Genomic DNA, 144,179 nt, shown 5'->3' on the forward strand with positions numbered 1-144,179 from the left:
AAAAGGGTCAATTAAAATACTGTCTTGACAGAATTTTACTTGGAGTTGCTCTTGGATTGGCCTCAGAATTTCAAAGAAATATGAAAAGATATGGCGTGTGTTTTGTGTGGCATAATTATTACTGGAATTTAATATGCCTAGCTCATCAACTATATGCCCAGACTTTTTCTTGGCTGTTATGTAAGTGCTTAGTTGGCATTTTTCCGGAATTGTTTTCCATCAAAAGGAGTGAATATTCAGTTGACATTCTGCTTCATTTAAAGTATGTGAGCTGAAAAGTTTATACGGGGAGCTGAAGGCAGTTTGTATTCCAACAGGAAATGTTATTTCAGGCAATGTAGGGGGAATGTCCCCATTAAGAAAGTTTTGTTTATTACTGAGATATTCATACAAAGGGGTGGTGAGAACCAGGTGGATGCCTCAGTGCATTCTGAGCCCCACAAGATAACCACGTGTAGATCTGTTGTATGACACGGGCTTTTTTTTAAAGAACTTGAAAACTTGGTATATGCATTGGATTAGTGAAGGGCTAGTTGGACAGGCCCCAAAAGTCTGTAATGACACAGATTGGGAGGGAGCTGTGTAAGGGACAGAGAATCCAACCTATCAAAACTGGGAAGTCTTCTGGTTTCTTTATCTTTGTTTAGGAGGAAAAGCTTTTATATTTTTGTCAAGCTTAGCCATGAGGACCAGAAGCTTTTTTTAAAAAAATAACATTTGTTGAATTCCAGATTTAGACCTGCACAACACACAGTTTGCACTCCTGTCTTAACTTCGTTATCTTTAAAATGGATACCTATTCTGTTAATCCCTGTACAGATACAGAAACATTCAATCCCATGTTCCTTTTTGATATTTCACCTCTGGTGAAACGTGTGAATTTTAGGATAAATTAGATCTCTTCTATTATATGATATATCCCTAGAACAAGATACATCAAGTATTTGGATGGTGTGCACATGGTGAGTGGGCTGAAGGTTGCTATTTCAACTGTATTGGGTTGTGATTGTAATTTGGATTTTTTTAAAGTGACAAAATCTTTGGTTCTGTGCATAGGCGTTTGCTAATAGGATTTGCAAATGATGTGTTTCGCCTTCCAATTAGGAATGGCTCATTTTCATGTTTTATCTAGGTAAATTATTCTAATCTTAAAGTTTGGGATACCTGCATTGCTACCAGCATTTAGATATTAAACTGGTAAAACCAAAAGTCTCGTGTGTAATGATTGATTCTCCTTTTTAAGATTAGTGTCTGTTATTTAAGTTGGTGTTTTATAGGTTGAATAAAAGCTGCAATGTAGAAAACTGGCTGGAGCTTTGTTTTTTGTTTTTCATCTTGCTAATGCCTTGTGTGATTCTCTTGTGGTATAGTGGCATCTCTTATAGGAATAGCCTCATCCTAATATTCTAATTTATTGTGACTGTGGATTTGTGTCAAGGCTACACATTAACCCACAATGGGAGATCCAGTATGATCTGTTGCTCCAAGTGTCTTGTTTTTATTGACATGTTGGTTTACTGTGGCTGCAGTTTTTTTAACTGGAATATATAGGGGTTTATAAGCTGTATAATATGTCTTTTTTATTTACAAAACTACGCTACTCTTGTACTTCATGTGTAAAATTACAAATCACTGCTTGCTTCATGTTTTTTGAGGTTGTTCTGTTAGTTGAGTTTGCACCTTCCTTTTCTATGTTGGTTACTTGGACATGATTATTTTTTATCAGTCCACAGTAATCAAAACATACCATGTTACTAGTACTGGAATATCTGGCTGTTAAACGTTTTGGAGTTTTGTGAAATGGGGACATTACTTGGGTTTCATAATTTTCCATTTGTTTGGTGGAATGTAAAAACATTGATTGTAGAAACATGTACACTGAGGCAACATCCTCTCACATGTACTGAAATGTGTTTTGATTTTCTAGGTTTCATCATCCAATCCTTAGTCCTCTTGAAAGCAATTTCCAGTTAGAAGCAGATGTGCTTGCTCACCTTTTGAAGGCTCAGGCGCAGATCTCAGAGTGGAAATTCCTTCCATCCCTGGTCAACTTGCACAATGCTCACACAAAGCTGCAGACATGGGGACAGATTTTTGAGAAGCAACGAGAAACCAAGAAACATCTGTTTGGTGGCCAATCTCAGAAGGCTGTGCAGCCTCCACACCTTTTTCTTTGGCTGATGAAACTCAAAAATAGTCTTCTTGCCAAATTTAGCTTTTACTTTCATGAAGCACTTAGTCGGCAAACAACTCCATCTGAAATGAAAACTTTGACAGCAAAAGCCAATCCTGATTATTTTGGGAAAATTTCCAGCTTCATCAGGAAATATGATGCCGTTAATGTTTCCTTAATCTTTGACAATCGAGGATCAGAGAGCTTTCAGGGACATGGGTATCATCATCCCAATTCCTATCGTGAAGCCCCAAAGGGTGTAGATCAGTATCCAGCAGTAGTTTCTCTGCCCAGTGACAGGCCTGTTATGCATTGGCCCAATGTCATAATGATTATGACGGACAGAGCCTCTGACCTCAACAGTTTGGAAAAGGTGGTCCATTTCTATGATGACAAGGTTCAAAGCACATATTTTCTGACCCGTCCTGAGCCTCACTTTACCATTGTAGTTATTTTTGAATCCAAGAAATCCGAGAGAGACTCTCATTTCATATCTTTTCTCAATGAAACTTCACATTCCCTTAAGAACTCTAAAGCTTTTGCAAGTCTGAAACCTGGATCCAAAGGATGAGTGACTGCTACTATTAAACTAATATACTGCACTGCAAGGAAATGTGTGCCATCTTTGTGTTGTGTGTCTTTTTTCTTTTTAAAATATTTAATGTTTAATATTAATATTTAATATTAAGCAGTTTTGGAATGAACAGCCACTAAAATAATCAGAATGGTGTTTTGATTAACTACTGTATTTTTTAAAAGTCCGTGACACTTTGTTCTTACCTAAATGGAATATATGCACTTTATGTTTGCTGGTAACACACTTATAATCTGCTGGAAACCTGGTTTGAAAGTAATATTGAATGGGTTTTTCTCCAGAAGTCCATCTGTTTTGATAAGGACTATTTAGTCATACCCACTGAAAAATGTTAGAACTCTTAAATAATTACAATAAATGCATCATGGAAAAGATATTTCTTTGGCAGCTATAATTTAGCTTGATGTTCTTATCTATTTTTTTTTATAAATGCCAAATACAATCCTAAATTTGCTTGATATGCTAGAATTGTCTACTAATTTATTTTTGTATGATTGACATGTGATGAGTTTTATGCCACCTGACATTTACATTTTAAAGATTCAGATTTGGCAGGCTTATAATCCGTTATTGTCATTAGTCAGCGCCATTGTGGGGGGTAAGGATTAGGGAATATACATTCATCACCTTCAGAAATGCCAGTGGGCAGGGAAATTAATACATAGATCTGAAATTAAAAATGCATCTGTAAAGGTGAGAGAATGAAAAAAACTCAAAATGTGAAAGTGATTATAGAGAGGCAATGAACTGGATTATTTTAATATTGGCTGCAGTGTACAGTGACAGGAATTAGGGTTGAGTAAGGAATATTTTTTAAATGCTTATTATGTAAAGACACAGATACTTCATATCTTACAAATAAGATGTAACATAAGAATAGGCTTGCTTCGTTAGACCAAGAGGCCATCTAGGCATGTGTGGCCAGTTAGGAGTAGACATGGGCACGAACCAGAAAAAAACTGAACCATGGAGTTCGTGGGGTTTCTACGAACTGGCTCGGAACTGGCCCAGTTACGAAACAGTTCATGGTTCGTGGGGTTTAAATGCCCCTTTCCGGCAGGGAAAGGGGCATTTAATAGTTTAAAGGACCCTTTCCTGCCGCTTGCAAGGGGCAGAACCCTCTAAACTGTCAGCTGGCAGGCAGGGGAATCCCCCCGCTGCCTGCCTGCTGATAGTTTAAAGGGACCTGCCACTTGCAAGGCAGGACCCTTTAAACGGCCCAAACCTGAGCCCCCAGCCCCAATTTACATAAGTAAGTTGCTACTAATACATTACTTTTTTTCCTTTGTTTTCAGTAATTCATCATAACTTTTTCATTGTTGTAATTCTGCCCTCCATAGTTCATGGGAGGACATAAAAAAGCACTAATGTGATAGATTTCCCTTTTTGCTGTTTGGGGCATGTGAACTATTTCCTAAAGATCCATTCACCTGTTCTATGCTTCCAAAGGAGTTTGGGGCCTGTTTCTTGAACAGCTGTTTCCCATATGGCAAGCCAGTATGGATTTGTGGTTAGTGTCAGACTAGGGTCTGAGAGACCCAGGTTTGAATCCCCACTCTGCTTTGCAAACCTTAAATACAACCTTAAATACAACACTTCACATATCTCAACTATTATGGTTTGGGAAAGACTTAGGCCCATTGATCTGCATGTTGCATTCACACATTCTTAGCAGTATGAATAACCCATTTTTCTTTTTCCTTGTCCATGGACTATGATATGGTAGAAGATACAGCCATAGGAGGAAAAACCATGGGAAATGTGGGTGCCCATTTTGACATTTTGCTGCTGCTTTCTAAATACTATTTCGCATTCCTCAACTCTTTCAACAAAATGCTACTGTAGTTTTCATCGAGTGTCCTGTAATGGGAATGCTAGTGCATTTTACATGACATTTTGTTCATCTTTTATTATATAGGCCACTAAGTGTTGGCAACATGTGCTGATGTCGGGCAGCATTATATCAAGAAATTTATAGGTTTAAGCTATCTCTAAGACACTTCCAGCATATTGATAGAGGCTGAAAGCTCCATATGCAGGCAGCAACACTAGAGTTATGTTGTAATCCTAGCTGTAAATCCTATTGAATGAAGTGGGTCTACTTTTAAATTAACATGTAGGATCAGTCCATATAACAGTGTGTCTACTGTGTTTTGCAAACTTCTGTGGGCGCGTAGCTTCTACTGATGTGTGGCTGATAGCCAGCAATGAAATATGGGGACAAAATGTTGCCTAGAGTTCTTGAGTTTTGTGTTGGCATCTCTTACTTTTTTTCACACACAGATCATTTACTGAGTATTGCTAAAGTTCTTAAAATAACTTCATTATAGAAATAGGCCAAAATTTCTTCATTCTGAGATGTGGAAATATTTTTAGTTTAATTTTTCAAAATCTAGGATATTCCAGCACTGCTTTGACCAACATGGTTAATGACTTTTGCAAGAAAAACTGCTCAGGTAAATGAATGGCTTGTGTGAGAGTATAATGTTAGAGGGGCTGGCTCAGGGAAAATGAAAATCACAATGTATAATTCTCCAGGTTGCACAAATGGAGGAATGATCTTTTCCTCTCTATGTGACTGTCTACATTGGCCAACTGAAGATCACTTCATGCAGCTGATGAAGTGAACTGTAGTCTATAAAATGTCACAATGAATCTGTTAGTCTCTAATTGGCAACTAGATTATTTGTTCTTGTATCAGTTAAACAGCTGATTCTGTGAGTTTTGCAAAATCAAGAGGGGGGGGCAGAAAGGATACACAGGGGAAAGCCACTATTAGATACAGGATTAGTTGTGGTTTAAGGATTGAGAAGCACAGCAACAATTTTAATCAGTTGCTAATGTAAAGAAAAGAGAAAGCACTTCTGTTGTATAAATTGTGTTGTTTATTCTAAGCTTTTGAAGACCTTTCTCATATTTCCATTATGCTAATGGGTACTGTATAGAGTTGTATGTGTGAAGGCAGAACCTCACACCAGCGGGAAAGAAATTATTCTTGGGCAACAGACTCAGATTGTAACTAGACAAGATTGAAGGAAGCCTAGTTTTAAATCTGTGAGCCACTCCAGAGGCCAGCACACAGGGGCTGAAGGTAGAAACCAAGCATTGAAGTCCAGTCAGTCTCATTGGAAGTTACTACCTCCTATCACAGTTGGGCTGGAAAAAATGCTGCTTTGCACTATGACAGGCTTGTGATGGATTTCCTGGAAGCTAGCCACCACCCCAAAGGATTTTTCTACTGTCACAATTTCCTGCCTCTCCATCTACACTGGGGTTTCCAGGCCAGCAGGAATTTAAAAAGGGTTAGTGGAGATAGCATCTGAGCCTTGGTATAAGCACTCCCCCGTCAAAGGGTCTGGATTGATAACTGAGGGATTATGAGGTAAATAGACAGGTGTGAAATGGTTTGCTTTTTTAAATGAACAGTGACACAGTTTATTGGTAAGAAAATACAACCGAGGTAAATATCAGTTAATCAAGTTGTAGGTTGTTTGAGCGTCTGAGCCTTGGCATAAGCCCTGCCCCTGGAGAGCCTGGATTGATAACTGAGGGAAAATGACATAAAGGTTTGCTTTTTATAGTTAACAGGGACAAAGTCTATTTGGAAGAAAAAACATGAGGATTTTGGTTTCAGACAGAATAAGCCTTGCCTTCTCTCTCTCTGCACAGAGCTTGGTGTTTCTCAAGCTCCATTGAGGGGTGAGAGAAAGGAGTAGGCAGGGGAAGTGTGAAGGGAGGCACATGCATGATGGTGGCAGCCTCAGGTGGCATCTTGTCGAGCAGCCTTTGCCTCCATACACTGGCCATTGCACAACATCCTATCCACACAGAATGGTTGGGAACACAGTCTGTTCATTGCTTCCCCCCACCAAAAACTCAGAAAGATAAATACTCCAAGGTTTAGGAGAAAGCCTAGATCTTTCTAATAATTTTTATTTAAAGAGCATTGCTACAGGAGGGAGTGGGGTTAGTGAGGATCTTTGTAAAGTCACATTTGTACTACCCCATGTTGCAACAGCTTTACTGGCTGGTGAATTAGTATTTTCCAAGTGATGATAAGATATAGTTGCATGCTGAGATACTTCAATAGCAGGATGCAGAAACAGTTTTTAAGGGCAGAATATTAATGTTAATGCCGTGCTCAGGGCTTTTTTTCTGAGAAAAGAGGTGGTGGAACTCAGTGGTGGAACTCAGGACCGCACAATGACATCACCCTCGGCAATGAAATCACCCTTGGCAAAAATGGTCACATTGCCGGTGGCCCCGCCCCCTGATCTCCAGGCAGAGGGGAGTTTAGATTGCCCTCCACGCCGCGGTCTGGAGGGTGATCTAAACTCCCCTCTGTCTGGAGATCAGGGGGCGGGGCCACCGGCCATGTGACCACTTTCAAGAGGTGCCGGAACTCCGTTCCACCGCGTTCCTGCTGAAAAAAAGCCCTGGCCGTGCTTATTCAGAAAGGAGGTGGTAAGGAATACAGGGTGTGAAGGATGAGTTTGTAAACAGGTAAGGTTATTTTAGTGGCTACGTATTTCTTATTCACAATGTCTTGTCAATCCTCCTTGAGGGAATGAGAGTTCCTATTGTGCTTATTTAATTAGTTTCTGCCTCTCCAAGTAACTGCTTGAGGGATGATCTATGGAAGAATCGAGTTGTGCAAAGCTGATGTCTGCTGCAAAAGCACTAGCTCTGGACTTATGTAAACTACACGTTGTAGTAGCGTCTAATTTTTTTCCCACTCTATATTCCATTGTAAATATTAAAAAGAAGGCTGCAAAAAGCAGCTGTAGAGAGAGGACCATTTCCAGTCTCAACTTCAGAAAGGAATCCTGTTTGGTTTTAAAATAAAGTATTTTGTATTCTATATGTGGAGGATGTTTAATTCAAGTAAATAGCACTGGCAGTTGAGAATAAAACATACCTCCCCACCACCACCCCAAGCTATCGAGAGTAGAACAACTGAAGTATTGTTCCCTTTGGTACTCTCTGGTTTTATAAGAATAAAACTATTCTTAGTGGCACTGGAGAAGGCATGTCATACATCAGTCTGAAGCCATTTCTGCAGTATAGGCCTCAAGGGCACAGTTTTTATATTGTCATTGGATAATTTCTAGCAAATAAAACAGAACTTTTCAAGTTTAGATTAAATAGCCCAACATATACTGCTTTCCCTCTTGTATTTCAGCAAAAGGTATGTCCTTGAGCCAAAGTATTTTATTCTTTTCTACTGAGCTTAGGGTGGCATGCATGGTCGTTCTTCATCTTAGCCTTACAACAGCCCGTGAGATAGATTAGGGGTGGGGGACGGGGAGTAGCCACTGACGTTCATGGCAGACAGAGGACTGGCAATGACCTCACTCTGAGTCAAGTGATCCACTAATGAGATAGACCATTAGGCTGGCTGTAAGACAGCTCCCTGTATCTATCTATGAAGCACTTGCTAGCTCTCTAACTACTTCAGTTGCTCAGTCTCGTAACCTAAAAGCTTTTCACATTTTTTAATCTTGTCTCTTCAGTTAAAAGTCTACGTCCAAGATGGAAAGCATTAAATGTAGAAAGCATTAAACTCGTGCATTTTTAATGCAGTATTCATACATGCAATGTTTCTTTTTAAAAAACAAAGTAAACTTTCTGCTAACTTTGGAAAATAAGTGGTATGCTTTAGGAATGTCATTATTTCTATGGTGCAAAAAAGCGATCTTCAGAAAAATATTTTTCCTTGCCATTCACTTTGCCTGCATCTAGATTAATATAAGGGGTTTATATCAAAATAGAGATCACATAATCCAAAGGACAAGATAATCTGGTAAATCTTTTGAGATGTTATGATTAGCACCTGCCCTAACTTATCACCCACTTCAAGTCACTCACACCAGTAAACAGCCATGGTTTGTCAATGAAAATAGAAGATGACTGGGCAGGGGGAGGCGGCGAGGTATGGAATTACACTGAATGTAGCATAACCATGAGTTCATGCTGTGGAGAGAGGCAGAGAGATAACCCATCAGTTATCTAAGTTATTTTAGTTATATTTAATTATATTTGTTATATTTAAATATAGCCAAGTTAATGATATTTTAAATTCTGTTTTAATTCTTTGATTGTTTGCCAACTTGGGTACCCTGATTTGGGTGGGAAGTTTGCATGCTAATGTTTTAAATATATAAAACAAGTTCCTGTTACAATTAATAACAGATCAAGACTGGCCAAACCATGTTGTTAGCGTCCCTAACTTGTATTGGTTTAAGGAGGCTGCTGGACAAACTGGGCAATTTCTATAAGGGCGAGGCCTTAAACATCAACTTTGCCAAGACTAAAGTAATGGTCTTTGGGAAGAGACCTTGACTATTTAAATGGTCAATAGATGGCAATTTAATTGAACAATGCAGAACCTTTAAGTATCTTGGGGTGACATGTAGTGAAATCCTCTCACGGAAAGCCCACCTGGCCATAACAAAAGCCTCAGTTTCAAAAACCACTGGGGCCATCTTTAAATTCTACACCTTGAAAGGAGGATTTTTAGTTGAACTGGTCTTGAAGCTGTTCCAGGATAAGGCCACCCCACAGCTTCTATATGGTGCAGAGACCTGGAACTGGAATGAACATCTGACCTTGGATTTGGAACCAATTCAAAGCCTCTTTTTAAAGAAGATTCTAGCTTTGCCTCGTGGCACTCCAGCAGCTTTAGTGCAGGCTGAACTTGGGCTACCTTCTATCAGAGCCCATTTGCACTTGGCATTATTTAGATTCTGGAGAAAGCAAAGGAATCTTTCTGCTAGTCCGCTCTTAATGCAAACCAGTGCACTGCTGCATTCAGATGCTGTTTGCTCCATTGGCATTAACGATATCCTCCGTATTTATTCCCTGATGGATGGCTTTTGGGGTGTTGCCTTGTCCAGTCTCAATATATGAGACTGGATCCTTGGACATTGGACAGAAGTACAACTCTCTGTTCTAAATTTTCTCCCTGGTTCAAGTTGTTCAAGAGGGACCATGGCTGAGCCTCTTATTTGACCAAAATCACCTTTCCTAGTCTTAGAATGGCTTTAACTTCTCTGAGGTTTCAAACCATGCTCTCAGCCATTCTAGATGGCCATTTCAAATACCAATTGATACTTATTTCTGTATTTGTGGAGCTTCAGTCCCTGAGGGACCATCCCTTTTGTTTCGTGGAGCTTCAGTCCCTGAGGGACCGTCCCTTTTGTTTCGTGGAGCTTCAGTCCCTGAGGGACCGTCCCTTTTGTTTCGTGGAGCTTCAGTCTCTGAGGGACCGTCCCTTTTGTTATATCTGGGCTTTGTATACAGAGCCCAGATATAAATTTCTTGGGAAAATCTTTCTTTGTGGTGGAAAAATTAACCCTCCTTCTTTCTGACCTGGATCTACACACCTCTTATAGATCAGTGCAGTTTGCCTTGGCAGCTAAGAATATCAGGGCTTGAGCTGTGCTTAATGGCTGAGACTCCTTCACCTATGTATAACAAAGGTACCAATGTGTTTAAGAAATTTTAATGTGTTTTTAACATAGTTTTATTGTTTGGTGTTTATGTTTTGCTTATGTGTTTTATTTGCTTGCTTGTGATGGCCTTTGGCCACATGCAGTGAATATTCTGGTCTGGACTGGCCAAAGCATTAAAAAAAAAAGTTGAAAAAAAAATTGATAAACAGAACAGTGAGTGGTAGCAATGTTGCAAAAGAGAATAAATGTAAGTATAAAGTAATGCACATCCTAATTTTACAGACATACTTCAGAGGATGGTAGTTACCAACCAGAAGAGAGATCCTGGTGTCATAATGGATAGCTTAGTGTACAAGGGAAACTCTGCTAGGAATGATTAAGAAAGGGGCTGGAAATAAAACATATCATATCATAATGTCTTTGTATAGATCTATTATGCAACTGCAGTTGGAGTACTGTGTACTGTTCTTGTCAGCTCATCTCAAAAAATATTGTACACCTGGAAAAGATACAGCAATGGCAACCAATGTCTTTACAAGGAACCATACTAATTGAAAAACCTGTAATGCAAATTGGGGAAATGAAAGGCAGCAGAAAAAACATTTAGGAGACAATGTCAAATTGAGACAGGATCAAAGAGACAGAGAAAGTTTTATGGAGCGTGAAACTGGTTGAAGGAGAAGCATCTTAGAGTGCAGCAGATCTTTTTAGGGATCTGTTAGTGGGGTTGCAGCCCCTGATAAAAGTGTCTATTTGTGTGCAATAGGATCTACTCATATATTTTTCAATTAATTAACAAAAGTAACTTGAGGCTTTTTAAAGTCTGACCTAGTGGCAGTCGCTTTTTTAGTGGTGTTCCAGTTCTAGCCTTTAGTTCAGGTTATTCAGATCCAGTCCAATGACCATAATACACTAATCAAACATGATAGACTTTTGTAATGCTGTCTCTTGGGAAAGTGGGGAGTGAGTATCTGTCATTCTTTGTAAAAATAATTGAAGTTGGAGAAAGTCAATGCTGTTATTTTATACTTGTAATTCAAAGATGTCTTGTTAATGATTCATAAATTAAAAAAGGAAGTTTCCTAAAAATAAAGATTAAAAAACAACAAAGCTAACTGAACAATGAACTTCACATCTAGTTGCAATACCAGTATACCCTGTTTACATGAGAGGATTCTATTGCTACCTGCTTATAACTAATTTTCCAGATAAAGCGTTGATTATTCCTTCATCAGCAGCTATGGCTCCTCTCAGCTTCCTTCCCACCCACTAAATGGCTCAGTCACTTATAAAGAAACCTGATTTGAGAAATGCAAAACCCATAAGAAAGCAGATGTATCCTGGCACTAAAGATCCCAGCCTGAATATGGAACATTACTTTGTTGGCACAGAGGTCCAGTGGGGTGAGGGAGAATGGAGTAAAATAATAGCAAGCGCAATTAGCAGATGTTACGTTCAATAGATGACCTGGATTGACATCTTTCTGGATGTTCTGTGGAAATGGTGCATGATGGGAGTATGTGAGGCTCTGAAAAGCATGGATAGGTTTAAAAAGCAATAAGCTATTGTTTGTCAACAGGGGATTTTACCAGAACATGTGGAATGTTGTGAATCGCATACGAATTTAAACTACCATATTGCTTGAGCTAATAAAAGACAATCCACAGTTTTGTCTTTAAAATAGTATTTCAAAGCATTGTTATTTAATCCTTTGTTTATAAATCCTTGGCCTTGGCACGAGGTATTTTTTGCTGGCATTTTCTGAAACAACTCTAGTGGACTGTCATTTTGACAGACCCTATTTGGTCCTGAATACCCACTATGAAAGTACAGCCACGTGCTGCTCTCCTGCTGTTGCCCAGCCCTGGTTCATAAAACATTTAATGGCACTAAATTTTTGAAACCATACTTAGTGCTAGTGCAGCATTGCACCATTCACGGGTAAAAAAGGTTATATTAAATTTGAGCAACTCATGGGAAGTAGAAAGGAAGAATTTTTTTTAAATCATCTGACCATATGATCTACTCTGCAGTTAGGCACATGTTATACAGGTCTGCCCTGTGACTCCCCCTCCCCAGGTAAAATAGAGGTATCTTTGTTGAGGATTCTCACACACAAGCCTGCCTAATTTGGAACAGGACTGATGGAGAAAGGGGACTTAGGTTCCCCCTTTCACTGGAACAGCAGCAGGAAGCTGCAATTTACCCCATCAAGGAAACTTATATTCAGCCCATCAATACACATCTAGTTTATCAGTATATGTAAGTCTTCCCAGGGCCATTTCAAGTTTTCATTGAAAAGAAGCTAGGTTGAGCATAAGAAAGGCATGCAGGCAATAGATGGGCAGTATAATTGGTTTGCACAGTCTAATATGGTACAATATGATACATTATTCCCAGGTCATATCCCGGTCAGGTACTCTGCGAATTCTGTGCTCTGGAAATTCTGTGCTCATATTGGATTCATTTACATAATTTATGCAGGATGTAGAATTCAGATTTATTTTGTCATAGTATATGAATGATAATTGTTCTGAATTCTGATTGCTTTTTAAGAGCAAAGCAAACTGAGGGTGTTAGTATCCCCCCTGCCAATGTACTTTATTTCTTATCATCTTCCACTTTGAAGCTAGGCTAATCTATCCTGGCATTCCAGAGGGAGTTCAGGCTTCAGAAGTATGCTAATTTTAAGACCATTTGGTTTTCATACTCATGACACCTAGAAACAGACCTGAACTTCAGTGTCTCCCCCCACCAAACTAAACCCATCTAAGAAAGTACGCTAAGTATGGAATTAGTCTGCCATTTTAGGTCCTTGGCAGCCTCCATTTTCATCTCTCTTTCTTCTATAGAGATGTGCAGGCTGCATACAGATTGGCTACAGGCAGCGAGAACAAGAAGATGATATTCAGATACTCTTACAAAGAACCAGCTCTCAGAAATCAGATCAGCTATACCAGCCTCACAGTGAAAGAACTAAGTGGACTTATAAGAAAAGGATACAAGAAGGGGAATTTAGGCAGATTCTGTTCTAACTAGTGGCAATCAGTTCTAACTAGTGACATCTAATTTCTTCATATTTTAAAAAAATGGAATTGTGGGAAGCTGGGAACCTAATATATTGCTTTTACTGAAACAGGAGGCACCTGAGTAGACACTGTTACGCCAGATAGGATTATAAAGCATATCGAAGAACAAAGCCTGCTGAGGGCAAATCACCGCAGATTCTACAAACGGAAGTCCTGCCTTCAAGTTCTTTGAGCAGGTTAAGAAGCATATGGATAAAGGAGATCTAGGAGATATACTTGGACTTTCAAAAGGCTTTTGACAAGGTTTCTCACCAAAGCTTATCATAGATAAGCGGAGGACTGGTCCTCTAATGAATTTTAAAAATGGTTAAATGATAGGAAGTACAATAAGAACAAATTGACAGTTCCCCATCAATCTCCATTTAGGTCCATTTGGAACAGACCAACGGCTAAGAAGGCCCTTTGGTTAGGCTGAATAAGGCCGAGCTTTCCTTCCTTGAATGCTAGACTCCGTGTAAGAATCCTCGTCTCAGGAGAAAGAGAAAGTTCTAAGAAAAAGAGAAGGAGAAAATGCATATCTAACTTTCCCCTCAGTCAAACTATCTGATAAAACACAAGAATATAGTAATGGCTACCCATAAATGCAAGTGTTAGAAGTGCAGATTCAAGAATGATGGTTTTAGAGCAAGTGAATCCTAGAATAGTTTACATACTTAAGCATAGCTTTCCACTCACATTAGTCAGGGATGGATGGGCAGATCCAACTAAGAAGGTTTACAAATACACTAGATGAATTTATACTTTGGCTAGAAAGCCTCCAACTTGATAGCACTTCTAAAGCAGACACTGCATTAGCAAAATCCACTGCATTCCCTGTAGAAGGATGTGTTAGCAATCAATGAAGGACGATGGCTGATGGCTTCTTCCCGAAGGCCTTGGAGGCCATTTCTGCAATCCTCAGAGTGGTGAATATATTCCATAACTTTTTCTCAGCAGCGTTGGCCCAAAAAGCTGCTATGTAGACAGTGCAAAAAGAATGGAGTTGAATGAATATTGCCTTGTTTGGGAGCTTAAATGAGACTTCAAGTAGGCCCCACAGCTTTTTAGAGAGGATCCTAGTTATTGTCAAAAAAAGCAAATTTAGATACTGGGCCTCTAGGAAACCAGGGAGATGCAGCGCAGAGGCCTCTTTTCCAAATGATATATCACTGCACATTTGGCCTAGGCTAGGCAGTGGCACTTCTGTTTCTACCGCTGCCACCTCAAGGCTGCTGCTGGGATCATCTGCGAAAGAAAACTGTAGGACTGTAGCCTGGTCTTTGAGGCAAACTCAACATTTTCTTCTGAGAAGGCAAGCGCTTAGTCACTGTGTGTTACCAAAACCCTTAGAGGAACGTTAGAAGGGGAGACCAATCTATAAATGGAAGACTTTGTTTCTTGGCCCTGTTGTTTCTGAGTAAAAACTGTTCACTGAAAATGAATAACAGGACATTTTCTGTTGTTAACTGAAAAATCCTCTTGTTCCCCTTCCTCTGAAGGTAGATGCTACAGCCATTTGTTGATGCTGGTCTGCTGCTCAGTCACTCACTTCGGCATTTGTCTGATTGGTATCTATCTACCCCTCCCCATCAGCATCTGTTTTGCTTTTAGGTTTTAATAAAATTATTTTGGAAGTCCATTGAGCAGGTTTTCTTCTAAGCCTAAATTCCAGGGAGCAACGTAATCTTGAGACAGGTTGGGCTTCCATCCTCATGTGTCAGTACTGGAGTAGAGGAAGTGGATCAGTGGTGGTGAGACTGTGTATTTCTCTATGATTCCCATGTACTTTTGGAACAAGGTACCTGAGAAACAGTTCATTTCTTACTTTTCCTTACTCTAAGAGGGGAATCAGAGATGCTCCATTCCTCTTCTAATGCCTATGTGAGATACATAGATGGATATATGCATGGACTTCTGTACATTTACTTGTAAAACAGATTATCTGCTTCTGGATTCAGGAACTCCAGGAAGCAGGTATTTTTAGAGGGGACCAAAGTTTACAAAGTTTCATAAAACAAAGGAGTAAGATGAATCTGAACATAGGAGCAATCCAAGAATTGCCACTAGGGGGAGATGCTAAAATAGAAACCTAAAAGCCTGCAAATTCAGTTTTCTGGAAAGGCATGCTGTTGTAAATGCATGGTAGTGATGTGGAAGGAAAGTGGCAATCCCCCCAGCAAACACGGTCACAAGTTATGATGTGTATATATAGTTGGAAACACAGTACTGCTTCAGCAAGTAACATTTGGGAAATATACCATGCATATAATGCTCCCCCATATCGACTGTACGTTGCCAATATGATCATATATCTGTTGTCTTATGTTACCCTGTCCTTTGAAGAATTAGTATTCCTTTGCATAGTTTTGGAGCATGTATGTGAGACAATTAACCTCATTGTGATCTGCTGTGACTCATTAACATCCTCCGAGAAAAGCTGTTTCTTCCACCTGAGGAGGACTGAACCTGCAAACTTCTGTATGCTCTACCCCTGAATCACAGCCTGCTTCTTGCTTTGTTTCATGCAACTGCATGCAGGACTGGAACAAAATCATATGTAATTCCTTCAGTCCATTTGACTTAGAAGGGTGTAACTCTTGTTTAGGATTGCGCCTCTTCTGTGTTTTTTGTACAGAGGTGTTGTTGGAAAAAACCTTTTCATTGCAGCAGCACAGAACATACTGGAGTGAGGTGATATTTTTGAAAGAGAAGGCAATTTTATTCACTCCTTTTTTCTGTGAAGGATCTTTCTTTATACTAGGGTGGTTCTGTGGCTCAGCAGTAGAGGTACTTCGTATGCAGAAGCTCCCGGAAACAATCCCTAGCATTTCCAGTGAAAAAGAAGCAGGCAGTAGGTGATGTGAAAAACCTCTGCCTGAGACTTTGGAGGGCTGCTCCCTGTTAGAGTAGGCAATATGTTCTTACCTTAGACTAATGCTCTGATCAGGGCTTTTTTTCTGGGAAAAGAGGTGGTGGAACTCAGTAGGTTGACCTTGGTGAAAATGGTCACATGGCTGGTGGCCCCACCCCCTGATCTCCAGACAGAGGGAAGTTTAGATTGCCCTCTGTCTGGAGATCAGGGGGCGGGGCCACCAGCCATGTGACCATTTTCAAGAGATTCCGGAACTCCATTCCACCGCATTCCCGCTGAAAAAAAGCCCTGGCTCTGATTTAGTATATAGCAACTTCACACGTTCATTTGCATGATGAGGTCAGTGCCAACTGGCATGTTTTTTGTAGGTTTTCTATACATTGGGTTCAACCAGCTTCAAAAACTTCCTTAGAATTTTTCAGTCATTAGAACTATATCAGGATTTTTGAATAGGTAAAAGGGACATTTGAATCACCTTTTTATTAATTTAGTGTTTATGCAGTACAATCCTTACATTTTATACTCCAAATTAATGCTTATTGCTAATTAAACAGTATTTGAGAGCCTTCATTTTAATGCCATATTACAATCTCTTTTCTCATTCTTACCACTGCCTCTGAAATAGGTGTGTGGGCTGAGCTGGGCTTAGCAATTGAATGTAGTGTGAATAGTATGAATGAGCTGTAAACCTTTATTAGTGAAATATCTTCAGATTAGAAACATCATAATTCAGTTCTCAGAAAATATGGTAATTTAATATTCAAATCCCCTTTTTGTCTATTTAAAGAAAACTAAGGGCTTACTTATGCTTTGTTTCTGCATTTCTTCAACTCTGTGTTGGATTTTTTTTGCTAATGTTACATCTTTGTAAACTCTATGGCATTGTTTATTGAAATGTTGTTGATATTGGCTGTACTAATCTCACACTATGTAATCTGCCTTGAGTCTCAGCGGGAAAGGCAGACTATAAATGACATAAATAAACTAAGTAAGTCCTGACCTAAATGACCAAGGCTAGCCTGGTCTTGTTAACTTTCAGAAGCTTAGCTGGGGTTAGCCCTGGTTAGTATTTGGATGGGAGACCACCAAGGAAGTCCTGGATTACTATGCCGATGCATACAATGGCAAACTGTCTCTGTTTGTCTTTTGCTATGAAAAACCACATGGGGCTGCTGTAAGTCAACTGCAACTTGATGGCACTTTACAGATACAATAATACAGTATATTGTTAAAGCTTTTTAAAAAACGTTCCAACCTATTAAGTTTTCTGTTGGCACTAGTGGGAGGAATGCTCCTTTAGGCACCTTTATGCTGGTGATTGTAGGATCCATACAGGCAAAACATCACTTTGGAGCTGCTATGAGGAGAGGGAATGTATACCTCTCCTCTTTCCTGGTCAGTGCAAAAGGTGGTAGAATCTAAGAAATGGTAGAAAGATCTGGGTTATTCTGGCTCAAATAAACAGTAGAAATGGATTAGATCAAATTCTCCTCTGATCTAAGAGAGTTTTTATAAAATTGGATCAGCAGTACATCTCATGAATTGAGTTGTTTAGTGTTATAAGGGAACTCACACAGCTTTTTTTTTCTTTTACAGACATATTTTGGGCTTGCCTTGTAAGAAACTTTTGAAAAGAAATACGTAAAATGATTGTGGTAATTTAACTAAAATTTATTTGTTGCGGTATTGAAAAGGGGGGTGTAGTATTTTATTTGTAATGTTTGGAACAGTAAGTCCCACGGCTTATTGTTCCAAACGTTCCCACGTTTGGAACAATAAGTCCCATGGCAATAAGTCCCACGGCTATACAGCCCAGAAAATCCACAACAACCAGTAAGTCCCAAATCGTTGTTTGGCATTATATCTTTTCCCTCTATCTTTTGATTGAAATTGTCATCTCTTGGTGTCAAAGCAGGGTATGTATGGAAGATCTTAACTAACTAACTGCATTTTCCAACTTGTTGGTCAGTGGACCTAGAAGGGAGTAACTCTAGTTAGGATGACACTGCAAAGGATTTAAAGTGACATGAGCAGCTTCCATCCCATCTAGGACAGCCATAGAACCTCTCCACATTCTTATTGCAGGTAATTTAATATGCCACTGATCTACGAATCTGCAGACAAAACTCCTAAACTGGACTGTAAACAGTGACTTAACTTCTGCTACTGTGGGCTTTTGTTATGCTTGATATACTAGGCTCTGAAGACAGGCCAAACTGAAGAACATAAGCTTCATAAATTAGTAGTTAATGCTTCGGATGTTTTACTCTTGGCAAATAGCTGCTATAGCAAAGGAACTATCTAAACAGGAAATGATCACTTTCAGAGAAGTCTTGTCCATTTAACAATGGGTACCATTTTTCCTGGAGTAACACTCAACCAGGATTTACTGGAAGATAATGATATTCAGCTGGTTACTATGGTAATGGATGTACTAGTTGCCATGGTGCTCAAGTATTTTTTTATCCATTTCTTTGAAGACAGCAAAATGCAGGCAGTATCTAAATGTAATCATATTGCACAGAAATGCACGAACAGCCCTAGGTAGTCTAGATATGACATTTAGGTCACAATCCTGGGAGTAAGCCTCATTGAATAAAATGAAACATACTTCAGAGAAGACCTGTTTAAGCTCCGTTCCTTAAATATGTAGTTGTTGTGTCTAATGTGGAGCACAATACAAAGGAAAGACTCAAAGGTAAGACAGGACTGCTTTTTTACTCTCTTTGCCCACTCTGTTACCAAATATGTCATTTCTCCTTGTACTATACTGTGAAAATTCAGTCCTCCCCACCCCTATGTTCAAAAGCTCTAGTTCATCTTCTGCCGTGATTTGGTAACTTTTGAAGTTTTATTTAATGCCAGAATCACCTAATTTTTGCCTAAACCTCTTCTGCAAAAATTATTCACCTCTCTGATAAAAAGATCATGCCAGTGGCTTGGGTGTTGATGTATAACAGAGGTTTCTTTGATAATTTTGCCTGGTCAGAAACCATCAAGATTAATAGAAGATTTAGGATAGGCAGCAGAAATGCTAAAAACTTAAAAGACAGGGTTCTTGGCATTGGATCTGAAGTGTCCAAGAAACATATGATAGACATCAATGTCATGTTAAGATCATGGAGCCATCACTAATAAAAGATACAAAGAACTAGAGGTAGATCCTTAGTACATATGATTTTGGTCAATTTCAGAATTTATACATAATCAGAGATTATCCTATCTGTAGACTGAAGCTTATCCTCCTCAAAAAACATAAGTTATAATCCTACTGAAATATGCTGGTAGCACCTTTCTTTTTGGATTTTAGTGATCACAGTGTTGTATGGGGGGAGCGTATATTGGAAACAGTTCTTACTCTAATTTGTAGATTCTGTTAATAGTGTCAATTCTCAGCAAGAAATATTGGGATCTTCCCCATCTTGATTTATTTTTTTATGGGTAAGGTGATAGGTAAAGTGAGGGAAATCAGTCTGAGCAACTTGGAGAGCAGTTCTACTCTAAGCAGGTTTCCTTAGAATTGTACTCAGATCTATTAAATAGGAAAGTGTTCTTAGGATTCCACTGTTCGTATCAACACCTCCCCTCCCCCACCAAATATATGGGGAAGTGCTTTTGTTTTCCTTTGGAAGAGAATACTCAAAACCCAAAAGTAGGCTTTGGGCATGTTAAAGACTAAAAGATCTACTGAAGTTTTTACCAGCCTAAATTCAGAAACCAGCAGGGCAACCCTAAGCAGAGTTACTCCAGTCTAAGCCCACTGAGAGTAACTCTGCTCAGGATTTCACTGTAAATCTGCTAGTCTCTTAAGGTGCCACAACACTCCTTTAGTGTGTATGTGTGTTCAGAAAGAGGCTAAAAATATGATATTGCATGAAAAAGCATTGGAGACTTTCCGCATCAAACTAAGCTTTCGCTCACAAAGGCTTATACCTTGAAAATTTTTGTTGGTCTCTAAAGTACTACTGAACGTATATTTTGATTCGGCAATATGATATTGTTTCTTTGTAAAATTTGATGTAGAGCATAGGTGGAAGCCTAGAGGAATTCCTGTAAGATGATCTGTCACGAGAGAGAGAGAGAGAGAGAGAGAGAGAGAGAGAGAGCGCATTGTACAAAAGTATTTCTTTTAGCCAACTTACAACTCGCCCTTTGGCTGTGGTCTTGTCTCTTTCAGACTCAAACTGCTACTGCTTCTTCCTCTCCCTCTCCCTCAATGTCATGCGCCATGTCTCCTTTCCTCAGCAGGGTAGAGAGAGGTGTCACATTCTCCAGACTCTGATCCCATATATCAGGTAACCATCTCCCGATTACTAGCTCCCATTGAGGAAAGATCCACAGCCATAAAAGGGCATTAACATTCTTTTGTCACAGGGTAGGACTCCAGTCCCTTTAGGCAAAACTTCCCACAGAAAGCAAAGGCACAATATTATTTGACTTCCACAAAGACTGGAAGTATTCTGTAATCATATCTCGCCTGGCATTTGCCTGACACTGGTTTCATATGTAATATAATAAGAAATATTTCATATTTGTAACACTAAGACAACTTGTTAAAAGTGCAAAAGAACATATGAACCAGATATAAGATGGGAAGGAAAGGTAGAAATGTATTGCCTCCCAGCCATCAAGATGCAAGACTGAATTGCAGGGCAGAAACGCAACTCCACTGTTTTGTAACTTGTGAAACAAAGGACGTTATTTCTGGTAACACAGCTAATGTGGAATATGCACATGGCATCAACATCAAAAAGAACTAAGTGCCCAGCTGCAAGAAATACAATGTGATGAATTTTCTTTTCACTTTCGGATAATTTTGTCCTTGCTTACATTTCTCCTGCATGATGTTTTTTACTCCAGAGTAGGTTTCTTTTTAGAAACTTTGGATATCTAGTAAATATTTATAACACATGGTTCCACCCTTGTTAAAATACTTGAAAGACCTGAGGCCAAAACAACATATTTGTATCCCAAAAAAATGGATTCCAAGCCATGTGGTTGTTGGGGAAACATTATTGTGAAAATTGCAAGCACTGGGAAAGTGCATTCTTCTCCTTTCAGCTGGGCCTGTTCTCCCAACAGCCCCTTTTCCAAAGCTGTTTTGCTTCCATCTGAGGTTGTTTCCCATCTTGGAACCCAGCAAGGGATAAAACAGCTATCAGGGAATGAGTACAGGGGGCAAATGATAGAGGAATAGCTAACCACCCTCCTCCTCCTGCCTAGTGCTTCTCTCCTAAAAGGCCCCCCTTCTTCCACAGCCCCTGTGATCACCAAGTGGTGAATTAAAAACTTGTTTGCTGACTTAATACATCCTTTCTGAGGAATGTTTATCAGAAATTGTGTAGGCAATGGAATAAACTTCAGTACCACCTTCAACACCAACATTTTCTAGTGTCTGTAAGCTTTATATATAATGGTATATAAGAGCCCTGTGGTGCAGAGTGGTAAGCTGCAGTACTGCAGCCCAAGCTTTGCTCACGACCTGAGTTTGATCCTGGCAGAAGCCGGGTTCAGGTAGCCGGCTCAAGGTTGACTCAGCCTTCCATCCTTCTGAGGTTGACTGTGACACTCCTTCAGAGAATTCTAAATGTAACGCTTGGCTTGTTCTCTTTTGACTGGTGTATATTTTCATGCAATTCCACACATTATTCCAACCAAGGGCATCTATAAAAGCAAGTTTGGTGAGAGGAGGACTTGTAAAAGAGGCATAATTATGGCAAAATAATTGGATCTTTGAGCAAGATACAAACCTGAGAAACCAAGTAGAAACAGAGCAAACACGCATGCAAGAGGCATAGGGCATTATGGGGGATTCAGTTTCCTACACATGGTAGTTAGTTATGTGGGACAGCATCTACATGCAAACTGTATCATGAATGATGTTCCAAATGCAAGTGTATCAATCACCAGCTAACTACGCAGTACCAACCTGAGCTTAGGGTTGCCAGTCTCCAGGTAGTGGCTGGAGATCTCCCGGATTTACAATTGGTCTCCAGGCCACAGAGATCAGTTCACCTGGAGAAAATGGCTACTTTAGGGGGTGGACTGTATGGAATTATGCCATGCCAGGGTTCTTTCCCTCCCCAAACCCCACTTTCTCCAGGTTTCTCCAGCTTTCACCTCTCCCCAGATCTCCAGGAATTTCTCAACTTGGATCTGGCAAGCTGCATAGACATGGCAGGAGAATTACTTGTGATGTATAAGATTTGGTACAACTTCACAGTCAGTAATGAACAACAGGATCCTGATTAATGGGCTTTGACTTGCAGTTTCATGCTTCTGGAATGTATTACAGCCACTTGCACAAATGGCTTTGAAATGAGTTTAGTCTGGGTTTGGTTGGAGAAAGACAAACCATATCTACTTTTCTGAGGGCGTTTTCCACCACCAGTAGTTCAGGAGCACTTAGGACTGTTTTAGGAATAGCACTACACTCCTTTATGCCTGCTTGCTTGCTACCTGCTCAGCCCACATACTTGGGGGGGAAAAGACATCACAAAACTACTTATGAAAGGCTTCTCAACAGAGAAGAGTGTGGGGAAAGGGAAGGACTAGAGCATAAATCAATATGAAGTGGATCTTATTTACTGAACAGGAAAAAAAGCCTTTGGAATAATGCACATACAAAACAAGACACGAACAGAGCTATCCTTCTTTATTATAAAGTTACACTATGAGAAACAAATCTGAATGTATATTGAAGCCTGTAATGGTACATGCCCAAAATGTACAGTACTATACATAAAAGTGCATTGTCACAACAGCTTAACAGTACGTTTGCCCCACCCACCCTCCACCCCCCAGGACTGTGCAATTGTAACTTTCCTGTTCTTTGAGAATGGGAAGGAATGCAATGGGATTGCAGCAGTTACGACAGCAGCAGAAAACAAAGTGGGAATGCAACAGTACAAGAGCAAGGCTAAAGCTCTTCTAAAAATGTAAAGGCACTTTCACATGTACATACTACAGATGTACATTGACACAATTAGGTAAACAGTCAACAAGCAGGAAGCTACCAGCACTGCAATCTATCAAACTGACAGTCAAGGACAATACTGATTCAATTAAGTGCACAGACTTTCCCCCTTTGCCAAGCCTGTAGCTGCATCAGTCTTTCCCATTACATATCCATTCACTATACTTGAAGTTGCTATAATAAAACCATCAAACTACACACATTTAAATCTGGTGAATGCTCTAAATGGGATGCATTCACTGTTTCTAGTATTTTCTTCACTAAACAATTTCTAGCATAAGCAATATGGAGGCTGGTACAATTATTTGAACGTACAAAGTTCCCTATGCAATTTCAAGATATGGGCACCCAACTCAGTTATGCCACACAGTATGTTAAAAAAACCCACCACTAGGCTAGAATAAAAGCCAACATAGTGGTTTGTTCCACTGTTCATAGGTTTGGACTAATATAGAAAAATAAGTCAGTGCAATGCTCAACAATGCTTACCGTTATGCAAAAGCTCATGGGCCTTGGTTAAGTCTCCAGGGTGCAATTAAGAGAAATGTGACAGAGTTCCTTTGTACTTTGGTGAGCACAGTATTTCCCAATGTTTCAATCTTCTGTGGCAGACAAACCAACTATGTACACTGTAGCTGAAAGTCTCTGTGTAAATTTGCATAATTTCATTTAGTTGCCAAATAAGGGAATCTTATTAATACCAGCCAATAGATTTCATTTCAAATTCCAGCGTGTAAAACCACCACTCACCTGCTCATATGATACCGATAAGAATTGCCTCCAGGAGACTAGCCAGGGAAGCTTTTACAAAAAGGCTTTCCCCCCATTCCGTAATACAAATTAGCATGGCTAGGCAAACTAATACACATTTTAATGAAAATGTACCTGTTGTGAACTTCTTACAAAACTGTATTTATTTTGTATTTGTATTTATTTTTTAACATAATAGATTTCTGTTCTGTCTTTTTTCTCCACAGAACTTACTCCCCACTCCCAATTTTATCCTTACAACAACCCTGTGAGAGAGCTAACGACTCATCCAACATCATTTAATGAGCTTCATGTCAACAGTGGGAATTTGAACTCTTGACTTTCACTGGTCTTAGCCCAACAACTAGCTGCTACAGCAACACTGGCTTAAATGACTTTGCTGTACCAGATCTCTCCCACTGACCTACCTATTAAACAGCAATGGGAATAAATCAGTCCCAAACAATGACATTAGGTCTCAATGCTCTTAGACTGTTACATACTAATCATTCTGTTCACGAGACCACTGTTTATGATTTTACATAATGTGAAGGAAACAAATGAAAACATTCAGCCAGAAGAACAGTTAGTTCCTGATGTGACACATGCTATGAAAAAAGAATTTCTTATTTGTATCTCATTTTGAGTGGGTCTATAGGTATCAGCTCAATCTTTCCCCCCCTTTATCAAAGTGTTTACATTCCAAATGTAGTATTCATATGATATCCATTAAGTGGCTGCTTAGTAATGTACAATACATTCTCCTGTGGACTGAAGGTGACCTTGAAAAAACATTCACAGAAACGATATGGCTTAGTGGTAGTTTGTGCAAAACAACGGTAGAGTTAGTTCACTTGTAATGACATTGAAGATCCTAATTGTGAAGCTCTATGCAAGTTGATTGCTTTCATTTCCACATAATGCATGAATTACACAAATGGAGAAGAGAATCACGCATAATGCATGAAAAAAAGTGTTGACATCTTTTGGAAAAAGGAAAGAAATTCTGGTAAATTTTATTCAGATTGTCAAGTAGAAAACAACAGCTTGGCCTATGAACAACCTCTTGCCTCAACAGAAGGAGTTATTCCAGTTTAGAAATAGATCAATTCATTTTAGTAAACAGAGTCCAGAAACACACTTCAACACAGGAGGATCTAGCAGCTTCAAACTAAAGGCATCACAATCTAAGTTTGAACAGTAATTAGCCCAAGGAATGTTTTGTTAAAAATAGTGGTTCAGCTACAGCTTTCTACCTGCATAAATATCCACAACAGTTGGCTCAAGATTGTAAACAAGTTTTGCAGTGAATTGTCTGTGAGATGTATTGGTGACTGAAAATCTAGCTTTATTGCAATACTGCAAGCCTACACATAACAGTTAGAAATTACTCCACATCGTCCTAGCAACAGGCTTTCACTGATCTAGACGAACTGCCATCTATACCACTGTTAGAAGCAAACTCACTCCTCTTATTCAGTCAGTAGGCTGTCCTAATACTGCCACCATGCTTACCCACTATTTAAAAGCAAGCATCACCACGATTCCACTCTCCCTACTCACTCCATATAGGTTACTCAATAATTTGCAGATGCCAGTCTTCTTATTCATGTCAGAACCAGTAACACAGAAGTAAACAAATCCATTAATGAATCCAATTTAAGTAACCATTCATAAAGGTTCCTTAATGAGTCTAAAAACTACAGTAGTAAATTATTGTACTACATGAGATTCTGGCTGTGCCCTGTGGTGCTTTTATTAGAAAAGGTGTAGAAGTTCAAGTAAAAGTATGTGTTCCTGTTGCTTTAAAATGACAGACTGAACTGTCCAGTTCAAAAACTGAACCCATGTTCAATGCCCATGTTAATGTTGAGATGCTACATTACAAACAACTTTCCCCATTATAAACATAAACCAATGGTGTTATGGAACTCCAGAGAGCTACCAGCAATCCATCTTCTTGGTGGTTCACTCCATGCTCATCACACAGCTGCTTCAATTTTACATTGTGCAAGACTTGTCTGTTGGACCTTGGGATGGAGAGGACGGGCCTATGCTTGGGTTTGTTTTTGGAAGAACTATGGGTTTGGGCCTAAGCGCAGGTGGTTTCAGCTGAACTCCCATTCTGGGTGCCACCATGGGCTTGAATGTACTCATGGTATCACTGGAAGAGCTAGTGCTACGTCGAATATGTGGCTCAGTGTTTCTTATCATGACATTGTGAATTGGACTTAATGATTCTGTTGAGGTGGTGCTAGAAGGAGAATTTTTCATTTGCTCCAATGTATCCAGTACTACATCTGGGGCATGCTTTGCAGAACTCTGACGCTCCAGTTCCCGGAGTTCATTCAAAGCTGTGTTCATTGTTTCTTCAATATCCTGTTCAGAGGGAAAAGAAATTGCTGGAATTTAATAATGTACACCAAAGAAAGTACTGAGGAAATGTGTGTATAAGTGTATCTATATAACAGACCAAATGTGATCAGCAGTAAGTTAATGATGTCTACGTGCTAGTAAAACCAATGACATGAGTTAGTTATGACTAAATTACGTCCAGTTGCTTTCAATAGGACTTAGCCACAGATAACTCTGAGCAGTTTGGGGCCTCTGACTAAAGCACGAGTCAGTGGAAACAGCCTCAGTGTGGCAGAGATAAAGCAGCTGTGACAGGCAGTGTCTTACTAAAAAGAAATAACTTAAATGCAATTGCAAGTGATATAATTGATATGGCTGTTTGATTAAAGAGTTTAATTGATTAATTTTATGCCTTGTAATTGGTTAATTACATGTAAGCACATGTAGAGATTACTGAAATCTCAAATCTTGAAATTCTGGCTGCTTCTATACAGGGATGGTTGTGGTTTCAGAGGCATTTGCAAGGGCAACGGAGCATCCACACCGAGTGATTCTTGGGTTTTGCATCCCCCTTCCCTTGGGCCCATCATTCCACTTCCCTTCTGTGTGATCAAAGGGGTTTTGCTTGCTTTGAAAAAAGGGGTAATGAGTGTGTCACTATAATATAGCAATTTATTATATTTAACTGCTGTTTTTTTAAAAAGCTGCCAACAAACTTGCCAGTGGCTGTGGGGCAGGGGTGGGGAGGGAAAGAGCTGCGTATAAGGGAATGGAGAGGGAAAATGGTACCAGATGTGTGGGGGGGGGGTTCAGAAATCCACATCTTCCCACCCACACGTGGCTAATATGCTCCGAATATGGTATTTCCAGAAACATTGAATCAAAGCAGGTTCTGGAAACACAAAGACGGCAAACAATGGAAGGGGAATGGGAGGAGGAGGTCATTTCCTGGATGCTCCAAAAAACTCTACTGTAGTTTGAGAGCCTGTGGCTCCACATCCATGTGGAAGCAGCCCCTGATGGAATTTTATTAAACAGTTACTGGTCATTGTTAGAATAAATGCCATGTTCAATATTTTCTTTTTCATACCCTTTTATCATAACACATCAGAACAAAAAATATAGCCTCAAAAAACCCTAAAAAGTCGTGCCCTTAGTCATCACCTTATAACACTGCCCCCCATTACCCACTAAACCAGTTCAAGCTTGCAGCTCAAAGAGTTTGCAAGAGGCTCCATACTAAGGACTGCTTCTGGGGTTTTTTTTAAACAGTTGTACCGGTTTGAACTGTGACAGATACTAATATATGCTTCATCCCTAAAACTTTACAATAAGAATTACAAAAAGCTGAAAGCCAAGGACAAAGGTTGAATAAAAAGGAGCACAGAAGAGAGCACAAGGTAAACAGGTCACAGATGCTGCAAACAAGAAAAGCTCTTCAGGTTGAGGAAAGGCTGTGTTGATGAAGCAGCTTGGAAAAAACGGGAGGAAGCTGGCGTTATAGCAACTTTATAGGAATAGGGAGTGGCTCCAAACAGAGAGCAGAAAGGGAGAGAAGGGAGCAAACAAGCAGGGGCATCAGGAGATGTGCTTGTTATTTCAAAACTAGTTTTGCCAAAACAGAAAGAACACTAAGTGTGTAGCCACTTGATCATAATGAGATACAAATAGATTAAACAAGAACAATACCAGGTGTTTCCTGCTTGCTTGAAGCACAATTCCTATGCTTTAGTTCAAGGGCCTTTGGAGAGAATTAAAAAAAAAACACGTTTCCATATGAATGCTATACTTTATTGCTAGCACAGTCCGGCACCTGTAGCTGGAATATTCTGTGTTTAAGCATAATAGATGGAGTAAGTAGTCTTGCTGCAACTGCAGCCCTGTTGTAAGGGACAATTTATTTAATAAATGATAAAGGAAGCACACATTTTAAATACCAAGCAAAGGTTCCAGAAATGGTGGGCTAGTGCAGTGTGGGGGCAGGGACAGATGCACATTTCAAACTTTTAGGAAAACTAGCACTTCTTAAATGCTTTCGAGCTATGTTAACGAATCCACAAGGAGATGTGTGCACATGCACACAGGCATACGGACAGGGCAGAGAGAGAGAGCTCAGCAGCAGTTATGTCACTGGTACTGTCCTGTAGGAGCCATGATACTTGCTCTCACAGCATGATACATTTCCCACAGCATTCACAATAACCACAGAGGCCCAATTGGGAGACAAATCCCACTTTGTCCAGCTTGCAATTTGCTGAGAAAATGCAATATACTCAGCAACAGGAGAATTTCATTAAGGCCAAGCATCTGAGTTCTATACAAAGAAGGAACTGCAAGTGCAACCCTGATTACAATATTTGATTGCGATATGGATATTCTGAAGAGGACATAAGTTCTGTCTCAGTAAATAATTATTAAGCTACATCATACTTCAAAGCAAAGGAGGCTACACTCTCTTACAAAACAGCTTCAGAATAGATACCTACAAATAATCTACTAACCAGAGAATGTATAGTTTGAAAGGAAAAAATATTCTTGCAGGTTCTTTAATGAGGACTGTATTTTTATGATGCTGATGGTACAACCTCTGTCCACACAAAAGGTCAAGTGCTGTTATCTGAGGGTCGACTTACACACAATATTATTTTATTAGATATCCTAGGAGACTTTTAAAAAAATATATTAACAAGGGTTATGTTATTTGTAAGAGGCATATATCTCTAGTGCTGGAATTATGATAAGGGAGAGCCTTCTCAGTAGAAGTACCAAGGCTCTGGAATGGTTCTGAGGAAAGGTTACCTTACTCTTTCTTCTGCTGACATTTCAGAGGCAAAGGTGGTGCTTTTCAGAATATACTTTGATTTCTGATTATATTCTTTTGTGGATTCTGTTCTTTTCTGCATTTTTATTAATTGTGTGCTGTACTTGTTTCATCTTTTGTTTAAACTTTTTATTTATGTCATTGTATTGTTTTTGCTGATTGTTACTGGCTGCTTAGGAAATTTACAAAGTCAAAAGGTGGGCTATAAGTAAAACGAACAAAAATAGAACTCTGTTCACACAGGTTTACAATCTAAAAAAACCACATATGCAAATAAAAAGGGGAGGGAGCTAAAGACAGACAATAGAGGAAAGGTAGCACTGAATTTAAAAAGAGGAATAATTGGGAAAAGAATGTGGAAACAGGCTAGTCTTAAAACCAACTTCAGGAGAGATGGTAGCCCAGTGGGAAAGCAGCTGCTTGGCATTCAGAAGGTCCAAGGCTCAATCCCTGGCGCATCCAGTAAAAAGGATCAGGTAGTAGGGCCTCTATCTAAGATCCTGGAGATCTGCTGCTATCAGAGGAAACAGGCCTGGCCTTGATGGCCAGTTTGATTTATGTGTTCCATGTGTGCATGTGAGGAACCTTTAAAAGAGAGGGAGGAACTGGATCTTATAAATAGCAAGGGGCAATAAGTTCCCAAAGGAAGTGGAGGTGTGAGACAGCAGGTGTAAGTTTTGATCTAACTAAATGACTGATACCAAAGGATTATAAGGACAGATTTTTGAAAGACAGATAAACGTATAGTTATTTAAAAGCAAGATGTACATTTTAAAAATGAGTATGATATTGGAAAAGGAAGCCAGTGCAACAATAAAAGTAAAGGAGAAACACTATCATATTTACAACCAAGCTGAACAGAGAAAGACAGATACAAGTGCTTTTAGATAGGATCAAAGAAAATCAACAAAATGGCATTAGAAAAATCAAGCCCAGATAAAATAGGAGGATAAACAAGGGTTTCAGTGGTATCTTCCATCTCCTTCCTCTGTCTCCTATCCAGTCATCATGCAAAGACATAGAGGACATGTACACTAACAATGTCACTAAGGCCTGGTCTCATGTACTTCCCTTGCTTTGCGTGGTTGGAGTAGATATACTTTTTGTATATCACAAGCTATAGCCATTACACCTGAATTGGCAAACTAATCTTCCCCTTCCTCATACCAGGATTGCAAACTCTGGTTTATTTATCCATTTAATTTAGATAAAAAATTTATACCCTCCTCTCTGCCCTCATCAGGGTTATCAGGGTAGAAAGCAAATTAAAACAATAAAAACGTATCTTCAAAACCATTAAAATGAAACAAAAACACTTCATTATAACAATTAAATTCAAAGCTAAAATAATGCACATACAAAAGCATAAAAGCAACAATTGAAACAGAGCATGAAAGAGGGATGACTAAGGAAATGCCATATGAAACAAACAAAAAACTTCACTTTGACCATAGTTTGCTATCTTACTTTGCAGGGCACACATAGTGGGGAAAGGCAGTTTAAGATATTTAAAGCAAACAAAACAGAGTTTTCTGATTCAGTCATAATGTCAAAATATGATTAATGCTAAAGTGAAAGATATTAATTCACTCCAACCTCATGAAGGGAAGGATGCATATGACCATATTGCTTATCATCTAGTGCCTGGCTTGGCATTTCATTTGAACCATGGCAGAGATAATCATAACAGAAAATTCCCTTTTAGTGTGGCAAGGTATCATCACTATTCAATTTGGACACAGATGAGTAATTTGGAAAGTAAGAAAGAATGTAAGAAGAAACAGTAACAGCATAAAAGGGTCCTAAACAAAGGTGGCAGCCTTTTTAAGGGCTGGCTATGATATACTGGGTCACAAAAACTCACACTAGCATCTCCTTCACAGAAAATGCAAGAGCATCTGTATTAACAAACAAGGCCCACCTGAGCAATTGACTCTGGGTCCAGTGGTTTGTGGTCATTGAAAACTGGATATTGGCCGGATGACGTTGATCTCCTAATTGGAGGGCTATCAATTTTCTTCAGTGACTCATGCCTACTAATATTGGTCAGGCTGCCATGGCCAGGCCTACGCCTCCTTTCTGGGCTGTCTGTATTAAGGCTGCGGTTTTGAAGGACAGCCCGAGATGTGCTGTGGCTTGCTGGACTGGCGGAACCTAACTCCAGTGATGAATTAGCAAGGCTGTGTGGAGGATGAACTGGACAGTGGCCATCGCTGGTCCTACCAGGACGTCTCCCAGGAAGTGGGATTTCAAATTTCTTGCGTTGCCTGCATGGAAACAGAGGAAAATCACAAGTGAAACTGATCTCTATATAAAGAATTCCTGCCATTACATGATCAAACAATTTGCAGCAGTAAGAGAATGTGAGCTGTGAAATCATTAGGTCATATTGCCTTAACCTTGAAATCTCTCACTGGCCTTAGGCAAGTCATTCAAAACCCTATACAGCAAAAATAAACTCTTGTACATGATTGCTGAAGGGACTACTAAGAAAACATGTGATAAACTCTCAGTTGGCATGCAGTGATGATGTCAATGCTAGTCTCTTATGACTCGGTTAAATTGTTTTTAAATCTGCCTTGAGTCTCAGCCAGAAAGGTGGATATAATAAAGCAACTAAATGAATAAATGTACCTTCCTAAGTAGATATCAGAATGACGATCAGTTGGCGAATTCATATCTTTAGATGAAGACTTGTCCTCTGTGACTGGCCCGCTGCTGGCTTCACTATCTCCCTTCTGGCTCAGTGTATCTGAGAATGTATCATCCCTGAGTAGAAAACATGCAGCATTAGGCTTTAGAAACCCATGTTCTTTGGATGGAAAGAGTAAAACAGGGTTAACATACCTGTAACTTATGTTCATCGAGTTCTTCTGTGCTGACACACATGGGGACTGCGCAGGCGCAGGCCAGCCACCGGAGAATTTTCTAGAGCTTCCATGGCTCCGAAGGGGCCGTTTGTCGCGCGCCTCAGCGACCGTCTTCCCGCCCAAACGGTCACGTGATCCTCCAGCGACCAACGGCCCCTTCCCTCAGTTCTCCCTTGCCGCCGCTTGACCAACACACTCCAGCCATAACACCTTAAAAACACCAATTTCTGTTACAGCCATCACAGTAGTGTGCATTGGAGTTCACAGCGGGGTAGGAGGGAGGGTTGTGTGTCAGCACAGAAGAACTCGATGAACATAAGTTACAGGTATGTTAACCCTGTTTTCATCTTCGTTCTTCTGTGCCTCCACACATGGGAGTGTACCAAGCTTCACACAATAAGGAAGGCGGGGGTGAAGTCCAACACAATTTTATTGAACAAACAAGAACAACAATAAATAGATATGCATATATACATCTATGTAAAAAACTGTGTAAGGACACATAAATACTCAATATTTACATATATACACACCCCCAGGTACATATATACACACTTTCACTCAAGGGTACCCAGCAGGTACGCCAAGAAAGTCATTCCAAAACTCCCTCAGGAAAAAAGGGAGTGTAAGACAGCCTTGGCCACAGATACATCCTGCTCCGCATTGACATCAACGGCGTAATGCCTGACAAAGGTGTCTGCAGAGGACCATGTGGCGGTTTTACAAATGTTAACCAGGGGCACCCCCCTGAGGAGTGCCGAAGAGGATGCTTGGGACCGCGTGGAGTGGGCTCTGACATGAAGCGGGCAAGCCACCCCTGCCAGGGAATAGGCCTTGCTAATGGCCGTCACAATCCACCTAGACAGGGTCTGTGAGGAAGCCCTGTTACCCTTGTCCTTGGCCCCAAAACATACAAACAGGTGAGGACAGGAGCGGAATCCCTTCGTCCTATCCAGGTAATAGGCTAGGGCCCTCTTCAAGTCTAGGGAATGAAGGGCCTTTTCCCCCTTAGAGGAAGGTTGAGGAAAGAATGCAGGCAGTGAGATATCCTGCGAGAGGTGGAAGGCGGACACCACCTTGGGCAGGAACCCGAGGCAGGGACGCAGGACCACCTTGTTGGGATGAAACACAAGAAAGGGAGGGTCAGACCGCAGTGCAGACAGCTCACTGACCCTTCTGGCCGATGTGACGGCCACCAAGAATGCTACCTTGTAGGATAGCATATCCAAGGGGCATGTAGCCATAGGTTCAAATGGAGGCAACATGAGACGTGAGAGCACCAAGGACAGCGACCACTGAGGCACTGGCGCCGACACAGGTGGGTAAAGATTGTACATGCCCTTAAGAAACTGGCGGGATTGTGGGTGAGAAAACACCGTAGCACCCTCAACTCGGGCGTGAGCAGCTGATATCGCTGCCAAGTGTACCTTGAGGGAGGACACCTTCAAGCCCAGGCCACGCAAGTGGCACAAATACTCGAATACAACCCCCAAGGGACTGCTGTCAGGCACCACTCCTCTGGCAAGTGCCCAGAGCTCAAACCTGCGCCACTTGGCCGCATAAGCGCGCCTAGTGGATGGCCGACGAGCATTCAGGAGGACCCTCTGTACCTCGTCAGTAAAGCCTATCGGGGAGGAACGATCCGCCAAGCCGTTAGGTGCAGCTTCCTGGGATCATGGTGGACTAGGCTCCCGTTTAAGAGAAGGTCTTGCCGAGGGGGCAGACTCACATATGTCCGTTGGGACATCCGCAGGAGCTTCGGGAACCAAACCTGCCGTGGCCAGAAGGGGGCCACTAGGATGCAGTCCGTCCCGTCCTCCTCTATCTTGCACAGGACCCTGGGAATCAAGGGGAACGGAGGAAACATGTAGTGCAAGCCCTGCGTCCACGTAAACTGGAAGGCATCCCCAATAGAGAGGGGGTCGCTCCCTGCCCTGGAACAGAACGTGTGGGCCTTGGTGGTCGCCGCAGTGGCGAACACGTCTATCACCGGATGACCCCACATCTGGAAGATCGGCCCAACGCACTCTCCGTTCAGTTCCCACTCGTGGTCTAGTAAAGGGGCCCTGCTGAGGGCATCTGCCCGGGCATTGTCTGACCCAGCCACGTGTATAGCACGGAGCGACACGCCGTTCTTGATAGCCCACTGCCAAGTGAGTGTGGCTTCCCGGCACAGGGCCATGGACACTGTGCCCCCCTGCTGATTCACGTAGTACATGGCAGTCGTGTTGTCCGTCTGCACCAAGACCTGACGATTCCTCAGCAGTGCTGTAAGAGACACAAGTGCAAAACGAATGGCCCTTAGTTCAAGCACATTGATATGGAGGGTCTTTTCCCTGTCAGACCAGACATCTTGCACAGACACATCACCACAGTAAGCCCCCCATCCCAACAGAGAGGCATCAGTGGTAACCGTGATGTCATGGTGTTGATACCCAAAAGGGGTCCCTCTAAACAAGTTGTCATCAGACAGCCACCAGTCCAAGGAGGAGAGGATGACCCTCGGGATAGAGAATTTGAGGGACGGAGGGTGCAACAGAGCATCGTACCTCCGCACAAACCAGTTCTGGAGAGGGCGCATACGCAGCCTAGCGAAAGGCACCACAGAGGTGGCCGCTGCCATATGCCCTAGTAAGCACTGGATAGAGCGCACAGACTGGAATCGGTTCCTTTTAAACATGGACACTAGACCCCTTAGGGACCGAGCCCTCTCCAAGGGGAGCAGGGCCTTACCCTCCACAGAGTCTAACAGTGCACCAATGTAGGACACCTTGCAGTTGGGCACCAGCTTGGACTTCTCCAAGTTCACCAGGAGCCCCAGGCGTTGGCAAGTGCTAAGTACCAAGCCAATGTCCTGCACCAGCCTAGACTCCAATTCAGCCACGATGAGCCAGTCATCGAGGTACGGAAAGATGGTACAGCCGTCTTCCCGTAGGAAGGAAACCACAGGGGCCACACATTTAGTGAACACTCGCGGGGCAGTGGACAGGCCAAAGGGGAGCACCTTATACCGGAAAACCCTTTGCCGGTAAACAAAGCTCAGGTACTTCCTGTGCTCCTTCCGTATGCCCACGTGAAAGTATGCGTCTTTTAAGTCAAGAACCGCAAACCAATCTCCCTGTTTCAGCAAGGCGATCACAGCCGCCAACGTAACCATTTTGAATTTGGTCACCTTGAGGAAGGCATTAAGGCCCCTCAGATCTAAAATGGGACGTAAGCCCCCATCCTTCTTAGGGACCAGGAAGAACCTAGAGAAGAAACCCTTTACAGAGTCCTCATAGGGCAATTCTTCCACAGCACCCTTGGCCAAGAGCGACACGATCTCCGCATCCAGCTCGGCCATAGTGTTATTGACAGCTGTCAGGGGTGAACTGCATCTGGGCAGCTCAACAAACTCCAGCCCGTATCCCAGTTCAACAATAGTTAAGACCCATGAGTCAGATGTTATTGACTCCCACTCAGAGAGGAGTGGACTAAGTCTGTCCGAAAAGTTCGGGAATACGGCTGGCGCGACCCGTCAGTACTGCCTCCCGGCGCCCTGCTGATCTTTCTGCTGGGCCGGTTGTTGTGACGGGCGAGGCTTGAAGGGCCGACGCCTCCTCTGCTGTTGTGCGGGAGGGTATGGCCGCTGCTGGTAGGCAGGATACGGTTGGTAGCCCGGCCGCTGATGTTGGTATCTGCCCTGGTAGTGGTAAGGGCCGGACCGGGGAGCGTACCGTGGCCTGGAGGAGGGCTTGTCCGCTGGAGCCAGACCCAAGGACCGCGCCGTCTGCCTGTCCTCTTTTTTCTTTTTCAGGGTCTCGTCGGTCGATTTGGAGAACAGCGAGTCCCCTTCAAAGGGCATGCTCTCCACCCTGGAACGCACCTCCTGGGACAGGGCCGTAGACCGCAACCAGGAGTGGCGCCTGAGGACCACCGCCGAAGCCATCCCCCGAGCAGCAGTGTCAGCAGCGTGGCTCCCGGCATTCATCTGCTGCTTAGACAGCCGGACAGCCTCTGTTTGCAGCAGGGACACCACAGCCTTCTGCTCAGGTGGAAGGTCCCGGGTATAGGATGCCAACTTCTCCCAGAGGTACAGCTGGTACCCTGCCATGATGGTCTGGTAGTTGGCAATCCTCAGACCCAGCGAAGCGACGATGTACTGGCGCCTGCCCATGGCATCCAGCTTCTTGCCCTCTTTATCGGCAGGCACCGAGGAGTGACCCGACCGTCGGGGGTTGAATTCCTCCGTGACCAAGGAGGAAGGTGGAGGGTGTTTCACCAGTGCCGGCCAGGTACCCTGCTTGATCTTGTAGAGCTGCTCAATCCTCTTGGATGTTGGAGGCTGATCACAGGGCACCTGCCATACCTTCTCCACGATTTCCTCAATACCCTCGAGCATTGGAAACCCAACGTACGCCGGATTATCCCCGTAAATACGTTTGAGGAGCTTGTCCTTGGTCTTCGGGGCTGCTGAAGAGATGTCCATCTCGAGAGCCTTGGCCATTCTTGCCATCTGGTCGGCGTAGATGCGGAGGTCCTCGAATGGGGAGTCCGCAGATGGCACCAGCTCCTCAGCTGGCGATGGTTCGGACCAGGACTCCGACCGGTAGCCGCCAAAGCTCTCGACATCCTCCTCATCGGAACCGAGCTGGGATTCCGGAACCTGGAGCGGAGGGGGAGCCCACGCCGACCTCGATGTCGAAGGCCTCGGTTCCGACACGGAGAAGCCTGCAGGTGCCCCTTCCCACTGGCAACGGTATGGCGAGGGGAGGTAGGAAGCCTGTCGATGCCGGGACGCAGTGGACCGGACTGATCGGACACTGTCCCCGGAACCATGCCGCTCACGACCGACCGGAGGTGGAGACGGACGGACAGGCGACGGACGGCTCCGACGAGGAGACGGGCTCGGTTCCAGCCTCGGCGACCGAAGGGGAAGCGATGGTCGGCTCCGACGGCGCGGGCTCGGCTCCGGCCCCGACGAGAATTCCGCGGGCACCGTCTCGAAGGCCATCGGATCCGGCACTGGCACGGAGATGTCTTCTGGCTCCGGGGAGCCCAGATGAGGGGAAGGCGTGTGAGGAAGCACGATGACCTCCTCTTGAGGAGCGGGACGCGGCGACCGGTGATGCTTGGTCTTCTTCTTCTTCTTTGCTGGTTCCGAAGAAGACCTCGGAACCGACGCGCTCCTCGCCTTCGAAGGGGACCTCGGCTTCGACCTCTTCGCTTTGATCGGGATCGAACCGGTCGTCGGTTCCGACCGGGGACTCGGTACCAGGATCCTCGGTTCCGAAGCTGGTCTCGGATCCGACCTGGTAGATGACGCGCTACGGGGCGGCCGCACCGGTCCCTGCGCTGGAGAGGCCGCTCTCGACGCCGAGGTACTCGGGGGACGCGGTTTCGACCCCGACCTCGCGGAGGCCACTGAGCCAGCTCTCGAATGCCGTTCGGCAGAGGGGCTTGGGCCGGCCTTGGAGGAGGGCAACGGAGCGCCTCCGGACATGACCTTCTGCCACAGGGAGGAGTTCAGTCGGGCCTTGCGCTCCTGCCGGGCCTTGCTGGTGAAGCCCTGGCAAATCTTACAGGCCGTCACATTATGGGTCTCCCCCAAACAGAACAGGCACAGTTCATGGCCATCGGTCTTGGCCATTTTAGTGTGGCATTGCAGGCAATGCTTGAAGAGAGCCTTAGAGGCCATCTTCAGGGGCACGCGAAAGGAAGGTCAAAACAGTCCGAGTCAAATTACCGAGTCCACAACAAAGTCCAAAACGAGATCCGAAGAATAGTCGAGGTCACGAAGTCCGAAGTCAAAAGCCAAGCAATCAGTCAGAATAAAGCACGAAGCACAAAAGCACAGAGCAACGAAGCTCACGTTCTCTCCAAGCGGCGGCAAGAAGAGAACTGAGGGAAGGGGCCGTTGGTCGCTGGAGGATCACGTGACCGTTTGGGCGGGAAGATGGTCGCTGAGGCGCGCGACAAACGGCCCCTTCGGAGCCATGGAAGCTCTAGAAAATTCTCCGGCGGCTGGCCTGCGCCTGCGCAGTCCCCATGTGTGGAGGCACAGAAGAACGAAGATGAACTCAGGCATTTCGTATCAGTGAATTGTTGCTTACATATCCTGAACCACGATGTATTGGTGAGGTACGAGGCCATCAATCCCATTGTGTCTTCCTTCCCACCAGTCATCAGAAGCTCGATGATATAAAAGTAGAGAGGCTCCTTTTTTGAAGGAGAGCTCTCGCGCAGATCTTCCTACGTAATCAAACTTGGCAATAGCTTCTATTGGTTCACATTCTGTGAAGAAAAAGCAAACAACGAAGATGTTAAACCTGAAAAATGATTTTCAGTAGTAAAAAACATATAGCTTGAATGACTATTAAAAGCAAAAAGAGATAAAGGAGGAGAAAAAAACCTGTATTTATCCAGAAGTATTTATCTACAAATCTCAGAAGGCATACAGCCAGCTACCTTAGACATTGTGGAACCCTTTCTGCACATTTCAAATATTTGTAATGAGATAAGCAGAGTAAAAAAAAGTCTTGGGATTTGTAAGACAGCTAGAAGCATGGAACGCTCTAGCGTAAGTATACTGTTTGCTGCCACAGCAGTATACATATAGGGACAAACACATGGCATTCCAGTCAGGTGTGGTTCAAATATTTATGTATGTATGTATGTATTTATTTATTAGACTTATTATACACACACACACATATTGTATATATAATTGTGTGTGTGTTTGTGTGTGTGTGTATCTATATATATCTATATCTATATCTATATCTATCTATATCTATATAAATTGTTGTTATTCTGTCTTTCTCACTGAGATCCAAGGCAGATTACATACTGCAAGTGAATACAATATAATCAACTAACAACAAAGCCCATTGTGGCAAAAAATACAATAGGCTCTAGAAAGGGCAGGGGGGCCAGGCTGGACATTGCCCTCTCTCTCCACACCAATCGCAGCGGGGAGAGGGGAGGGTGGCTGGGCCAGGCATGGACACCTCCCTGCGCCCCGATCTGGGGCGGGGGGAGGAGGGCAGGATGGTAGGGCCAGGCATTGCCCTCTCCCCAGTGCCCCAATCTGGGGTGGGGGGAGGAGGGTAGGGTGGTGGGGCTGGGCACTGCCCCCTCCCCAGCACCCTGATCATGGTGGGGAAGGGTTGGGAGGTGCAAGCGCCTGTCCTGCTGCCTGCTCGCCCCAAGTGGAGGGCTGTGCAATGGGTGGGCCCTTCCCTCTGCCAGCAGATCAGCTGGGGAGGGACGCAGCTGATTCGCCTGCAGCCCCTTTCCCGCTGATCAGCTGGGGAGGGAGGTTGCTGACTTTCCCACCACCCCTTCCCTGGCCAATCAGCAGCTGTCTGCCCTCCGGGGGGAGGGATCGGCTTGCAAGGCCTTCCTTCTGCAATGGCACCCTCTGGAAGCCATATTGGCGACACAGGCACACCGGGGGGAAAGTGCCCTGTCAGCAATACAGCTTGCCTTTTATATATCAGGATAAGCAACTATATTGGTTATTTGGATGTTTATTTGGAAACACTAGTATTCTTTTATGAACCTCCTCTAAATGCTTTTGATTTAGGGTCTGGTCCAAAGTTTCTGGAACATATTTTTCAGATTCAGATCATTTTGGCACTAAATTACAACAGCTTTTCAAAGCAATTTGATGAAAGGTGCCTTAACATCATGACTCCATCTAAATAACTAATTCCGTTTTAACTTCTCTCTTGGATTACAGTTAAAGAACCACTTTTTGTTTCCTTCCATCTATGAATACAGAAGTTAGCATGGTATGCCAATAACAACTCATACATTTCTGTATGAATTCTATATTCACAATTATTCAACCATTGGGGGAAATTCCCTGTTATTTCCTTTTGAAAACAGATATCATCATGAACTGTTTGCTCTACTTGCTGGATGCATCTAATATGCAGTTATTTCACCAATTTGATGAAATTCCATTTAAGTGAATTCACTCCTGAGACAAATTCCTAGGAAAATATTTCGGCCTGTGCTTCACATTGTTTGTAATGCAATTGCATATGATTGCTGTATTTACAGCTACTTCCTATTCTGACCTAAATCTTTGAGAGATTGGAATGATGGGATGCTAAGTTTCTAGAATCTTTAAAGATATACTACAATGAAAGTATTATGAAGTAACTTTTAAAAGTCCCAACTTCTTTAGTAACATTGGAATATGTGATTGTGGCTTCACTCAAAGCAAGTAAGAAAAAATCACTTGACTGTGTATTACAGGAAGAAACATTAAAGTCATAATTGGAATTGTTGCTCAGGGGAATTTCTTGGGGCTGCTGAGGAATGGGAGCACTGTGCCTGGACTAATGATCTTTCCTGTCTGTGTGCATGTTTAGCACAAGGAATGTGGTTGCAGAAGGGGACCGAACCCGCTTCTTCAGGCCTCTCTGTCTGCCTTTCATGGGGTCTTATTGACTTACATCATCTGTGCAGAGTGGGTATAGGGTACTGAGGTGCTGGTGCTATATGAGTGATGGACTGGCACTGGGGTTACATTTTTCATTTTAGCCAAAAGCAAGTTGTATTTCCTGTAAATGTTGATGCTGTTACTCAAAGCAGCTCAGTGTTGAATTGTGGGAATTCTACTGTTATTGGGAATATCTGAGTTTATTAAAACATCTAGAAGAATTAAATTGCTTTCCATTTCTTGGGCAAGAGAAAGCTGTTACTGAGCATACTGTAGCTTCTTTTAATATTTATGAAGGGTCAACAGTGCTCAAGGTACTGCACAGAGAACAGAAGCAACAGTCACCTTGATTCATTCAGGAGCTGTAATACCCAAGGAAACAGGCTTTCATACATATCTCTGTAGTTAAATAAGGAGTGGTATATTCAAACAGGTATTACACTTGCAGACTCCAAGTCTCATCCGATGCTGATAGTGGAGCACATGCAGTTCTTTAAAAGCAAGCAGGAACCCTACTAATCAGCAGTTTATGAATGAAAGCAGGAAGAGCAACTTAATTCAGACCATCCGCTTGCTATTTCCGCCCCTACCAAATAGCTGACCAGAGTGAGTCAGGTTTATGAAGCTTTATGAAGCATCCTGTAGATTTATGAAAGGCGGGAGGGCTGGGACACTTGTACAATCTAAGTAGTTTATAAAAAGTTGATCCAATTCTGCTTATGCCAGACATCCAGGCATCCAAGCTACAGCAATTAAAATGCTTATGAAAGAAAGCATGTTTGGGCCACTTCTACAGTCTGGATTCCAAAATAGTAGCCTATTGCAGTGTAAAAGAGTTATGGGGCACCTTAAAATTGTTTTATTGAAGCATGAGCTTCAGATAGAGAGCCAGTGTGGAGTAGTGGTTAGAGTGATGGACTGGGATCTGGGAGACCCCAGGTTTGAGTCCCCGCTCTGTCATGGAAGTGTGCTGGGTGACCTTGGGCCAGTCACATACTCTCAGCCTCACCTACCACTCAGAGTTGTTGTGAGGGAAAAAGGGAGGAGAGTGATATACACCACTTTGGAGCCACACAGGAGAAAAGCAAGGCCTAAATGAAACAAAAATAATAATGAAATAAAACAGAAGTGCCTACATCATTTGGAGCAAGGACATTGCGTAACAGGTCCAAGAGTGTGGGGCTAATCTTTGCAGGAAACTGATCCACACTCATGAGAAAAAAGGGGCCTTGCTTTTTTAGCACAGAGAGCAAAAAGTAAAACAATCACTCAAGTGTAGCACATCTTGCAGAATTTAAAATGGCATTTAGAACATAAAATGGCACTAAAAACAATTATGTGCTGATGGATGCAGAAAATTTTCACTTGACCTTCCTGTAACTATGTTCACCAGGAAAGAAGCAAGGAAACAGCTGGTTAATGACAGACAGAGCAGTGTTAAAAACAAAAATTACGCAGAAAAATTTTGAATCAAGGATATTATGTCAGACATTCTTCATTTAACATGGGCTGTTCTGAGGAAAACAGCCTCTTTCTACAAACCATAAAACAGGTCATACCATCTTCACTGGTGTGCAGTTCTGTACTGGCATCCAGGTCTACTTCTTCTAAGGTACCATGTTCACTATAAGGACTATCACTGCAGAGACAAAACATGTGAGTTAATACTTTGTGGTTGGATATATGACTCATTAGTAGCATCCAGTAACCTATCATAAGGAGGGAAGGCAGCATGGCATAGCCCGATCTCATAAGATCTTGGAAGCTACAAAGGGTCAGTACTTGGAAGGGTGATCATCAAGGAAGATGGCAGAGGAAGGCAATGGCAAACCACCTCTGCTTCTCACTTGCCTTGAAAGCCCCTTGCTGGGGTTGCCATAAGTCAGTTGCAACTTGACAGCATGTACAAACACAAACTATCCTACCAACTTACTGCTTCTGCAGATAATCACAGTATTTTCACAATATGTATCTGGCCTAAAACAAACAGTACACATTTTTGAACTCCAGCAGAGGAATGAGCAGGAAAGATATGAGGTGGAGTCCAATTTAAATAGTCAATGGGAACCAGGTCAAGGAGGACTACATTCGCTGTACTTGGTTTGGGGGAGAAGGACGGGGAACAACTTTCTGCTATAGAAAAAAGCACTTAGGTCTCATTTGTGGATTTCATTTGAAGTGCCCCTAATTTGGGAACTAGCACAGTTGCAGGGGCAAATTTTCAACAAATCTATATAAAATTTTAATTTTACACAACTTTGCTATTGAGGATGAATGTTTTCCCCATCTATGTAAAACTTTAAAGGGAGCAGAGTTGCAAAACAACAACAACAAAAACAACCCACTCTACAATCGCTAAACTAAGCAACAATTTTAATTTTTCGATGGACCCCAAACAGAATTTCAGGTATGTGTCAGTCTTGTTATTCATACATAAATAGAGTCAGGCTGATGCTGATAAAAGACTGAAAAGAACATCCTCTGTCTTACCAGTAATCATCTCCTGCCATACATTTTTCATAAACTGGGCCATCAAGCTCCTTAGCATCTGGGAAAATGGTTTCATGATGAATGATGATAGTTTTTATTATTTCATTCACGTGAGCCTGACATGACACCTGTTCTTGTATGTCCGGAACAGGCATCAGAGTTGGGCCAAAACAAATGGCCAGGTTGTAAGGATCCATCATATTTTCATCACTGTACTGCGATAGGCTTTTAAAAAAAATAAAAAGAGGCAAAAGATAAGAAGGGGTTTGGTTTTTGCTTGACTTTTTGAAACAGGTATATTACTCTCACCACCCCGTTTTGTTGTTTAATCTCGTACTTAAATATCATTAAAGAAACCTGAATTAGAACTTTTCCTGACTGGCAATAACATGAAAATATATGGAGTACTCTTTGAGAATAACCAGTAAAGATACAGATACAGGTCTGAAGCAACATAACACCCAGGCAACATATATAAAGCACTGCATCAACAGTTTTGAAAGGACTCAACAGTTATAAGTAAAAAGAATAACAGACATGGTTAAGGGAAAATTAAAGTAGCCATCTCAACAAAGATCTGCAGTTTTGCCAAAAAATGATGAGAAGCAGAAATGGTGAGCAAAGGACCAGTGGCCCCAAGCTTTTAGTTGCAATGGCCAGACTGTAAAACCCACACTCATACTGTTAAGAACTTAAGAAGGGTTACGTTGTTATATTAACTATAGAAAGCATTTATTACAATTTAAACCATTTTCTTTTAAAAGCATTCTCTGTTTTCCTCTTCCTACCCCTGGTCTCATAGCACACGCTCTCTTCTTTCTCTGCTCTACCACAGGGATTATTTAAATTGCCAGTCCTTTTCTGTCTCCGCCAGAGCTGCCTGCTGCTTCTTCCCTAAGCACTCCATAATGCATCCTCTGCACCATTTCAGATCTGATTGATCTTTCACTTATGCCTCTTTTTCTGTTTTTCTACGCACAGGTCTCTCCACAACTCTTATTCCTTACTTTTCCCTAACATGTTTTTTCCCTACTTCTCCTCATGAAGTTCAGCATCAGAAGCACGGAAGGATTTAACTCTCCTAGCAATTCAGATCCAAGTGGCTGGCAGACTGGCCGCAACAGGCTGACAAAGCTGGTGCTAACTTTACAACAAGGTCTGCCACTGTGGGGGTGCTGGGGTGGGCCTCAGATGCGGGAAAGGCTACAAACAATGGACTCTTGCAATGGACTCTGGGACAGCAAATATACATGAAGGAGCCCCACATATTGCTCACAGCCCTTAAAGCTGTGCAGGCGAAAGTTACATTTTTGTTGAATTTTAAGAAAACTGTTACTGCTAGCGATAATTACAATTGGACAGCGGAACAGGTTATCTAGGTAGCTGGGGGAATTTCTCTGCTGGAGGTTTCAAAAGGGAGTTTATGATAGTTGAGATGCATTTGATAGGAAAGACTGAAGGTTGCCATTTCAATCTTTACTAGAAAATGCACATCAACAGTGGTATTCTCCTGCCAGATGAGATGATACCAGTGACTCCATTCAAAATAAGTTTCTAACATTTTATGGGAAATATTATTGCTGCAGATAAAATACAAAAGTTGAAACATCCAGATATCAGTTCAAAGGAACCAAAACACCTGAAATTTTAAGTCATACATGTCTATGCACCTAGAATATGAATGAATCTCTATCCAAAATAAAACGGATACCCAACACAACATCAAAGAAAGAAACTCTTTATCTAAATTTTTGTAAACTATAATTAACTGAAAAAAACAACCTTTGACAATAGTCCTGTAGTGTGGATTCAGACCCCTCCCTCCCTCACATACACACTCTACCAAGTTGTTGCTGACAAATTCATCAGTATGAAACTAATCCGAACATTTTGACTATTCTTAAGACATATAATATACAGTCGGACCTTTAAAAAAATCCTACCTATTTAAAGAACATACACTGATAATCTATTTTATGTTGCTGTAATACAGTTGTCAAAAAATTTGGTTATCAATATTTTATTTTTTTCCGAAGGAAGGCCAGACAATAATTGCACTTGTGAATAAGCAATCATTATAGAAAATCTCTACCAAAATCTTTGCTCTGTAAAGGGTGTGTGTGTTCTTATTACTTAATCCTATTTAGTGAGCACACAACAAAATGTTATGTTCTTAACAATAAGAGATGCTGAGTCATGTCAGTGGTCCATCTAGCCCAGCATCCTATCTCACACACCGGCAAACCAGTTGCCCAGCAAGGCCAACGAACTGGGCATAGAGACCTTCCCCTGATGTTACCTCCTAGCATTTGTTCAAGCCTTTTAATTTCTACCAAGACATTCAGTTTTGGAGTTTCTACAAAGCCCTTTGTAAGTAAATTCCAGACTGAAATAAGCAACCATCACCTTCCATTGTTGCTAGGGCGACAATACAGGTAATATCCACTGGCCAATCAATATATGAAACTACTTTATATTACATCTCTGTTGTTTTCTCCCAGTATTTTCTACTCTGGTAGCAACTCTCCAGGGTCTCAGGCACAGAGAAGCCTCTGTTCCCTGAAAGCCTTTCACTGGAAATGCCAGAAACTGAATCTGAAACCTTCTGTACATGTAAAGCAGGTGCTGTGTTACCAAGCCATGGCCACTCACTGATGACCAACATCTCCAAGATAATCAGTCCGCCCATGTTAATCCTAACTAATTAAATGACAAGGAATCACTTCTTGAGAGCATTTCATAAATCTGTTCGCACGACTAGCAGCAAGGTCACTGTTGAGAGCAACAAAGGGAAGTAAGGAAGGCTGTAGTGGCAAGAGGGGTGGAGCTGGAAAAGAGGTGTGAGTGTCCCACAGGGGCATGTCTTCTAACGTGCTGCGGCTGCAAGGCTCTTTGGCCATTTACCCTGGCTAAAACAGTCTGTGTCTGCGCAAGAGAATAAATGGACATAAATCAGATATCCCATGCTTCACTTCAGCTTGTGTTTCCTCTTGTTTGCTGTGGGTTTTGATACCAAATTCCACCTCTAGATGCAGATAGTAAACAAGTGATCAGTTACACAGTCATTGAACCATAGCAACATCTGTTAAAGAAAGAGGAACAAATTGTAGTTCCTGATATTTCTTTGTATTCATCATGATTTCCCATGCTCAAGAGTTGTATTAAAGTTTCAAAACTCATTTCTGGTGAGTGAAACCATACATTACCATAACAGCATTATTTTTTATTGAGCTGAAATTCAGTTTGCAAACAAAAAATCTATTTGAAGAACTACATTTTGCAATTTATACAAATATATGGATGTTTTATTTTTTCATATTCTTCCCAAACTCCCATGTTCAGGTGATCACTCTCATTCCAATACAGTAACACCTTTTCGTTACGGAAAAACCTAATCCTAATCTTTTTAAAACTGCTGCCAATTGAAATACTCTCATCTATGTTGAAATGAAGGTAAAATAGACATTTTACATGGACTATCAGAGTGCTGTGACAGGAAGATACTTACTGATTGAGGAAGGCAAAGAGATATCTCAGTATTATAAGGACAGATCTGGGCAAAGTCAGGAGAAGTTTACGTATATGAAGAGCCCTCTCATAGAGATTTTCTATTCCTGTAATGTACAAGGAGACAGCTCAGGTTTTATTGACTATGTGACAGTGGAGGATATGGCTGTATGAGGTGTGCAGCAGAACCATTTTTTAAAATTTCAGTCAATATTGTTTACATGAACAGTCAAGAGTAGGTCCCCTGAAAATTTGGTGGAGTTTTCACAAAAAATGCCGCCCACAGCCCCCTGGATAGCCCCTAGATATTATTTTCATAGGGAATAATGGAGAGTGGGTGTGGGCACCTTTTGAGGGACTATAAAATTGGCCCCCGTGGTCTAAACTTCTGGAAACTTACAAGGTATTTAGAGGACAGTCACGAGTAGGTTCTCTCAAATTTGGTGAAGTTTGGTTGAAAAATAACCCCTCAAGCCCACTCGATAGTCCCCAGAGTAATTTTCTCATAGAAAACAATGGCTGGATTTTTTTGGAAATACCTGAACTGAATTAGAGAATCAATTCAGAATTTGGGGAAGTCTGAATTTTTTCTCAGATTCAGTAAAAAAAAAAAAAGATTTACCAATTTATTTTTTGGGGTGCACTCCCCTAGTTTGAACAATCAATCCTAGCTGAATCCTACCAGTCTCAAAAATGCCATGGCTGAGTGTCTGATCCTATGAACTGAAAGAAAAGGTAATGGAATGCATAGGACTTCTGGAGATTGTTTTGACACATGTGATGTTAATACAAAAAGTTATCATTTAGTTATATCTGAATAAAAATACTTTATGTTAAAAGTAGCATATTTGAGTACAACACTCAAGAAATGCAGATGGAACGCAATATAGAGTTGCACTGTATATTATTCCTATTTATTTATTTATTTATTTGTTCAATTTCTAGCCCCTCCCCACAAGCGGGCTCAAGGCGGGTTACAACAGGATATAAAATACATTTAAAACCAGAGTAAAACCACATCACCATCGCAATTCATATGATACAATAAAACACAGTTCTTGAGATAGCAGCCCATACCATTCACGCCTGCCAATAAAACACTGGGGGGGGGGGAGGGAAGAGGGAAGAACAGCCGTCATTGATCAGATTATGATTCATGTGCGTGTGTGTGTGGGGGGGTTTGAGATGACTATACAGCCCCCCCCCCCCCGCTGACAGGAGAACAGTAGGGAGGCTCATTAGATGGATTCAACACTAGCCTCAGCCATATGCCTGTTGGAACATCTGTGCCTTACAGGCCCGCTGAAAGGATAAAAGATCTTGGCAGGTCCAAGTATCTGAAGACTGAGAGTTCCACAAGGTTGGAGCCAGGCCTGAAAAAGCCCTGGCTCTGGTTGAGGCCAGTCGAGCCTCCCTGGGTCCAGGGACCACCAGTAGATGTTTATCCGCTGATCTAAGCACTCTCCGGGGTACATATGGCGAGAGGCAGTCCCACAGGTATGCTGGTCCCAGTCAACTATGGAACAAGGGGCTAGAAACATGCCTGAGCAATACTGGATGCCCAAATATATCTATAGATATCAGTAAATTATTTTACAAAATCTGGGGTATTATCTGCTTTTGGGGGGCAGCTATTATATTTATGAAAATGTAATTTGAGAAACCATAAGAACAAATGTAACTTACGGACACAAGAAATAAGATCATTAAATCTTTCCTTGGGAAAGACAGGGTTCTCCAGCCCTCGGAAATAGAGCTTCAGTACTCCAGCAACTGAGTTAATGTCATGGTTACTTTGGTCATCTGCCAAAGGATTTTCACCTGCAAAAATAAATCAAGTTAAATACTCACAGGCCATCTAGCTGAACAGCACTTTACTACACAAGATTTAGAGCCGTGGTAAATAAATAACGACTGGTTTCCTAAGTACCATCTGTGATTAAAATGAATGTAGTTGACTAAAATAAACCTTCCCTTTAATTATACAGCCTAGCAATGCCTTAAGTATTAAGTTCAGAAAGACTATATTGGGACAAATGTACAAGGGTGGTCCACTGAACTAAGCTGAACTATTCTAGAGTAAAATGGTTTTAGAATTTCTGCGTTAGTTAAATAAACCTTTATAGTCATTTTCAGTCAAATCACATCCTAAAACAAATACAGATTTCTTCAAGCTGTAATCTTCTTTGGAGCTGAAAAAGGTAATTAAAGAGATTCCAAGAATATATGCACTGCTGTATATTGCAACTACAAGGACTGGATTCTCAATGCCAAACCTCAGTGTGGAAGTCCACGAACTTAAAGACTAGATGTGCATGCTTTAAATGACACTGGTAGTAGGGTAACTGTCTTGATTTTAGCTAGTGAAAATTAAGTCTTCAGTTAAATAACTGCAGATTTTTATTTTATTTATTTATGCCTTACCTTTCTCCCCAGTGGGGACTCTCCTCCATTTTATTATCAAAACAACCCTGTGAGGAAGGTTAGGCAGAGAGGGAGTGACTGGTCCAAGGTCACTCAGCAATCTTCCATGACAGAATGGGGATTCCAGCCTGAGCCTCCCAGATCCTACTCTTACACTCTAAGCACATCACCACACTGGCTCAATAACCTCTACCAGTCACCAAATCTTTGCAGTTAGGACCAATCCCGCTGAGATTAAAGGATATCCATAATTCGTTTAACAGTTTTTAAAAAAGAATTTAAAAGCAGCCACAGGACTGTGTGTTTGTGTATGATTACTTCGATTGGGGCCACATCACTGGAGGAGGGGTTCCAAATCTTTTCCCATGAGCTGTTTGTACAATCTATCTATCCCTAAAGGTGCTTTTTGCCCCACAAGGAAAAATACTTGCATTTGTGGAGGTGAAGTAGAAATTGAGATCAAGGAAATGGCTTGGAGGGAAGGATTAACCATATTAGTCTTATTCACTCCTCTGGTTGCTTTCAAACAAACAAAAAAAGTGGAAGTTCTGATGAAGGATCTTGTCTAGATCGGTACTTATTCTGAAATGCATCACACCTGAATCAGAGTAATTCTAAAGCAATTTATAATGTGCAGAATGTCTGAAAGGACTGTGCAAATTAGAAACAGGGGTGCAATTTTTCATTTGCTGGCAGGAAAACAGCAATTGCCAGAAGTAAGCAGACAAGAGACTGAGTGTTAGGTGAGGGAGTCCCACACTATGAAGAACAACAAAGGCTGTGTGCGCTATTCCTTCCAGACCTTGGGCCTTAGGAAGAGACAGCAACCAGAACACAGAGACACTTTCTAGCCAGGGCAGGGAAAGAAGTGCTGGCGGCAGCTGGAAAGAAAGGAAGAAATGAGGAGGCAGAGGATAGGAAGTAGGATGGGGAAGAGACAGGGATTTAAAAAGAATGATCTGCAGAGATTAACTAAAATCTCAACATGTATTCTGTAATTTATTATTTCTTTCTTATACAGAGTGCAAGGCTCCAGCAAAAGGGAGGGCACAATCTATTTTAAAAGTCTTACTGGGATCAGATCTTTTGCACATTAGGGTTTAACTTGAAATGGAACAGTTAGAGGTAGCAAGTCCTTGCAGCTGCAGTTAGTATTAACTCACATTGTAAATGAAGAAGCAGATGGGTGGCTATGAGCCATGGGGAAAATGATGAGCGGGGGTGGTGGTGGTGGAGTTGCTCAAGGAAGAAATTGCATATTAACATAATGGAGGTAGGTGGGCAGCGAAGATGGGAGAATTAGATGGACCTACAAGATTTTTAGGACTTTGAAGGTAAAAATGTTGAAATTTTAGACTGGCTTAGACTTGAGTACCTCTGCACTGATAAAACACTTACTATGGAAGTCTCTAGTTGTCCTAGTATAACATTTAAAATATAGTAATAATAAGTAGATTTGGCCAACAAATATTTATTATAAACCCACGTGCTATGCAAAATAATCTGCTACAGTACAGGTTCCGGTATGTTTGATGTTTTTGTGGTCTTGTATTGGAGAGTGTAGCTGAACTCATTTCCACCTTTTCTCATATTCGTTACAGGACTGGTTCTCACTCTACCTTTCCGTACCTATTTAACTCAGAAATGATATTCAACTGTGAATATGAAAGTGCCCAGTCTGATCCCAAGAGGGAGGAGAGGCATAAGTATTTAACTGCTATTCTTTTAAACAAATATGATTACCATTATTTTATCAGAATCTGAAATAAGTGCAGGAGCCCAAATACAGAGGCATTTAAGCTTCTGTATTCGGGTTCTAAATGCCTTTGATAAGCTCTTGTTAATAGGCAGACATTTCCTAAGAACTAAGTTTTCTTAGGTATGTCCTATTTCCTAAGATATTTCCCTGCACAAAGGCATAATGGCCAAGAGAAACAAGTAATGGGTAGAATAGTAAAGTACCAGTCTTTAGATTTTCACACACCAATAGTCATTGGCTCAACATTGCTCTTATCAATCATTAACGGTCACTTTGCACCTTAATGTATATTCAATATATTTCATGTATACTGCTGACTTTCCAAGTCCCACTGTCTGCTTGTTTTGTGCTCTCCACTGTCTGCTTATTTTGTGCTTTCTTATTTAGCACATACCTCCTACCAAGCTTTAGTCCACATTTTATTGTGGTGAGCCAGTCTACATAAGCTACCTTGCCATTAGATGATTCAAACATCTGAAAAATGCATCAAACTATTGACCCATCAACAGTACCATTTCAAAAGGCAGTTCGGAATCAGCATGACTAAATTAAGACGCCTTCCTACAATATTCCCACTAAAAGTGGTATGACAGTTCAAAGAAGCTCTAGTCAAGTCCTGGGAGGACTGTATTGAGCAGTGTACATTTTAATAGGATTGCATTTCATTCCAGTGATACCCGTATGTTGGAAAGTCACTGTATGCGATTAATCCTTGCATTGAAAAAAAAGTTGTAGAAAACAGCCCAATGGGAATGTTTGCATCATGCCTCTCAATTGGCTTCTGATGTGTTTATTCAGTACATCTAATTGCTGCAAGGTTCATGCACCCATGAACAGGGAATCTCCATGTCAGCCCAAGAGAATTACAGGTGGTTGATGCAGTCTGCAGAAGGACAAGAGTGCAAAAATCTGATGCAGTACAATGCTTCATTTCTTCTTGCACTTTTGGATCTCCACAGAACAAACTGACCTTCCCAAGAGATGTCCTCTTATCAGGGCACCACTGTATGCTGTAATTATTAAGTTTCCAAGAATACAAAGTGATTCTCTATTAAAATGTTAGAATGTTAGGATCTCATCTTTCTGATATGAAAAAATACAATAATATATGTTTCAAAGAAAATATAATTACCTCTTTCAAATGAATTTTTAATATCATTGACTTCCACCTGGGATCCAGACACTCTAAAAATGCCTTGATGCTGAAGGCCTAAAAAATCCCAAGAGGAATAATGAGAGATAAATTAGGTGCTAAGACTCAATATTCTAAATAGGGGGGAAAACTGACATAAGAATAATGGTAAGTTACGCACAATAACTTAATAAAAATAACTAGGATTGAATTAAATGTCATTTGGAACTCACCATATAAGTTAATAAATCGAATACAGCTTTCTACAATGAGAGGAATTACTTTTCCAGAGTCCTAGGGAAGGTGGAAAAAAAATCAGTAAGAATTTACTATAAATAATAAGCTAGAGACTGCTAGATTACCTCTGCAATGTGAACTGCTTTTCATTAGAGCTCAGTATCTTCGCAGTTTTAAATCCATAACAATCTTAAGCCAATAAGATCTGACACAAGCTGATAACCAATAAGGCTGCTTTTGCTGTGGGCACAGTCTAGAATGGCAGACCAATGGGTCATGTTCATTTCTCTTTCCTTCAAGTAGAACTAAGAGCAATTCAATCAGGCAACTCAAGGAAGATACATAGGAATATTACAGTCTTCCAAAACACATGACTCAAAATTAAACATTATGTATAAATAAACTGCATTCACTGCTGACAGGCAAAGATGCAAAATGACTAAAGGGGTACTACTGACAGCTGTAAGAAATCCTAGGATTAAAATGGATGTATTACTAATGCATTTCTACAGCACAATCAGATCATAATAATAATCATTCTCCCTGTTAACATTTTCATATTTTCAACACCTCTCACAAAAGTCACCATTCAGGATTTCTGACCTGTCTATGAGAAAATAATTACAAGCAAATAATCAATTCTAGGTGTTTCAGTGGCCCTTCTCAATGAAACGACATCATTCACAAGGATAATTTTTTCTCATATGATCCCCATATGTTTTCTGCCACAGGGAAAAACATCTGTGGAAAGTCACTTTGAGGCAGGTAAGTGGCAGGAAGAGAAAAGGTTAAGCATGCCAGCCCTCCCTTCTGGATTTCAGGCTCCCACAGCTACGTTCCATTAAGATGATTTTTAAAAGCTGTCAGGACAGAGCACCAAACTGCCAGTCATGTGTAGTTCGACCCTGACAAAAGTTCTCCGTTTGGCTGCGTTCTGCTCCCACTAAGCCTTCCATATGAAATCCTAATGGGGGAATCTCTCTGTTCCATTGATGCAATGGGGAAAAGCAATTTCTCTCTCTTTTCTGTTTAAAAGTTTTCATAGTTTTAGCTGGGTAGCCATGCTGGTCTGCAGAACAGCAGGATTTCAGTCCAGTGGCTCCTTGGAGACCAACAAGTTTTTCAGGGTATGACAATACATACTGCTCACATCTCAAACCAATTCAAAGCATCATTAATGACTTGCAACCTGCGCTAGACATTGGGAGGCAAACCTTTTCTTGCCCAGAGGTAGCCCCCTAACCTTAAACTCCTTCTCACTCAGAATAATGTACTTCTCAACACTGACATGGACTTTGGGACCTGAGCCTGCAATAAACCAAGATGCCTACTCTGTTCCCAACAGCACAAGCACTGGACTGAACAATACCAGTTCTACTATCTCAGGATCATTCCAATGTAATATATGCTATCAAGTGACAGCAATGCCCTTCCACTCTCTGCACTGGGCAAACAGATCAGGCCCTACATAAAAGAATAACGACATAAATATGACAAGAAAAATCACAACACTCAAAAACCAGTGGGAGAACATTTTAATCTTCCAGGATATTCCACTGCTGATCTAAAAATGGCTGTCTTCAAACAGAGAAAATTCAAGGGGAGATTACAATGTATGATTGCTGAAATGGTGTTCATTCTTATCTCACTACAGATGCTAATTTCTGCTCTAATCAAGCTATACTGTACCACTGTACCTTTGCATCCTGACACCTTTCTTTGCTATATCCCTGTCATCTAATCAAGCTGCACTGTACCTTTGCATCCTGATGCCCTTCCTTGTAACACCCCTCCCGCCTTCTGGCTGGTATATAAAGGCTCCGAGTTCTCCATTCCTACTAGTTTCTGAAGAAGGGAGCTCTGTCTCTTTAAAGCTCATATCCCAAATATAATTTTCATAGCTCTGTCTCCTTCTTTGGTTCCTATGCTGATGTGAACTTTACTACAAAAAAAGCAGAAATTTTTGACCTCACTAAAGTAGAAACTACTCAAATCCTGCATTACTGTAAGAACATGGAGTAACATAACTTAGTGTAAATGAACCTCGGCACCCTTGGGGTCCCTGTAAATGGAAGCTTAGTGTGAGGGTTGAGCAGTAGCTATGACATGCTCTTCTCATTTGTGAATGAAAAAAGCCCTTAATTATAAAGAGAGAACAGAAGGCCAGACAAAACTAGTGCAGTGGCTTTCATTTCACTAGGATCATACCTGGTGTCTTGTGTGGGAATTCCTTCGTCCTCGACTATAAGTATTTTTAGAAACAGAGAAAAGCAAAATGGAGAAAGTAAATACGGCAGTCACAAAATAATAAGGTCTGACGAAGAGAACTGCATCTGACAAAGAGAACTGTGGTTCTTGAAAGCTTATGCTACAGTAAAGTTGGTTAGTCTTAAAGGTGCTACTGGGCTCTTTACTACTTTGCTATTACAGATTAACACAGCTAACTTCTCTGGATCTACAAAATAATACGAGCACCTTCAAAAATCATTAACTAACTACAAATACATTGAGTGTACTGATCAATAATAATGTAAAAAACATGGTCATTAATTTTGTTGTTACCTGTGCACTTTACAGTGGTCTGAAAGAATGTACCTTTTATTGTGATATGGGTCAGCTTCAGCTGTTTGAATCAAGTCTTTATCCAAAAACCCACTGTGTATAGTCAAGTAGGTGGATGCGTTTCCAATGCTTGCTGGTATTTTTGTATTCTTGTAATTTTGTTATAAACTGAGTGTTAGCTGTGCATATATGCAACTACTCCCTCTGAGCTTGTCATAACAACCATCCTTGGCATTCAGTGAATCCTTTAATCAAACTGTATACACTATATTTTTATCCTGTGTTCAAGAAACATTATATTGATCAACTAAGAAGGAAGATTTCCAGGATAGACCTGAATATAATGATCTGCCTCAGTTTAATAATGATCCACCGCAGCCTTTGTGACAAGAAATGTTGTGTGAGGCCTACTTGCAGTACTTTGATGAAAAACATTCAAAATGACCATTAAACAAAATACAGTGCCATCCTCAGCCGCGTCACACTTTTCTAAACCCATTAATTTAGAAGACTGCACTGTTAGCTTTATACTCTGACCATGCTGTGGGCTTCTTGTAATTTTGGATTACAGGAGAAAGATCATGAGGCCCGAGAGAAAGGGAATGTAGGTAGTAAATAAAATATAAACAGGGGAACATCTAAGGGAAAAGAAGCAGCTTCACACAACATTTAAATATTAGCATTCATGATTAAAACAACACGGAGTCAATACCACAAAATATTTCTTTCCATAATATATTATGATTATTATGCATAGTATATCAGAGGAATATAACATAATTACTTTTAAATATAATCATTTTTATGAATAAATATTCTGAAATAGGTTTGGTACGTAAAGTAACCCAGCTCTCAAGAACACTTCAGCGGGCTTACGAATGGGTAGTTAGCAAAAATCCCTTCTTGCAGTAGCCTTTATCCAGCTGATTCCATTCATCCTATACAGCAGATGAACATTTTCCACTTTGAGAGCTGTACTAGATTTATAGCTTCCTACATGCAAAAGTTTTCAATGTCTTACCTTGTGGTCATGTATTCTGCTTTATGACCTAGAAAGATCAATGGATAAGGGAACAATTATGAGAATGGATAGACTAAATATGAATTTATATAGGCTGCTCAGCATCTTCAGTCCTCAACCATTTCCACTGTCAATGCCTACATTTACATCAAGCAACTTATACTTGCATACTAAAACTAAATTCACATGCGATGCCACAACAAGTGCCAATCAGCCCTTCTCCTGCTACTGATGTGCATGTGTGAAAAATAAAAATTTGGTTTCAAAGGTACTTGCATTGGAGGTTGAATTAGACTCACATTTCAGCCTTCCTCAGTTTTTTTTTATGCACATAGGATTTCTGTTTAAAAGAACTGGTTTGAAATACCCAGAAATCAAAACTGGTATGAAGCTCCTATTTTAAAACTTCTCTCCTTACATAAGTAGGTTTTCATGTTCTAAGTGAAGTGATGCAAATTTTCAAGTTGCCTTCCTAGTCTGTGCATGGGTATTTTAACGAGCTGTTCAATGTTAAACAAAGAAATTGGGCTGCCCAGACTGGATGGCATATTTCCAGAAGCCATAGAGATTTTAAAAGGTATTGTTTCCTTGGTGTAGCTTCAATTACAAAAGTAAATATTTAAATGGATGCCACCAAAGAATGTATAAAGCGTGATATTAAGTAATACAAACACCCAGTGTACAATCAGTCCAATGCTGCTGCTATGAATCCTCCATTCCTTTCAATGATTATTGCTCAGTAGCTGTGCTCCAGCCCTGCTGAAATCAGTGGAGGCTCTACAGCTGCAGGAAAGTGTAAGTACACATGCATAAAACTGAATTGTAATTCACTGTGTTCTAGTTTACCACATTAGAAGTCACTAGTTCAACATTATCCCAAATAAACTCATTTCCACAATAGCACTGAACAGTGACGGAACATTTCAAGTACATTTTAAACTCCTGCACAGGCCAATACTTTTGTCCTACAAAGTGTCAATTTTATGAAACAATGACTGAAAAATCTCAAATGTAACCTGAATTTTGACAGCTTATGCTAGTGAAAATGCTGCCCCATGTGAGTATTGCCATTAGAGTATCTCTCTCATGTTGTCAGCTTTTGAATATCTTTATTTTTATTGTATTTGTAGCTCATTTTGTGACTTCAATTTACATGCATGATTTCCCTCTGATTTATGCTTGCATGATCAATTTAAGTATCAGGATCTGTAAATCTGTATTCGTTTATAAATTTACAAGCAAACTTCTATATTTATAGAATAATGGATATGTACTAATATCAAGAAATTGAACTACGCATCAATGAGTATTACAGGGGGTGACAGCCTTAGAATATTACACCTAGGCCTTTAGTTAGTACTATTTGTTGTTTGCCAAGGACGTAACAGAATAGGTAGCCCACGAATAGCTCACAAACAAGAGCCCATGAAGCCCACTCCTGAACCTGGCATCCTACAAGCCTGGTGGTAGAGCATGAGTTACCTGCTTCTAACTTTGGTCCTGGGGACAGGCTCAACTTGCATTTTAAGAGTGTGCATTAATTTTGGAAAACTGCTACCGGTACTCTCAGAATTCAATCCAAATTTCGTTTCACAATATGTATGCTTGCACACTGAGGTAAATCGCCACCCCACCCCCCTACACACGTCTCCAAAACATCCTTAGATCTTGCAAACTGAAGGCTGTGGCTTCCTTTACTAAGTTTTTCTCTTTTCTTATGGCCTTCATCTTTGTCTAGCATTGTCCCCCCCAAAGGGGGGGGGGTTCCTTGTGAGCTGGAGGAATTAGCATTCAAGGAGACACAGCAAGAGGAGGGTAATGGAATCTCCACCAATGTATACCAGGATTGTTCCTTTAGAGAAACTCCTAAATGAACAGGCAGATGATCTAAAGGAAAGGTTTCTTTATTAACAGAGCAACAAAAGGCAAACACAAAGAAAATCACACACAGCATACTCACAGAGCTAATGAGAAAATCAGGAAGAGAGAGAGAAGTTCAAGGTAGGGCGATATTTACCAGTCTAGGAGACAGAGGATATCCATAGAGACAGCAGCGTGAGCAACCAGCGCGTCATGGTAAGAAGAAGGTTCAGACATGCGTCTGAGGATGTGCATATGGAGCCAAGCACACAGCATATGGCTGGGCAGCCTAGTTATACCCTGCCCCCCCCAAAACAATAGCTTAATTGGCTTGTCTGAAGGTGAAACAAAGTGGTAAAGGTTTGATTATACATATCTGGGAGGAACTATAAGTGAGAAGGGTGCTTGATGTCCTGCAACTGCAAGGTGGGAAGGGCTTATCAGGGCCCTGAATAGCCCTGATTGGAAAGGTGGGTCAGGGAAGGTACAGAAAGGTGTTGATGAGAAAAAGTAAGAACTCCTGGAAGACTTGTTTGTTTCACTTAAGTGCTTCTCCAGGGTGTGGAGGGGCAGTTAGTCTATCTGACACCTTCTGGTAATTTTCTGTTCTTCCTAGCAGGCAGTATTCTATGCTTAAGCACATGAGGAAATATGAGTTTATGATACTTCATGTTCATAAACTGCCCTTTTAATAGGGAGAAGGGGAATGACTGCTAACAATTCTTGTCTTCTTATGATGCGATAGCCTCATTTTTGTCATTTTAGCTTTTAGAGAGAATTCAGGTCTGATCTGATCTAAAACCTACTTATTTGTCCTTTTTGGCAGTCCATGGTATCCATAAATCTCCTTTCCAGTCAAATTAATGTTCTTCCTGTCAGCTTTCTTCATTATTCAAAATTCACATCCATACATAGTAATGGGTATTTGGAATTCTATAGTATGAATTATCTTGATCCCATAGAATTCCATAGTATGAATTATCTTGATCTTCCAGTTCCTTCATGGCTGCCCTTCTAAATCTAAATCTCCTTCTGATTTCTTGTTTGCAGTCTCCCCTTAGGATGATGATTGAGCCAAAGAATAGAAAATCTAACAATTTATTCATCATCAGCCTTAAAGTTGTATAATTCCTGGGTAGCCATTCCTTTTATCTTCTTGATGTTCAGCTGTAATCCTGCTCTGGCACTTTCCCCTCTAACCATCATCAGCAGTCATTTCAAGACTTCACCATTTTCTCCCACTAATGTGGTGTGTTATCTGCAGATCTTAAACTGTTAATGTTCCTTGGATCAATTTTCACTCCACCTTTGTCTAAATCTAGTCCAGTTTTCCTTGTGATATGTTCTGCATATAAGTTGAACAGATAGGGAGATAAAATACATCTTTATCTATCACCCTTTCCGAATGGAAACCATTCTGTTTCTCCATATTTGGTCCCAATAGCCTCTTGTCCAGTATGCACATCAATCCAAACAGGTATTACGGCATACTCATTTATTTTAAACTGTTCATAACTTGTCATGATCCATAGAGTCAAAAGTTTTGCTATAATACATGAAATAGGCTATTTTTCATCCGAAATTCTCTGGTACGCTCCAGCATAAATTTGCATATGATATCTAGTTCCTCTTCCTTTTCTGAATCCAGCTTGAACATCTGCACTTTTTGTTCCATATATGGTAAGAACCTTTGTTGTAGAATTTTGAGCATCACTTTGCTTGCATGGGGAATTAATGCAACGGTCCGATAGTTGCTGCAGTCCTTGATATCTCCTTTTGCCGGGGGCGGGGGCGGGGGGGGCGGAATTGGAATGCAGATTGAGCGTTTCCAGTCTGTGAGCCATTGTTTTGTTTTCCATTATTTGTTGACAAATTCTTGTTAAGATTTTGATGGACTCAGTTTTAGTAGCTTGAAACATCTCTATTGATATCCCAATTGCTTTGAGTGCAGCTTTCACTTCACTTTCTAAAACTCCAGGTTCTTGATCAAAAGATTCTTCTATGAAGGACTATGTCATCCTTTCATCTCTTCTGTATAGCTCTCCAATGTACTGTTTCCATCTCTTCATTATTTTGTTCTGACTGGACACTGTTTTTCTGTACTGATCTTTCAGCATCTCCAGCTGTGGTTTGAATTTGATTTCCTAGATCTTATGGAACAGATCTTTTGTTCTTCCTTTTTTGTTGTTCTTTCTTTGTACTTATTATAATAGTTCTCTTTGTCTCTGCATGCAAGTCACTGAAAAGCTGCATTTAGAATTTTGACTCTATTTGTCACTTTTGACACTATTTTTTGACACTATTTGTCACTACAGAGAGAGAGAGAGAGAGAGAGAGAGAGAGAGAGAGAGAGAGAGAGAGAGAGAGAGAGAGGTTTTTTTTGCCTTTTTTTAAAAAAACAGATGCTGGTACTCATGCTGGTACTTTGCCTCCTTGGGGACAAAGGTGCTGGACCTGTGTAGAGGTGTGTGAGTGTGTGTGTGTGTGTGAGTGTGTGTAGGTGTACGTGAGTTTGCATGTGTAAATTCATATAAACCTGATCCTAAATTCCATTGCAGAGCAAACGGGAGACATGCCTGTCCAGAGGACAGGAGATATAGATGGGTGGATATTAAATTATGTGGCTAGAAGATATTTTAAAGTTATTTTTACAAGGCTGCAACAGCATGATTATTAATCCCACTGAAAAGTATGAAAGACAGACTTTCCGTGATTCATAATAACACAGGAAATCCTGCTGTTACAAGAATTACCCTACAAGGATTGCATTTTGAAATGCAAGACACGTTTCCTCAGTAATAAAACGAACTAACTGGTAACATCATGCTGCTGCATAGCAGGTTTGCTAATGTATGCTGTTCATTATGAGGCTCTATTTCAGCCTACAGAGAAGTAGCTAATAAGTACTACGGCAGAAGATATAAGGCAAATGCTGTTAAGAAAGAAAGATATGATTCCAAGGAATGTTTCAAACGTCATATGGATCATATGTGTCCTGGCACAGCGGGACAGCTAATTCTACAAAAGCAATTGCTCTGTATATTCTTTTTTACTTCATCCTGCCTACTCGGCTTTTGGTTTTTTAAATTTTATTAATAATGACATGAGCTTGTTATTTGGGATAATCACAGTTGCCTGGTTCAGTCAGTTTTTTGAAACTATGGTTTGGAGGATCTAAAAAATCAGCCATAAGTTCATGTACTTCCTCCTCCCCTTTCTTCCTCTCTTGAGTGTACTTTCCTTTTCAACTATGGAAAAGGCAGCCACACAAATGACGGTTTGTCTGAACGACTTACCTTCTCCAAGGGTTCGCTGCAGTAAATCATGTTTTGCTTGAAGCTTTGTGATGAGATTACTTCCCTCCAAGTACTCTCTGAACTTCTGTAGAGTTAGAGATCAATGCATTTGATATTTGAATAGTTGCTCCTTTAAATTACAATAAATTTGATAACTTAGGGTATTTGGATGCATCCAACATACCATAAAATAGAACTGCTCAGTCTCTTGCTGGTTAGCTCTTCTCTTTGCAATGCTAGGCTTGCTCAGATAAGTCTCTGAAACTGTTGACTTCACAGACTCAGTTGAACGACTGTGCTGGAAGCATTCAGAAACATCATAGTCCTCAATGGTGACCATGTCCTGTATAGTCTGTAAAGTGGCTTCAGTTGTCTTCTTAACCTGAGGTTAACAAGTGCATATCACTTTATTGAAAGGAAAGGCAGATTGATATGTTCAGAATGGCTATAAAAAGGAGCTATTAACAGTGCCATCCTAAGCACCTTTCTAAGTCCACTGAAGTGAATGGCCTTAGATGGGTGTAAAACACTATTTAGAATGGCACTGCAAATGGACTCTATAAAGTTTTTGATAAACAACCCTTGAGAGAATGGTGGTATATCAATATCACAAACCAGCAGCAGAAATACAAAACTTTCATAAAGGCCCCCTTGCTTCCAGACATAAAAACAAAACAACAAAAAGAAACCATTTAAATTATATGACTGACCTGGGCATACCATAGTTTCAGCTGGGCAGCTGCATTGGTCTGCAGAAGACCAAAATTTGATTCCAGCAGCATCTTAAGGACCAACAAGATTTCCAGGACATAAGCTTCCAAGAGTCAAAGCTCCCTTCATAAGATATTTGACAAAGCTTGGATTTGACTCTTGAAAGCTTACATTCTGGAAATCTTGTTGGCCTTTAAGGTGCTCCTGGACTAGAATCTTGCTCTAGGTATAAAATAGTTTTCCAAAATTCCTAGTTGCTAGCCCTGCCCCGATTTTAAGCCCACAACTTTTGCAATGAAGGTTGAATGTTTTTTATCATGAAGGATTAATATCCCTTAAATTCCACAGCATGAACCTCCACAAGTCTATAAAGATATCCCTCTATTCCCCCTCCTCCAAAAGTACTACACTTAACCCAAAGGACCAGTTCAGTCTATTTTTAACCGCATGGGACAGATTGTGACAATATTTGACATGAAGTAGCCATGGTACTATTTATCTCCCATCATAAGTAGAGGCAAATCTTACCTCCTCATTTTCAATTTTCAGTGTGGCCAGTCGTGACTGTAACTGCTGATACCTAAGCATGAGTTCCCCTTGGACTGGTTGCTGGGCACTGACCTGACTGACCTAATGGAACATTAAAACGAGAGTGGTTAGGTGCTAACTAAACAAAAATGGATCGCCACAGTAATTGCTAGGACAAGACAGCAGATTTATTGCAGCTTGACTAACCCATGTCAATTAAGATTCAGCTAAAATGAATAGTTAAACAGGCACTCTCTAGCAAACATTATCCATAGCCATCATTACAGAATGCTTGTGCTGCTGGAAGCTGGTCTCACTTTTTCTCAGGCAATGATCAAGCAAAACAGGTTTAACTGTGGTTATACACTAAAAATGACTGTGTAACATAAATATGATTCTATAGTACCACCTTCAAGTTTCTGAAAAGCTGTCTATTATTTGTTTCCAACTGGCACCTCCCTGTGCTTTAGAATAGGGCTAGTGCTGCTTAAAAAAGGCACTGAACAGCAGAGGAACAATCTAAAATCAACTATTTTGCTGTCCTTGTTTATATGCTGAAACCAGTTTGGCCAAAGTACAGAAGGTTCACCAGTGTTGTGGCAAAATTGAATATGCAGTAATGAAGGGTTCGTTTGGCATGGGATTTGCATAGAGCAGCTGACAAATTAAGTTCTGCACAAAATGTTCTCTGAATTGTAGTCTTTGGAGGAGCTTGTTTGCTGATCTGCTTGTGTGTGTATCAATAATACTGGCTCTCATTTTACCATAACTAGACTCTTTGTTCAAGTGCATAAAAGCTATATACCAATGAAAAGGAAATCACAGTTCACAACAGAGGGAAGTACTCATCTATCCACAAATAAAATTGTTTGGATTTTTTTTGCCTATAAAGAGTCACCATCTACTGACCTCATCACCCATATGGGGCTGGAACTCAAATCTCATTGGAGGACAAAAGGCTGTTGGATACATCTCCATGAACCTCTGCTTGTCACTTCGTGGCTCCAAATTGTCAACAGCATTCTCAATGATGTCCAGACCCTCATGTCGAGAAGTTTCAAGGTTATATTCCGCAGAGAGGTAAGTTCTTAAAGCTCTGTTCAGGCTTGCATGATATCCAAGATCACAACACTGACAGTATGAAAAAGAAGACATATATATATAAAAAACCCAGAAAACATTTAAATACAATGATCTTTTTTAAAAAAGAATTTTTAAAGTTAGTAAATCAGTAATGTAGTAAACATTCAACAGGTTTAGCGATATTTTACATTTCTGGAAAATATCTTAATAAATTCTGTAAATAAATAAAATAATTTTCATAATAGTAACAATATTCAAGAAGCAGAAATACTCTTACCCTAGTCAGCAGGTGGGAAAGCTGAAAAAGAACTTCAGAATCAAACAAAAGCAGTACATATTCTTGTCATACCAATACCCCATGTTCATTTTTAAAAAGTAATTGTTTTAAAAAGTAAAAAATAATATATGTTACATGTGTGTAGTTCTTTACCAAATGTAGTAATAAAAATCAGATTACTATTGGTATAAAGTATGGGTATCTGATAAGAATACCTTTAATGAGACCTGTAATCTTGACTATAATATACGTGGTTCTCAAAGTTTTTGAAGTAGGACCCATTTCTAAATTTATTTACTTTTTGTACCCATTTCTATATTTACTGTACATTTCACGACCCACTTGCAAAGTAACTCGTTACTTTCTCCCCAAAGTTGCCCTTTCCATATATCATTATGTTGTTAAAAATTATATTCAAACACTATGTATTACTCTGCTGATCGTACAAGTGGAACTGCATTAAATACACTATCTTTCTGCTCATGCATCATTGGATTCAACCTGCAGTTAAGATCATTCCAACAAAGGTGTAGTTCAGACGGATTGAAACTGGTTGGATCAGGAGCATGCTGCAGATTTGGCAACTCACTTCTTCCCCCTTCTGCACTGATTGTGCCTTACCTTCCATTATTCCTTTAGCCACAGACTACTGTTATGTCTACTCTGACGTTAACTGGGTTTACTTGTAACCGCAGTTTGCAAATGCACTCAAACCCTCTTTTAAATTCTGGTTCACAGGAGAAACTTGAGCAACAGTTTCAGAGAGTCATACCATTTTTAAGAAATTGCAAGTGGGAGATAATACCTTCACATATAATATTCTTCCTACAAGAAGAAATGTATGCCAGACCATTCTGCTGTGTTACATTTTCTATCCACAGTGAGGTTGTTTTTTAAAAAACAATGAGATAAAAGCATTTACAATTTCTCAGGGCTTTTTTTCAGCTGGAACCATCATTTATCACTCATTATATGCGCTAATATCTCAGCACATCTCATCCCCTACTTTGCCTATCTCTCAACAAATGGGAATAATTTGAAGGATTTATTACTGGGATATTGTTTTATACCAGTGTCTTTTTGCAACATCTCTTCTTCCCCTCAGTGCCTTTTGCTGCTATAGACACAGCTGCGCATCTGGAATTATTTACATATTTACTGGTCTGTATCGCCCAAATAAACTTTATTGACAACAATGTGGCTTTCTTCACTAAGTGGCTATGTAACTTACTACTATAATTTTTTTTCTTATAACTTAAACCTGTGTACTTTCAACTCAAGATTACAAGTAATTTTTGTCATAATTACGGAGTAGTAGAAAAGTTGTGAAACAGAAGAGTCTATAGTGACTTAGTTTCCACACAGGCAGCTATCCCAGGCAGTAATTTTTAAAGCAAATTAGGAATAGTTATGCTCTGACAATGAACATAGCCTGGAATACTGGATTAACACAAAGTAATCCAGTCCTTTCTCATTTTTACTTTTTGGTTTACATTCCTTCTTACTAGCACCTTGTACAAAAGCTGCAAATTAACATGGAAAGGTGTATTAAGAGCACTGAGCAATTACCCAAGGCAAGAGACATAAATATTTAAGAAAGAAGCCCTTTGCATAATCAAGCCTGAGGGTCAGGGGACTCCCCTCCTGGAACAGCACTGGATCTTGCATGGAGGAATCGGCTAAAATCACCCTCTACATGCAGTGAAGAGCTCTTCTGCTAACTCTGCTTTGTTCGTGGTTAATCAGATCTGTATGCATCATCTCAGAGGTCAACAGATTTGTGAAGTTTCTTATGCCATGGATGTCTTAGCTTCCATTTGGGCACACTTTCAGACTCTGATCAATATACTAAATTAATGTTAGCCAACTCCACTGTCTTACTAACATTCAATTACACCATGAGAAATGTACTTTCCCACCCTATCATGAGTACTGTTGTACCAATGGATTTTCTAATTGGGTCTGGAAACTGAATGTAAATAATTGCTTTGTATAATACGTAAAGGAAGAAAAGGCACTATGGTCCTACATCTTCTAGTTTCAGAAGTACTTCACATGGAAGTGACCATAGCACACACTTTGCATATTCAAAGTTCTACCTTTGGCATTTCTAGCTAAAGGCATATCGACTAATAAGGCTGGGATGTACCTTTGGCTGAGCAGGGCTATGCTAATCAAAGTGGAGGGCTAGATAAATCCTGAAATGTATTATGAGTTACATTTCTTCCCACTGAAGGTCTATAAAGTACATAAAAAAGACAAGCCACATTTCTAATACTTTGATGGTTGATCTCAAAACATACTTTCAGTTTTGACTCGGATGTAAACTGTTTTTGTGATAAAAGTATTTCTTATTCAGATTAGTAAGTCTAATTATAGACAGATTGACCATGCTACTGAATTCTATATTGTTGAACTCCTTTGTTAAAAGAATAACTGTATGATATGAATATCATGTATAGTATAGCTGAACTTCAACATGAGGAACAATAAAGCTAATCACATTACAACTGTGTAGTACTGATTATATTTATGTTGGAAATGAAAACCAAAACAGAAGTGCCAAACACTGTGCCTTAACAAAAGAACTACACAAACACCGTCTACTTACATCAATCAAATCTGAAAGATCATGGATATAATACTTGAATACAGAAGCATTCGTTGCTTCAAGAGTTAGCAGATACTCATTCCTGGCTTTAATAGATTTCAGCTTGTTTTCAGAATATTTTGCCTGACGCTGAGGGGAAAAAAATTAGTGTTAATATGTCAAAAATACTTTAATTATTTCATCCAAGAACAATAAACATATGAGAGGTTTTCAGAAAGTAATACCAAAAATGACTGTATCCACAATATGTAGAACACAGCTATTATTTTTCAAAATAATCATGTACATTAGCAGTTACTTTCACATCTCTGTTACATACATATTAAAAAAATTAAAGAATCCCAAGCTCATTCTGCATTAAAATCAAACACAACACAAAAACTTCCAAAACTCTGGAAGTTTTTAAGTCTCTCTTAAACAATTGAATTCTGTAACAGATTTTCACAACATGCTCCTTACTTTTTCTTTCATTTTTTCAATTTTCTTCACAGAACTCCGCCTCTGATGTCTTTCTTCCAGCCGAATATGAAAAACAGGATCTCCTGACCTTCCAATTTGTTTTTCTTCTTGCTTCTCGGCCTCCTTTAGTTTACTTTCTGCACTGATGCTCTCAGTATGATACATATGGTATGTTTTCATGACCTGTGGCAGAAGAAGATAAAATGAGATGAAGAAAAAACTTCCTGTTTCTACAGGCTGTGAGACTTAGGGATGTTGGGTCTGGATGCTGTATCTTCCCTTGCATTAGTGGGTCCTTCCTCTGTGGCAATTGCCATTCCTGAAACTGCACTCTCCTCAGCCAGAAGGGGGCTATCAGGATCACCTCTGCTTGTTGTTCCACCACTTTCTGTAACTGTTTAGCAGTTGCATCGGTGGGAAGGTGTATAGTAGTTTTCAGGGCCAGTCCACATTCAGTGTGTCTGTCCCAATGGCTGCTTGTCTTTTCTTCTTGAGAAGAATTTTTCTACTTGATGATTCTGTGCATTTGCAAAAAGACCCACCTCCGGTATGCCGAATCTTTTGCACACTTGCTTGAATATCTCTGTAATGATTTTAAGTGTGTGTGTGTCTTTAAATACTTGCTGAGGTAACAAGGAAGACTGGGAGTGAAAGAGAGGGATAAGTGAGTGAGATGATTGGTTGATGACTGAAAGTGTGGGCGGAGTGAACTGCAGTTTTTAGTTAGAGTGGAGAGAAAATATTCAGTCTGGGCAAAGCAGGCAAGCTGTGTGCAGCCTGAGGATGTCTATACATTTATGAGAGAAATAGTGAGTCTGGGCAAAGCAAACAACCTCTGTGGAAGCCTGAGGGGATTCTCATTCTAGTTCAGTTAGGCAACCTGTGTGGAAGCCTGAACTTTGTGTGTCTGTGAAAGAATTTTCATTCTATCTGAAGCAGGTAAACTGTGTGCGCCTGATAAAGAAAGTCTATGTATATTTGAGTGAGAAATTGTTATCTGAAGCAGGCAAACTGTGAATGCTTCTGAGAGAGAAAGTTTATAAAGAGCTGTGTGACTGTGCCTATATAAAGAAAATTTAAGAACTGAGAACTATTTCGGTGCTACTGTGAGACCGATATGCTTCTTGTAAAAATAAAAGGTTTTTTTGGTTTTTTTGTTCATCCCAGAGTATATGTTATTCCTATATCCCATTCCTATCCTCAGGGCCACATAGTCCTATGAAGGAGCCTGACTAGGGTTGCCAACTCCAAGTTAGGAAATTCCTGGAGATCTGGGGGGTGAAACCTGGAGAAACCTGGAGAAAGTGGGGTTTGGGGAGGGAAGGGACCTTGGCATGGCATAATTCCATACAGTCCATCCCCCAAAGTAGCCATTTTCTCCAGGTGAACTGATCTCTGTGGCCTGGAGACTGGTTGTAATTCCGGGAGATCTCCAGCCACTACCTGGGGGCTGGAAACCCTAAGCCTGACACTTGGGCATGTTATTAAAGGGGAAATTTAAATTATTTTGAAATATAATTCCTTGCGGCAGCAATCTACCCAGAGGGTGTAAGAGAAGAGTTGAAGGCAAAATCTAACTGAAAAAGAAAGGGGGTTGTAACAATTTCCTTGTTCGGAGTCCATTCTACTTGATTTATCATACTTCTGCTTAGCCAGTCCACTATTGTGTTTCCCTGTCCTGCAACATGCACTGCTTTTATTGATGTTAGGTTCTGCTCTGCCCAGGTCATGATCAAAGTTGCTTCTTGATTAAGGGATCTGAACCTGGTTCCCCCTTGCCTGTTTTCATATGACTTCGCAGTCATGTTGTCCATTTGTACCATGACGTGGTATCCAGACAGCCTGTCTTGGAATTCCTGTAGGCCTTTCCTGATGGCTCTTAGTTCCAATAAGTTTATGCTTTTGTTTTTTTCCCTTTTTCTGCCCACTTTCCTTGGGCTATCCTTTCCTGGGCATGTGCTCCCCAGCCTCTTAGGCTCGCATCTATGGTCATTATAATTCCCTTTGGTTCCCTGGGTGATATGCTCTCCTGGAATCTTGTTGGTTCTATTCACCACTCCAGATCTTGTTTGAGGGTCGATGGTATCAATACCTTGACGTTTGTGCATGATGATCATCTGGAAGGGTATTAGGAACCTTTGTAATGGTCGTGTGTGGAATTTTGACCATTGTAGAATATCCTGACACGACACCATCATCCCCTTAAGTTGAGCTAGTCTCATTACTTCCACTTTCCTTTTTCTTCGTACATCCTCTATCATAGATCTGATCTTCCTTTGTCTCTCCTGTGATATGAGGACTTTGTCTGCCACAGTGTCTATTGTGACCCCTAGATGTATGATTTTCTGAACTGGTGTCAGACTGCTCTTCTCCCTGTTGATCATGAATCCATAGGCTTCCAGGAATTCTGCAGTTAGTCTCACTGCCTCCAGACTTGCGGTTAGGGAAGTGGTCTTTATCAGGATGTCATCCAAGTAAGGGAATATGGTGACCCCTTGTAATCTTAAGTACGTGATTAGTGTCACTAGTATCTTTGTGAACACCTTTGGAGGGGAAGGGCCTTGTATTGATAGTGTTCTCCGTTGAATGCGAAGCGGAAATATTTCCAATGTGTCTCCTTTATGGGGATATGTAAATAGGCCTCCAATAGATCTATGGAGGCTAGGTAGTCCCCTTTTGGGGTGGCCTCTACAATAGACCTCATCGTCTCCATCTTGAATTTGCAAGCCTTGATGTAGTGATTCAGCCATTTTAGATCCAGAACGGCTCTGACATCCGCGTTCTTTTTTAGTACAATGAAGAACAATGAATAAGCTCCTCTGTTTTTGTATTGTGAGGGAATTGGTTCTATCACCTTTATTTCTAATAGGTGTTGGATGGCTTTCCTTATCATCAGGTGTTTTTGTCTCAGTGGGTTTCCTGGGAGCTGGATGTAGCATTTTGGCAACATGGAGTCAAATTCCAGGGAGTATCTCATAGATATAGTGTCCAGAACTAATTTGTCTGTGACTGTTTAATGCCACATTGTCGCATAACTTTACAGGCGGCCCCTGATTTGTATGATCCTTGTGTGTTGGTTGGAGTCATGCTGAATGTCCTTCTGCCCTTTGGTTTGCAAGTCTTTCCAAAAGGTGAAGAATCTATTTTCCATTTGGTTCCTGGGTTGCCAATGACCATTGAATGGTCTGGAGACACTTGAACGTAGGGGTCACTTAAAGTCCTGAAAGAACTGTGGGCTGTGCCTGTTTTTTAATCCTTTCCTTTTTGATGGTAGGACCTTTTTCTGCTCCTTATCCTCCACCAAGTACTTATCTATGGCCTCTCCAAATAGTTTGGTTCCTGTAAAGGGTATAGCCGCTACCTTGGTCGAAGCAGATGGGTTGTGACTGGGTTGTCCACTGCTGGCAGCTTGATCTTTCTCACTGCTTCTGGCACTAGAGAATAAAAATTGTTAAAGACAGACTGATTTGTCTTTGGTTTGGCTGGGTTCTCCCATTCTGCTTTCATCATGTTATGGAACATTGCTGGAAGGGGAACACCTTTTTGGGTGGTTCCCAGCTTAAGCAGAGCTCTCTCTGAACCTTGGGGAAAGGCTGTGTCTGTTTCCTCTTTTCCTGTGGATGTTGGGGGGATTTCTAGCACCCTTAGTACTTTTGGAAGCAACAGGGAGTAGACCTGTGGGAAAAGTCTTGCCTGTACGTGGCCTGTTGTTTCCTCCTCGTTTAATAACTCCTCTTCTTCACTAATGGAAGTGATATCTGAGATCTCAGAGTCATCTTGGGGGTCCTCCAAGGGGCTAGAATCTCCTTGGTTCTAATTTTCCTCTGCTCTCCTTCTTTTGGGTTTAGTAGGAGGAAGGGATTTCTCAGGCCTTTTATTATTAGAGCCTGTCTGTCTGTCACCCCATTTGGTTACTGAGCTCTGAACTTTAACTTCATTAATGGCCTCCTTAAATGCCTTCTTTATTTCTGCTCTAAGCCAAGAGAGAAGGTTTAACTTGGCATCTTGGCTACTAAGATCTAGGTTGTTAGCCATCTGACCCTCCCCATCAGGTTACTGTAGTGACTGGGTGAAAGCAGGGGAACTTGGTAGATCTAGTTCACATAGAGCTCCCTCTGCTGCTCTTGAGGCACCTAGGCCCGCCTTTGTCACCATTCCTGCCAAAAGAGGCTTTCCCCCTGCCTGCAAGAATACAAAGAGAAGGAGGGGGGAGGATTATTATCCACTATGACAGGGAGGACCCAGGGAGGGGGGGTGAGGGAGAGGGAGATTGTGAGTTTGGCTTCAGGATGTTCCTCTACTCACAAGGAGTCCCAGCTCTGGTTTTGGCGCTGTTTGCTGGGCTGCTTACCAGAATTCTGTGACCAGCAGGCAGCTGCCTTACTCCATGGCTGCCACTGGGGTCGCATAGGCGGATTGAGCTCCCGAAGGTCGTCTGAGCCTCGGTGTCGCTCTTGTCTGCTGCAGAGGACTCAACTGCAACCCCTATGCTGCTCATCTTGTTGCGATGAGGAGTTCTCTTGCCCGAGGGTCAGTGAAAACTCTGTGAGAGTCCTCACAGAGACCGGGGCCTAGGCAAGCCATCGGCTCTGTCACTCGCACCGGCACTCCGTGTGGGCCGGAGGAGGGGGGAAGGAAAATTTGTTCCTTTCCCCACGAGCTCCAAGAAGGCTATGTCTCACAGTCACTGGTCTTCTTCTTTCTGTTTGCCTGGGATCACTGCTCTCAGAGAGAAGAGTCTACCGATGTCCTGCTCCGCTGCAGGGCCGTAAAAAATTTCTAAGCCAAGGACAAACCCCTCCCCTCCAAGATTGATTGAAACAACCGGCCCTGCCTCAGAGAAGAAGAGCTATTCCCAAACAGTGAGGACTGTCCCATTCCCTGGGCCACCAGAGAATTAACAGCCTTTAAATATGCACAAGACCAAACATTGGAGGAGCTTACGGGAATGGAATTAGATAATTTTGAAACCCTTTTTGCACTCTTGCCTTGCTCCTGATCTTTTCCAAAATGAAAGCTCATTTATTTTGTCCATTGTTGCTTGTTTCATTATGCATCTCTGCACTGGACTTGAATTTCTCTCTGACATTAATTGTTCACACAATTAGAAAAAAGAGTTCTGATTAGAAGAAAGATCCTGTGACTGTTAAGATGCTCTGTAGATAGTTAAGGATTGGTTGGTTGGACTCAGTGCTGTATGGACTCAGCACATGTATATATATGTATTTTAACTGTGTAATTTTGGAATGTTTTATGGCCTTTTATGGCTTTTAACCTATAATAATTGTTTTATGTATTTTAATGTGTCTGTTGGTTGTAATCCGCCCTGAACCTGCTGGTGTGGGGAGGGCGGAAAATAAATAAATAAATAAATAAATAAATAAATAAATAGGTTGGCCTCATTGTACACAAACCATTAAAGCAAACAATTGCCAACATTCTGCTTGAGTTTGTGGCATGCCCTCCTTGCCAGCTGGAATGTAGTGCACCTCCCCTGCATGTAGCCGCTACTACAGGGGAAGTGAAATGGCAACGACATAGGGGAAGGATGCCAAGTGGTGCACCCCTATGCCTGGAGTGGCAGAAGCTGCAGCAGGCCAGAGTGCCCAGGTAGGCCAGCCTGCAGGCAAGCCACACACACACGGTCCCTGAGCATGCCGGAGGCAGGGTTCTCACCTCAGCAAGAGGTGGGTTCACATGCTGCAAGGTCAGTGCTAATTTGAACCAGATGGAATAATTCAAGCAGCTGTCCTCAGATAAACAGTCCCTAATAGTTTAGTGATTGAACTTCCATCAAATAATCTGAAACGTTTAAAATGTTTAGCATTTCAGATACTGTACTCTTATATTAAAATTTAATAAATAAGGCAAACGGTTCAATTTTATATGTACCATTTATAAACGATGCATTTTGTGCTGTTACAAGTAGAAAATAGGATTAGGCTTGATCAGAAAGCAAGAACTACACATTTTGATCCCCTCCTCTATTTCCATTTAAACACACTCTGGGGAAAAAAAGCCCACATACTTTTCCATGGCTAAAAATTTTCCAGGAATTTTCTTCCTATTTCCAATATACACATTGTGTTACCAATTATTAATTTTGCATGTTTTATCATCATATAAATAATCCAAGATGTAAACAGACACTCAAATATAAAAAGGACTAGTCAGAGGACTGAAGGCTCATATAACTACATTGTTATGCACTCTGATAATGCCTAAAATAAATGGTATTGTAGCACAACACACAAAGGATTTTCTTCTCTTTCCACTGGCGTCAGTACAAGATTCTACTGACTTGGCACAATTTAAAAAACAAACAAGACCCAGTTCATTAAAGACATAAGCACAAAAGGCAAGAACCATAACAGTCTATGCAAGTCCATTAGGCAAATTCCAGCTAAGTATGTGATGGGTTTTGAAAAACCAACAATTGTTGGAAGTGATTATGAACTTTTATAAAATTCTGGAAAGTTCTGAAATTTTTCTTCTATAGTTAAATTTAATTGAACACTGCCAGAAAACAAAACACAGTATTGTAATATAACATGTTGACTCAATTAAAAATATATATAAATGTATAAAAATGGATTTTCAATGAACAATTCTTGCAAGTAAAGCCAAATCAACATGCTTACCGTATAAAGTTCATTAAGAACCCTCATTAAATCCTCATGAAGCTGGAATGCAATTTCTTTGCTCTGTAATTAAAAAGAAATTATTAGGAAGGATAGCTTAAAACTAGTGCTGAACAGAAAAGAAGGAACACGTTTTTGCAGACTCTATACCGCCCCCGCTTAAAAAGCAGGGAAATAATTTATAGGATAGTAAAGTATACTCTCATCTTTTGTGGACTTGTTGTGACTTGTAATTTCATTTATTTGTGGTCTGTGGTCTAATCACATGACACTGTCTTCACTGTTATATTTTGCAAGCAATTTGGTTGTTTTACTGTTGGGAGGCAACAGAACTCTGACTCCCAGTATTTGTGAATTTTGCCATTTGTGGTGATTCTCGGAATTGTATATACTGATGATATAGTTGTCTGTCATTACTGCAAAATCCGTTTTTTGGTCCATAGCTGAGAGAGATATGTTTGCAAATTAGCCAAAAGTACACTTGTTCTATCTACTAAGGTAGGGGTGTGTTGACTTCTGTCTTGCCTCTAAAACCTTTTATGTTACAATTAATGTTGGAAGTAGTTCTCATATGTAGCTGATCCAAATGTAGATTCTTTGCATTACAGTTTGATAGACTCAGATTACTCCACATGTATATAGTGCATATGAAAGCTATAAGCAAATTTATGACAGAAGACAGCAGGAATGAAGCATGAACAAAGAAAGAACAGGCAGATACTGTCTCAACCAATGAAAAAAGGACAGCCAAGAATTAATGAATATTCACAAAAGGGCGTAAGACTGAATGAAGGCTGTAGACAGTCCTGTGACAATCAATGTACAGCAAATTACCCAATATTTCTGTAAGAAAAACTCAAGCATATTAGGGTTGCCAACCCTGGGTTGGGAAATTCCTAGAGATTTGGGGGTGGAGCTTGGAGACTGCAGGGTTTGGAGAGAGACTTCAGCAGGGATGTGATACCATAGAGTCTACCCTCTAAAGTGGCTGTTTTCTTCAGGGGAACTGATCTTTATAGTCTGGAGAACACTTACAGTTTTGGAAGAATGCCAGGTCCCAGCTGGAGATTGGCAACTAGGGATGTGAGCATGCTGGCCTCGATTCAGAACCCTTGAATCTTTACGGATCAGGTCCAATTCAGGTATTTCCCCCAAATTGGATACCCAAAGCGCACACCCCCAGTGCTCACTGGCCTTAAAGTGCTGCTCTAGGAAATTGGGAGACCTTTGGGAATGGTGTAGCAGCTGAAGGTTAGTCCTGGAAATTGAATCCCCATTTCCCTTTCTATGGGTAAAATTGCCTTCTGTCCATGTAAGTTGGGTTTTGGATCCAACTTGGTATAATTTAAATTTTTAAAAAATTATATAGAGGTTCTTCTTCATAGAAAAATACATCCTGTCATCCCCCCCAAACCATTCCATTTCTCTGCCTTCATTATTGTTTTCTTCCCTCTTTCTTTCATAGGATAGGTATGGGCTAGGAAGAATTGGGCTCAGACAGGGAACAAACATCCTATTTTAATCAACTGGCTCCTTATATTTTCATTTGACATGTAACAAAGTCATTAAAAAGTGCGTAGACACACATTTTTCAAAGTCCAAAAAAGTTCTTATCAATAAAAAAGTCATGTTAAAGTGAAACTCTATAAATGTATTTTTGCTGTAAAAATATGTAGCATTAATATCACATGACATCACTATAGGCTCCGCTTCCATGAAGAAGGAAGAAATAAAATCAAAGAGTCCAGTAGCAAATGGTTAATATATCATAACTTTTTGGTATTCAATATATTTCAGAAAAACTTACTAAGATACAGTATTTACCTGTACTTTTAGATATGTACTAAAAGGTATTACATGCCTTTTGTTCCAATGCTTATACAGTCTCATCAATAAATTTAGAGGTCTAACAGAGAAAATATTAAAACCTCTTTGAAATAGATGAAACAATCATCTTGTGTTAAATTATGGATGACTTGTACTAAATCAATTATCTTCTCCCTCATTCATTTTCCATAAGTTTACATTGGTTTATTAATCTAAAAAGAGATTTAAAGGAGATTAATAATATATCTTCCCACAATAGTAGCCAGTATGCTTTCTTAGAAAAATCTGACTGCATAGTCCAGGTTTTGCTCACGAAAAATACAAATTATTTTCATTCATTCATTCATTCATTCATTCATTCATTCATTCATTCATTCATTCATTCATTCATTCATTCATATTTTGCCCTCCCCGTATCAGCGGGCTCAGGGCGGATTACAACATATACATTATAAAAAACTTTAACATTTCAACTTTAAAACCAATAGACAATAATATATAATTTAAAATCTAAAATACAGAGTACAAAAAGCAGCAGCACAGAAACAATTCATTCATCCAACCATCCCTAAAAAAATATCACAAAAGGGTCAGGTGGTAGCTATTTCCTGATAGGGAGGGATGATCACCTATATTCGACTGGTGGGGGGCCCTGCCCAGTGTCAACCCTACGCCTGGTGGAACAGCTCTTTCTTACAGGTCCGGTGAAAGGATAGCAAGTCCTGCCGGGCCCTAGTCTCATCAGACAGTGTTCCACCAGGTTGGAGCCAGGACCGAAAAGGCCCTGGCTCTGGTCAACGCTAGGTGGGCCTCTCTGGGGCCAGGGACTTCTAATAGCTGTTTTTCACTAGAACAAAGTGTCCTCCGGGGCTCATATGGGGAGAGGTGGTCCCACAGATACGCTGGTCCCAGTCCGCATAGGGCTTTATAGGTTTTTCCCCCAGCGCCACCCTCTGCCCCTGGCCATGGAGAAAGGAGACAAGCCACTGTAGTGCCGTCTCCTGTATCCCCATGTCGGCAAGGCGGTGAGTCAGAAGATCGTGGTTGACTGTATCAAACGCTGCTGAAAGATCTAATAATATCAGCAATGCCGATCCGACTCAATCCAGGTGTCTGCAAAGATCATCCATGAGGGTGACCAGCAATGTCTCCGTCCCATGCCCTGGGCGAAAACTGGACTGGAAGGGATCTAGGGCCAAGGTCTCCTTCAGGAAACTCTGGAGCTGTTTCTCCACTGCTCGCTCAATCACCTTACCCTGAAACGGAAGATTTGAAAATGGGTGGTAACTGAGTGGGTCGGCGGGATCTAATGTAGGTTTCTTTAAAAGGGGTCTCACCACAGTTTACTTTAGTGCACCAGGAAAGACCGTGGTGCCCAATGACAGATTAATAATAGTTTCCAATGAATCCCATAGTCCGTTGGCATCGGCTTACACCAGCCACGACGGACACGGGTCTAGGAGACATGTGGTAGGTCTCACTGTCTGCAGGATCCTGTCCCCCTTTTCCCCAAAGAGTGGGCTGAATTGATCAAATATCGGCCCAGAAGATGGACAAGGGGCCTCTAGCTCACATACTGTATCAACTGTGGCCGGTAAATCATGGCGGAGAGACAAGACTTTGTCAGCAAAGAAGCTCGCAAAGGCCTCACAGCTAATGGCCAGATTCGACTTTGGAAGATCTCCCCCTGATAGGAGGACCAAAGAACGTACTACATTAAACAATTTTGCTGGGTGTGAGCTAGCTGACGCAATGGAAGCTGCATAAAATTCTTTTTTCACAGCTTTCACTGCCATCTCATAGGATTTCATAAGCAACCTGTAAGATGTTCTTGCCTCTTCGTCCCGAGATCGCCGCCACACACGCTCAAGTCATCTTGGTTCCCACTTCTTTTGCCATAGCTCCTCCATATACCAAGGAGCTCAGCGACCGCAGGGGCGAAGAGGACGACGGTGTGATTTCATCGATGGCTTCGGAGAGCCGGACTTGCCAGTCCTCCACCAGCTCATTCAACAAGTCACCATGGAGCATCAGTTCCCACAGAGCATTCTGGAAACCAATTGGATCCATAAGTCTCCGTGAGCGAGCATAAATTAGCTCTCCATCCTTGCTGGGGGGGGGGCATATCCAACCGAGCCTTCAAGACTGACAGGTCTGACCATGGCACTTAGTACTTTGTGTAAATGCTTGCAAATATGGTAAGCCTTAAGCATATCAAATGTTTCCATTTACGCTACCAATTATTTGTTGCTGGTGTTAACCACAAGCAAAAGTATTTGGAAGAAGGAGGATGTTGTGAAACCTGTTTTATGACAGACCCTTTGAAAAATCATAAGGATTTAACTGCCTCATGCCAACTGTTTTCTGCTAGAACAAGGCTTAAAGCCATTAAAACAGGGTTGCACTTACCTGTAACTGTTTGGGTGGAAAACAGCAGCACAGGCACTCGGGGGTCGGTGCCCCTTTCCAGTCTTAAAGCTATAGATTAGAAACCTACCAATCAGCAGGCCTGTGCATGTGATACTGCACAGAAGACTGACAATGAACTTGCCTTTCTCTGTATCTTTATTTTCACTATATTAACTTCCACTGTACATGTAGCAAATTCAAATCTCTGTATTAACTGATGACAGTACTCAGAAGTAGCACAGTTCCACTTGAGAATTTATTTAATTTTTCATCAACTTAAATACAATAAACTAAGCACTCGCAGTCAAAGAATCAGTATATTCAATGTATATTTTCTTCAGATTTTGTCAATACATATCTTGCTCCTTGGTATGCTTCTCTACACACTCCTTTCTCTCCACTGTTTCCAATTGCAAATACCATACAACTTTCTTTCCTTCCCTGAACCTTTTATAAAAGTGTCTCATGAAACTTACAGACATCTAAAAACATTTGCAGAGATTATCCGCATTTGCTAATTGTCCCTTTCTTGGTTAGAAAGCTTACGAATATTCAGTCAGCATCAGACAGTGTTAGTGGCATACAATTTGTGTCAGAGGCCCAATATAATGAAGAAAAGCAAAGCAGCATTGTGAAATTTCAATCTGATCACAATTACTAGGTTTGGTCTAAACTGGTAGGAACCACTGACTATGACAAAGTATGTTAAGGTAATGTTTCTCAACAAAGGATGTCAATATTCCTCAGTGGGAGCTAATTGTTATGAGAAGGTCTTGTGACAGCTCTATTCAAGAATTCATGAGAGCTTAAGGATGGTGGGGTACATCCAACTGTCCTCTAAGGATCTTTTCTCCAGCCTAAATGGCTCTTCTGTTGAAGGAAGAGCCACTTAAGTTGGGGTAAACCTGTGTTCGGGGACGACGCCCCAGCCTGACCAAGCCACCCCCCCCCAGCACCAACCCACCCGGCACCCACCTGGGCCACAGGAGGAGGCCTGGCCCAACAACGTCCTGGAGGGTTCATCGGGCAGCGGGGCAGAGGCAGCTGCCCCGAGATGCTGTGGCCCGCCGACAGCTGTCCCGATGCCAGGGGAAGACCCAGCAAGGCCCGCAGCAGCAGCCGGGGGCTGGGCGAGCCACAGAAGGAAGGCGTGGCCCAGCTGGTCGCTGGCCGTGGTGGTGCGCCACTGGGAGAAGGGCCTGCCTGAAGTCAGCAGGCCAAGAGGAGGCCAAGAGCTGGCGTCAGGAAGGGTGGGGCCCGCTGCAATGGGTGAGCCAAGGCTGGAGCAGCTGGAGGAAGGGCCTAGCCGTGCCCAAAGGCCAATGATGGGTGCCACCAGAGTGAGCCACTGCCATGGGTGGCTGAGGCCGGGGTGGAAGCAACGGGTGTGGCCCCAGCTGGCACAGGTGGCGGGAATTGTACTGGGGGTGAGCAACTGGGAGGCGGGATGGGGCTGGCCTTAGAGGGAGGAGGGTATAAAAGGAGGGCTGAGTCCCCTGGCTGAGGAGGAGCAGCAGCAGAAAGGGAGGGGTCTGTCCCTGAAGCGAAGGGCAACCCCCCCTGGCAGGACTGAGGAAGAGGGCTCCCCCCTCGGGATTCCAACCATTCTGAGGCCTCAGGGGAGAAGCCTGGCCGCCCTCGCAGCAAGGGAGAAAGGGCACGGCGAGGTGCACCCCGGCAGCCAAGAGCCCAATGAGGACTGACCAACGGCCAGTGCATTGAGAACCACGGCAGAGGGTCAGACACCAAAGGGGGTGGAGCCTGCGCATGACAACCTGCTTAAGCTGGAGGAAGGCATCAAAGTTTGCTCAGCAGTGTGATAGGATCCACCCAGTGACCTCTCTCAGCTGAACACAGAGGGCAGAACTGTGTATGTAGAAACAGCAGTTTGGGCTTAGAACAGAAACAGAGAAGCCAACTGAAAGCAGTTAGAGAGGTGGCTGAAGGACACGTACCTTGACAAAAAGGGTCTCTGGATCTGATGTGTGGTAGTACATTATATCCCTGTGGGAGTGGCACTTAGCCTTCATATATATTCTTTTTGTATATCTGTAGATTATTTATAAGATTTATATGGTGCCTCTCCAGCAACCTGCTTGAGGCATCTCACAAGGTAAAATAATACAAATGAAAAGAGCAGCATAAATTATCAACAAACAACCAAAACCAATTCAGGGTATAAAAACAACATGGTGATAAGGAGCTACCATTGCAAAAGTCGTATCTCTAGTTGTTACCTGCTTCAGCTTTGTAGTTGGGACACAGAGAAGAGGGCTCGGGAAGGTGATCTTAACCAAGGAAGTGGTTCTTCAATTACCTTGGCCCCAAGCAAGGGCCTTAAAGGTAGCACCAGCAGCATTTTGAATTGTGCCTGGAAACTAGACCTGCTAACTCCAGCTTGGGAAATTCCTGGAGGTTTGAGGGTGGTGCCTGGAATGGGCAGAGTACAGGGAGTGGAGGGAACTCAGCAAGGAAGTGATGTTATGTCCTGTGTAGATTGAAGATGGGTGGTTGAAAACCCTTTTGAAACTCCTTTGTTTTAGATTTGCATAAAAGTAGTTCAGCACAAAAATATTGCTTCAAATATTCAAAAGAAACTTTATAAGCAGTAAAACAAAAATATCTACAACATCAGCTTCAAGAAAAAGTACATCACATATGCACTGTAGCAACCAAATGGTGGAACTCAGCACTCATTCTTTTTACCGCCACTAGTTATCAATTATCTGAGTCAGAAAAGAAGTGCAGGAATGAGTCAATGTTGTGAAACAAAAATCTTAAGAAAACAAATGGGGAAAAGACCAGCTGGAAGGAAAGCAATAATAGTGAACATCATTTTTCAATCAGTATCAGGAGGAAAAGAAGTAACGGAGGGAAAAAACCCTTTCTATGAAATATTACAGGTTACCACTTCACTGTTCAGAAAGCTCCAGCCATGCGTCTGACACCTTTTGGAATACAATTGTGACTCTGGAATCAGAAACAGTAGTATTTTTATTCCTTAGTAATAATTCAAAATTTGGCAGAAAACGAAAGGGATGTTAAATTGTACTGGCTTTCTTCTCCTACCTGTCCAATGGCTAGGTTTGCCAGGATTCAGTACTCCTAAAAAGTAAAGACCAGATACAAACAAATCCAACTGCAGTTAGTAAGGTGGATGCCGCTACTAAGCAGTAGGATTTGGATAGCATCAGAAGAGCCAGGGAATGCTGGGTCAACACCATGGAACATGTGGTTTCTGACAGATATTGTGCAAGTACGTTAATTATATCAATGGCCTTTTGTTAGGGGCTGTTGACCAGTCAGCAGCTGCTGCCTACCACCTTTGCCACCTGCCAACAAGCATCCTTTCTGCAAGTAGCAACAAAATACTACACCACATCAATAGTTGCTGAGGAATAAGTCTAGACATCAAATGTCCAAAAGAAGTACTAAAAGCCAAAGCCATTAAGCACAATAAACAGGAAAATTGCAATTACAGGTGATTAACATTAGAAGCCTTGTGTTCAAAAGCTTAAACATCAAAACCTTAAGCAAAGGAGTTACTCGGGGCTTTTTTCCTTGGAAAAGATCACATGATGACATCACTTCGTGGAAGTGATGTCAACATGCAGGCCACGGCCACCCCAGGAGCGCTCCCACACTCTATGGGGGCCCCAATTCGAGCCCGAATTGGCCTGGAATGTGCTGCTGCCGGGTAGAGCACTCCCTTGTCTGGCAGCAGCTAGATCCTGGCCATTTCAGGCCCAAATCGGCCTGGAACGGGCCGCTGCCATGCGGGAGAACACTCTCCCACCCAGCAGCAGCCAGATCCTGGCTATTGCAGGCCCAAATTGGGCTGAATCAGGCCCCAAACTGCCCAGATCGGGCCCAAATTGGCCTGGAATGAGCCGCTGCCACGCGGGAGAGCACTCCCTTGCCCAGCAGCAGCCCAATCCTGGCCATTTTGGACTCAAATTGGGCTGAATCAGGCCTGAAACGGCCTGGATTGGGCCCAAATTGGCCTGAAATGGCCTGCTGCCATGCGGGAGAGCACTCCCCTGCTTGGTAGCAGCCCGATTGTGGCTGTTTCAGGCCTGTGGGGGTGCCCTGATGGGCCCAGGTTGGGGTGAAGCTTTCCCCACCTCCCCAAAGGAGTGGAGGGGAGGAGGCACCTGGCATGGGCTAGCACAACATTCCCCCCTCCCTCCGTGTGTGCTCCCCCCCTCGCAGGCTTACCAGGATTCAAAAACGTCCTTCAGTCTCCCTGGCCATTTCTCCAGGGGAACTGATCTCTGTCTGGAGATCAGGGGGGCAGGGCCACCAGATATGTGGGTTTTTTAAAGAGGTGCCAAAAAAGCACTGGATTTACTGCATACTGGACTCTTAAACTATTATTGGAATGCTTTCCCCCACTGGACAATACAGGCAATACAGGTTGCCTTTATTGGCCTCTGTAACATATCTTTCCATTTGTGACCTTGCTATAGGCACCAAATACTGTATACTGCATATAAATCTGTAAATACTGTTCTAGATCTCTGAAGAACAGGTATATTTTTCTCTCATTTTTCTTTTTTGTAGCTCTATTCCTAGCTCTCTCTCTTTACACTGAATTTGGGTTCCCTGGGTCCAGTAACTTCACAGAAATTCCACCTGTCAGAATTTATTTTAAAGGCCATTGGGTTCTCTGCTGTATTTAATCGAGCCATGGAGCTTTTATACTGGATCTGAATCAACCTCCTGGAGCCTGAAGGAGAAATTATCTTTTTATGTTTTAGTGAGCTTTCACATGATCTAGAAACTTTCACAAGTACCTACTTGGCATTCACATCAAAAAGCCAATGCCAGTGTTTTTAGTTAATTGGATCCTAAAAGACACAAAACACTTCACACTATTTCTGACTAGATAGTAAGTATAAGCAAGTCTGCTCCCTGGATCTGATCCAAGAGCAAAATCAGATTTAATTTAATTAATCTTTCTTTCCTTCTTTCTTTTGTAAAGATTTTTTTATCACCAGTATAGAATTAATAGTGCAACTGCAGTAAACATCTTAATTGAAAGGACAGCTTATTCTAATAAAATTAAAATGTGAAAGGATTATATAGCTGTTATATCTCCCTCACCAAGCAACAATTTAAGACAACAGGAAAATAGGCAGTATTGCTATTCTGCAGGGTCACTTTTTATTTTATTTTAAAATGTACTGTTTTGATCATTTTGCCTTGAATATATTTTTTAAATGCTAATAAAATGTAATCATTAAAATACTGAATTTATACCACAGACAGATGGGTCATTCAATATATGATTTTAATTTCATATGGAATAATATATATGTAGCTGAATAGACAGCATTGGGGGGGATTTTTTATGATTGGGTCTCTGACAGCTGGCCAACGGAAAGCCCAGTGGAAATGCCCAATCAGCTTTTGTTCTATTATTTCAGTATAAAAATGGAAAGCCAAAAATATCTTTAAAAACTAGGTTACGGATAAATGACTGATGGACATGCCATCATCTAAAAATACTTCTTCAGTTCACAGAGAAAACAGAATATAAAAGACAACAAAATAATTCAACACTGTAAGGCACATAGGCACACAGGGTGCACAGGGGTTCCTTTGACCTTGCAGAAAGTTTGTAAGAAATGTAATTCATAGATAACATAGATAACATCATAGAAATAAAAATTCTACTGCAGAGGGTCAGAAAATGGACCATAAGTTACTCATTGTGAAGGGTCCTTCTCCTCTGAGGACAGGGGGACATCTTGAGATGGATGATTCTCACCCTCTGTTCAGGCAGGCAGGAACTAAAACCTGAACTTCTTGTCCTCCAGTGGGTGTCATGCCAGTTCCTCAGTTTGGAAACTCTGAGAGCAGTAGAAAGCTATACTATAACAACTATTCAGAAACTTTGAAAAATGGAAGAAAGTTAACAACAGGTTAGTAAGAACAGCTCAAACTCGGAATAACAGGAAGAACAGTGAGGTTGTTTAAGAAGTGCAGTAAGTAAGCATATGAAAAGGTTTTAGAATGACGATGATGAAGCAGGGAGGAGCACGATGTCCTCCTGTCTTCAGAGGAGAAGGACCCTTCATGGTGAGTAACCAATGGTCCATTCTCCCTCTGAGACGGAGGACATCTTGAGATGGGACTTCCCATAGCAGTGTCCTATAATTTGGGTGGGTCATCTGGCTGTAGTACGCGTTGGAGTACTCGTCTTCCAAATGCTGCAACATCGTAGCTATTTAGTCTGTAAAGTTTAACGAAGGTGGAGATGATACACCAAATAGGTGCTCTGCAGACCTCCTCAACCATGGCATACTTGGAAAACGCTGCGTTAGTTGCGGCACTGCGAACTAAGTGCCCCATGATCCCAATGGGGAACTTGAGTCCCTGTGATTTATATGCTTCTGTGATGCATGCTCTGAGAATCTGACTGATGGATGTTCTTTCCGTTGTTGTTTGATGTCAGAGATATAAACATGTAGGGAGTCCGTCTGATTTTCTCAGTTCTGGATATAAAGACTTTTAAGGCACATCTAACATCCAGGGTGTTGCATGTCTTTTCCCTGGGTGGGATGGGTTGGGTCAGAAGGTGAGCAAGAATATTTCCTGGCGCTGATCTCCTGGCACTGATTCGTATCTTGGGTACGAATGTAGGATCCAGCCTCAAGACCATGTTATCCTTGTGGAAGGTACAGAGATTGGGGCTGACTGACAGGGCTCCCAATTCTGATATTCTTCTCACTGATGTGACTGTGGTAACGAACAGGGTCTTCGTCTGCAGCCATTTGAGTGGGATCTCATTAATGGGCTTGAAAGGAGGGCCAGTAAGGGCGGATAGGACGGTATGTAGTCTCCAGGTTGGAATCTTGTGAGTCTGCGGGGGATCCATGAGTGTTGTTCCTTTAAGAAACCTGGACACGAGGGTGTTTGGAGATGCAGAAACCTTGGTAAGATGGTAGTACCATTGCCAGGGCAGCTGTTTGGTGTCACAGGGTGGGTGCCCGAAGATCACTGGAGTGGCCATCCTGGAGAAAGAGGAGTATGAATTCCAGTTTGGGTTCAGCTGCATTTATGCCTTTCCTTTGGCACCATGTGGTGTTATAGATTCTGGTGGTGGACGATTGTCTAGACGCTAGCAGGGTATTGATCACCTGCTGTGAATATCCCACTTGCGTGAAATGTTTCCGTTCAACCTCCACGTGGTCAAGTGGAGCCATTTCAGGTATGGGTGCCACACTGGTTCCTGATGGAGCATGTTCAGGAAGACTGGGAGCTTCAATGGTGGAAGTGTCGACCACTGAAGATGAGTCGAGAACCATCGGCGTCTGGGCCAGTATGAGGCCACAACTATGATGTCCACTCTCTACTCACTGATCTTTCTCAAAAGTTTTGGGATAACTGGAGTGGGAGGAAAGGCGTACAGCAGGGCATGAGGCCACTGAGAAGTCAGAGCACCTATTGCTTCCGCCTCCAGGTGGAAGTACAGTGAAAAAAATCTGTCTACCTGCCAGTTCATCGGAAAGGCAAACAGGTCCACCTGGGGGAAGCTGAGGTGTTTGGTGATGAGGAGGAAGAGATCCAGCTTCAGCAACCATTCTCCCTCTTGGATGAGTTGTCTGCTTAGCCAGTCTGCCTGTACATTTGAGGTGCCCTTGTTGTGCTCAGCCTTGATGGAAGCAAGATGAATTTCTGACCATAATAGGATCCACAAGGCTTCTTTGTGAAGCGAAGTTGATCGGGACTCCCCCTGGTGGTTGATGTATGCTTTGGCCGACACGTTGTCCGTTCTGATGAGTACATGACAGCCAGCCAGTTGAGGGCTGAAAAATGAGGGTAGGATAAATAGCCCTGAGTTTGAGCATACTGATGGGAAGCTTTTTCTTTGTTTTTGACCATAGGCCTTGGGTTGGTGATCCTTCCAAAATGGTTCCCCAGCCTAGAAGGTTGACAGCTGTATAGGTGTGGCAACATTGAAATGTTTTCTTTGTAGTAGATTTGGCATCTTGGTCCACCACTTTAAGCTTGTCTTTACCGAGGGCGGTACCTGGATGTTTAAATCCATCTTGGTTATGATGTAAGACTGGAAGGGACAAAGCAGTTGCTGTAAATTTCTTGAATGTAACTGGGCCCACTGAATGGCATCCAGGCTGGAGATGAGAAGCCCCATAAGCTTGGTTAGGATCATCAGGGAGGATCTGGACTTGATTACAGCCAAGGCCCTTTCTTTGATCTTTGATGCCTTGGCCTTGGTCATGAATACAAATTGACGTTTGGTGTCTAAGATTACCTCGAGGTGCTTGAGTCTCTGAGAGAGGTTGAGGGAGCTTTTTTGAAGACTGAGCTGAAAGCCGAACCACTGCAGATAATTGATGGTTGTTTGCAGATCCCTTTGAGCTTGCAGCTGAGCGCTAGAATGGATAAGGAGAGCGTTCAGGTAAGGGTGTATGTGGATGCCTAGTTCTCGCAGCTTGGCAATCGGGTGGATCAAAATCTTTGAGAACACCATTGCAGCCGTGGACAAACCGAAGGGGAGAGCTCAGAACGGAAGATGATCCCCTTGCAAGCAGAACTGCAGAAACTTCCTGTGAGACAACAAAATGGGTATGTGAAAATAGGCCTTCTGAAAGTCCAGGGACATGAGGTAGCCTAGCGGCAACAGTGCTTCCATTATGGATCGAAGAGTCTCCAACCTGAAGTGCCTCAGTCTCATGAACCTGTTGAGGTACTTCAGATCCAGGATTACCCTCCAGTCTCCATTTCGCTTGGGGACGATGAAGAGGATGGAATACACTCTGGTCCCCTGCTCTGCCCTTGAAACAGGTTCTATGGCCCTTATTCTGCGAAGGTGTTGAATAGCGTCTTGTGTTCTCTGACATTTTTCTGATCCCAGGCGAAGGGGAGACAGGATAAAACGGTCTGGTGGAGTGTTTAAGAACTCCAGTAAATAGCCTGTGGAGACAATTTCTGAGGACCAATTGTCTGCTAGAGCCTCGAGCTACACGTCTTTGAAAAGGAGAAGACAATCCCCTACCAGAATTTGCAGGCAATCATGCCTTGACGGATTTGGCATCTTGGGATGCTCTGTCATTCCTCTGCTGGAATTGCTGGCCAAAGCTGTTGGAGACGAAACCTCTTCTTGAAGACTGATGAAAGGAAGACCAGATGATTCCCCTGTTGCTTCTGGAGAATCTAGGTAGTATTCTCTGGGAACGAAAGGAATGACTTGATGTGGATCTCTTGTTGTTTCTATACAACATCTTGGGAAGTGCCTTCTTTTTGTCCTTTGTCTCTATCAGGATCTGGTCGACTCTCCAAACAGCTTATTGTCATGAAAGGGATAAGCAAGGATGATGGCCATGCTTATCCCTTCCACGCCCTCAGCCACAGAGAGATTGTTGGGTGGGTACTGCCGAGGCCACAGCTCTGGAGGATAGAGAAATGGCGTCGAGTTGCATCAGCATGAAGGAAATGGCCTTGAGAACCCTGTTGGCCCCTTCTGAGAGGCATCAGTTGTTGGGAGGAATGAGTTGCAATATCTTCCTTGACCACACGATGGACGCTCTGGCAACAGTGGGTACAAAGACAGATGCTCGTATGGCCATAGCTGTTGCTTCATGTGCCTTTTTCAGGGCGAAGTCCACCTTCTTGTCCAGGTTGTTGCGAATTGAACCTTCCCCATCGGCAGAGAGGAGGCCGGAAGATTGTAAGGCTGTCACCGGGGTGTCAACAAGTGGTACCTGTAAAAACTGGTTTGTGAAAGAGAGTAAGGAATACAACTTTCTGACCAGCCCTGGAGGAGATGTGTTAGACAGGGGATTGGCCCATCCTGCCTTTAGCTGCTTCTCAAAGAATTCAGGGAAAGGGAAGACTTCTTCTGAGGTGTGAGATCTGGGGAAAATTATTTGTTCCCTTTGGGCCTGGACTTGGGCTTAGAAGAAGAGGCAGTGGGCTCATCCTCGGCCAAGGCTTCATGTAGGTCAAGGGCGACCATAGTTTTAGAAAGTAAGTAATGGTAATCCTCCATCTTGAAAAATCTCATAGATTGATCATTGGCCCCTGTTTCCTCCTATTCCTCATCAGAGAGGAAATCCTTGTTTTCCCTGTCTACAGAGTCACCATCATCATAAGGGGGGGGAGCCTCAAGCAGAGTGGACATCCTCATAATAAATAGGCTCTTCCATGGCAGTGGCCTTGCCCTGTTCCCTCCTGAAGGGGAAAACTCAGGGGATAACTGTGTTACTGATTCTTCAGCCTTGCTTACTTTATGTTGGAAGCCAGCGATTTCCTTCCCTACCACCTGTCTGAGGACTTCTATGATGTCATTGGGCAAGGCCAGGGAAGCCAGTTTAGATGCATTACTCACAGTTCCTCAGTCAGGAGATGCCCGTTGTGCTCTGAGTGGCCATCCTTATCCTTGGAGGTTCTGGGCCTCGTGGAGTGGGCAGTGAATCTGGCCTCACTTTCCCATTTTCTGGGTGGATACTGGAGGAGCACTAGCTAGGCCTTGAGTGGTTGAAGCGCTAGTAGAGGCCAGGGGTGTGCCAGCTAGGCCATGAGTGGCTTCTGCGCAGAAGTTAGAGGTTTCGGCACTGGAGAGGCCCTTGGTGGCTGTTGCGCCACTCCTGCCTGTATGGCGCCGCTTTTTAGGCTTCTGGGTGGCAAGGAGAGCATGAGGTGGAGGCTCAGGACTCCTCATGAGTAGAGTTGGAAGGTGCCTCAACCAGGCTGGATAAAGTGTCAGATTCCGAGGGAACAGCAGTGAGAGGAGCTGCGAACTCCCCCTCCAAAAGAAAACCATCCGCTGCTGTAGCTTCCACGCCCATGCAATCTGCCATTCAGGCTAAAAGACTTCCAAAAAAACCATCACCGGTGTGGTAAGAAAAAGAGCAGGCTGGCTGCAAAAATTGGGAAAAGGTAGAAGAAAGAGGGTAAGGCAGAGAAGAGGAAGGAAAAAGTTTTTTTTTTTAAACGGAGAAGAAGCAAGGTGGGGGGAGCAACAGAAAGGCTAGCTGTGGCTTGACGTGCTGGCAGGGGAGTTGGCAAGAAGACTCAGAGAAGTTTTAGTGGTATAGAGAAAAAGAAAAAGGAATAATCAGAAAAGTGGAAGTGAATGTAGGCAATACTTAAAGAGGTGCCTGCGTAGCTGCTCTCCCTATCGAGGCAGGAACAAAACTGAGGAACTGGGTGACACCCACTGGAAGACAGGTAGTTCAGTTTTTAGTTCTTGTCTCGCTGAACAGAGAGTGGGAATCACCCATCTCAAGATGTCCTCTACCTCAGGGGGAGAAAGAACATTTCTTATATTTTGTCTCTACTCTCCTTGGTTTGATATCTATATCTATATCTATATAAATTATATCTATATCTATATCTATATAAAAATTAGATACATGGCCACAAACACAATTTAGGATCTGAGATCAAGGTTGACTCTATAGTAGCTAATCCTTAAGGGAGTAGCTGGATCCAACCCAGAAAGTCTATTTATGCAAAAAACAATGATAAAATAGATTTGTACTGTAATTCAGATATAATAGTTTACAGCTCATTCTGACATGACAGCTTCTATTCTTGTAGACAAAAAGGATAGGATTTGGTGGGGGGGGGGACACACCTTACTGAATTCAGACACATAATCCACTTTGATGTTTCAGGGAATGGTCTTCGAAATACTGATGCAATACAACGAAGCTCTTCGTCTGGGAACCACATATATAGGCTTTATAAAAGCACATTGCCACTTTACACAAAAATACAAGAACTATGCAAGAACATTTACACAGACATAATTAAAACAATACTTCAGGGAATATCTGCAATAATAAAAATCTCTTAATATCATGTGAAACTCAGTTTACCATTCTGGATCTTATACCTTCCTGTCAGAAAATTAAATTAAGCTGTTAGCAAACTGTATAGCACAGAATGGAGAAGTCTTGTCAGAGCTTTTTCAATTCTATGCCATGAGTGAAATTCAAGTAGTTTAATAACAGAATATTCTTCACATTTATGAACTTTTTTTCTATTGGAAGATAACACAATATAACTTGCACTAAAGAAGTGTGGTTCATTTACCCTTCTTTTATTTAAAACACTGCAGCTGTTGAAAAAGCACTTTTCTCTCTACATTTACAGTAAGAAATGTCATAAGGGACTTGGTAATAACACTGAAGTAAAATGTTATTATATTACCAAGTCTCCTACAGAATATTCATTTAAAATTTATGCCTTTTAGCCACTCTCATCTCAAAAAGAAATCTGAGAAATCATGATATAGTACCTTCTTGAACATCCTGGTGGAATCTTCACTTATCTGCATAAAGCGCATTATGACGTTGTTCAGGTAGATATCACTCAAAGTTGCATGGTCCTTACTTTCCCGTCTCACTTGATTGAGGAGTAAATACCAACAATTTACTGGTGATAGCAGATTCTGGTCTTTCCTAGTAAACACGGATATTTTTCCATTTAATGATTTCCTAACACTCGTTTAATTATCCTTTAGTGCTAACAGTCAAGATCATTTAAGAATGACAAAAGGGAATATCTTTTCAATATATATTTATGGATGAAGTGGGGATTCTGAGTCCCTTTAATAGTTAATATGTTCTAACCTAAAATGTTATAAATATCTCTAATTAACAGGGAGTTTCAGAGTGCGACTTTGTGCACATTGCTAGTAATAATAGCCAAAAACAAACGTGCAGCATTTTTAGGATAATATATAACAATCCACATTGTTGTGCTCTCCATTGTCAATAGCACTCATATCCACACAGGAAGTCAACAACAATAGAAAATAAGGACATGGCCAGATGGCAAGTCCTAGAGTTTCCAGCTGAGAGTTATAGCATACAACTGGAAGGATAGGAAGTATCTCAGGAAGACAGGACATCCCAATATTCATAGGGGGAAGCGAGCTGTATAGACTGAAAAGACAAACGTGAGCACAAGATGACACAACAAGCAGATGGACGGTGCGTCATGCTTCTGCTTTCATCACTTCCACTACACTGCATCATCTCCTCCAAACAAGTGTCCCTTCAGACATTACACTGAAAGAAACAGCATGAGGCAGCCTCCCATTCACTTGTTAATGCTTCTTGTAAAGTTCAAGTCATTCTGTGCTTTTGTCCTATCAGCAATGTGAACTACAAAAGAATCAGTGCTAGCTAGCTGAAATGTTCTGAGTATTTCAGATGCTGAAACAAAGTCTACCATCCACCTAAAATAAAGTTATCTGAAATATATGAAGTTAAGAGATAGCAGAAGAATCCACCTTTCTTGAGCAATGAATCTTGTTGAACTTTAGAAGTTATTTTTCGACATGACCTTAATTTGCTGGAGTCCAAAGAAGAAAAAAATGTTCAAACCATTACTGCAGTAACTCACAGATGAATTATATGTTAAAGATTTGAGACCAATCTTTAAAATGCCACAGAATTTAACTGAAAATATTCTGTTCAGCACTGATTAATATTAAATGGCAGGCATATTTTGAGGGGAAGGGATTATCTGCAGTTTTATTTTGTTGATTCTAAATTGTGATTTTTTTGAAATTGTGACTCATAAGCTGTCTTGAGCCGCAAGGGAAGACAGGATATAAATATTTAAATAAGTAAATAAATTTCTAAGTTGTCTTTCCAGGGACCCAGCTGACTAAGGACTTATATGGTACATAAATTAAACACAGAGACGTTTGCAAGCAAATTTTTATAGGACTATGTGAAGAATTTGTTTGGACCTTGCTGTACTAACAGAATATTAAGGATACCTATATATTCTTAATGCAAGTTACAGCCTAAATTTCCTTGTTATATTATTAAAATTAGACCTTGGTGGTTGTTTTCAAGTATGTCTGTAATAAAATAACAAGGGTTTTTATGAGCATCCACATATCCTACACTAAGTTTTGAACAAGTTATTGACTGCAGAAACAGTGTTCACTTAATGGTGACATGGATCAATACACCTGAATTAGAAATGTGACTCTAACAGAGAAGAACTTACTTTGCAAGTGCCCAGTGTCTAAGGTTGCCAGGCCCCTTAAGCAACCATCAGGAGTTGCTTAAGCATGGGTACTTACTGTTCTTCATTCTAGCACATGCACTAAAGCACCCAAGCGATAATGTCACTTCCGGTTACACTGGAAGTGATGTCATTGCACCAGGGCCAGTTCTTAAAGAACTGTATTTGAGGCTGATTCTTAAAGAACTGGCCTTTGCATGATGCCATTGCTTCTGGTGTAACATGATCAGCTGGCAGAAAGGCAAATCGCTAGGAATTTGCCCACCGCCTGCATGCACCTGGAAAGCCTACCTGCATCTCATTTAAACTGGGCATGTACATGTGTTGTCCATTTAGCATGTCGAGAGATCGGTAACCCAGTTTAGCTACCTACCTCTTGTGTAATAATGCTGCAGATACAGTAGCTAAGGTCCCAGTTTAAATTAGACATTAGATTCAACATCGTACGGGTTATTTTCTTCTTGTCTACCAGTTTCATCTTTAACTCAAGTTTCAGACTTGAACATCTCTAAAATGCAAATCATATTAACAATACAATCCCATGGAGAGTTAGACTGGAGTAATGGTCATTGAGACCATAGTATGTATGGGAATGTACTGGACCAGGGCACTCCTGAACAAAGTTACACCTTTCTAAGTCCACTAAAGTCAATGGGCCTAGAAAGACGTAATGTTTTTAGGACTGTACTAAGTTACTTCCCAGTGGTATGAACAGCACCAACTGATTTTAAAATATTCTTGTACACTAAAATTCTAAATACGAATTAATAAAAATACTGAATTAATAATACTGTACAAATTGGGGCTTTTAAACAAAATAACCTTTTTAAACAAAACGGAATGGTATAAGAAATTTTAGCTTACTTATATTGCTGATGGTCCTTGGTACTTCTTGTTTTTGCCATGAACCTTTCTGCTAATTTTTCTAGATTCCGAGAGTATTCAGTCTCTATTTCTGCTTTTTTACGGAAGAAATCCTGTAGATCTTGAAGAAGCTGTACCCGCATCTCAGTTTGCTGTTCCAAACATTTCTGTTGCTCTATCAGCTGAGCTCGAATCTCTGAGAAGAAACACGCAACATGAGAAGCTGAGAAAGCTGGTAAACGTATCTATTTATATACTCATGTGGGACTGCCCTTGAAGATTATTCTGAATGTTCCACTGGTTCACAATATGGCAAACTATTTATTAACTGACAATGGACAAAGGAAGGAGCTCAAGGGTTAGCATCATCTTGGCATGCAAAAGATCTCAGGTTAAATCCCTAGCACCTTCAGTTAAAACCAGATTAGGTATTATATGAAACAGCTCTACCCAAGTTCCCTAGTGACAGTCAGAAGAGATAACACTGTCCAATGACCAAACTCAGTATAAAGCAGCTTCATGTGTAACATACTGTATTTGTCTGAAAGAGTTTCTCTGTTGCTATACAGTTTTCAGACACAATCAAATTGCTAGCAACAGCCTGGGTCTAGCCACAAAATAAAACACTATCCTGTGAACAAAACACCCTGCCCTATGACATTGCCTTATTATAACACTGTGATGATGATGATGATGATGATGATGATGATGATGATGATGATGATATTTGATTTATATACCGCCCTTCTGGCCAACTTAACGCCCACTCAGAGAGGTTATGATTATTATCCCCACAACAAAACACACTGTGAGGTGGGTGGGGCTGAGAGAGCTCCTGGAAGCTGTGAATGCCATGATGAATGCTATGTTCATTAATAAGTTAAGCTAGTCACTACGAGGAACAGGGCTTTCTCTGTGGTGGCCCTCATTTTGCTGAGCACTCATGTTTTCTGAAGATGGTGAACTGCCTTGGGGTCCTCTCATGGGTCACAAGGGGGGGGGTGTAAAGAAATGGCAAAGATTGCAACCTAAGAACCTCTATGCAAAGTCAAGTTAGAGTTCTGGAACAAGCTGATGCAAATGCCTGACTAGAGATTAAGAGAGAAAGCAGTACTGCCATGTTCCATGTCTTTCTCCTTCCCTTCCTTGTAATCTCTAACACAAACATTATGTCATCACTTTACATCAATTGGTAGCTGGCAGTGGAGTGATACATACAATAATGTCATGTCATACATTGTTCCTCTTGGATATTATAAAACAAAGAGGGAGAAGAGACACACCAAGTTTGGCTTGGCCCTAAAGTGAATGAAACATGTTCAGTAATGATACTTGGTGAACTAGGGTTTTTTTATCTAGAATGGCAAGAGGCAAAAAAGGCATGCTTGATACTCTGGGATATAGTTTCCTGCCAGCTGGCACACACACGTTGACATCTGGTAACTTTTGTTCATTGGTCATATTTCTGTAACGCTGGAGTACTAAGTACTTCTCAGATTATGAAATCACCTAAAATAAAACTGCTTGGAGTGCTGTTGTCATAAAACATACTTTGGTCTATATTTCTTTTCAAACACAAATGGAACACCTCAGGGAACTATCCCCTGTCAAAAGCTATGATTCCAAGTACTGAATATTTATACTCTCCCCTACATTAAAACATCAGACCAACAATAGCCAAATCAGTTATATCTGCAAAATGGAATAAAAAAAACCTACCTACAATTTTTAATTGGCAAGATCACTTTTGGGATTATTTTATTATGGAAAAACTTTCTGACCAATTAGCCCGACTCGAAAACCAAAGCTATACATCCCACCTATTAGAATAATGGTTTCCAATTTTGGAATTTCTAACAAGAAAGGATTCTGTGTTACAAGCTTCATCAAACAGGAATATTACCATACGTTAGCATACCTTTGATAAGATTTTTTAATATTATTCAGTGAGCTAGCATTTAAAAGTTTAAGTAATTATGTACAATTGGATATGGAGATGGTAGCTAAAATTACCTGCTGTTAGATTTGTCTGTTTACTATTTTTTTGGTATTGTTTGTTTATCTTGTTAATAGTTTTAAAAATTTTAAATGTTGAATAAAATTTAATTTTTTTAAAAAAATCAGACCAGCATTAACACTGAAAATATAATAATTTTGCATCATATGTTCATAATGCAGAAAAGTCAGAAAATAACAAGGATTTAACAGTAGCAAGCAAATGGATTCGGTTTCGTTTTCTCAGCCATGCCGGACGCTCCTCTCGGCTGGTCCGGGAGGAAACGACCGGGCACCCTGACCGGGCGGCTGATCCGCAAGGATTAGCCCCCAGGACTCCCAGGGAGGGAGCCAGGGTCCGGGACGCGGCGGGAAGAACTCCCCGAAATCAATGCGGGGAGGGAATTGCCCGTTTGTCCCTATGGAGGCCGGCAGATGTGCGCGGCGCCTCGAGTGCCGCCGGGCAACGAGAAACGGCAAGTAAAAGAAACAGGCGGAAGCCTGTAAACAAGCGAATCCCTTCTGTTCTACAAGCGTTTGTGAAGGAGAGGTTGATCTGAAGAAGACTCGCTCTTCCCCTTCGTGGAGTTCCAGAATTTTGTTGGCGCCCCCCCCCCCCAAAATGGCAGCAAAGAAGCAAAGTCCCGCTCTCGGTAAGTCAATCTCGGCCACCTTGCAGAAAGGGGAGTCGCTCGAAGAATTGGTGCGCAGGGCGGTGGTGGAAGCCATAAAACCCTTTGTTGACAAGCTGAACGAAACTGATCAAAGGGTGGGCTTAATTGAAAGCGAGGTGAAAACCATTAAGGCAGCAGCGGGGGGGGGGCAGAAAAGTCTGCTCTGGAAAGTGCGTCACTTGTGAAGGCTACAAAAAAGGAGCTGAAGTTGGTGGAGAACCAACTGATCGGGCTACAGGTGGAACGAACGCAGACAATTTTGCGTCTCCAAAACGTGAAAGAGGAGGAAAATGAGGATCTGTGGGATTTGGTCTCGGAACTACTGGCGACACCCGCGAGGACGACTAAAGAAGAGGTTAAAAGCGCCATTTTGGAGGTCCGTCGGGCTTCTTCAAAATATGCAACAAAGCGACAGTTGCCTCGTGAGATTATTATTGACTTTTCAACTAAAAAGATTCGGGACACCATCCTATATAACTCATACAATGCGGATTTGGACTTTATGGGTTTGAAAGTCAAGATTTTGAAGGACGTTCCATTTCTAGTCCGGAAACGGCGTTTTAAATATAAAAAGTTTGCAGCTCTTCTGAGGGACCATGGAATAAAGTACAAATGGTTATTCCCGGAAGGAATATGGTTCAGATATGAAGATCAGGCCTATAAGATATTATCAGAAGATCAACTAAAGGATTTTGAGAATAAAAACCCAGAACTCTGCTGCACCAAGAACGAAGAAAAGGAGGAGCCGGAGGGGGGGGGGGAGGAGGAGAGCATCGCAACAGCAGTTGCACAGAGAGAATTGCGTCCGGGACCCAGAAGGGGGAGGAAAGTTTAATCAGAATTTGAAATGTTTATTCTCTGTATGATTAACCACTCCATCATTATTCTATGGAGCTATTTTTGTATTATGACAGTATGAAGGGAAACATTGAAGTGTAGTGTTTAGTGTTTGTAGTTCATTCCCCCCCCCTTTTTCTTTTTCCACTCCCCTTTGTCCCTTCCCTCTTCCCTTTCCTTGTGATAGTCTGGTGTAGTGTTTTGTAGTTATGAAAAATAAAAAAAATTTATAAATAAAAAAAAAACAGTAGCAAGCAAATAGTTGCTTATACTGCTGCATTTCAAAATCTGTTAATCTGTAACAGAAAGAAGGAAAAAATGGTTTGGCACTTTTAATAGTGTAGGCCAGGGGTCACCAAACTTTTCTTTATTGAGAGCAACTTCTGAGTAATGGAAAATATCCTGAGCTTCCCCCCCGCCCCCCCCGCCCCCATCCCAGCACATTACCAAGTTTTGTTCTGCTCAAGAAACAGAATGAGGACAAGGAAGAGCACCAGAAAATAAACTATTGTCTAAGGAGGAGTGCAGAAAAATCCCATGAAATAAAATGTTTTTAAAGAAGCCTGGAGAGCAAATTTTTTTGTGATCTTTTTTCTGGGTCTTCCAGCGTGAGCTGTTTTGCAACTGCTTAGATCTATAAAAAATCTTGCCGCAATAATTTCCAGTTTAGGCTACAGTCTTCTACAGATTGCTTGATCTACAACAGCCTTACTAAATTCAACTAGATTGCCTGGAGTAAGCAGGTTATATACAGATTGTAGCTTTTGTTTCTCATCATGTTTAGGCAGGGTTGCCAGCTCCAGGTTGGGAAATTCCTGGAGATTTTGGGGAACAAGCCTGGAAAGGGCAGGGTTTGGGGAGGGGAGGGACCTCAGTGGGGTATAATGCCATAGAGTTCACCCTTCATGCCAGCCATTTTCTCCAGGGGAACTGATCTCTGTTGCCTGGAGATCAGTTATAATTCTGGGAGATCTCCAGCTACCACCTGGAGGCTGGCAACCCTATGCTTAGGGGAGGCAACATTTTGGTCATCAGTGGTACCTGATTTTTCTTCTAGACCTGTAATTGGCTTAGTGTTGAGGTTAAAATGTTGGTTTAGGAACTAAGTGCATTACAGTAGTCAAATCTTGATGTTTCTTTATTGGCTTTGCAATCCCACCATGTTCTCAATATTTGTGCTAGGATCTATGGGGACTTTTTGCGTTATTACTAGAAAAGCAAGTTAAGGCAGCCACAAAAAATGCTTTCTACAACCTCACTCTAGCCTGGAAGATAGCTTCCTACCTCGACATGGCCGATCTGGCCACCTAGGCCCACTCTATGGTAACATCAAGACTTGACTACTGTAATGCACTATACATAGGTCTCCCCTCTAAGTTAACTAGGAGACTCCAAAACGCTTCAACTCAGCTGTTAGCAGGAGCGAGCAGGAGCATGAATATCGCTCCCATCCTGCAGTCACTCCATTGGCTACCTATCAGTTACCATGCTCAGTTCAAGGTATTAGCTATCACATACAATGCTCTTCACAGCCTTGGTCCAGCATACCTATGGAACTACCTCTCTCTCTATGTTCCTCCATGGCAGCTTCGCTCATCTGAACAGGGTCTCCTACAGGTGCCACCCTGCACATGGGTGAAATTAACAGCTGCCCATACACGTGTATTCTCTGTGGTGGCCCCTGTCCTATGGAACGACCTGCCCATTCTCCTGGCCTTCCACAAACAATGCAAAACTGAATTATTCAAAAGGGCTTTTTACACAGATAGGAGGGCTGTATTGTAGGAGATGATCTCAAAGAGATGCCTTATTAATGAGTTAGGGACCACAGACTTTACCACTATGTTGTCTTACATGCTATCTATTGCTTAATTATGTGCTCCTATGTACTGCCGGTTGCTTTAAGTATGACTCTACAGAGTAGATCTATGTTAATGTCAGTCCTAGAATTGTATGTTTTGTTTCAGCATTTCTTAACTTTGTATTGGATTTTTGCCAATGTTATGTCTTTGTAAACTTGTATTTATTTACCCTATGCCATTGTTTATTGAAATGTCCTTGATATTGACTGTGCTAATCTCACACTACGTAATCCGCCTTGAGTGTCAGTGAGAAAGGCAGACTATAAATGATATAAATAGTATTATATGACATATAATATTTATCTCCATTTTCCCAAAACATCACATCATTTCAAAGAAAGAAAATCAAGCGGAAATAGCACATGCACACATGTAACATATCCCCTTCTAATGGTTCTTGTATCAAATATCGTCTCCTTTTGAGCTGTTTGGGTTCTGCAGGGTACCCATGACAAAACAAGCTCACACCTCATTCTGGGTACTTCCAACCATGGAAAGAATGCAGGGTTTCAACATATATAAGAAGTCCCTCACACCATAAGATCTATGAAACTGTTCGAAGGATGTAGTTTAAGAATGTTATGAACCCCATGGCCTCCTATCTGCCAGAGGGTTTTCAAACAATGGGTAACTCTAAATAATATAATATAAAATAAAAAATTTAAAAATGCTCCATTTGAATTTTTGGACTGGATCCAATGAGCTGCAAATGTAATGATTTAAGAGAACGAGTCTCTCTCCTTTTCTCCCTGCATTCCCTGAGAAACTATTCCGGAGGGAGAGGGGAGCTTGAACGGAACTTCCTCTTAAGGAACTTCCTCTTATTAGAAATCACCCTCACTTCACTTGGACAATATCTGCCTCATTAGTACTCTGTCTGTAACTCTGCTGATCCCCCATCCAGGTGTAAAATTCCTGCAAGATATCCCCCTATGTTCGTGGGGGGGGGTCACTCCCTCCCTCAACATGAGAAGCATTTTGGATGGCACAGGAGGCTGCAGAAGTAAATAATATAAATCCATTTTGTGAGCTTCTTCTATTCATGGTTCACAGGATCCACCCCACTGTGTTTCCACCCAGAAATGATTGTTTTCTCTTTTGGTATTTAACAGATGCTGAAATAAAAATCAATACTACCAAAGTCGGTATTTTAAAATACATATACAAGATATGTAGAGCCCCAGGGAACTGAAGTTTACTTGAACTTCCAATGTTGTGCATCTCTCCTCTAAATCACATTGCAGCCATTCATTAATTAGATCCTCTCTTTGTATAGTTGAGGATGAGAACAAAAAGAAAAGATGGTGTGATCGAACAGCTCCACTGACCTGTGACCACTGCCCCTTCTTGCCCTTTAGTGTGTCTGGGATAACCAGTGGCAGTCCAAGTCTCTGCATGGCATGTGCCACCCATGTGGTACCCTCCAACTCTTAGAGGAGGCTTTTTCTCCCCCCCTCTCATGCTCCTTGCTACCAGTTGGCCTTAGTGGGAATTGCATACGGGGAGGGCCAAGGCTCTGTCCTCACTTCCCTGTGCAGGCTTGCCACTCTGAAAGCTGCCTTGTGCCCAGCCTCCTGCTACCCAGCACCTGGTTACTGCAAGGGCTATTTACTGCACTCGCACACCACTGGGAGATCAGCCAGTTGTCAAGAGACCACCCCCTTCCTGTGGCACCTGTTTAAGATAGTGTTGGCTGAGCAGTGACAGTCTATGTGGTACAGAGAACATCTACCAGCATTTAAGAATTGTATGTTATTTGCAGGGTTTTATGTGCTGGGGTTGGGATTAGAGAGGTTTTTGATTACTTATATCAGGCTGTTGTTTTACTGTGATTTTACTGAATATATTATATTTTTGTATTGGTTTTTAACTCAAATGTTGTGAACCATTTTGAGATCTTAATGGAAGAGAAGCTGTATAAAATCAAATCAAATAAATAGATACATGAATAAATATTAAAGAAAAGAAAAAATGTTCAGAGTCACACTTTTAAGCACAGCACAAAAACAAGCAAGGGAACTCAAAATGAAATTAATAAAAATGCAATTCCTCTATCCCTACAAAGCTAACTTGGATCTTCTGTTTAGGCAGGCTCACTGTTTTAGAAAGTTCCAGCTTACTGAGAGATCTTAATACATCTTGTGGCTCAGGCTACCGCCTGCAAGGAGCCAGGTCTCAGCTTCTTCAGCTTCCAGTTCAAATCAGCCAAAGAGAGAGCCTGCCCGTGCTAAGAGGTTTTATTCTCTCCCTCTGCCAACTCCCTGGGCAAGTCAAAGGAGCAGGTCAGAGAGGCTTTCCCTAGAGGTTCCAGGAAGAAACTTTTCCAGCATTTTAGTCCTCCACCTCTCTGTTTCCCGCCCCCCCCCCCCCATATACCTGGAAGAGTAAGCTTTTTAGCAGAAAGCCTTCTGGCCACATCTACATGACCAAAGCAAGAAGCTGGGTGTGGCTTAGAAAGCATCTGGCTTTCCCTCCCCCTTCTACCTGTTCTCAGCTAAGAGATATTTTTTAAACTGGGGGTAAAAGTGTTGACAGTCTAAGCCTACCAATAAAAGCATTTCTCCACAGATGATTTGGAGTTTCTCTTTCAACCGGTAGCTCCATTTTTACAAAGATATTTGCAGAAAGTGACTCCATTTAGATATCTTCCCAATCCTCAAAACTATGGTTAAAATAAAATGGAGGAGAGGAGAATGATATAAACTGCTTTAGGTCCCCATTGGGAAGAAAGGTAAGGTATAAATAATGTGAGTAAGATTGGGAGCCTTCTACAGGAACATGTGGTTCCTTTTCTCTCTTTCATGCAGATTCACTCTTTCTTTTGCACACCTGTAGTTTACAGTGATGTCCGGAACAGGTAAACAATAGTTTGTTACAATTAGATACAATGTTTCCAACTAAAATTGTTTTATCAGATTATCTTGTTCACTCTCACTCAAAGTATAAAAAAATGAAAGCAAATTAGCCTCAATAGGTTCTAACACTAAATTAGTGTTTGAATCCTGCAATCTACCTGCCACAGTGGCATCCTGGTTAGATTCATCAGCTAAGTCAGGAATTGGACATTCTTTCCCATTATATGCTTCAGAGAGCCCCCTCGCCTCCCTGACAGAATTCTGGCACTGAATAGAAAAACAATTTTGATCCTGTAAATCTTGACACTTCCCCTCCCCTACGTTAGAGTTTTGCGTATAAACATAATTTTGAACCTGTGAATCTTCACATCTTCCCTCCTCTATGTTAGACCTTTGAAAAGCAGTGGAAAGAAATTTTTAATTAGCCTGATATGTTTAACCATAATTCTTCTTTGAATGGACTAAAAGTTACATTATGGAATCTCAAAAAAATCTCAGCGGAATTATACCATATCTCCTAAAATAGTCCCGCTGGGACAGAAGTAATATAGGTCTCCTTGAGGAAAAAAAGTTAATAAAAATCTATCATGATAAATGAGGCCATGTATCCGGTCTACCATCTTAAGATCAACATAAAATAGATGCATAAATATGCTAGATGTCTCCTTGCCAGCCATTTAGTTGCCCAATATTTTGCCTAAGTAATTAAATTTAAAGGACTTAAGTGTGATAAATATTAGGTCATTTTAAAATTACTTGTTTGTTGTAGTATTTAGTGTGGCACTGCTCAAGGCCTGTAGGCTAAATGAGTAGTATCATTAATGTTTCCAACTGGAAACACTGGCAAGTTGGATACCATCTTGGTTAAGTGTTGTACAATTTAGATATTCCACCAAACCACAAGTTGGATCAACCTGCTTTTCTATAGGTATAAAAGGAAGGAAGGGTCATCTCCGACTACTCAAAAAGTCTAAGCTGAGATGGGATGGGGACTGCAGTATAAAGAAGAATTGGGTGAGATTGAGTGAAATAGCTGGCTGAATCCAATCCCACATTGTGTAAAACAGGAAACAGAAGCGGGAATCTGTAATGAAAGAGGAAAGGAAGAAGCAGATTATCTGAATTGAAGCTGAACATCATATCCATAAACTCAGAAAAGAATCCCCATGGGAAATGTAATATTATTGACAGAAATAGGAAAAGCAAGCACAGAATCTACGTGCATTATAATTTGCAATGCTCATGTAGCATTTCTAATTTTTTAAAAAAACACTCCCCAAATAATTTGACATTCATTGCTAAACCTAATACTGACATTTTTTGGAGAAGTAGCTGCTGCTTTCCAAATCAAAATTCGAAAATGGTCCACTTCATCAGCACATTATTGCCAAGTTTTTCGTTCCCATAGTATTTTGAAGTATATCTGTCAAACTTCTTTAAACAGAGCTTCTACTTATAATCAGCTATAGAAGAAACTGTGGACACTGTTGGAGGTCAATGAACCCATTCTTTTTGGTTTATAAAAAGCAGCAAGGAAGAGAAAAAAATCGCTTTTAAAAACAGGAAATTTAAGTATGGCAGACAATCGGGGGCAGTTACTAGATTTCAAGCAGAACTACATCATGTGGATAATTCTGTGGTTATTTCTATGAGATTTAAAAAACAGATTGCAGTAATAGAGGCTGTGATTTAAAGGGTAGCAGAGAAGGAGATAAATATTTTTTTCCTCTCTTGTCTTTTTCCTGCCCCAGACAGCTACCACAAAACTTAGTGGTATTTAGTCCCACTGGAAAAATATTTAGGTATTACAAATGCAATGTACATAGTGATTCCTCTTAGATATCATGGTTTATCATTTGATTACTTGTTCAACAACCAGACTTGGTTATTTATTTATTTTCACATGTGACCACATACAATTATTCAGACCCTCAGCTTTTCATTATTCTAATCTTAGAAAGAATATCATGAAGAAAAGTAGCATAAGCTCCATAGTGACAAAATACTGTGAAGAATATACAGGAATTTAGAAAAAAATCACTGGAATTCAAATGTTCACTATAGATGTTGTTAGTAACTTGGATATCAATATTAGCACAATTAATTCTGGTAAAACTAAAAGCATACACTCACATATCCATGGTATTTCACAACCACTCAGTTAGGACCAGTATCAAGATCACCAGAATCTCTTTAGGTGACTTCAACTTACTCACAGGGGTTTTCATCTTTGACCTCATTCTGTTAGTCTGGTAATTGCGGTCATGAAAAGATTGCACCCTTCTTGTGTTTTTGGCCACAAAATACTTGCAGAAAGATTGGAAGCCTGCTACTCTCATATGAGCATACATTGATCAACCCACAAACAAGTTATATTAAATACTTTGGTTGTATATTAGAATATGTATTCAAGCTTGGCTCCCCCCCCCCTTAAAAGATCCATGTCAGTCTCATATTCTATCTTATGCCTAAAAACACATCTATAAAGCAGCACAGCATTGTAGTGCTACATTGAAAATATCTGTCTTTTCCTGGGACATTGCCTTTATTCTTATTTAGTTATACAGTGTCAGTATATATGGCACTTTTCAGAGAATCTTACAAGCACGCCAGCACAATTCTGCAGAGGCACAATTCTGCAGAGGCACACAGAAGTCAGTTGCATAGGCTGTACAAATGGTACTGGTTCCATGATAGCATCCATGTGCAATATAGAGAGCTGGGAGACAGCAACGTGAGATGTCACTTCTATTCACCTGAAGTGAGATTGTTTTAAATGACCATTTGATCCCCTTCCATTTCTATGTGGCTAATTAGCGTCAGGCCAATTCGCACTAACCCAAAAGAGGCATGAGAACTGCTTCTTTGTGACATGGTCCAACAATATTCCAGCGTATACTGATAAGGCAGAGGGCACGTTTCCTTGGCAGGTAAACATCACCTGGCTGGGAATGATGGCAACAAGCGCCTGGGAAGGATACATGTCATTTTGCTCAGCTTTTGTTTCATTAAAACATCTCCAGAGTTTTGTGGGACTATATGCATGAGGAAATGGCTCCTAAAAGTTCTGGTGGCACGAGTGCATTGATCCTCAATCTTACTTTATTGACTGTTGTCAAAAATAACAGGACTAAAATCACTGGTCAATCCTAGCCTTCCAAGAGAAGCTTTACAACAGCTATGAGTTCATATTTGCCTGTTCTTCATTCAGTGAGTGCTACTCAAGTAATGATCCTTGATGAGTGACAAGTGGTGAGTGATGCAACTCAAAAACTCTTCAGAGCTTTCATATCACAGCCTATCACCTAAAACACAGTATTTTTCAGTGGAATACAAAAACCCGCATGCCTGGCTTTAAATAGCTGTGTGCCTTTTGTAGGATGCTGTTATCTAGCTTTGTATTCTGAATCAATTCTGTTCTATATTCTGTCAAAATTTCTATCAGGCAGTTTCTTCTACACAGTCCCTCTAGGCTGTTACTTTAGAAGTCTAGTTGCTCTGGAGGTACTGAAGAAATTGTTTACAACTTGCAGTGGACCTGGAGGAAGACATTCCTGTGGGAGCATCAAGATCTGTTTTGAGAGAGACATACTGAAGCAGTATTTCTTCCTTTTATTTTGTTTTCCTACTTCTGCCTCTCATAGATGCTTACCAAGTTTCTTAACAAAATAGGCACAATCTTTTAATCTAGGATGCAAGATGACAGCAACCTGAATAAGGTGTTTGTTAAATATTACTTGTGCAGTTTTTCTGTTCTAACAAGTTTTGTGTATTTTTTACACAACTGCTGATACAACAATAACAAAACCACATTACTAAAGGTAAATACCAAGAAACTGCTAATTACTCTGGGGCTCGTGATCTAGAATTATGCTCATCTGAACCTAGACAACAGTATTTTCATCAGCAAGTCTACAAACCCTATGAGTATTCCTACCCTTTAATATCTTGAGAGCAACAGCAACTTGCTGTGGCAGGAATGTTTACACAATAATTACAGTGCATCGAGGCAAAGAACTAGTCCACCTGATTCGTTCTGTATGTTGACAGCCTGAAATAAACATTAACATAAAAAGCGGCAGCCACAGGCAGCAATATGTGCTCTGATCCCAATTTTCTGTGCTGCTTGAATTATCTTTCAAAATTATATGAAGTAGTCTTAGTTAATTGCCAGCAGCACAAGTGGTGGTACAACCTAATACAATCCAGGCCAATGTCCCTTTTGCCTTCAGTACCCTGGTATTTGATATATTTATGAAAAGAAGGGTAGTGATGGAGAAAGTGTAATAATTGTAAAATTCAGATGAAACAGCTGCATTGATTTATGAAATAGGCAAAATATATTAGCTCAACAAAGAATAGTACCATATATATTCACTTATATACAAATGCAGTTTGTAAGCCTGTAGCGAATTTTAAATATGAAAGGGGCTGGGGGAATTGAATCCAGATAAATCTGAAGTAATGGTAACTGGCAATCCCGGTAATATGAAGGCAGTGGGGGCAGATGCTGGGCCTGCAGCCTTTGTCCAGCTCCAGAACTGTTGCTATGCCTAAGTCAGCAGCCTCTGGCTAGGGGTGGTATTCATCAACTTCATCTGGCAGCAAACCTTCAACTGTGTCTCCTGGCAACTATCAATCAAGCCTTTGTAATAACTGGCATAAGAAACTTCAGAACCTGGAATACATTAATAAGTCTGATACCATTCCTGGGGGCTTGAAGAAGCCTTGTCAGTGGTTCTTTAACTATAAAAAGTCTCTGACTTGGCTATTTATTGTATTCATCATGCATCTAGTGCTCCTGCAACTGAATCGTGCTCTGTTATCTTTATTTCTCACCTTGTTCACTTGGACTTTTAATCTGTTTTCACACACAAAATTTTTGGCACATTTCATTCATTTGATATTGATAAAGCAGTCTTGCTTGCCAGTTTTAAAAAAAGCCTTTCCAAAATAAACCAGTAAGTCTCTGAAGTTGCATAGCACTTTTTGCTTCTGCAGACTAACACAGCCTCTTTTGAATTAAGTGTTGATCTCTGTAACACTATCATCAACTACAGACTAGCACACACAAAACAGACTAGCACACACAAAACCGTTGTCTAGACTGTATTAGGATGCTGTTCACTAAGGTATGGCTAAGAGTGCCAGAAGACTCCATGTGGCTGCAGGAATCTTTGTTGTTTGTTCTTGCATATTTGTAATCACAGCTGCCTGTGCTCATACGCATCTGAATGGATGGCATTCTGCCTGCCAACAAGTTGGTAGGCCTGGAACATCACAGCAGTAATGCTGAGTAACATTTCGAGAACCATCTCTCCTGCAGAAACTGGCCGTCTGTGCCAGCAATTTTAAGTGCTGGCACTACATCTGTCCTTCATGTTGATCACACAATGTAGTCTGTCTTTGGTACTTTGGCTCATAGGATCTGGGAACCTGAATTCAAAATGAAGGGAAGGCACAGAATCTTTTCTTGCATTAATCCTCCCTGTCAAATTTAGAAGCATCATTGTCTAAATGAAGCAGTGATGCATGAAGATATCCTTTTTGGAAAAAATATATTTCTGCAAATGTTAGTTTTAGTGAAGCGTTAAGCAGCATCTATATCCAACAGTTTTTTTCTCTCCCAGAAAGAATGAATTTGGAATAAGAGGTTATCCACGCAGTGCTTTTCCCGTCACTTTTGACCCTATATTGCTTTGATTTATCCTGATTTATACACACATATTTTGCCTTTAGTTTTCACGTTGGATTTTTTGGTTTTGCCCCAGAGGGGAGAGGGGGTCCAGTTCTTTTGAGATCACTTTTACTTCAATCTTTTTCTAGAAGCCGATTCTGAATTGTTTTTCTCTGCATGCATAATATTTCTTTTGGTTTTGTTTGTGCCGCCCACTCCTACCCACCTCAAACCCACTTTTTAATGACTGGACATCATCACTGAACCACTCCTCCCACCTCTTGGTTTTGTTTTCTATCTTTTTAAATTGTTATTTTTATAGCATTATATCAGCTTGCCATTGTAGCAATAAAAAATAAAAGGTGGGAATTCAGAGAATCCGCTGCATGTATTGTAATAATGGTAGGCTGATACAACACTATGAAAATGATTTATTTTTAAAATGATTGCAAAAGCCATAGGGGTCACGGGGAGTGGGGATGGTCACCTCTAGTGCCAGAAAAAACAGCATGGTTTGAAAGCACATAGCTACTGCTGCTATGCTACAGAGGTCAGTTTGCTCCATTGGTACCAGATTCTGCCTCCTGGCTCTGGGTCAGCCTGGGTAGGGCTCTCCAGTTTGGACCATAAGGAAACGGACTTAAGCGTTGTTGGTGGAGTTGTTCCCCTTTTAGGCTTCCCCATGTGTTCATTTTTTGATCTTAAAAAAAAATCAACCTTATATCGATATAATGTGTGAAAGATAAAAGGGGATTCTGTAATGTCACCAATGGTGCCCCGATGATGATAACACCCTCACTTGAAAATCCTGATTACTTAAGACATGTCCAGAACAAAATAAACTAACTCCACAACTATAAAAACGCAATGGAACGGAGGGCAGTCATGCAGAGGAACCATACTCAAACTAATTCCAATGCTTTAGGGTCGACTACTAAGAAAATCAGGAGAAAGTCAAGTGTGAGGAAAAGCCCTAAGAATAGATAAAGTATTTACTCAATTGCAAGATTAAGTTTTTTCCCAGGTAAAAAAGAGAAGGGGCGTCATCTTACATTCACATATAAGTTACACTTATGTCCAGTAATATTTTTTGGTGTGTATAACATGGGGGGGGGAGTGTCTTACATTTAGAGTTGTCTTCATTTTGGGTAAATAAACAGGGTTGCACTTACCTGTAAATTGTTCATAGAGTGGTTTTCTGCACATGCACACATTGAGACTGTGTGCACACAGGCCAGCCATGAAGATTTCCAGAGCTTTCTAGGACTAACAGCACCCCTCCTCCTTTTGTCCCTTCTCAACCAAAACCATCACATGACCAGGAGGGGGGGGCACTATTCCCATAGTTCTCTCTATACCACTAGAGATCCCCCTCCCCAGAAACTAAGGCTCCAGAGAGTTCATAGCAGGGCAGGAAAACAGGATGTGTACCTGCACAGAAGAATATTCGATGAACAACAGTTACAGGTAAGTGTAAATGCTATTTTAATCTTTGTGGCTTCTGTGCAATCCCACATTGGCAGAGTAGAAAGCTCACTTACTGAAGGATGTCAGTGTGAAGCTCTCAAAGCAAGAGACTATGGAGGACCACCCTCTCAACAGATGCTTAGTGTCTCATTGACATTCTTCCAGAGGTGCTTATAAAGAAGCAGGAAGCTCTCTAAAAGTGTCCCTGCCAAAGTACAAATAAGAATGCAGCAAGGAAAAAACAGTGCTCTGGTGGGGAGAGGCATGCAAGTAAAGGATACTGAATAGTCATGCACTCAAGAGAGTGTGATAGACTCCACTAACCCACAAAGAAAGGGTTGTGTGATGATACTGCCAGGTCTCTCCTGGAGCCTGAATGACTCATACAACCGATAGTGTTGTGAAACCTGAGGGCTGGAAACCAACCACTACTAGGGAATCCTGGCCAGGGCACTGGACACATTAACACTGTGAAACACTATGAATGGGGGGACATAAGCTGAAACCCACAATGTTCTCTTTCCACAAGTGGAAAAGCTGAACACTAAAAATGTACTAGGGAGGGGGAAAAAGTTAACAAGGAGATTTAATAAGGAAGAGGAACATTTAGAATGTTTGAGTCCCAAACATAACCTATATCACAAGAAGTAGGATCCAAGTCCTGCTATAGCCTCAGTAGAGAATCTTGCCCACTTAGAGGTGCATGATATGGTAGTCAAAGAGCAGCAGTTGCCACTCAGTTGCCGACTGCTACAGGGCAGGAAATGGAGCTGACCAAAACTGCCAAAGTCATTAGCAGGAGTGAAAACATAGCAGATTCAGACCAGAATAATGAAAACAGTGAGGTAGGCATGATGGGACCAAAGAACACTATCATTGAACCTTGTGCTGCTAGCAGAATAATCTGCATAGCAAACAATAGAAAGAGGATAAAACATAAAAACAGATTACCTTGCCAGGGTATTCCCCAATGGTGAAGGCCCCTGGCAGCAAACCAGTAAACAAAAGGGCAGGCCATGGACTATCACAGTGTGTTGCAAGGCCAAATAGCCCATGCCTTCAAACACAGTATCTAGAAGTTGGCACCAGTTAGTTGAGGAAAACATAATTGCAATGCAATGGAACATTTACAGTAAAACAAAGACATAGAAAGGTAAGATATCTCTAGTACTCTAGGTGAAACTAGTGGTAGTATGACAAGGTCATTTTGCAGAATACTAGGAGCCACCTGGAAACACACGTTCATAGCAGGGGCAGGTCCAGAGATGGCACTAACTCTCACAGGCATAGCATCACAAGAGTGCCCTGGGAAGAACAGAGCACTGAAAGAACGAAAATGGTGCAAATACACTCTGTAAAACAATTCTGGATATCTCTTGAAGTGCAAAACTTAAACCGAAGACCAAATTCTACCAAGCTGTCACATGCAGATGTATAAACACACAGAAGTGAAATTGTGAAAGTGAATAAGCTGAACAATCTTAGTAAAATGTGGATTGATTAAGACTAAAATGGCAAAGGAAAACTCTCAACAAGTAAAACAAAAAAGGGGGTTGCCACCTACAAAGCAGGTTGTGAAACACAGGTATCTGTAGGAATAAGCTGAAATTACAAAAGCTCATATGAAATAAATGTTAGTCCTTAGACAGTCACTAGGCTTTTATCTTATTATACAAGGAGGTAATCTGCCATTGGAGATGTTCAGTGGTCTCAATTTATAACACTTTGGCCAATACCCTTTATATTCCAGGTTGGAGTTAAAACATGTGTCATGGTAAAAGGATCCTAATGACCTGTTGATTAGCAGCTTAAAGGAAAAATTTCAGCAGGGGAATTTCACTTCCCAGAGAGGCTAAGAGCTTACATCTCTCACACTCTACAGTAACTGAATTAGCAATGAAGTGCTATTTAATCTACAGGCCCTCAACAATAATAATGATCACTGAAATGAAGTATAAATTTGCTAAAGGATTGCAGTAGGGCCCCTAACAGCAGCCAATTTATGCAAGTTTGAATGTCAGTGACTTCTTGCCCTGGGGCACCTTTTATGAGTAGAAACATAAGATGTCCTTTTAAAAGTTGTTTGTGGGGTTTATCTAAACCCCACTTTTCAGCCTTAATGGGACTCAGTGACTGTAACATTTTATACCTTTCCATTCCATCCACATAACAACCCTGCAAAGCTCGCCAAGCTGAGAGAATGGAACAGAACCAAAGTCACAGGCAAGCCTTTCAGATCTCCATCCAATGTTATAACACTATACCAAACTAGTTCTGGTTAGAAATGCTGTCATACAGGAATGACTCCAGAGACAGCCTGAACACAACTGAACTGAAATAAGAACTCTCTCCCAAAAGTAGCAGTTGTAATGCTACTGTGTAATGCTTTCATATTTTATGTTAGGGTCTCACCACACAGTGACACCTGGCACATGCTCTTTAAGTATCGGGTTTCACAATTTTGCCTAGGAGCTGTTAGATAGAGAAGGATTCACTCTTTTTGTAAAACAAAGAGTTGGGGTGGGTGGTTGAAAAAGACAAAAAACTTTGGCTAGTGCCCTTAACTCCTTAGCTGCTGAACTACACAGTCTCTCCCACCCTCTTTATTTTAAGATCTGGCAGATTCCACCCAGAGGGGTTGCTGAACTGCACAGTCTCTCCCTCCCCACTCCCTCTCAGTGGAATCTGTAGGGGTGGGGAGACTGTGTAGTTCAGCAACTAAGGAGTTAAGGGAGCTAGCCAAAAGCTTCTTTTCTTTTCCATACCTCCCTCCTAACTCTTTGTTTTACAAAAAGAGTGCATCCTCTCTTCACAGATCCAATCCAGTGGCCCTTTTAAAACTACAGCTCCCAGAAAAAATTGCAAAACCTAACACTTAAACAGCACGTGCCAGGCATCACTGTGTAGTGAGACTCTCAGTTCCAGGATAGTAGAATCTGGAGCAGTTCCAGACCAGGTTTCTAAACTGGATGAAGAACTACTAGGGAAGGGCTCTGCTAGGCCTTGTGTTCTTTTCTTTGTTTCCGCTGAATAAAGTCACTGTGTCTTGACTAAAAGAGACCCTCTACACATTCTTAAATTACTACTGAATCTTACAGCAATGAGATCAAGAACGCTGGGAAGAGGCAGCACCATTCCCTGGTAAGAAAAAGGGAGTATGGGCATACATGAAACTGACAGAAAAAAACTGCCTACTTGGGCTTTATCAAGGTAGCAGCCTAAAAATCCCAGCACTACCTACCATATTAAGGGTTTGCCTGGCACCAACGTCTCTGCCCAGCTGAGGGGAAGAGCCCACACAGTGCCTGGCAGCCTTGGTTGCACCATGTTTGTTAGCTATTTTTATGCCATTTGGAAACCTAAGTGGCGCAGGCCTGTTAGCCAATCAGGTGTCCTAATGCTGATGTCACCAAAGGTAGGTGCGCACGTGAGGAAAGGAGGAGCAAAACCAAATCTGCAGTTTTTGGTTCCACCCACCAGTCTCACAGGTGCAAATGGTTTAATGGATCAAGAATGTTAATTGGCTCAGAGGAAGCCGAACCATGGAGGCTCTCTTAACAAGCAGGACATGCTATCTAATCTCCAAGGCTGCTATGAGCTGAGAACTTCTGAAGCTCAGTTACTTTCTCAAGCAGGCTTCTCAGCAAAAGGGGGGGGGGTTCAGAAAAGAGGAATTTTACTAGCAAGAGGTTTCTTAGCAACAGGCCTCTTGACCAAAGTTTCAAAAAAACATGGCTCCTGTCTGTACTAGAAAAGGAGCATTTTCTTCACAGGCGTAGAAGGGCAAGCTTATCATCTCTGTTAAAACAAAAGAAGCTGAAGAGCCCCAATCATTACACTGATGATTCCAGGCCGGTACATTAACTTTACTAACCTTTGCCTCTAGGAATCTCACCTCAGAAATGAGGACAGCCACGGAGGAGGAGGGATTCCTTGAGTTAGGTAGGCAGCTTTGGATCTGAGGGTTCTGTTAAGTTATGCCTCCATGTGTCTTCCCCTCAGAGCCGTCACAGCTAAGGAAGTGAAGGGGCTGTTATTCAGGTTGGCAGGAAGCCACCGCCTTTAGGAAAAAAAGGCTCTCAGCTAGGGTTGCCAAGTTCCCTCACCCTCTGGGGCTTGGCACTCACCTTTGTGGAGATCTTTGAGTGCGCATGCTCCTGGGGCCATGTGATGTCATCACACAGGGCCTTGTGCTCTGCAGCGGGCTGATTTTGGCCCATTTGGGGCCTAAAGTGCGGGAGCCCTCCAGGGCCCTTCTGGCAGCATTCCAGCACTTTGCAGCGGGCCAATTTCTGCCCCAAATGGGCCTGATTTGGCCTGCTGTGGAGCGTGGGAGCGCTGCTAGGAGGGCCCTGTAGTGCTCCCATGCTTTACAGCAGGCCAATTTAGGCCCCAAATGGGCCCAATTCAGCCCGTTTGGGGCCCAAATCAGCCAATGCAGAGTGTGGATGTGCACTGCGCCACTCACGATCATGACCCCATCGGCCAGCTATGTGGGGGGGAGGTGGGGGGGAATCCCCCGCCCGCAGCAGGAGACTGGCAACCCTACTCTCAGCCTTGGATCCAAAGGCTGTTAAACTATACCTCCAAGTGTCTCCCCCCAGAGCTGACATAGCTAAGGAGGAGAACAGGCCTTTATTCTGGCAGGCATGCAGGCAAAGCCTTTAGAAAAGAACCTCAGAACTGAAGGCTCTGTTGAGCCACGTGTCCAGGCTTCTCCCCTCAAAATCAAGAGGCCCAGGTGCCTTTAATCAGGCTGGCATGTAGCTACAGCCTTAGGAAAAGAACTGTTGTAAAGAGGCTCTGACAAGCCACACCTTTGAATTTAGCCCTTGGTAATCAAGGGTGCCAGGGAGGAGGCAGATGCCTTTAATCATGCCGGTGTTTTCCAGCATCTTCAAGAGGCCCCTCTTGACCCTAACAAAGAAGGGAAAGACAAAACTTTTTTCTTTGAAGGTAGTTTTAGTCTTCACTAGGATGACTATTGATGGTTAAAAACTTTAAAGAGAAATAATACTCCTCAGCTTCAAGGATGAGGTGAAGGGAAAGTGGAGAACAGCAATGGAGATCCTCTATCTGTGGTTCCAAAAAAAGAATTGAGGGAATAGCACCCCTCTTCCTGGTCATGTTATGTTTATGCAAGAAAGTGCCAAGGGGAGGAGGGGTGCTCCTAGTCTTTTAGAAAGCTTGGGAAATCTTTTATGTGGCTGGCCTGTGCATGTGCAGTCTTAATGTGGGATTGCACAGAATCCACTAAGATGAAAGGTAATATTTGGTCCATACCATACTGTCCGTATGCTGTCCATACCATTCTAGTGAGGAATTCACTAGTCCTCTAATAGCTTGTTTTCTGCAGTGCAATAAGAAGCAGGTCACGTACGAGGTATGGTATGGACAGCGATGTTCACAGTTGGGAACATCAGAGACCACTCCTCCTCACCAGGTTCTACTTGGAACCCTACTCTATGCATTCTATTCAATGGGGCTTATTCCCAGGAAAGAGTTTGTAGGATGGCACTGTTAGGCTCTCCAGTTTCGTCTGGTGAAGAGGACCTTCCTTCCCATAAGCCAAACACATAATAATGCAATGACCCAATGTTATCTCATGCTCCCTTTGTCAGTAAAAGGTAAGAACTATAAAAACTACTGACAACTGGTGAAAGGAGATTTTAAAAAGCAAAAGAATGTGGCCAGGGAACCGGTAGAAACCTATGTCTACAAATAGCTCAGCTGAATTGCAATAGACAGCTAGCAAACCCATGAGAGCTGCCAAGATGTAGCTGACACCTTGCTTTCAATTGTGTGTTGCTTTAGGATGAATATCTTTATCCCCTCACCTACGCTCCCAAGCACTCCTCTTGTGCTCTGAGAGTTCTAAAAGCAGAAAAGAAAATGACTTCAATAACTCTCCTTCAAATGACTCCTTTAGCAGCACCGTTGGAAGTACTGAGCACTTAAGAATTTTCAACAAGGGCATTTTGGAGGATAATCTTTGGCTCGTTCCCCAGCTGAGAGAAATAAATTTAGTTACATTTATTCTGATATTTAGCATATTTTGCTACTGATTCTTTTCTCTTTAAGAGCTACACACTAACAGTGCAATCCTATGTTGAATTACTACAGTCTGCCCACTAATTTCAATGGATTTAGACTGGAGTAACTGTTCCTAGCATTGCACTGTAAATTCTGTAATTAAGACTCACTACCAAAGACAATTAAAATAAAAGAGCAGAGACAACCAAATATTGCATACTGTCTCAATGACAAGGCAATGGCACCAGGTATAAAATATATGACCAAGCAAAGTGTTAAACTGACAGGCCAGTGTGACAAAACTTTCAAATGTTCCATATTTTAGTATTTAAATATTGTTTCAATCAGTGACAATGCTTAATTCCCAGGAGCAATTCTGACTGTATATAACAACATATCTCAGTAAACAAAAAGAACATAAAACAACAGTCTGTTGAAATGGGTAGGCCATAACTATTGGACTTGGAGTAGAGGTCAGCTTGCCAGGCTCAGAGCCATAAAGTTCTTCTGGCGGCTGGATGAGAAGATCAGGGCATCTAATGTTGCATCTGCTATGAATGAGTTAGCTTTGAGGACTCTGTTGGCTCCCTCCACTAGGCAAAGGTTGCTGGTTGGGATGAACTGAAGAAGTTTTCCAGATTGTACAATAACTGCTCTTGATACTACTGAGGCAATGGCAGAGGCTTTGATGGCCACTGAAGTGGCTTCATTAACTTTTCTTAGGGTGAAGCTGACTCCAGGCTATCCTAGATCGTGCCCTCACCATCTTCTGACAGTAATTCAGATGACTGTAATGCTATTACTGGAGCATCCACTAGCGGGACCTGAAAAAACTGATTAGTAAATGATGGTAAGTCATATAGTTTCTTAATAAAGATTGGAAATTATCTGTTGGCCATAGGTTACACCCATTCTGCCTTCAGGGAAGGGGAAGACCTTCTCCTCTATGCTTGACCTAGAGAAGAATTCTTTGTTTCCCTTGGGCCTGTCCCTTGGTTCTGAGATGGATGGACCTATTTCTTCTCCTGATGTAATCTCCTGTGGTTCCAAGGCTTCCATGGTCTTGGATTGGAGATATTGGTAGTCCTCTAATTTAAAGCATCTTATGGATTGTTCTGGAATTTCTCTCTCATCCTCTTCCTTGTCTGAAACTCTTTCCCTTTCACTATCTACATACATTTCTGGTTCCCATTGAGAGTTACTTCCCTCTTTTTTTCTGGAATAGGTTCCCTTTCTAGCTGCCTTAGTGGGCCAGCAAGGTTTCCCTTTATATGAAATTGTCCCTTCTACATTTTCCTGAATGGGAGGAGAGGGTCCGGAGGATGAAATGGAGGGAGACTTGTCTCTTCCTTCAGCACTCTTCCCTCATAGTTTGTCTAATCAAGCTTAGGAAGCCTGGAGATAATATCGTGGTTCCCAAATCTCAACACATTACTCATGAGTAAACCACTATCAGTGCTGGACTCTGGGGCTGTTGCTATTTGCAGATCTGCAAAATGGCTTGACTGGCTTTTGCTGGATTCTATGTACATTGATTGGCTTATGGATGTGTAGAAACCCTCTTTGCAGCCTCCTCCTGGTCTACTGGTAAGTTGCCTGAGTCAGTGATGGGGTCTCAGATCTCCTTCAGAGAGGAAGCCATCACTGCTCTCATGCTTTTCCATTTTAGAGTGGTTGAGAAATGTGGTCCGTAATGCTGTTAGATCTGGAGAAAATGGTTGCCATGGCCAATAAGCTCTCCAGTCTGAAGAAGTCTTCCCCTGAATTTTCTTCTGCAGATACACGAAATAGAGTAGGGTAGAGAAGAAATTTAGAAGAAATTGGAAAAAAGCATAATAATAAGAATCTAAATGTAGAAGTAAGTTGAAGGGAAGGAAAGAGAAATGAATAGGTGAGATGGTACCTATTCTCAACTGCTCTCCCTGTTGAGGCAGGAAAAGAACAGAACTGAGGAGATGGGTGACTCCCACCAAGGAGACAGGAAGTGGAAAGACTTTGTTTCTGCCTCCCTGAATGGAGGGTGGGAATCATCCACCAAGATGTCCTCCACCTCAGAGGGAGAAGAGTCCATTTTCCCCCCTCTGAGGGAGGAGAGGGATATACAATGGATTGTTTTAGGTCTTGAGAGTTTTAGGTCTTAAGCTCTCCTGATCATGGTGCATGGGAGAAGAAGCAAATGTGGGGTTGGGTGGGGGCATTACTGGAACAGAAAATGATAGACTGGGAGAAATTCTAAGCAAATCTACTCAGAACCCAACTCAGTGTTCTTAGGATTTCAGTATTTGTGAAAGATATAGGAAACCATCTCAATCCTATCATACTTCCTAAGGTGTAGTTTTATATCATTTACTTCTCAACAAGAGTGGTGCACTCTGGCTTGCACTCATTTTTTTTCTTTAAAATGAAAGACCTTTGCTTCCCAAAAGTGGCGCACACACACTCCTCCCCTGGAACCTCAAGGCTTTTGCAATTTTTTTTTAAATGTCATTTTTTAGCATTCTCCCTACATTTCACTGTAACAATACATGCAGCAGGTTCTCTGAATTCCCAGCTTTAATTTTTAAAAAGTCTCTAGCCTCTTCCCTTGCAGAGATATAAGGAAAAAGACACACTTCTGCAATGGAATGGACTAGAGACTTACTTTTTTTAAAAAAAAACAAACACTGGGAATTCAAAGAATCTGTAAAACATATTGTTACAATGCCAAGTCAATAACATACTACGAAAATTATGACCAAGGTACTTTTCTCACTTACGGTTTAAACCGCCATTTATAAGAATTTGGCCAGATCACAGTGGCGTCAACATTGCACCTGTTCATTTCACACTTGTCCGTGTCAGCCTCGATTTTGCATCTGAGTTCAGTTTCAGACTTTCGGGGCTTCGAGGTGCACGTCACTTTTTTTAAAACTTTGCACAGGCATTGTAATGTTGTGACGTTGCTACCTCATCTGCCCAAAAGGATCCTACCCACCCCCCATGCCAATCATTCCTTCATTGGACTGAAAGAATCCAACCAAAATTAAAACATTGAAGATTGGCTGTAAACCTTTGGCGGGAAAGATGCCAGTGCAATATACAGGCACTGCACAGCTTCCCCTATCTCCTTTGCTTTTCTTCGGAATTGCTTAGGAGTTTTTGGTGTCTGATCGTGACTGTGTAGAAAGCACTCCCCATGGAAAAGAGCAAACATTGGGGAGTCTCCGCAAAAGCTTTCCCCACACTAAAGTAATGCTTCAGCGTTGCTTCCTCCACACACATTTTAAAAAATAAGATTCAATAATCACTGCGAACAAACCCGCTGGAGTCCCACCGTTTACTTCTGTCTTCTTTAGGAAACGTGATAATTTAAAATTATCTTCTAACATTGCAGTGCGGCAACGTTGCTATTCTTTTGAAAACCAAAAAAAAAAAATGGTGGAAAAAGCAATCGAGGAGCTGTGGAGGGTGGGTGTGGTTAGTTCCACATGGACCAATCAGCTCCCGGGGTAAAAGAGTGGGGCGAGAAGAGAAGCAGAACGGGAGTATAAGCGTTCACACAGACATTGTTCGCACCAGCTGCGATTTGCCTGCGGATTCAAAATAAACTCGTGGTATGTGTGCAGGGGGGGAAATTGGGGATACCGCAGACAATATTTGGTTCTGCGTCCCATGACTACCTTTCAAGTGTGAAAGTTGCGCAAACATGGGAAGCAGAAACGGTTCTGAAACAATTTAAAGTCCCAATGTGAAAAGTACCTAAAAGAAAAGAGGGAAAGTAGGTGGGGAGAGTGGTTTGATAATGATGATAAACATCCAGTCATCGAAAAGTGGGTTGGAGGTAGGTGAGAGTAGGTATGACAGACAAAACCAAAAGAAACATTCTGCATTAGAAAAAAATCAAATCAAAATTGGCTTCCAGAAAAAGATGGGATAAAAGTGGTCTCAAAAGAACCAGGGAAAAAATAGGGAAAAAACAAAGCCAAAAACCCAATGTGAAAACTCAAGGCAAAAAATGTGTGCAGAAATCAGGGGATAAATTGAAGCAGTATGAGACTAGAACCAACAGAATAAAAGTGTGCAGAAAAACTCTTTAGTTTAACTTTGTCAGTAAACTAACTACATGTTAGTTTACTGATAGAAAAGAAGTAACCATTTCTGAAACATCATGGGTTCTGTGAGATCAAGGTTTTTAATCTATTATAGAATGACAGTCTACTAGCCTCAACATAAGAAGCTGGTGTACCAGATAATGTATATATTTAGAACCAAAGAGTGGGTTTCCTACAATGTTTTTGTAGTCATGGGTGCCACTGACATGGAGCTCGGGAAGCAGTCTTGGGAGCAGGGTTCAACCATTCTTTCTACACTATCCCGCCCCCTGCCCCCCCTCACAGCTGATAGCTGCCTCATTAAAGGTTCCCTGCTCACATATAACTCCTTTGGACTTTTTAAAAACCAGTAGATACCATTATGAATCTCTTACCATCCTTAAGTTCAGTCCTTACTGCTATGAATTAGCTGTTTATTTGGCCTAATTTTTATTTTATTTATTTATTTATGATTTTTATTCCGCCCTCCCCACATTTCCAGCAGGCTGCAGAATTCCCATAAACACAACCTTTGCATTAAAAAAAATCTGGGGCTCAAAGAGACCTTTAAGTATACAGTAACAGCTTCCTCATGGAAACAAATATTAACAATGACTTCTCATCAAAATGTAATCAGTAAAACAACAGTAGTCTGTACAACACAGACTAATTAGTGGTTTCCATATAACAGTTGCTAATTTTTAGTTACACAGCAAATAACAACTGTAATGAATAATAAAATATAATACAGGTTATAAAATTCTGATAATCTAACCTTGATGCTTTAGGGGGAGAAATAGAAGTATAACATGTAGAATCCAATAAAATGCTTAACTGCTATCTGGATTGCTTTTGTTTTAAACTGGATACTATTCTTCCCACACATACAAATCCCAGTAACTACAGTGAAATCTACTCATGAGGAAGACAGCATGAAATCAGAACCACATTTTACATTTTAAAGTCTGAAGATGAAAAATCTGCATGTCCCTCAAAAAATATAAAACATTACATATTTTGTTAATCGTTTTTTGCAAGACTGAGTTTTTTTGAGCTAGAAAGTCACGTTCTTAATTTCACACTAAACTTGTGGGGCAGGTTTGAACAACCCAAAAAGCAGAAGCTATTGAGAAAATGGATCACTCTGATTATTGTTGGAAAGATTCTTCGTTTTAGCTTTCCATTGCTAGAGGGTTTACACTGGATTAAGGAGTCTGTTTAATTAACTTTAGCTTTAATTTTTATAAAGGAAGGAGTGTATGCTCTCTTGGGGTTCCTGTTAGTGGCAGATATAGAAAAAGAAAGATTTACCATAGACAGACTGAGATTTTGAGTAACTGAAAAAGCAAAAGTAGATTTCATTTAGCTAGTCCTTTTTTTCACTTTCTCCACCAAATTTGCCTGCAACTAGGGACCTAATAATAAGCATGTAAATCATATAAATGTTTTATGTTCTTTTTGAATGGTTTGTAATGGCCTTCAGCAATTCACAATAGCATGTATATAGTCATGTTTGACTGAGTAACTGGAATTCTATTAACCGTAACAGTCTCATACCAATAAATAACAGATATAGTTACATATAGTTTCTTCAAAGAGGCATAGTGGTCTATTTGGTCCACTGGTGATCTCTTTCGAACAACCAAATACTATCAAAATACTATGAGTGTGCCACCAGTGATGCATATTTAGATTCATATACATCAAAGGTTCTTCAGGCACAATGGGGTATCTGCACACTTGAAATTCTCTGGACTGCACCCAAACTCTTTCAGGTACATCAAAATTGAATGCATCTGTAGTTGTGCATTTTCATGGCTAGGCCTGTTGAAGAGGTAAGATATCATAAAATAAATGTCTCTAATTATTGTGGTGTTATATGTGACAAGATTCCAACTATGCATCTATATCACACAGCCAAGAATGAGAAAGATGATTGGGTAAAATAGGACACCAGGAAAGGTGTCGGTGGGCACAATGGTGCCTATGGGCACCATGTTGGGGACCCCTGATTTACAGCAAGACTTTCATCTACCCTACATGCATCATCTTGCTATGAGACAACCAACCAGACCTTTACAAATTAAAAAAAATCCTGAATATTGACCAACAATGTGTGTTTAACAGGTAATATAAAATTATAATACAGATTACATGGATGCCATGCAATTATTGTTCTGATGGTATGTTTATTGTTGTTCTGTGGCAGTACCCAGATGATTGCCAAATTTGAACACCAGCAAAAATTTGTCCCTTATCAAAGTTGATAGCAATGATGGAAATTGAACTTTTCTTATGTTCATTCTGATTTTGTGCACTTGTTTGAATAATCTGGAATTAGAGTAATCTGTCACTATAATGGCCAGGAACAATTCTAATTTTCCTGCATTTATAATCTCTCTTTTCCAGGTTAGAAATGGATGCTGTTTTTAAAATGTTCAGCTGCCATTTCTCAAGTTTCAGACCTTTCTTCCTGGATACTTAAAATGTAAATCTTTCTCTCTTAACTCTATAAAAAGATGTTTATATAGCTGTGTGTCTTGTTTCTACTGTAAGTGCATTTTAGGATTACCATCACCCCAGTAAGGGGGGGGGGGTTCCCCTCTCCCAGCCTTTGCCCCCACCTCTCACCTGGCTGGTGGGGGTGGGGGAGAAGGTACAGAAACGAGACTGGGAACTCCACACTGCACTCACGCTTGCTCTGAAGCACTTCCACATTGCACTGGGAATGATATCATTTTTGGAGTGACATGGAAGCAACAGGTCGCACACAAGGATGATATAGTAAAAATCAGCCCCGAAGACTAAATTGGAGGCTGATTTTTCCTAAATTGGCCCCACATGTGATCTGTTGCTTCCGCACTACAACATCATTCTCAGCATGACATGGAAGTGCTCCAGAGCATGCGCAGGTCACCCCCTCTAATTATCCCTCATTCCCTGCTTTGACACCTGAGGGACTTAGCAAACCTTAGCGCATTATCAAGGACATGCATGAGTAGGGTTATCGAATGGGTTCCAGAAAAAAAACAAATTCCGGGGAGAAGGGCAGGCGGGTGGCAATAACTTGGGGGGGGGGGTTGCGCACGTGTGCAGCATGTGCACATGCTCCGAGTCAGCATGATGATGTCACTACAGGAAGTTTCTGGGCATATGGCTGGCTGGCCACTCCTGGATGGCGCCATACAACTGCAGGAGAATGGCCGGATAGCTGGCTACTCCTGGGTGGTGCCGGGCAATGGTAGGAGGCTGCCTGGGCTGGCTGGTCACTCCTGGGTGGCAACAGACAGCAGCAGGAGGCTGCCAGGTGCTGGGGCTAGCTGGCCACTTCCACTAGCATCACGCAGGCACAGGGGGCCAGCTGGGCGGCCTGCTCCCTCTGGTGCCACTCAGGAGGGAGCTTGTGCTGGGCGATGGACCTGCCAGGCATCTAGTATTATGGGAACATTTCCCCTGGACAGTCCCTCAAAATCCCAGACAGTCTGGGTGAATACCAGATGGTCTGGGTGAATACCAGACACTTGGCAACCCTATGCATGAGCACTAATTGCACAAACTGCCATTTCACATGCTAGTGAGACAAATTTTAGATTACTATTACAGACATATTTCTTGTATCATGGACCAAATTACTTGGATTTTCAGGTACAGATACTAAAATATATGTGATAAAAGCATTTATTAACTGCTGCAATAGGTTTATTTTGCAATCTAGGTTGATGGCATTGTTGTGAATGATTTGTGTACCCCTCCTGATATATCCTTCTTGATTCTTTGAATACTTATTTGAAAGTTAGTACTACTGAGTTCAGGAAGATTTACTCCCACATATTAGAGTGTCAGATGCCACAGAAATTAAACAGGATATCTTCCCCCATTCTTCTCCATGGTTCCTCCAGGGTCACCCACTTGTCAGATATATCTACTAACTAAGGACACACTTCATTAAAACAATAATGCTGATTCTAGTTTACAAATAGTGCAATCCAAAGAATGATTTTCTGGGAGCAAACCCCACTGAATAGGCCCAAGCAGGGTTTTGAGTAGATCTATTTAGGATTGCTTTCAAAAACTGATGCCAGAATAAATGTTTAGTCTTTAGGAGGCCATAAGATGTTTTTGTTTTTTCTGCAAAAGACTTAAAAATGGCTACCTGGAATTTATTTTAACATAATTCAACAAACAATAAATACCCTGTGCAAATTAGTCAATTAAAAGAGCTTCCATTTTCAAATACTATAATGGTTATTTAGATTGCCTAAATAATCCATCAATTAAAGCTAAGATAGACAATTAAACCACTTAGCTGGCTGCTTTCCTTATACAGACCTCACAGAATTTTCATTTTCTAAGTCTGATTGGTATAAAATAGCAAACCGAACACCATCTAACAACTAATATCAAGTGAGAAGAGCCACTCAAAATAAAGCAATCATTTCAGCACTTGGTACTGAAAGTACTTATAAACCTGTCGTCACTCTTAGGCATTTCTTGATCTTTTCCATCTGCATTTTTAGTGGAATGATTTGTTTGCAGAAGGAAGAAAACCATGTCCCTGTTTTTCAAGCTGTCATTCACCCTATGTTTAATCATTCCAAAATGCTCTGCCATATCTCAGGCACTCAGCCTGAGTTTTTGCACTTGTTCTTCCCTTAACTGTGCAAAAGAGAGCACAGCCAAAGAGCTGCTTACTTGGAATGCCACATTTCTCCTTCCTTGCTGACTGTAATCCAACTCCAGTGATTTTTGTAAGTGTTGATTTGGATCACCCTGAGAGCTATTTGCTTTAGGCCTCATAGCATTTATTTAGAAGTGCCTGAGGATGGGCAGTTTACAAATCGAAATAAATATATAAATAATACATAAGTGCAGTGTAAGCCTACGGGTCCCTTTTGCTGTTCTTTTCCTTAAAGCCAAATAGACGGGGCAATACAAATTAGAAACAGGAACTGCAAGTAATCCATTCAATTCACTACAAAAGTTTGGGGATATCATGATTAGTTGGCAGGGATGCACGAGGAAAGTCTAAAAAATATAGCATATGTTAGTTCAAAGGGCAGTTGTTGAAATTTCATAAACAGCATTAAAGGCAATTTATTAGCCCATTTGAGGCTAAGAAATTGACTTTTAAAGTAATGACAGTCTGACAATTTGTAACATAGTAACATTAACATTACTGCACCTTCCTCCTGTCTTTAAAAGCCAGGAAAGGGTTAAATGGCTGCTTTTCCCTTCCTCCTTTGGGGTATGCACACGCACTTTTTTTTAAAGACAAGAATGGGTTGTAACATTGTATCATAGTAACACTGTAACATTGTTGCACGTTCCTCCTGGCTTTAAAAGCCAGGAAAGGATTAAATGGCTGCTTTCCCCTCCCTCCCAGACATGTTTCTGGCTTTGCCAAAGAGGAAAAAAACCCAAGTGTTTTGCACAGCACTTTGGAAACAAAGTGGCAGGGAAGCTGCTGGGAGGGGATGAAGCAGCCGCATTTTAACCCTTTCCTGGCTTGACTTTAAAAAAATGAGGGTGGAACAAGCATGAAAGTACGTTTTCCCCCAGAACTCCACCGCCAATTGCCTCTCCAGTGGGCAAGGGACAGCCCAATCAGCAAATATGGGGGGGGGGGAGAGAGAGTGTTCCAACATAGCAACCTTACTAGGCCTGTTCAAAGTTGTTTTTTAAAAGTGTAACATGAATTGCAAAGTCCTGAAAACTTCAAACTGCACTGAGGCTTCATACTAGAAAAGTGTTGCTGCTTTCAAACGCCAGCAGCATTTTTCAGCTGAAAAGCAGCCGGGTGCACACCTTCCATCAGCTGAAAAGCAGCCGGGTGCACACCTCTACTGCAGAAAGCCCATCCCTGGTTGCCTAGGAAACCGATTGATCGGTGCCAGGCTGTCTGCAGTGATGAACCGAAAAACGAACCAAACGAATCAGCCTAAAGTTCATGGCATTAAAGTTCATCAGAAATGGGCTCTGACAAACTGCCGGTTCGTACCCATCTCTAATGAAAGGGAAACTTTGATTGGTGCAGGACCAATAACAACAGCAGTTAAGATGAGAGAACAGCAAAACCACTATCATCACCTAAACTTATACCTGCTGAAATCTGATTTACAGTTTATGCAGGTTGTATGAAGATCTGATACCAACTAGGATCCACTTTTTCTGAGAAAGATATCCTGGTATGAGGGAGCAACACCAGTTGTAGCACAATGGTTACTCTATGCTAGCACAACCATTCTGCTGACGCAAGATCCAAGAAATGATATGATCACCAGGAATGCAGCAAGAAAGGCATAATGGCAATGTAAATTAAACCACTCCAACTGGAGTTTTGGCTCTGGAAATCTTGTTGGTCTTTAAGGTGCTATTGGTCTCTAATCTTGCTATTCTACTGCAGACCAACACAGCTACCCACCTGAAACAATCTCTTCCTGTTCCACCAATACAGCCATGACGAATGATAAGATTCTGGTTAACCCATTATAGCAGACCACCATCAAACATCAAGACATGCAATATGGAGCAATATACTTTATTCATATGACAAGAAACGTTAAAGGACGGAAATGGGTACCTGATGGCAGGACCTATAGTAAAAAGTCTCAGTGCATATTGCTAACACTCATCTTCTCAGCACCTTCAAAGGTAGTCCTATCCAGAACTACTGAGACACTTAACTCTATTCCTGCAACTGGAGACGCAAAGGCAAGATATTCCGGACAGATAAACAAGGAAAGGCAAATCTATCCTCTAACTTAAAGTATGCAATCTGCAAATGTCTCCCATGTCACCCCCAAATATGGGCAACTATGCACTGGGACTACACAATCCTTTCACATAAATCATAGCAGTGTTAGTTGCAGGATAAAATGTACACCATACCAAAAGGGTTTCCCTGTGGGCAATGAACTCCTCAACAGAAGATTCCATTATGGGTGGGAGAAGGTAATATGGAGATCTACCTTTCAGAATAAATACCAAGCACTCTTCCCTAACTATTGCTACTGCTTGCTAAAAAAAACAAACCAAAAAAACCCTCCTTTTTTGCAGGATTAGTCTTGACATATGGAGCAATACTATCTGTAATTGCTTCCACCTGAAACAGTCACTTATCCTCCCAATGTAGACACTAGCACTATCTGTTGTAGTTTTCTGATCATTACTGTTCTAATGATCAGAAATCTCCATAGGTAACTGGACAGTCCTAAAACAAGTTCCTAGGCAAGGATGTTCTCTAGTCTCAGTGCAACAAGGTCCACAAGAAAAGCTTAACACCAGCAGTTTCTACAATGAGTGTGAATCTTCATCCCTTTGGCACAACTGTCACCCTTTCTGTTTCAGCAGAGTTTCTATATTTTTAAGCAATGCTTGATGGAAGGTTTACATGTATAGCCTTATCTAGCATGGGAATACAGATAAAGCTCCATCCATTTTTCTGTCTGTCCTGGAACTTTGAGAAGCACAGAAGCCTTGGTTACAAGATTAGCTAAATGATTGGTTACAAGATTATCTACATGATTGATCTGTGCTGCTCTCTTTCTGTTCAATTATGACTATTTCAGCTGTGTTTCTGTGATAATGAGGATTATGCCTGTTTATTATTCATCTTAAAGGTTTGAAACATGACAATCACTGAGAGGGGGACCCCAGGGGATTCTCACCCACTACGTACCACTATGACTCAAAGGCTGCATCTTATCCATACTCTGACTGTAGCAAGAGTTAAGTGGGCAGACTCCTAACAGATCACAGCTACAGTTTTATAAATTAAATAGTTGGGATGCACAGAGTAGAGGAAAAGAGGAGATGGATAACAAGGTCTGCTGTGACAGTAACCACAAACTCTGGCAAGCATCCAAACAAAATAGGGCCTGTATGTGTGTGCAACTCAAGGGTAAAAGGGTTGGGGGGAAATGACAAGATATTGATCTCTGGGGTGTGCATGTAGGTCCTTTGCTAATGGGAGCTAACATCCAGGTTTTGACTGGAAGATCTCGTGTGGACCAGATCTAATCGGTTCCATCCATTCATGCAGGTTGTGGCTCTATATGATGCTGTCTCATTACTGGCCTGGGTGTTACAAATATCTTAACGATTTGCATTTCTCCTCTTTTACTGTTGAAGTGCAACTGTGGAGTTGTTCTGTGATATGGTCTAGTGCTGATTCCTCAACCTTTTTCTATCTAACATCCCCATGGCACCTAAAACGGACCTTTGGACACTTACCGTGAAGGGTCCTTCTCCTCTGAGGAAAGGAGGACATCTTGGGGGTGATTCCCACCATCCAATCAGGGAGGCAGGAACTAACTTTCTTCCTCTTCCTGTCTAGCCTGTGGGACCACCCTCTCTTCAGTTCAGGTGACTCCACAAAGCAGTAACATTGAATTTATCATTCAGCAACTGTTAATACTGAGAGAAAAAACACCTGTTGCATTAACATGTACTGTAAATAAAGCATAACCCGGAGGAGGTATAAGAATGAGGCAGCAGGGTAGAGAAGGACGGAGACCCGGGGAGGGCAAGATGTCCTCCTTTCCTCAGAGGAGAAGGACCCTTCACGGTAAGTGTCCAAAGGTCCGTTCTCCCTCTGAGGCGGAGGACATCTTGGGTGCTCCCAAAGCAGTTTCCAGTTTCTGGGTGGGATGTGGTCTTCGTCCATGATCATGCACTGCAGAACTTTTCCACTACAGTCGGTGTCCGCTGAATCATATAGATTCGATTTGTAGCATCTTAATAAGGTCAAGACTGGCAAACTTGTAGCCTTCTTCTACAAAAGTGTTCCCGTGTAACGCTGCACTGGTAGTAGCATTGCTCAAAGAGTGAGCTGGTATTCCACAAGGAACCTCTGCGAAAAGAGTTTTTAGGAGTTTCGATAGTGTATGTTTTGCTATTGGCACCTACTGCTGCTGAAGACATTTTCTTCCCTAAACTGAGATGAGATATATTTAAGAACAGTAAGACTGACTTTCTAATTTGCACTATTCGGAGCAGAGGCCTTAATCCTCCTTCTGACATCTAGGTTGTGTCAGAGCCTCTCCCTCGTCTATTTAGGGTACAGGTATAAATATGGTAGCCTTATCTCTTGCAAACTATGCAGTTTGGAATACGGTTTTGGAAGACAGTACGAGGCATCACCTTACTATTGGGAAAGATACAGAGTTCAGGTCTGACTAAATCTTCTGGCAGACGCGAACATAATAAGGAAGATAGTCTTCATTCTCGGCCTTCTCAGGGGAACATCCTTGACTGGTTCAAATGGATGCTTGGTCAGGGCTGTGTAAAATGTCTACTGAATGAGGGCTTCCCAATAAGAGTTGTAAATTCTGAGCATAAACTGTTTTCTGAATGCTAGGAGAATGTCGGCCACCTCTCAGAAATATTCCCATCTTAGAAAGGTGTTCCTTTCTATTTCCACACGGTTAAGCAGAATAAGTCTAAATGAGAGAGCCAAATCGGCCCCTGCTGTAACTTGACCGGATAGGTCAGTAGGGTAAAAGGTGGAAATATCACCATCTGTTGGAGGGTGGAAAGGCATGGTCTGTTACTAGTAAGGGTAGTAATACATAGAGGAGGCCTAATGGCCACTGCAATGTCAGGGCATCTGCTTGTGAGTAGAACAAATCTTGTCATGTACCCCGGTAGTTGATGGCTGTGTTGGAGCGCACACAGGTTCATGAGGTGTTGTGAAGTGCAATGTTATGAGATGTTTCTTAAGGGACTATTCCCATTGTCCCCTCAGCCAGTCTGCCTGGGCATTGGATATGCCTTTGATGTGTACAGTTCTGATTGAAGCTAGGTGACCATCCTCCCAGGTAAGTATCCTTGCTGCCACCTGTGTCACTTCAAGGTCTTGAATCCCCCCTGCTTGTTTATATATATTTTGTCTGCAACCTTGTCCATACAGAGCTCTGAACTGGAGCAGGGCCAGACAAATTGCTCCCCTTCCTACGTCATTGATAGGGAGACATGCCTAACCTGATTCTTACACCTGTAAATATTTGTTGTTCTCGAGGGATCATGAATCTTTTGCTTTGTATTGGGTTGGTGACCTTAGCTCAGATGGGTTTTGATCTGAAGTGGTATCTGAATGGGAAGATCTGTCTTCTCCATGATCTGTTGTTAATGAGATCTAAGAAAGGTCTGAAGTGGTCTTGCCTATAGACGACCCCAAAGGTATTGCATTGTAGGTAGCAACTAGCAAACCCATCAGTTTCAGTAGTGTTGTGAGAAGTGATTATGCACTCTGATGACAGTCTCAGTCAGCAGTTTGGTCTTCCTGACCTTTTCTTTGGTGAGGGATAGAAAAAACCCTTTTGGTGACTGTGATCTAACCCAGGTGTTCAAGCTTGTAGGGACTGAATGGTGAATTGAGTGTTGTGGTGAGATTTTCTCTTGAACCGATCAGGAGATCATCTGGGTACAAGTGAACATGAATACCCCCTGTCTCTGAAACATATGATGAGGTTGATCATGAATTTTGTAAATACTCTCGGTGTGACGGACAGGCCAAAACAGGATGGCTCAGAACTGCCAATTTTTATTTTTAATTTTTTTTTTTTAAACATAAAATCTTAGATAATTTTGATGGGCTGTCAGAATTGGTACATGGAGGTATGTCTCTGTGAGATCTGTAGATGTCATGTGTTCTTCTGATTGATTAGTCACTGCGACTGAGCCCAGAGTCTCCACTCAGAAGTGATATAATTTGATAAACTTGTTCAAAAAACTTGAGGTCTAATAACACCCTCCAGTCCCTATTCTTTTTAGGGACTGAGAAGAAGATTGAGTAGACCCCTTTCTGGAGGGCAGCTTTCAAATTGTATGGAATAGCCTTGTGAGACTATGTGTAAGGCCTGCCTGCTTGTCAACCTAAGCTTGATGGTAAAGAGTAGTTGGCCTCTCACGGGACAGCTAGCAAGTTCTGTCTTAGAGATCTGGGTATTAAGGTTGATCTCTTTCCCCGTGTGGAGAACTGTCTGTTTGATCTTGGGAAAAGGTAAGCATTATCCCCACAATACAGCTGGAGAGCTGGGACTGAGAGGACTGGTTTATCCAAGACCATATGGAAAGTTCATGGCAGCAGTGAGAAGTAAACCTGCAGAGGACTGCATCACTGTTCAGTTATTTAACCGCTATACTACAAGTGTGGTCTTAAAAAGACCCCCCTTATTAAAGGGTTGCCTAGATTAACCTCAGGATGGCCATTTGGAATCTTGTCTGGACCTTAGTAGTGCGTGTTATGAATAAAAGGCTGAGGTCCAATGGATCTCCTCTCAGATTGTTTGAGTGTTTTTGGCAACACATTCTTCTGTCCTAGGTCTCAATCTAGATCTTTCCCAGGGCACCCCCAAATAGCTTGTCTCTCTGAAAGAGGTAAGCCAGGATGATATTTTTAGAGTGTGAATCTGCTGGCCATGCTCTTACTCAAGTGTGCCAGCTTGTCACTGCTGTCAAGACCATAATCCTAGAAGAAAAAGGTAAATGTATCCAGGATGATGTCTGCCTTGAAGGTATTGACCCTTACATTTCTGTTTGCCCCTTCAATGGGGGCAGCTATTGTTGTACAGGAGGAGCTGGATCAGTTTCCAGATCCATACTTCTGACACTCTTGAGGCAATAGAGACAATAGCTGTAGCCTTAATAGCCATGGTCATGGCCTCGTGAGCTCTTGTTAGCATGGCCTCTCTCTTCTTGTCTAAGTGGTCTCTGACTGATCCTTACCCATCTTCTGACCAGAGCCCAGATGACTGAAGAGTAGCCACTGGAGGTTCCATCGCAGGTACCTGCAACAACTCATAGCAAAGAAAGGTAGTAAGTACAGTTTTTGGGGGGGACCAAGTTTGAGGATTATTAATTGGCTTATGGTGTAGAACACTCAGCCTTGAACCTTCTCCACAAATATTCTGGAAATGGGAGGACCTTTTCTGAGGAACCTTCACGAGGAAGTGACTCGTTTCCCTGGGCTGGATTTGGTATTCCCAGTCTAAGGGTCCTACTCCCCCAAGGCTAATTTTTACAGCTCTAAGGCTGAGAATGTCTTAGGTGTAAATTCTGGTAGACCTCAGATTCTGACAGCTGGACTGACTGCTCTGGTAGGGATATTTCTTCCTTTGCCACATCTGAAGGAATTCATCCTTCTCTCTGTCATTACAAACTCTATCTGAGGGCGATCCCCCTGCTCCGTGGGGATCCCTGACTGATAAACGTTGCAAACTGCCTTATTCTGACTCAGACCATCGGTCAGTGTTATCTCCTCAGACTGGCAGCAGGTCACCAGGGTCTCAGAAAGAGGTTTTTCTCCTCATCTACCTAAACTCTTAAACTGGAGTTAATGGGGAACAAACCTGGATCTTTTGCATACAAAGCAGAAGCTCTTCCACAGAGCTACAGCCTTACTCATGGAGGGAGGAGGTAGACACCACACCACTATTTCCTCTCTCCTGGTTAGTCTTAAGAGTTAAAATGTTCAAAGACACCGGCAAAATTGCGCCCTTTATACATTACCCATCTGACAGGGAAAGGCAGGGCTAGATCCTGTTGTAAAAGCAGGGCTAAATCCAAAGGGGAAAGGCCTGCTGTAAAATCTCCAGCCAGGAGATTGGCATGGGCACATTCACATGGAGCCAGGGCTGAGGAGATTCCTGGAATCTTTATAGGGCCAAGGTGCTTCTGACTGGTAAAGCAACAGGATTTCCTCCCTCACAGTCAGTCTAATTGCTGACAGGAATTCTGGAGATATAACACGCTCAGGGGAACACTTACGTGGCCCTCCTGGGCTTGTCGGCTGGAGCTCTGGGTGTCTGGATTATGTTTCAGCCATGTTTCTCCTGCCAGGAGATTGGCAAGTGCGTTGCGTTGTTTCCCGCCAAAATTGAGCTCCACCAGGTGGCGCTGTTCTCAGCTGGCTGGCTGAGGCACGCTGTTTGAACAAGCTCCCTCTGTGGAAGAGGGGGCTGTTGAGAGGCCTGCGTCTCTTCCAAGGCCATTTCCTTGCCGGGGAACACATACAGCCTCAGAGGCATGTTGGTGCCGGCTGGGCCTGTTCCCGCCATCGGTAGGACGGCACTCCATGGGAACAGCCCATATTCTCCTTGCCAGGGAACCCATACAGCCTCAGAGGCATGCTGGTGCTGGCTGGGCCTGTTCCCGCCACCGGAAGGATGGCTCTCCGTGGGAACAGCCCAAATTCTTCTCCATGAAGCTTTCCTCAGAGTCCGATGACTCTCTAGAGACCATCTCGTCCTCTTCTTTTCATTCTTTGGCAAGAGGAGTAAAAGAAGAGGAAATGGGAGGAGAGTAAGGTAATGAAGTAAGTAAGGAGTAAGGTAAAGAATGATTTGAGGAAGAAGAAAGATAAATAAGAGATAAAGAGAAAAAAAGGCAGCAGAGCTAGTCTGCTGCAGAACTGCTCTCCCTGGAGGCAGGAACAGAACTGAAGAGAGGGTGGTCCCACAGGCTAGACAGGAAGAGGAAGAAAGTTAGTTCCTGCCTCCCTGATTGGATGGTGGGAATCACCCCCAAGATGTCCTCCGCCTCAGAGGGAGAAGTTATATTTTACCTTTTGACAGTTCATGCAATATTTCTCCATAATGTGACTTGAACTGCCCATCCTTGTTTCCCATCTAGGTATGTTTCAAACTGAGCTACCCTGTAAGTGAATCCAGACCTTTCTTGTATGTTTGACCTGCTCTCTTTCCAAAAACTTAGTAGCCTGGCAGACACTGATGCAGCTGTGTCTTTGCACTGTCTTTGTGGGAGCTTTGTTCCATCAAAGCCCACTGGAACCACTCTATGTCCTAATGGATGGATGGATGTTGCAACAGAAATGTCAGTTCTTCCTTCTCTGTGTTGCTATGTAAATTTATGCTCACTAATGCTGGAAGAGATAATCCTCCTTACTTATTCATTTCTCCTGCTTTCGTTGAAAATAGTGTGGCGAGCCATGCTCACCCATTAGGGCTTCCTGAACTTTCACAATATTGGCCATTATCCTGGTCGCTCCAGCAACTGGCAACCAGAAATAATGACATTCACACAAAAAGTTTGGAAATTGGCCAGCAGGGCTTGCTATTGGAGTTGTACCCTGAAAAAATTTCCATTTCCATTTTGGATCTGGGGATTTTGAATCAATATGCACCATTACTATTTATTTCCAGCTAGGACACTGCCGGCTCAGATATAATCCATTTGGTTTTGGCTCTTTTAGGCAGCTGTTTTTGCACATAATGGCACTAAAATTGCACATAACGTAGTCCTCCATCTAAGTCATTGACTCACTAAGTTTTTCTTCAGTTACAATATGCACACACACAACAGTAACAACAGGCCCTGAAGAAGACAAGTGTTGGCAGGTGCACAGTATGGCGGCTAACTGGCTGACTAAGGGAAAGTGAGGCAGAGGCAGCGGCATTAGAAACAATCCTGCTTTATTTTCACTTTTTTCTTTTTCTATAGAGCAAATAAATCAATACCTTGCTTCCTTGAGCTTACTCCCAGGGAAGGGTCTTTAGAATTGAAGTCTTTCAGAGCTTTTATCAAGTTTGATTGATTGAACGGACCATTCCCGTCCCCTCGGTGGCATTTTTCCTCACAGGGTAGGGGAGACAGACCAGTGCCTGGGTAGTGCTACAAAACCAACCAAGATGCACTGCTCAGCAGGCCTACTCAGATGTAAATCCTATGTTATTCAATAGTGCTTATTCCCAGAAAAATGTCTTTTGAATTGCAGGCTATGATTGAAATCTTCCAAATGTTTCCAAAGCTGATAGGCAGGGAGGCATCCCCCCTGGTAAGGACTCACGTGATTGGCAGGGAGACAATGCCATTGCCTGAGTAGCGATAGGGGGAAAAGATGCATTCAAGCACATTGAGCTCATTCCCCCTTCCCACCAATAGTTAATTAATAATGTAAGTGCTCTCTCTCCTTGGGATCTGACTGATGAATGCTGTTCAGAAAAACAAGATGCTGCTGTATGAGTCCAGTGCTTAGTGCTGGACCAAAATGAGACACACAAATGTTTTGGTGGAAGTGTGCCATTATAATTTGGTTTCCCAGATTTGGTTCACTGTTATAGAAGTTGCTTTAACAAAATGAAACAGTGTTTTCTGGAGGTATTTCTGACTCATTTTTGTTTTGTTTTGCACCTTCCTACATGCTATGCTGCTTTTAGAAGTGACCAGAGGAAGTGAATAGGTTTAGGAAGATTGTTTCCATCTGCTTCTGGGGGGCATAGTTGGGTGTGCAGCTGGCAGCACAATAGATTGTTGTCTCTCAAAATGTGCCACTTGTGTCAACTGCTTTGAAATATCTCATCAGGAAGTCAGCCCTGATTGCTGGCTACATGATGAAAAATACACTCTCGTGTCTTTATGCACTGGGTTGGGTGCTGAGTTTAAAGGATACTGTTTTGCTGTTTACTCTGTGGCTGTGTTTTGGCTCATTTGCATCAACATTAGTGGCCAAAGGTGAAGCAGAAGCCCTGCTTGAATGCAATATATTTATCCTAACTTCAAAAAAAAACTAATGGGAGAGGCTTGATATGATCCTGCTTCAATGTGTTCAATACAAATAAAGAAGGTCCTTTAGTAACAGGACAACCATTTGTAATACTGGCTCTGTAATGTCTGATGGCCTAGTAGTGCAGTTTTCAAATAAAGGAAACAGAAGTGATTATTTATGAAACACCAGAATGGCATGACCCACTGAAATGAAAGAGAAGTATTTCTTGCATGAAGAAACTGCAATAAAAAAATTAAGTGTGATACAGGAGAAGAGATTATCAATCGAGGGAAGAAACCAAAAATCAGAGCTGACTTTCAAAATGGATTCTTCCACCTAGTTTTATTTAAAATATTTCTATTCTGTGCTGTCAATCAGAAAGTTCTGAAGCTGGCCTACAAATTTAGGCTAAAAACAATCCCTAAAACCAAAAGAATAATACAGGTGCATAAAACTAACATGAAGCAACAACATAAATTATTATGCTAGCCAAAAAAAAACACCCCTCAAGAACTATAAAGCAGCAGTATGAAAAGGGTGGATTAAAATAAAACAGATGATACAATAAGAATAACAACACCAAATAAATTAATATAACTTCAGAGATCTAGAAATGCAGGAGAGAGAGCTTTTATCTAGCACTGAAAAGACAACAAACACACACTTTAAAATGTGTCTAGGATTGAACTGACATTCAGTGAAATTTTTTCAGCACTGGCAAGAGAGACTCCACCAACAGTCTTAGTATTTCATTTTGAACCAACTGGAGTTTCTGAAGTCTTTAAAGGCAACCCCACATAAAGTACCATGAAATTATTTGACCTGGATGTGATAACTGTGGCTGGGTCACGGTTCTTTAAGAAAGCCACAGCAGGCTCCCCAACCAAAACTGTTTAATAATTGTGTGTCTGTAGGCACAGATCCAGTAGCATCTCCAAGCTGTGAACCTGCCCCCAAAATATTAGAGATCTACCTTTTGCTTAATGAAAATTTCAAATGCCAAACGTGCTGTAGCAGTTAGTTCTGAATGACTTGGAGAAATCCAGGGTCAAATTCCTCTTCAGCCATCCATCTTGTGAGATGGTCTTGGACCAATCACTCTCCCTCATCCTAACTTAGTACACATCCTTATCTTCTGCTGTGAAGATAAAAATCAAGGACCAAACACCTATGAATGCTTTCCTGAGCTCTTTGGACAAAGGATGTAATATACAGAGTTTTATTTTATCTGTATGCTGATACTTTACCCCAGATCCCAGACAGCTTTTTTTCACAGCAAACATACACTCAAATATATCAGGCCTATGAAAAAACTATTATAATCAGTTTTAAGCAACGGCACAAGATAAAAGCAATAGAAGGAGACTGGTAGCAGAAAGCAATATGCAAAAAGCATTAAAGTTACTTACAAGCAGTACAAGTCTGAATAAAAACTCCATTTGTTATGAAGTTCGTATAGCAACCAATCAACATGGGAAACATATTGAGTTATGTTGTCACTCTACAACTTACGAATATGTTCTTTTTTACACCCATATGCTTACTCTCTGCTCTTTTCATAAGTACTCAGAAACTGTTTTCTTTACGCATTAAATATTTTGACTCAATAAAAAAAGGCCAGACCATTATTTCTTATAGGAGCCCTGCAATTTGCTATTCACTTTCTTTCCTGGGTGAATAACAGCTGCACAAGGGAAAGCACCCAAGTGGCAAACTATGCAGGCTGGGACCTCCTTTTACTTGCTCAAAGGAATGGTAATACTAAAGTTATCAGGAGAAAAGAGGGAAAATCCCAAGAGGGAGCACGTTAAAGCAGTAAGAGAAGGGATAGCCTTTAAAACCAGCTTCTACCATGTGAAGCTGTTGGAGCTTCATTCCCTTTTGCCTTATAAGCTACTGATCCTTTTAAGACAAAACAAAAACAGAGATCCTAGTATTAGGGGTGTACAAAATTAAACAAAGTCAGAAATACACACGGAAATCACTGTTTTGTCAAGGCGGCTTCTGGAACGGTAAACCAAATTTGGGAAACCAAGTTATAAGGACACCCTCCAACTGACAAGTTTGTGTGTTTTATTTTGGCTCTTACTGAGCAGCAGCAGGGAGGCACGTACTGGGCCAGCAGCAACTTGTTTTCTTTAACAGCATTTTACCAATCGAATCCAAAAAGGAGAGAACCCTTACTGGACAGAGTCTCTAGTGGTTGCAACAGTCCCGGGGGGCTTTCCTCCCCGCTTCTTTCCCATCAAACATATCTGATAAGTAGTCACATATTAAGAGATATCTTTTCCTATCCCTGGCCACCAAAATTGCCTCTGAGCTAAATACAAAATTTTCACAAACCCAAAATGCCCGGCTAATTTGTTGTCATGACACTTCTTTAGCACCTCCCCACGAAGGGCTTCTGGCACATACAGTTTGCCATTTCTATACCAGCATCCCTCCTCCCCCTTCACCAAAGGATCTTGCAATCCCTCCTCCCCCTCCTTTTCCAGTTCTGCCTTGATTTTCTCCAGCCAAGCATGGAGCGGAGTTGACAGGAGCTCGTGCGCTTGCCAACGTGTCACCACCATGCCTCCAAGCTGGGCTGGTGCGAACATAGTTCAACAATCTCCTCCCTCTGGCTTTCATGTTGTGGGAGGTGGGACAAGGCGTCTGCTAAGAAGTTTGAGGACCTGGGGAAGTGCTTGAGGGTGAATTGAAACTTTGAAAAGAATTCTGCCCACTGGAGCTGTTTCATGCCCAATCTTCAGGATGATCAGGGGGCCTCTAGATTTTTGTGGGACGTCCACACCACAAAAGGTACCTTTGTTACCTCTAGCCAATGTCGCCAGGTTGACAGGGCTAGTTTAACGGCTGCTGCTTCTTTGTCCCACATTGACCAGTGTCTCTCGGTCTCTGAAAACTTGTAAGAGACATAGGCACAGGGGTCTAACTGCCCTTTCTTCTCTTCCTGTAAAATCACGCCCCCTCCCAATTGCCACATCACTAGAATCCACTTGCACAATGAACTTTTTTTTTCATCTGGGTGACACAGGATGGCCTCGGAGGTAAAAAGAGCTTTTAATTTCTCAAACGCCTATTGGTATTCATTAGACCAGGCCAGTTAGGCATTTGGCTTCATTCCATCTGAGCCCTTCTCCTTGGTTTTCAGCAGGTCGGTCTACAGCAGTGCCGTCTGGGCAAAGTTCTTAATGAATGGTCTGTAAAAGTTTGTAAAGCCCAGGAACAATTGTAGTTGCCGTCTGTTTTGTGATGGCTTCCCACCCCAACATATCTCGGACCTTGACAGGGTCCATCCCCAGACCTCTCTGTGAGAACCGATAGCCCAGGAAATCCAGTTTTCTCTTGTGGAGCTCACACTTGGACAACTTGGAAAACAGTTATTCTCATATAGAGTGCTCAGCACTTCTCTCACTAGCTTCACATGCTCCGCATAGTTATCAGAATAAATCAAAACATCATCAAGATAAACAAACAACCACCCCTTTGTACAGGTACTTATGTAGCACTTTGTTAATTAGTTTCATGAAAACTCCAGGCACTCCTTGAAGCCTGAATGGCATAACTAAATACTCAAATTGTCCCAGGGGAAAGTTGAAGGCAGTATTCCATTCATCCCCCTTCTTTACACGTACTCTGAAATAAGCTTCTCTTAGATCCAGTTTGGTGAAGATCTTCCCATTGGCTACCATCCCAAGCAAGTCTCTAATGAGGGGGAAAGGGGAGGCATTCGACATAGACACTGCATTTATCACTCTGTAATTGGTACACAGGGGTAAGCTGCATGGGGGGAGCTCACAGGCCAAATGAAACCCCTCGCCAGGCAGAGTATGACAGGTGACATCCTGACACATGGTAGCAAGCAACAGGCAACAGTAGAATGCAAAGGTATTTATTGGCACTACAGAAAAGTAAAAATGTGAACAATGAAACAGGATTGTTTTTAATGTTGCTGCACTGAGCTAGTCCAAGTGCTCTCCTGCTTGGGTGCTGCCGATATCTTGCTACCATTTTGCTAGCCAGTTTCCTGCCATAGTATGTGCCAACCAATACTTGGCTTCTGCAGAGTCCATTGTATTGTGTGTGTAGTTAACTGAGGAAAAAAACTGTAACTGTATATAGTTTGCTTGGAAACCCTGGATTTGAAACTGAAATGGAAATTTTCTCAGCGCATTCCCCTACCAAATATGTGTCTACACATGGTGGTTATATAGCAGTCACCAGTTTTCAGATCCAATGATGGCACTAATTGGAAATTCACCACTGAGCTTGTCCTCCTATGGTAGTAGCAGGAAGAAAATGGCATCTCCTTTCTCCCCTTACAATGAGAATTTACTCTTGAAAGATTCATGGAGGAACTACCACCAAGCTCCTCTGCCTCGTATGCTCCCATCCTCCCCATAAGAATTTCTAGTATGATTTTTCGTCCACATTTCTAATTGAAGAAGTGAGGTGTGACTCAGGAAAACTCATACTGAAATAAATGTTTAAGTCTTTAAAGTGCCCCTGGACTTTTGGTTTTTTTTAGCATCCATAGCCCTAGAATTTAATCATCTTTGCATTAAGGATTTTTGAATTGTATAGCAGGCCAAACAAGAAGAGTACAAGAAGTATCTAAGGGAAAGAAGTGGGCTGCTCAAACTCTCTATAACTTCCGAGCTATTTTTTGTGTGTAGCCAACTCCCATATTTGCAGAAAGTTCTCTTTCCTAGGCCTCTTTCCCTTTTTTTCTCCTTATACATCATGAAATTGTTAGCAAAGAAAGGCAGTTATTATATCTGCTCACCCAACTTTTCTTCAGTTCCACTTAAGGAGGATGAACCTTAGCAGACTGGTACCAACTCTCAACATATGTGCCCCAGAGGGTACTTTGATCTGCCGATAAACCGCTGGTGGTGGTCCCTGGCCCCAGGGAGGCTTGCCTAGCCTCAACCAGAGCCAGCACCTTTTTGGTCCTGGCCCCAGTATGGTGTAACTCTGTCTGTTGAGACTCAGGCCTGGATTTGTTATCTTTTTGCCAGGCCTGTAAGACAGAGATGTTCTGCCAGGCATATGGATGAGGTTGGGGCATGGGCAAGTTCTTCCCGCCAGTCTCCTGAGGGGAGGCATTGTGCCCTCCCGTTCTGGTCTTTTCACAGTTGATTTGTTTCTCCATCTCCTGTTACGATGGAATGTTTAGGCTGGGGTTAGGTAATGTAGATCTGCCATCATGTATGTTTTGTTTTAAATGTGATGTGACTGTTGTTTATCTGCTCTGAGCCTGCAAAGGCCGGGAGAGCAGAATACAAGATTAATAAATCATCATCATCATCATCAAACTGTTTGTCTCATTACTCAGGGAGTTCTTCTTAGGGAGTGCAATGTCTTCAGTTCTGCACTAAGTATTTTTATCAATCAACCAGGAGGGAGGCACTTTCTCCATCTTCTCTGTATGCAAGTAGTTTTAGGAGTGGTACAGTGCAGTGACAAAGCACGTGTTTTGCATTTACATGGTCCTACATTCAATCAGTGGTATCTCTACTTAAAAGGATCTTAGCAGAGTTGGAACAGACTTTGTTGAGACCAGTTAAAGCAGAAAAAAACTTGATCAGCTATCCCTAACCTGGTATCCTCTGATGTATTTCCTGACGCCTGCCTGTTTCAAGTCTTGGGGATGTAATCCAAAGGATGTTGAACAGAAAAATAAAAAGAACTTTGAATCGCTCTTTACTAGCTGAATGAGAAGCAAACCAGTGATCTCATCTTGGGTAAGCATTTCACAGCTATGTACTCTTGGGTTTACCTACAGATACTGACTTCCTTATGTTTCTGTGCTTAGCAACCTTTCATTGTGGCTTCACAATGAACAACCTGAAAAGCCAGTCTTCCTTCAGCCTACACACACACACACACGCACGCATATGCACACACACGCGTGCACATACACAAACTGCCTTATACTGAATCAGACGTTTTGATCCATCAAGATCAGTATTGTCTATTCAGACTGGCAGGACCTCTCCAGTGTCTTACGCAGAGGTATTTCACATCAGTGACTACCACATCCCTTTAACTGCAGATGCTAAGACCTTCTGCATCCCAAGCAAATACTCTACCACTGAGCCACAGGCCTCCCCTCCTTGCAGCTTCACCTCTTTGGAGAAGGTAGTACTTCAAAAGAGTCCAGTGGGTATCACCTTTATTTCTACAGGGAGGCAGACTTAACTTTGCTGAAATGGTGCTGAACTTTGGTTAGCGCCTGTCAGTTAGACAAAGCCTTGTGCTTGAGTCACAGAGATATCCTTCTGAAGGTTCTTTGCACACCACCCAAGATTGGAACTTGGAACAGATGCCGATTTCTTGATTGTCATCCCTTTAAAGCTTGTTATAGACTTTACGTCTGAAATATACACAAAAAATGACCCTGATAATGGAACCATAAACTGTGCAAAAAGGCATGGTAAGTTTGCATAATAGTGATTTATATTATACAGTTTAAATGTTTCTACTGCTCTATAAACATCTTTACCAAATCCAGTACATGCATGTTCGCATTTTTTGGTAGGGTTGCCAGCCCTGGGTTGGGAAATGTCTGGAGATTTAGGGGGGGTGGAGCCTGGGGAGGGCAGAGTTTGGGTTGGGGCTGGAGCAAAGCAGCCATTTTCTTCAGGGAAGTGATCTCTGTCATCTGGAGATCAGTTGTAATTCAAGGAGATCTCCAGGCCCTACTTGGAGGTTGGCAAGCCTATTTTTCATTGTTTTACAAATGACCATTGAAACATTTGGGTCTAAAATATGCTGTAGTCAATTTGTGCAGAACTCTGTTATAAGGAAAACAACTTCTGCCCATGCTTCCTGCAGTTTAACAAACACCTGCTGGCTTTTGAGAGTGCATTGTCTAAACTTAAAAGAGCTAATGAGTCTGGCAGCTGTCTACCTGCATACTCAGCAGCTGAGATGGTGGTGGTAACAGGGAGTGAAATTATTTCACAGGACATACTGAAGGCCTGTTGTGAAAGGAAAGAATACACATTTATAAAAACAGGAAGCCAAACAGAATCCCACAGTTAAATGCCTCCACCACAACTTTTTATCCCTCTTTACTGGCATCTGGACAGACATCATAGATACAATTCTGAATGTATTATGTTCCTATTTGATTGTTAGCTAAAAGAGAAAGATCAAGTTCATTAACAAATGTGTGATGATTTTTGACAGAGGATAAATATAAATTCCTAGTCCCAAAAGTTTCACTGGTATCAACTTTCTTACACCAGAGGGTTTTTAAAAAATAAGCTCTGAGAAAGGAAGTTTACAGTGCTGGAAAAAAAATAATATTGATCGATGTTGTGATATAATGGAAAAGAAAGCAATCTAGGACAGAAAAAGTAATATTTTCCTTCCATGGCACAGAAACTAGAAATGAAGTTTAACTGATGATCATAAAATTAAAAGTTACTTTATCACAAGTCTTAATCACGTGAGAAACTCAGGCTGCAATCCTAAGGACATTTTCCTAGGAGTAAGCCCCACTGAAGAATATGGGGCTTATTTCTGAGTAGACCTGCTTAAGATTGCTCTCTCAATAGCAGGCACAAACAAAAGGAATGATCTGCACTATCGAATTCTTGGCCAAAAAAACTGGTCCAAAATCCATTCTGAAGAAAGTTATGGCAGAAAGGGCTAGGGAAAAATTAGATGCATGGAGTATGATGTGGTCTATATATCTTTTCAAACCTCCCTCTATAAAACATTAAAGAAGAAATATATGATCGAGTATCATCTATAATTATACTAGATGGAACAGCACAGAATAAATCCAATATATATGCCAATAATATCCCATGCTGGGAATATATATATATATATATATAGAGAGAGAGAGAGAGAGAGAGAGAGAGAATTTAAATTATATATGATTTAAAAACTCCACATCTACACACACCAGTGCAAAATATGTATTACATAGAATACTTTGGGTCCAGATGTGCACTTGCATTGTCATGTACACCTGTATGTAATGTGCAAACTGGGTTTCCCATTCCACCAAGCAATCACGTGCAGAAGCCTATCCTCAGTTATTCCAAAGAGGCTTCTGCAGAACTTGCCTAGGGACTGAACACTAGGTCCCTCTCTTTGGAACATTAAATTGCTGATTATCATTTTAAAATAGTCCTAATATTTCATCTCATCCCAAATATTTTTCTTAAAATCAACCGCTTGGTGGTATCTCATCAGCCCTACGGCTTTTGCCTCAGATAAGCACTGTTTCTCATGGTGATTATGCTATGTGGTCCTGAAAATTTTCATCAGAAATATCCAGTGCTATTTACTTTTGCACATATGAGTAACATAATCCAAAAATCGTACTAACCTGAGCTGTTATGACCAAATTTAATTTGATCCAACACAGATACTAATGGATTCTACTATACATGCTATTTTTGAAAGGTCTATAAAATTATAGGTCTTTATTTTTATTTCCTGAGTAAAATAATCAGCATATACAATGCGGAAAGTGGTGCCCTAAACTAATTCACCTTCAAAACCCTAATAGTATACAAAGCTAAATGTACAGAAGATAAATCTTGCAAACAGAGGATTTTGAAGACAGATTTAGTCTGCATCATTAAGCTGGGAAGATCTCTGTGTTTAATACACAGCAGGCCTGCCAAGTGTCGTGCATCTCATGTGACAATCACATATTTGATGGCCTATCCCATACTGCCTGCACCATCCAAAAATCTCATATATCTGGAACAGCTGCCAAAGGGGCTGCTCTCATTCCTTCCAATCATTGCTACAACTCTTGCTTACATTTATGGTATAAACACAACAGCTATGACAAAGGGAAGCAGAAGATTGATCTGTTCCTTGAAGATGGATCCTGGGCAAGCAGAACTGACAAAAATCAATGTATCACTGTCTGATAATAAGAGTATCTAGCTTGTTAGCTATGTGCATATGAGACTCACATACAGCCATGATACGTCTCAGTCAGCACTAAGCTTTGTGGTGATTCACAGTCCTTCAATCCTCCTCACTACATTCTTTGCCAGTTCTGCAAGGTTTTCTACAATCAGAACAGACATGTGAATACAACTCTTACATCTTACATTTTATGTTTAATACTGGGGGGGGGCATGTTTAAAATTTCAATTTGGCCTTAAAAATATGCGTACACTATTATTTCTGCTGCTATTTTATTGTGTCATTTTATTTAAACCTGTCAACATCAATACATTTGTATTTCTATGTTCAGCTGTACTTAAACACACATAACCAAAAGCAAAAATAATACTCAGTAGAAGGGGTTGTTGTTGCTGGCTGCAATTTGTTTTTTGTACATGAGTTGGTATTAGTAAAAATCATATTTATAATAATACTGAGTAGAATTTCACCAACATTTTGCATAAAACAATGGTCATAGATCCAGAGGAGTTAGCCATGTTAGTCTGTAGATGCAAAATAGTAGAGTCCAGTAGCACCTTTAAGACTAACCAACTTTATTGTAGCATAAGCTTTCGAGAACCACAGCTCTCTTCATCAGATGCATGGAGGGTATGAAGAAACGCCAGAGATATATAGGTGGTGAGGGGAGAGGGTGCAGGGAGTGAGGGCCATGGCCTGCACCTTCTCCCCCCTCCCCTCAACACCTCTGGTCAGTTTCTTCATACCCTCCATGCATCTGACAAAGAGAGCTGTGGTTCTCAAAGGCTTATGCTACAATAAAGTTAGTCTTAAAGGTGCTACTGGACTTCTTACTATCATAAAACAATGGACAATGAAGAAATTTTTGTTAGATACATAGTGCAATCCTATGCATAGTTACTCTGGGCTAAGCCCACTGAAGTCAATAGATCTAGGGTAACTCTGAATATCACTGCACAGATAGGATCACATATCTCTTCATTTTTAAAATATATTTACTTCATCAATGCCCTATCTTTCTCCACAATAGGGAACCAAAATGGCTTACATCATTCTCCTTTCCTCCATTATAGCTTCATAACAACCCTGTGAGGCAGGTTAGGCTAAGTGGGTGACTGATCCAAGGTCACCCAGTGAGCTTCCATGATAACTGGAAATTTGAACCTCAGTCCAGCACTCTGATCAATACAGCAAGCTGTTTCTCTTTTAAAAAATGCAATACCCATTATGAAAAGCAGGTCTATTTTCAACTTTAATGAACTACAAAATTTAGATCATCATACAGTCCTGTAATATTACCAAGGAACAAACTTATTGGTGTTACAGAGCAATTTAGCTACCCTGTTTTAAAGATGAAAGATTGGCTTTAATAACATTTAGTTCTCCATAAACTGCCCCCCATCAATAGCTGTAATCAGCAAATGAAAAACTAGCATGATTAAAAGCTTTCCATCTGGAGAGCAGTTTTACTTAGATTACAACTGTAGCTTTATACAGATTTTTAAAAACCTCAAAAACAAAAATCAGAAAAAAGATGTAACCAAATTCTGTTAACACCACTCTTTTTACAAAAACAGTTACTTAAAAATTACATTTTGTTAAATTTTCAAGAGACGTCTCAACCTTTCTATGAACTGTGTTCACAGCTAAAGGATATAAAAAAAAACCTAAATAAGCTTGTAGACATTAAACATTCATATGCCTAGCTAATCTATTTTCATATGGAAGTTACATTTACAGTCTCGATCTAAGGTGAAATTGTGTTTTATCCAGACATGCAAAAGCAATATGCTACTATTGCTGTGATAACAGGTCTAATAATTCCCTCAGCCTCTCGCTCATTCTCCATATGCTGCCTGTGAATAATTCATAGGTAATGCCAGATGCTGTTTTAAGGAAGTGCCCTTTAAAACATTTTCTCTGTTACTAAAAGCACATCACCATTAATTACACTGAGGCATTTTCAAAAGTTGAAAACAAACCTTTAGTTACACTGATCAGTAACCTATTGAATATTATATTATACTTTTTTCCAATTCTTTAATTACATGATCAAACCAACTATGTATTTCATTAAAGAAGTACTCGGAATACTGGGGTGTATTATATTCAAAGTTCATTAGCTCCCAACGTTGGAAACCATCTCTAAATGTCTTTAACTGCCCAGAGCCCCTGAGGATGGGCGGTTTATAAATCGAAACAA

At 41.5% G+C, this 144,179-nt stretch overlaps 2 protein-coding genes across 2 annotated transcripts in view; one reads left to right on the plus strand and one right to left on the minus strand.

Moving 5' to 3' along the window:
- The window catches only part of KICS2 (KICSTOR subunit 2), an 11,051-nt gene extending 7,865 nt beyond the window's left edge, over positions 1 to 3,186 (plus strand). The window contains exon 3 of the mRNA XM_054987888.1: positions 1,928 to 3,186. Coding sequence (XP_054843863.1) covers positions 1,928 to 2,744 — 817 coding nt within the window. The 3' untranslated portion in view covers positions 2,745 to 3,186. The remainder of the gene's footprint in view (positions 1 to 1,927) is intronic.
- Positions 3,187 to 24,888: 21,702 nt separating this feature from the next.
- SRGAP1 (SLIT-ROBO Rho GTPase activating protein 1) lies at positions 24,889 to 92,257 on the minus strand. The gene is made up of 21 exons (XM_054987887.1): positions 92,089 to 92,257; positions 89,477 to 89,639; positions 72,967 to 73,029; positions 66,326 to 66,508; positions 65,867 to 65,995; positions 62,805 to 63,026; positions 61,896 to 61,997; positions 60,841 to 61,038; positions 60,657 to 60,741; positions 55,501 to 55,528; positions 54,126 to 54,159; positions 51,914 to 51,974; positions 51,681 to 51,758; positions 48,052 to 48,186; positions 46,367 to 46,472; positions 42,859 to 43,083; positions 41,928 to 42,007; positions 38,027 to 38,207; positions 31,699 to 31,833; positions 30,986 to 31,331; positions 24,889 to 26,267 (listed from the first exon to the last, which is right to left on the minus strand). Exons 1-21 carry the CDS (start codon positions 92,229 to 92,231, stop codon positions 25,890 to 25,892), a joined length of 3,075 nt encoding a protein of 1,024 aa, XP_054843862.1. The 5' UTR covers positions 92,232 to 92,257; the 3' UTR covers positions 24,889 to 25,889.
- Between the last annotated feature and the right edge of the window lie 51,922 nt (positions 92,258 to 144,179).

This window comes from Eublepharis macularius, chromosome 9 (assembly GCF_028583425.1).
Source record: "Eublepharis macularius isolate TG4126 chromosome 9, MPM_Emac_v1.0, whole genome shotgun sequence".
Classification (NCBI taxonomy): Eukaryota; Metazoa; Chordata; class Lepidosauria; order Squamata; family Eublepharidae; genus Eublepharis; species Eublepharis macularius.

Coding starts and splice junctions, on each gene's coding strand:
- SRGAP1 (XM_054987887.1), bottom strand. CDS start 92,231: ATGCGGGTACAGCTTCTTCAAGATCTACAGGATTTCTTCCGTAAAAAA. Junction 65,996..66,325: donor TTGAAAAAATGAAAGAAAAA/GTAAGGAGCATG, acceptor TTTTCCCCTCAG/CGTCAGGCAAAATATTCTGA. Junction 38,208..41,927: donor ACTGCACACCAGTGAAGATG/GTATGACCTGTT, acceptor TTTTCTTCACAG/AATGTGAACCAATAGAAGCT.